The sequence below is a fragment of the Dendropsophus ebraccatus genome, chromosome 4 (assembly GCF_027789765.1).
Source record: "Dendropsophus ebraccatus isolate aDenEbr1 chromosome 4, aDenEbr1.pat, whole genome shotgun sequence".
NCBI lineage: Eukaryota > Metazoa > Chordata > Amphibia > Anura > Hylidae > Dendropsophus > Dendropsophus ebraccatus.
Genome location: NC_091457.1, coordinates 15,853,160 through 15,968,775, shown reverse-complemented (window position 1 = coordinate 15,968,775; position 115,616 = coordinate 15,853,160). Strand labels below are relative to the sequence as shown.

The 115,616-nt window shown below is 44.2% G+C and overlaps 1 protein-coding gene across 1 annotated transcript; it reads right to left on the bottom strand.

The window, feature by feature from the left end:
- Positions 1-46,711: 46,711 nt before the first annotated feature.
- On the bottom strand, positions 46,712-95,369 carry PAMR1 (peptidase domain containing associated with muscle regeneration 1). The gene is made up of 11 exons (XM_069965156.1): positions 94,840-95,369; positions 93,176-93,352; positions 89,475-89,603; positions 85,046-85,160; positions 69,486-69,703; positions 68,579-68,686; positions 57,251-57,463; positions 53,229-53,295; positions 51,859-52,100; positions 49,864-50,156; positions 46,712-47,785 (listed from the first exon to the last, which is right to left on the bottom strand). The coding sequence occupies exons 1-11, from the start codon at positions 94,952-94,954 to the stop codon at positions 47,249-47,251; spliced, it is 2,214 nt and encodes a 737-aa protein (XP_069821257.1). The 5' UTR covers positions 94,955-95,369; the 3' UTR covers positions 46,712-47,248.
- Positions 95,370-115,616: the final 20,247 nt, after the last annotated feature.

The following is a 115,616-nucleotide window of genomic DNA, read 5'->3' as shown; positions in this document are numbered from 1 at the left end:
ATGTAAAAGAGTCGAGATTTCCTGATAATGAGCAGTGGACGAGAGAGAGGGGGGGGACCTGGGGAAAGTCTTTTTGAATGCAGATAATGGCATATTTGCCTAATAAACCCAATTACAAAGTTTTTAAAAATCGCCTGGACTATTGATTTCTGAAAAAAAAAAAAAAGATACAGTGACACTTTAAAGTAAGTAAATAACTCTATTCCTGTGGAGACCCCCTTTAAATTTATCATAAGGCTGGGGAAAACAAAACGTTTTTTAAACTAATCACGGAGAACTTTTCACATGGCTACAAAACCAGTCTGAGGCAGTAAACTAGCCATCCCTAACATGAGCCGGGTGTGACTGTCTCTTTCACTCCCCCTCCCGGCAGACGGATGCATCCTAATGGCTGTAAATAGATGATCCATAAACCTTTCCTCGCTCCCCTTTGTGCATAACAAATATACAGATGTCACCGGAGGAACGCATTAATGTCCGGGAGATGTACGAGCTTGTAGGGGCCAGCATGGGGCGCCCATTAATCTCCGCCATCCAGGACACAGGAGATATAAACAAAGATGTGCAATCCGAGTCAGGAAGGGGACGCATAAGGCTCGGGGACTCTGCTCTAAACAATATATCACCGGCAGCAGAACCAAATCTACAAAGAGGATATACCGGATGACCATAGATGACCACCAATGGTGAAGCCATCAATGCAAACTATGGCACTGCCATGGGGACTGGGAGTCGTGTGAGCAACCCGAGAACCCACTTCACGAAGCCTAAGATACACCTTGGACCTAGAGTCCCCATATACTAGAAATTGATGCCAACCAACCTAAGGGCCCATTCACACTACGGAATTGGTGCGAAGATTCCGCTCGGAACCCCCGCCCACGGACTTCGCGCCGACTTCCATCTGCTTGCTCTCCTAATGGAAGGCCTCGCGCGTCTCCGCTCCTTGCGCCTCTCCGCTCAAAGAATTAACACGTCAATTCTTTGAGCGGAGGCGCATGAGGCCTCCCATTAAAAGAGATAGCCGGCAGTGTCAGCGGGGGGGATTTCCGAGCGGAATCTCTGCAGCGATTCTCTAGTGTGAACGGGCCCTAAGTCGAAGTTCAAGATGCCCTATAACATTGCTGATCGAAAATTTTACATATGTACCAGTAACGGATAGGTCTTCAGCAGCCCTATTACCAGTGCCCTAATATTGGCTCCTCGAACTCAGTTGCCCCCAGGCCTTAATGTTACGGCAGGATGGAAAGACCAAAAAAATTTAACAGTAAAATACATGAAAGTTCGTATCAAGTCAGGAACATGCCAGCTACTATTGTCTCCTTAAAACTGCCAACCATGGATGGTAGATAGTTCTGGGAGTTAGGCAGTCCTGGGAGAAATAGATGCCAACCAACGTTAAGTGGAAATCAATTATGTCCTATACCATTGTTGATTGAAATTTTTTTATATATACCAGTAATGGATGGGTCTTCAGCAGCCCTATTACCAGTGCCCTAATATTTGCTCCTCGTACTCAGTTGCCCCCAGGCTTTAATGTTATAGCAGGATGGAAAGATCTAAATTAACAATAAAATACATGCAAGCTCATACATATATAGTCTCCGCATCACTCCCACTAGTCATAGCTACTATTGCCTCCTTAATACTCCTAACCATGGATGTTAGGTAGTGCTGGGAGCTGTAGTTTTGTGACAACTGGAGAGCGAAAGGTTAGAGACTACTACTCAACTATGTCTTTGAGTAGACTAGCCAAACTGTTTGGGTATGGTAACATCCTCTAAGCGTGAACAGGAGACATTTGACCTCCAGCGTCGGGAGAAGTTGGATGCCGCCCTGGGGAATCTGGAAAACAAGGATATAGCAATAGGCCATCCATATTTTCCTGGTAGCCCTAAGCTTTGGGGTTTGGAGAATGTTGCCGAACCCGAACAGTTTGAAAGTCCGCTTAGCACTAACTATGACGCTTTCAGATCAGGTCAGTAGATCCGTGGTCGGACTGGGACTTGCATCTATTATTACCGTATATGCGCTTCTTAAAATAGGGTTCATTCACAAATGTCGGGCAACCTGGAGCTATCCAGCATGGGAACTCCGGATGCAGGAAGCTGGATGAATTGGACCCTGCGTCCCCTCAGGAAATTCCATAGACTGATATGGGTGCAGGCCAAACCTGTCAACTCGGCAGATCAAGAGGAAAAAAAACATTGCAACAATGGCAGAGAGAAACTATGGCGGAGCAAAGGCCCAAAACTGCAATGTGCGACCTTTACTTCGATGTCTGGAAACATGGATGCGAACTGTAAAAACAGGCAGGGAAGGGGTTAAGACGGAGGGCTTCGTCTCTGCAGGGCAGAATAGCAGATGTTGAGGAAGTGTTTAATCTAATAAGAGCTGCATTAATAGCGGAGCGAGCTGAGTGCAGTGTGTTGTGTAGTAGCGGAGCCTCCCGCCATCGCAACCGGGCCATGACTCCACAGCCACAAACTAAGTCGTACAGCGAGCGCAGGAATTCTAGTAGTCTGTCACTATAGTAGCTAAAAACTACAAAAAACTCTAATACAAAACATTATAATAATAGGATAAAAAAATCCAAACCTAATACTTCTCACTGCTGAGGGTTTGTTACAATAACATTACATTTGGACAATCCTCAGCTAACCAGACAGGACAGTGTAAGTAGTCCAGTGACCAGTTCAGGAAGCCAAACTCACAATGATCTAAAGTTAAATGGCTACTAACTTTTTAACATACTGAAAAACTTTGTAGATCACTGAGGGATTGGGTTACAGCTGCCCCGTAGAAGTCTATGGAAAAGGAAAGGAAATGAGGGGAAGTGGCTGAAAAGAGGCAGAGACATTGCTGCACCTTGTAGTGAGAGTTAGATCTTATTCCAGTTGTGCACTGGAAGCTTACACTGCTCAGTACTGCTTTATAATGTCCTTCATACTGCTACTGCTTCTGAAGGTTTGCTATTAAGATATACAAGAGAAGGATACCCCATTCTATGTGTATGAGGTATATGGGTGATAAGAGGCAAAAACAAAGAGATGTTGCTGTAGCTTGTAGTGGAAGTTAGATCTTATGCCTGTAATGGACTGAAGGCTTATACTGCTCGGTACTGCTCTATAATGTCCTTCACACTGCTACTGCTTCTAAATGTTTGCTATTAAAATGTACAAGAGAAGGATCCCCCATTCTATGTGTATGAGGTATATGGGTTATAAGAGGCAAAAACAAAGAGATGTTGCTGTAGCTTGTAGTGGAAGTTAGATCTTATGCCTGTAATGGACTGAAGGCTTATACTGCTCAGTACTGCTCTATAATGTCCTTCACACTTCTACTACTTCTGAAGGTTTGCTATAAAAAATATACAAGAGAAGTATCCCCTATTCTGTGTATGAGGTATATGGAAGATATTTGTAATGATACTAGAGGATCGCCAGGGTACAGAACTAGTCTTCAGCAGCCCCATTCCCAGTGTTCTAATAATTAACTCCTTGTACTCAGTTGCCCCCAGGCCTTAATGTTATAGCAGGATGGAAAGACCAGAAAACTGAACAGTAAAATACATGCAAGCTTCTATCAAGTCAGGAATAATGGGAGTTACACTACCTGCTGAATGATTGAGCAGCCACTGACAGAAGTTGGCTGTTGCAGACAGGATGATGGAACATTTACTCTCTAAGGATAATTACAAATGATCCTAGTAGTACTGATAACCAATTTATACAAACTAAAAACATTAAAAAAAAAAACATAATACAAAAGTACAGACAAGAGACAGAGAAAGAGCCAGCTTGCAACTGGCCTAGAGCAACAACTGAGTGCTGACTACACCAACAAGCAAGACAGTAAGTAATAGGCACACTACCTAAAGGGGTACTCCGGCAAAAATCTTTTTCTTTTAAATCAACTGGTTTCAGAAATTTATAATGATTTGTGATTGTCATCTATTTAAAAATCTTAAGTCTTCCAGTACTTATCAGCTGCTGTATGTCCTGCATTCAAAAATGGTGTATTCTTTCCAGTCAAACACAGTGCTCTCTGCTGCCACCTCTGTCAATGTCAGGAACTGTCCAGAGAAAGAGAGGTTTTCTATGGGGATTGGCTACAGCTCTGGACAGTTCCTGACATGGACAGAGGTGGCAGCAGAGAGCACTGTGTCAGACTGGAAAGAATACACCACTTCCTGTAGGACATACAGCAGCTGATAAGTATGGGAATTTTTTTTTAATAGAAGTAAATAACAAATCTACATGGAGGCAGAAGACAGCAGACAATGACAAGTCAACCTGCTATACGTAACAACATCATACAGATTGTCGATGCTTAGGAACAACTAAAAATTAGAGATGGAGCCTGAAAGAGAGAAAACTGCTGAAAAATATCATACACAAGTAACGGAGAGGTATACTGCTAATGTGCACACAATCCTGAAACGCTACCTTAAAGGGGTTTTCCAGGATTAGAAAAAAAAAACACAGCTACTTTTTTCCAGAAACAGCGCCCCCACCTTTCTCCAGGTTGTGTGCGGTATTGCAATTGAGCTCCGAGCTGCAAAACCCCACACCCAAACTCTTACTATTTTTGGTTTCCTCATTGTACATCACATTTTAACCTTCTCTCAAAGTTAAGAAGAAAAAAAAAAGTGAATGTTTTCCACTAACCAGAGCCGGCGTCTTCATTATCCATTCCGACAAAGTCTCCGACTTCATTAAGAGCTGTCAGCTTGTTATAGAAGACGGCGGTAAGAATGGTGCGACGCTGTCTGGTGCTTACAGGCGGAATCGTAACTTATTTTAACCCTCCCAAAATATTTGCCCATCAGCCCGAAGAACCATTGATGGTTGACTTCCTGATCGCTGTAGTCACCTAAGGTCATGCGCATTAACCCTTACAGCTCCCGACAATACACTACGATGCTGTGCATCTGTCTGCCTCCATCTTTTCTTTTGACGATGATCAGCAGTGACGCGGGGCTGCTGAGCAGGCTGATGTGTCTTGTAGGATCATACACGCCGCACATCACGGAGATCGCTTGCCGCTGTTCCTAACAGCTTTGATTAAGGTTAAAACCAGAACTACATTAAGTAGAGTGATGTGCTGGAAAACTCCATGAATAACAATTCCCTGAAGTATATTATTTACAAGATATCACTCCTTTACTGATCCTGAGTTACATCCTGTATTATACTCCAGAGCTGCACTCACTATTCTGCTGGTGGGGTCACTGTGTACATAAATTACACTACTGATCCTGAGTTATATCCTGTATTTTACTCCAGAGCTGCACTCACTATTCTGCTGGTGGGGTCACTGTATACATACATTACATTACTGATGTACTGATCCTGAGTTACATCCTGTATTATACTCCAGAGCTGCACTCACTATTCTGCTGGTGGGGTCACTGTGTACATACATTACATTACTGATCCTGTGTAACATCATGTATTATAATCCAAAGCTGCACTCACTATTCTGCTGGTGGGGTCACTGTGTACATACATTACATTACTGATCCTGTACTGATCCTGAGTTACATCCTGTATTATACTCCAGAGCTGCACTCACTATTCTGCTGGTGGGGTCACTGTGTAGATACATTACATTACTGATCCTGTACTGATATTGAGTTACATCCTGTATTATACTCCAGAGCTGCACTCACTATTCTGCTGGTGGGGTCACTGTGTACATACATTACATTACTAATCCTCTATTATACTTCAGAGCTGCATTCATTACTCAGGTGGTCAAGAGAAAACAATAATAATAATAATAATTATTATTATTATTATTATTATTATTATTATTATTATTATTATTATTAATATTATTATAATGTGATCCAAATTGTTCTCTACAAGATGGCAGCAAAGCGTTCTGTCCTGCATCCTGCTACTCTACTACTATTATACTCTAGAGCTGCACTCACTATTCTGCTGGTGGGGTCACTGTGTAGATACATTACATTACTGATCCTGTACTGATCCTGAGTTACATCCTGTATTATTATTATTAATATTATTATACTGTGATCCAAATTGTTCTCTATAAGATGGCAGCAAAGCGTTCTGTCCTGCATCCTGCTACTCTACTACTATTATACTCCAGAGCTGCACTCACTATTCTGCTGGTGGGGTCACTGTGTAGATATCATATATGTTTATAGAAGCCAAATGGGTTGATATATAGAAATCTCCAGTGATTCTCTTCTAATCCACAGCTCTATCTATGATCAGCTTAGGCCACACATCCACATTCTTCTACAGCACTCCCACAGGTCAAATGAGGTATTACACATACCTAGTAAAATGATATCTTTGTAGCTGCTCTCTATGGAGGACCCCCGCTCTATATTTATTACTAATCCTAATAAGATCCAATCACCAAACTCACGTTTGGCGAAGGGTTAACTAACCTTGAATGGCAGATTTGGATCTCCCTCATGCTTCTCCCGATTGTTTTATGCAGATATTTTTTGATATTTTTCTCTTTTCGGTCCATAGAAAGCTATTTCTGGCAGCTGTCAGAGCACCATGATGGGGGCGGCTGTCCTGTAACCTTCTGACCAGCGTACAGCCTGGGTCTCCTCCTGCTCCTCGCTATCATCTGAACGCTCGGCGGCTTCTCTCTCTTTGCACTTGTTTTCTGACATCTATTTTTTTCCATCACCATGGGATAATTTCAGACCATCGGGGAGAACCTGCTATGTTACCGTACTAATTACTCCCCACGGGAAATCATGTACTCACAAGGTGTTCCATTGTACATGACACTGGTGTGCAGTGGAGGCAGCCATCTTGTGGGCTGAACCAAGACCAAAGAGATTTTTTTTCGCACAAGGCGATAGTTATGGGAGACCACAAGAGGATTAGCGATGGCAGTCAGCATATCCAAGGAGCACAGAGAGGTAAGAGGATTGGGGTCGTTTTGCCTCCCCCACCATCATGTGTCATGGGAGAGTTGGGAGCAGAAAGCACTGCGTCAAACTGGAAAGAATACACCACTTCCTGCAGGACATACAGCAGCTGATAAGTACTGGAAGACTTGAGATTTTTAAATAGAAGTAAATGACATATGTTTATAGCTTTTTGACACCAGTCGATTTGAATTTTATTACGCCCTATTCCCAGGCTTATAGCGCTTTTATCCTTTGGTCTATGGGGCTGTGGGAAGTGTCATTTTTTGCGCCATGATGTGTACTTTCTATCGGGACCTTGTTTGCCCATATACGAATTTATGATCGCTTTCTACTACAATTTTTCTGGATTTCATGTGCCTAAAAATGTGCAATTTTGCACTGTGGAGTTTTTTTGCGCTTACACCGTTGACCATGGGAGATCAAGAATGAAATACATTAATAGTTCGAGCGATTTCACACGTGGCGATACCAAACATGTATATTTATTTATTTTTATTTATAAAATGGAAAGGGGAGGGGATTTTTTTTATTAATAGAAATTTTTTTTTTACACGCATACTAGAAGTCCCCCTGGGGTTAGGGTTATTCCCCCTGGGGGACTTATAGTATAGCCACACTGATCTCTTATTGAGATCTATGCAGTACAGATATACTGCATAGATCCATGAGATCTGTGTTCTATTGCTCTAGGCTGCCTAGAGCAATAGATTGTCGAGCCGGGATCAGCGCCACTTCGGCGCAGACACTCGGCCGGCTCAGATAGAGGGATCACTCCTCCGTGATCACTTTGCAGGTATTGGAGAAACAGCCATTTAGACGCAGCTGTCAACTTTGACAGCCGCATCTAAATGGTTCATTAGTAGGCGATTGGACCGTGCCTGCTAATAGCCACGGTCCCGGGCTGCAAATAGCACCCGGGATCTCAGCGGTTCAGAGCGAGGTCGCCACGCTGCCCCCCCCAACACCCTTAACGACGCCAGGGTGTACATTTACGCCCTGTATCGTTAAGGGGTTAAAGGGAACCTCCCACCAAGACAATGCTATGTTATCTATTGCTGTCATGTTATAGAGCAGGAAGAGCTGAGCAGATTGATATATATCTTTGTATATACAATTTGTCAAATGTTGATAGAAATCCCTGATTATTCTGTGCTAAAGAGTCCAGTGGGCGGTGTCACTGAATGCACTGGACTCTTTAGCATGGAAACAGGAGAGATTTCAATCAATAAATTACAGGTTATACCAAATCATTTCCCATAAAGATAAATATCAATCCTGCTTTATAACATGATGCTGATAGCTTGGGTAGCACTTTCATGGTGATGGGTTCCCTTTAAGAATACATTTTGGGGGGTTCGTCCGGGATTTTAAGACTATTTAAATTTTAAAATTTACCAGTTCAAGTCTTTAAGTATTGGACAATCGAGCTAAGTTTTTTTTTTTTAATCTTGAATAACTTGAATAAGTGATTGGACAGCTGATCAGTTTTTCCTCCAGAGTCTGGTTGGTAGTTTTACTCAAGCACTTCACTCAGGGGTACTGTATGTCATTTAGGGTTGATCAGTTTACCCAAATACTCTTTGTTTTTGTAGGATATTCTGTCTTGATTTATAATCCCTTCAAGACTCTTAAAGGGGTACTCTGTTGAAATAAAAAAAAATTCTTTCAAATCAACTGGTTTAAGAAAGTTTTATCGATTTGTAATTTACTTGTAGTTAAAAATCTCTAGTCTTCCAGTACTTATCAGCAGATGTCAGCAGAGAGCACTAAGTCAGGCTAGAAAGAATTCACCACTTCCTGCAGGACATACAGCAGCTAGAATACTTAAAAATTTTAAATAGAAATAAATTACAACTCTGTATAATTTTCTGAAATCAGCTGATTAGAAAAAAGAAAAAAAAAAGATTTCTCTCCATAGTACCCCTTTAATGCTGGCACATTATCTCCAGTAGGTGGCAACAGAGAGCAAGCACTTTCCTCCCAGAGAGCTCTCGGGCAGATTGCTTCCCAGCATTACATGGCATTACAGCACTCTAACCACAAAGAGAAACACTACCCCCTCACCCCCAGAAATGGTCGGCTGGGTTTGTTTGATGGTCCCCCCCGACCTTTGTAATGTCTATAGGCAGTTGTATGGGTTGGCAGCCATTCCCACTAATGTGGAGCCTGAATCCTGATGGGAATAACGTCTAGTTACACTGGTTGCTTTGTGTGGATGTATCTGTCTATACTGCTTTGTGTGGTTGTATGTGTCTATACTGCTTTGTGTGGGTGTACGTGTCTATACTGCTTTGTGTGGTTGTACGTGTCTATACTGCTTTGTGTGGTTGTACGTGTCTATACTGCTTTGTGTGGTTGTATGTGTCTATACTGCTTTGTGTGGTTGTATGTGTCTATACTGCTTTGTGTGGTTGTATGTGTCTATACTGCTTTGTGTGGTTGTACGTGTCTATACTGCTTTGTGTGGTTGTACGTGTCTATACTGCTTTGTGTGGTTGTACGTGTCTATACTGCTTTGTGTGGTTGTACGTGTCTATACTGCTTTGTGTGGTTGTACGTGTCTATACTGCTTTGTGTGGTTGTATGTGTCTATACTGCTTTGTGTGGTTGTACGTGTCTATATTGCTTTGTGTGGTTGTGTGTGTCTATACTGCTTTGTGTGGTTGTGTGTGTCTATACTGCTTTGTGTGGTTGTACGTGTCTATACTGCTTTGTGTGGTTGTACGTGCTTATACTGCTTTGTGTGGTTGTATGTGTCTATACTGCTTTGTTTGGTTGTATGTGTCTATATTGCTTTGTGTAGTTGTGCGTGTCTATATTGCTTTGTGTGGTTGTATGTGTCTATATTGCTTTGTGTGGTTGTGTGTGTCTATACATGTAGATGTAACAGAGCTGATTGTGTCATCTAAGTTGAAACTGAATTTACTTAATAAGGCCAAGTTCACACAACATAAGCTCCGTACCAATCACGGCCGCTGTTGCAATGGCCGTGATTGGTATGGAACTTACGTTGTGCTGCAGGCCGAGGGAATCTAGACCAGAGTGTATACACATAGTGGGAGATTTATCAAACATGGTGTAAGGTGAAACTGGCTCAGTTGCCCCTAGCAACCAATCAGATTCCACCTCTCATTCCTCACAAACTCTTTGGAAAATGAAAGGTGGAATCTGATTGGTTGCTAGGGGCAACTGAGCCAGTTTCACTTTACACCATGTTTGATAAATCTCCCCCATAGTATGCACTCCGGCCTAGCGGCCGCAGAGAACTCTGTCAGTGCACGCTATGGAGCGAGCGGCTCCATAGTGTGCAGTGGGGAGTACTGATGCGGGCGCGCCAGGATGATCTTTTCTGAGGCCGGCCGTTCCGTGACCTGGCAGGGTCACGAAATGGCCGGTCTCATACAGTGTGTGAACATAGCCTAAAGTAGAATTATCTAAAACCTTATGGGATAATATCTTGACAAACTTAGCTCTGCTACACCTGTGCCTAGAACTGGCCTCCTGTTTTATCATACAATATATGTAAAATTAGACAAGACCTGTCATGCACTAAAGCTGTTAAAATGAGTAATTACAGTAATGCATCAATGAGTGATACCGGTAATTGAGGGCAAGCAATGTCATGTATGGGCAGTGCCAGGGGGCATTACACACAGCATTAGCGTACACTTCACCTGTCACTGACAACAGCTGTTCCGGTGGCGCAATAGCAGCGGAAGAACAATGAATGGATACGGGTGATTTACCACACTGTATAGGGTGATTCCCTGTGAAAATATGTGCTGCTTCCTATAGACTCTGCTACCAAAGTTCAACTTGTCTAAATGTCGCAACGTAAAACCCAGACATATATCCGGGTCTTATGGTCTCTGTGAAATCCGGAACAGGTTCAGAGGCCATATGCCACAGCTGGGATTTATAGAAGACATTGCCAAAAATGCTCCGATTACTGCCCGTACCTCTCTACTCTGTTTTACTGGTCAGATTTTAAACTCCTGTTAGTTAGTGATAACTCCCATTGTTCAAATTTTGGAACGTTATCACCAGCAGGGCCCCTGTAGCGGCCCCTGCTGGTGGACTGTAGTATTACATGCAGCTAATTCAAATGAAAGGTGAGTCCATCAAAGATCAGAATCTTTTTTAAGGATCTGACCAGTGTCGGACTGGGGTATTTGGGGCCCACCAGAGGAGATGATCCTGGGGGTCCACTAATAAAGAACCAGTGAGAAACAACATATCAGTAAGTGTTAGTGCAGGTCCACTGGTGGGCCAGTCCCATACTGGATCTGACTGGTTCTGTTAGATTAACCCTTCAGAGTGGTGACAATCTGATTTTACTGCATGAACTGATGGCGTTGAGGGCCTGAGAGCCCCCATTGCCAAAATTAGACAAACTCTCTGTAGCCTGTAGCCAATCACACCATAGCACATACTCCTCTTTGCTATGCCATGACAAAGTGCTGGTGCAAGTTTACTGCACTGAACAGGCTGGGACTGTGCTGGGGGGAAATTTACATATTATTACAATACAAAAGACATGATGGGGAGAAGAACAGAACAAAGCAGAACAAAGCAGAACAAAGAGGAGGTTACACTATGCATTTTAATAGCTAAAGTGTGTGGGCGGGGGTGGTGGTATTACACTGCAGTAGTGAACATACAGTTGTAAGCACACTGCTATTTACACTGGGAACAGCTGCACTGAGCTTTATCAGTGCCGCAAGGTGAGATGGAAGCCTTGATTTACCTTTTAGGAAAAGGAACAGCTTCGATCCTCTTTAACAGACAGACCCAAACTGTCTCCCTCTTACCTACACTTGTGTTCTGTCTTGATCTAGCTGTTACTAGAGACAGACTTCTCCTAATAACAAGCAGGACAGAGCAGGTTGCAGGGAAGAGAGACACCTTTTTTTTAGAAGAAATGAACACATTACAAGTGTTAGGAATCACTTAGCAGGCAGTTAAAATCAAACATGCTCTGTCCATCTCACTCACAACATCCTCTGTCAGGGTTAGGAGGCCCTCATACACATTAGATGGTTATTCGCTTCCACCGAAAACAGTAGGTTCGGACGATGTTAAAGTGAAATCTGTAAAGGCCGGAAGTCAGGGTCTCTATAGAGATGCATTGGAGACCTTAACTTCCGGCCTCGATAGCTGTGGGCCAAGAGGTCAAGTGGGCACCAGCGGGATTGGAACGGTGCCGTAGGATCGGAATGAAGTTGCACCACATGGCGCCAATTTTTAATATGAGAGGATATCATGGCGGCCTTTTTCCTCATCCCTTCTCGCCGGTAGAATAGATGAAGCCCTAATGAGCGGGTTGTCGTTATATCATAGACACATCGCTGCAGTCAGTCGCTCCTTTGATGCACGTCCCGCACTAACTCCAGATAAGAATGATTAGGTTGTAATTCCCGTCAGCTCACAGGATGGATGCGCCTATAAATGTGGAAGACGGGGCCGATGTCTCGGCGCTGGCAGCTGCTGCTGATATTAATATTACGGTGCGGAGGATCGATGCTTTTCATTGTTATTAACAGCTGTGAAATCAGTCCCATCTCCCTGCAGCCTATGCGCGGTGCGGACACACTTATCAGCTTCAGAGACAGCGGTGCAGCACTATATTCTAGTTACTGCTCAGTGCGCCAATTTATATAGGACATGACCATGACCATAGAAAGACCCCAAATTACTACTGACCCCCTAAATACTTACAGAACCAAGACCAGAGCGCCTAAATTACTACAAATCCAAATCCCCTCATACAGATTGTGGACCAGATCCTCAATACAGACCCCAGACTGAACTTTCCAGAACAGGAGATAGGGCCTGTAGAACATGGTCGATCAGTGTGGGCCTTTAGTGCTCCACGAAAGAACAACTAGACTTGGAGATAAGAAGGGGCATAAGTATGGCGGCACATGAATATGAAAGGACATTCATGCTTTCTACTGTACAATAGAAGAGACCCCAAACTAGACCTCCTAAACCAATGGAGACGACTACCTAATTCCCTGAATAATCAAATACTGACCCAGATCATACCTGATCCCAATGCGCAATTGGGCATAAATGTACACCCCCTCAGGATATAGAACTATGAATAGAGCTCAGAAGCTGGGTCCTCACCATTAATGACTGCTCTTTTCCATCCAGGACTCCCGCAGGACTCAAACTGTTTCCCTGACTGCCAGAGGTCTAATACTTACCTCCACACAGTCTGATCGCCCATCTTCTCATAGAGTCTGCCACAGACAGACTCTATGTGTAGAGCACCAATAACACTGATCAATGCTATGCTATGGTAGAGCATTGATCAGTGTATGCAATCCAATAATTGCAGTTAATGCTCCCTTAGGCTATGTTCACACTCTATATGACACTGACCGTTCTGTGACCCGGCTGGTGTCAGAAAAGATCATCCTTGATCTTTACCGCTGCTGAATTCGGATGTGGGCGCATCCGTGCACGCCCGCATCAAAATTCCCCACTTCACACAATTGTGTGAACTGACAGGGTTTTCTGCGGCCGCTATTCAATGAATAGCTAAAGGATGATCCCGACACTCACCAATTCAAAGTGTTCTTTTTTTATTGAAGTATCACATAGTACAGGTACAAAGAGGAGGACGCTGCATTTCGGCTTGTGGCCTTCATCAGCCTTCATCAGGAGCTTATGAAGGCCACGAGCTGAAACACCGCGTCCTCCTGTTTGCGCCTGTACTATGTGATACTCCAATAAAAAAGAACACTTTGAATTGGTGAGTGTCGGGATCATCCTTTAACTATCTGCTGGGACCAGTTCCGACCACGAGCACCACCACACTACAGTGTTCCGCTCTTTTCCAGTAACACTATTCAATGAATACTATTCAATGAATGTCAGTTTCTTGCGGCGCCACTAGGGATACTATGTGTATGATACTATGTGTGTACACTCCGGCCGGGATTCCCTCAACCTGCAGGCAGTCCGGCAGTAAGTTCCATAGGAATGTAGGAATTGTAACAACGGCCTTGATTACTATGGAACTTACGTAGTGGGAACATGGCCTTAGGGGGACTAATGAAGTGTACAAAAAAGTTTTTTTTAAAAATATGCCAAAGCCCCTCCCCCAATAAAAGTTTAAATCACCCTCTTTCCCATTTTATAAAAAAAAAAATACTAAAATAATAAAAGACAAAATAATAAAATAAATAAACATGTTATATACCATAGTTACCATACAGTTTTACTGTAAAGTGCACTACGTAAAAACGAAACCCGGAAATTGCATCTTTTTTCCAGTTATACCCCATAAATAATATTTGTGTGGGTTCCATCATACATGGGTTGGCCACTTTATAGTAAAATAGTTCAGTGTACAGTATTAGTAAGTGTACTAACTGTATATACTGACAGTAGCTCCCTGTGTACTCACTGTATATACTGACAGCAGCTCCCTGTGTACTCACTGTATATACTGACAGTAGCTCCCTGTGTACCTCATAGAGCTAAAATCAGACTCCCCTCCTCCAGGCTGTGCTGTCCTGCTCTGTGGTGAGTCTGTCCATAAGATGGCAGACATGGAGGAACATGTGACCATGCCCTGCCCCCCAGTGTCCTCCATAGGCATAAACAGGCTCAGTGGTGGACTTTGGGGGGGCGGGACATGGTCACATGCTCCTCCATGTCGGCCATATTATGGACAGGATCACCACAGAGTAGGGCGGCACAGCCTGGAGGAGAGGAGCCTGTTTTTAGCTCTATGAGGTACACACTATATACAGTGAGTACACTTACTAATACTGTACACTGAACAATTTTTGCTATAAAGTGGCCAACCCCTTTAAATGGTTTAAACACACTATCTAAACTAGCACACACACCAGACCAGACACTAGGAAAGACCATCTACTTGACCAAGGGAGTTGGCAGCTACACACCATTATTCTGTAGAACACACCCTAATGTTTTCTACCATATAATGCTAATGTGAATGAGACAAAGGAGGCCTCTCTGTTTGACAGGGGGGTTAGTCATTGCTTATTAATTGTATTACAAAATTGTATGAAACTTTGTGTTTCCATTTGTCACCATTTCACTATGTAATGAAAAAACTTCATGTATATAAAATCCACAAATCTCTTCAACATAATGCAGTAGGTTTCCTCGCAGTCCTATGTAACACATTACCGTTAGGCTGCGTTCACACTGCACTTTTTTGCCTTGGTTTAATGTCACATTGAACAGCTTTTAATGTATGGCTAGGTTCACACCATGTGAAAAATAACAGCCCTCTTTCATAGTCACGGCCGCCATTGTGTAAAAAAACGTCCGACATTAAAAAAAAAGTAACGGTCCTTATTTGCGCAATGGCGGCTATTATTATGAAAGGCGGCTGTTATTTTTACATGGTCCAAAATAAATAAAAAAATATTAAAAATAAATATAACAATTTAGTGCAAGGAACATGGCGTCAGCAGGTGGAGCTGGTGAGTACACAGTATACAGTAGAGGGACAGGACTGGAGGAAAAGGCTCAGATAGGAGGCAACACAAAGCAGCGCAGCCACACACTAAGGTCGACAGCATCCGCACTGTCAGCCATGTTTGGTGTGTTGCACGACTTTACACGAGAGCGTGTCAAATAAGTGGCAATAATTTTATGCATGTGAACAGGGCTTTAAAGGGGTAGTTGGGGCTTCTCTAGCTATGTGCGGGGAGGAGGTGGATGATGGCAACGACATCCACTTACCTCCCTGATCCAGCGCTGGTTCCCAGATCATGCTGCTCCGGTCTGCGCTGCCCGTCCGCTTCCTACCCGCTTCCTGGTCTCTGATGTGGGCTTGAGATGTCATGTTTCAAGCCCAGCCAGACAGTCAGTGGCAGAGGCAGGATCCCACCTCTGCCACTGACTAGCTGAGCGGGCTTGAGACGTGACGTGGCGTCAGAGACCAGGAATAGGCTGGGCAGCGCGGACTGGAGCTGGAACCTGGCGCTGGAACCGGGGAGATAAGTGGATGTCGTTGGCCTCATTCACCTCCTCCCTGGCCATAGCCCTCCCCCTAGCCTAAAGGGGTACTCTGGAGAAAACTCCAGAGATTTTTTTTTTTTTACATGGAAGTGATTCACAAATCTCTATAACTTTTTAGCACCAGTGTATTTAACTAATTTTTTTTTCCTTCCGGAGTACCCCTTTAAGGCATCCTTAGGCTAGGCTATAATGGCATCTGTTTAAAGGGGGTTTTCAGGGTATTTATACACAGGATAGGTTACCAGGGTGCAAACACCCAGCACCCATGCTGTTCACTTGTTTAACATCCACAATACACAGTGAACAGGGTCCGAAGTTTGTCTCCATTTACTGTGTAGTGGCCAGATCTGATTACTGCAGTAGTTACAGGTTGCTTCCAGCTCTGTTCATGGTGTATTACTGACACTGAACAGCTAAACATCAAGGTTGCCGTATGTGCTACCAAAGCTAAACATCAGCTACTTTCTTGCAGAAACAGCGCCACCCCGTCCTCAGGTTAGGTGTGGTATTACAATTCATCTCATCTCATTTACTTCAATGGAGATGCAAAATTGCATCCAAACTGATTCAAACGATTGTCTGACTCTTAAGGTGCATTTACACGTACCGATTATCGTGCGAATTTGCGCGCTAACGATCGAATTCGACCGATAATCGTATGTGTAAACGCAGCGAACGATCAAACGACAAACGAGAAATCGTTCATTTTGCTCTTTCAACATGTTATCAAATCGTCGTTCGCAAAAAAAATTGCCGATCGTTCCGTGTAAACAGTCGTCACGCGAAAGTCCGTCTGCCCACAGCCCCGCCCGCCGCCCGGCCCCCCGCTCGCAGCCCGGCCCCCCGCTCATCCGCAGCCCCCTGCGCCAGCTCGATCGCCACCCCCGCCACCCCCGCCGCCGCTCTGAATGCCACCCCCGCCGCCGCCGCTCCGATCGCCCCCCCCCCCCCCCCCGCCGCTCCGATCACCCCCCGCCACTGCCGCTCCGATCGCCCCTGCCGCCCCGGCCGCGAACATACGTTACTTGCTCCGCTCCGCTTCAGTGCATTGATTGGCTGAAGAGGTGAGCCGGGAATTTCAAACGGCTCCTCTTCAGCCAATCAGTGCTCCTCTTCACCACTGATTGGCTGAAGAGGAACCGTTTGAAATTTCCGGCTCACCTCTTTAGCCAATCAATGCACTGAAGAGGGGAGTCTGGGATTTCGAAGACCTGCTACGCGGAGCAGGTAATGTATGCTCGCGGCCGTGGCGGCGGGGGCGATCGGAGCGGCGGCGGGGGGAGGGGGTGATGATCAGAGCGGCGGCGGCAGGGGTGGGGATCAGTGCGGCGGCGGGGGTGTTGATCGGGGTGGCGGGGGTGGCGATCAGAGCGGCGGTGCAGGAGGCTGCGGTTGACCGTGGGGCCGGGCTGCGGACGAGCGGGGGGCTGGGCTGCGGGCGCGCGATCGCAAAACGATCGCAAAACGATTTTTCCGTACGATATATCCGTCTAAACGCTGATCGTTGTAAAAAAAAACGTCGATCGGGCCAATTATCGTTTCGTGTAAATGCACCATTAGACTCTTTATTACTATGGTTATGTACATCAGAAGATTACTTGACATAAACACTAAGCATATGTATAATTTTTTTTGCACCATTATTTCGGTAAAAAGGTGTTTTTTCTTGCACAGCGTATATTTTTTCGCAGAATTTATCAAGCTGCTTGTGCTATATTTGATCAGTTTACCCCACCACCACAAAAGAAAAAAAAAACAGCAAAAAAGTGCAATATTTATCAAGGCTCATGCTCCTATTGATGATTTTTGCGCATGGAGTTTTTGGGCGGAAACTTTTTTTGCTTATGATATATACCCCCTAAATGTAGGGGAAAAGCACAGTGTGACCTCTCTGACTAAACTGTATTACAGGCTCAGCACCACTTTTGTCTTCAGGTTGTTTATGCTATTGCAGCTCAGTTCCATTGAAGTGAATGGAATCGAGACGTAATACCACACACAACGTGGTATTCCTTTTTAGAAGGTCCATTGAATTTTGTAGTAAGGACGGTGAAAGGACAGTGGGAAAAAAATGTGTGTGAACAACTAAAAGTAACTTCCATTGTTTGCAAAACAACAAACGTTCGCAAAAAATTGTCATGGGCTAGGTGCACACAACGTCTTTTTCTGTCCATTTGGCGGCTGCCTTTTTGGAGGCCAAATAATGGACATTATTTTGAAATCACGGACAATACTGGACGTTAAATGGAAAGAGGGTGTATGCACCTAGCCAGGAACATTAATTTGACGTCCTTGCTAGTAACGTCCGTTATTCAGGCATCTGCCTTTAAAAAAATTTCTTTTTTAACAGTGTAACATAGCCATATTCTGCATAATAGATCTATCATAGGCTTCGTTCACACTATGTAAAAATGACGTCCGTCTTTCATAATAACGGCAGCCATGGTGCAAATAACGTAAATAATTACGTTATTTGCGCAATGATGCCACTGTTATGAAAGACGAACTTCATTTTTACATAGTGTGAACCTTGCTATAGAAAACAACATGAAATTCATGTGTCATTCACAAAGGTCACTTTTTCCAGCGTATTTGATATATGTGCCAAAACTTTTTTGTTCACAGTGTGAACACATACTGCATGTGTTTCTTGTGCGCCAAAACACACACAGAAAAACGCCCAAGGCTGGGTTCACACTACGTTTTTGCAATCCCTTTTTTTTTCATCCGTTTATGCAAAAAAAACAAATGAAAAAAAAACGGATGGAAAAATGGATGCATTTGTGTGCATCTGTTTTTCCATTGACCTCCATTATGAAAAAACCCCGGATTAAAACACATCCGTTTTTTTACGTACACAAAAATAAGGTCAGCTACATTTTTGTGTACGTTAAAGAGGCAAATGCCTTTTGTTTCTTTTTTGTAATGGAAGTCAATGGAAAAATGGATCAAAACAGATGCACACAAATGCTTCTGTTTTTCCATCCGTTTTTTTTTTCCATCCCTTTTTGATTGCAAAAACGTAGTGCGAACCCAGCCTAAGGCTATGTTCCCATACAGTATTTTTACTCAGTATTTTGGTCAGTATTTTTCAACCAAAATCAGAAGCCGTTATTTCAAAACAATGGCCCTTGTTTTAAAATAACGGCCGTTATTTGCCTGGGTGTGAACATAGCCTTTCACTCCTGGTTTTGATTGAAAAATACTGACCAAAATACTGTGTGTGAACATAGCCATAGGTTTACTCCACATGCAAAATATGCTCCACAGTTCGCAATATGAACTACAGCCCATATTCCCCAAAAAAACAACACGAAAAAAAAAAACTAATCTACATCCTGGATTTCCCTGCTGTTTTTGACATGTCTATTACTTTCATGTATTTTTAATAAGGGCCAAAATACGAATAGGAAAACGCCATGGGAACGAGGCCTAAAGGGAATCCCTAATTGTAGAGAAAAATTCTATACATATGTATATACTGGTTCATCAGTGACCCCCAGGAGTTTGCCATCTCCAGAGTCGGCGCTAACATACCGCCAGATACAGCTCCTATAACCTACAGACAATCCGCCAGTAGTCTGTAGAGAGATGCGACTATGGCTACAGAAAGCACATTTACGCCTCCATTAAATAACAGTTTTATGAAGCACATAAAGGAGTCTGCAATAACCGCCCCGTGATGTGTCTAGAAATCACTTATTAATGGATAGGGCCCCGACACAAGCCAATATATACGGTAGAAGCCATTATTATAATCTGTCAGTAATCGATGTAGTCGTTGCCGTGTATGGTTGCCATGGAGATTCCCATTCAGAGTAATGGGCTGGAGTCTATCTGAGCAGAAATGTAATATTCCTGAAGTGGGAATGACGGGTGAGGGGAGGATATATGGGGGAGCAAAGCCATTGTGTGACAACACAGACAATAAGAGCCATATAGAGGGTATATGGCAACAGTGGTCCATAATACTAACCTTCAATACATCATATACTATACTGTGTGTTATAATACTAATCTACACTACAGCATATACTATACAGTGTGTTATAATACTAACCTACAATACAGCATATACTATACTGTGTGTTATAATACTAACCTACAATACAGCATATACTATACAATATGTTATAATAATAACCTACAATACAGCATATACTATACTGTGTGTTATAATACTAACCTACAATACAGCATATACTATACTGTGTGTTATAATAACCTACAATACAGCATATACTATACAGTGTGTTATAATACTAACCTACACTACAGCATATACTATACAGTGTGTTATAATACTAACCTACACTACAGCATATACTATACAGTGTGTTATAATACTAACCTACACTACAGCATATACTATACAATATGTTATAATAATAACCTACAATACAGCATATACTATACAGTGTATTATAATACTAACCTACAATACAGCATATACTATACTGTGTGTTATAATACTAACCTACAATACAGCATATACTATACAGTGTGTTATAATACTAACCTACAATACAGCATATACTATACAGTGTGTTATAATACTAACCTACACTACAGCATATACTATACAGTGTGTTATAATACTAACCTACACTACAGCATATACTATACAGTGTGTTATAATACTAACCTACACTACAGCATATACTATACAGTGTGTTATAATACTAACCTACAATACAGCATATACTATACAATATGTTATAATAATAACCTACAATACAGCATATACTATACAGTGTGTTATAATACTAACCTTCAATACATCATATACTATACTGTGTGTTATAATACTAATCTACACTACAGCATATACTATAAAATATGTTATAATAATAACCTACAATACAGCATATACTATACTGTGTGTTATAATACTAACCTACAATACATCATATACTATACAGTGTGTTATAATACTAACCTACAATACAGCATATACTATACAATATGTTATAATACTAACCTACACTACAGCATATACTATACTGTGTGTTATAATACTAACCTACAATACATCATATACTATACTGTGTGTTATAATACTAATCTACACTACAGCATATACTATACAATATGTTATAATAATAACCTACAATACAGCATATACTATACAATATGTTATAATAATAACCTACAATACAGCATATACTATACAGTGTGTTATAATACTAACCTACAATACAGCATATACTATACAGTGTGTTATAATAATAACCTACAATACAGCATATACTATATAGTGTATTATAATACTAACCTACAATACAGCATATACTATACAGTGTATTATAATACTAACCTACAATACAGCATATACTATACGGTGTATTATAATACTAACCTACAATACAGCATATACTATACGGTGTGTTATAATACTAACCTGCAATACAAAATTGATCAAAATAGAGCCTCATAATACTAACCTACAATACAGCATATACTATACAGTGTATTATAATACTAACCTACAATACAGCATATACTATACAGTGTGTTATAATACTAACCTACAATACAGCATATACTATACAGTGTATTATAATACTAACCTACAATACAGCATATACTATACGGTGTGTTATAATACTAACCTGCAATACAAAATTGATCAAAATAGAGCCTCATAATACTAACCTGCAATACAACATATCCGACACAGTGCCACATAATACTACCCTACAATACAACATACAGTATATCATACAGCAGTGCCTCATAATACTAACCTACAACACAATAGACACCATACATAGCTCCATACTAACCACTAATATAATACTAACCTACAATACAAGGTATGCCCTATAGTGTCAAATAATACTAACATAGAATACAAAATAATGCAAACAGTGGCCCATTATACTAACAAACAATACAACATATACCAAGCAGTGTGTTATAATACTAACCTTCAACACAATATACCCCAATATATACATTGCTTCATAATCCTAACCAACAATACAACATATGCCTTATACAGCACTACAATACTAACCTATAATACAACATATGCCATACAGTGCCTCATAATACTAACATACAATACAACATATGCCATATAGTGTCACATAATACTAACCTGTAATATAATATATGCCAAATAGTGCCTCATAATACTAACATACAATACAACATATGCCGTATAGTGTCACATAATACTAACCTGTAAAATAATATATGCCAAATAGTGCCTTATAATACAAACCTATAACATCTATAGTGTGTTATACAATATATGGCAACAGTGGCCTATAATACTAACCAACAACAAAACACATACCATACAGTGCTCCATAATATTAACCAACAATACAACATAAACTATATACAGCCCTATAATACTAACCTAATACTAATAAAACAGATGCCATACAGTGCCGCATAATACTAATGTGTAATATAATAGAAGCCAAACAGTGCCTAACCTATAATACAACATCTATAGGGTGCTATAGTGATGTGTATATGGCCGTACTATGAAATGTTCGTTTCAAAGAATCGTTTTTCTCGGATAAATGGATAACCCCTTTTAGTCTTGGACTGTACTGGCAGTCCAATATGTTGAAACAATTGCTTATCCCATCTCCAATGGAACAGATTCAACTGTATTGATGAGCCGGAATCAGACACCCATCATCGTCCGCTGAGGAGTCACCGAGTAGTTCTTATTAGTCTCCAAGGAAACCAAGTTCAGCCCTTTAACAACCATTAAGAAATGTCCATCGATATATATTCAGAGGATCAGCTGTCACCAGACTGAGTCAATTTAACAACCCTATCGAGTGTCCACGCCTCGGTATTGATCCCTCCATGAAATACACTTGTGTCTGCTCAGCATCAATCAGGCCTCACCCAATATCAGGTGATTTATGGCCACAGCTCAATTTATTACTAGCCCAGAGGTCAGGAGGTTAAACAATCGGCAGGCAGTTTGCAGCAATGATCCATCCAACCACATCAGTTATTATTGACAGCCGGCCCCCATATTTATCACAACACATGCCATGTCCCTTTAAGGGGAAGATCAGTTGTCCAAGTCACTGTGCCCTTGTAGATGTGCATCTATTTTAACATTCCGGCATGCTTGTGACTGGGGTGGGGGGCACTTTATATAGTCATTTTTGCTGTCTAGTTGCCCACCTGAATCGAGCCAACCTCTTGACTTGAGGAGATCCTAACCAAATGCACAGTCCCAAGAGCATACAAGACTTTCTATATTTTGTATGACCTACTCTGAGCTAACAGAGGTCAGTTCCTAGCTGGAGACTCCCATTGACAAACAAAGAGGGTCTTTCTCCCTGGAGGACCTGGCATGCCCATGTATTACACAAACAACTTATTGTTTACAAGGAGCACCATGCAATGCTCCATTTCTCCTGTGGTGGCACTGCAGGAAAACAGAACACTTGGTGCCGGAAATAAAGCTGATTGCTTAGGTTTCCTGTAAGAATTTCCTAAGGTGCAACCTCTTTAAAGAGGATGTACCATCAGGTACATCCGCTTTAATCTGACCCAGGGATAGAATGGCGCCATCACAGGGAAGCCGCTGCCGCGGTCCGTTTTTTGAACCGCGGCCCAGTTCCCGTGTACGGCGCCATTCTATCCACAGGTATCGGGCCGGGTCTGAAGCACAGGAGGCGGGCTGGCCCGCCCCCAGTGGGGGGAATTCCCTACCCTTTATGACGCAGCTCCATTAGAATCAATGGAGCAGCATCATACAGGGGCGGGGGATTCCGCCCACTGGGGGTGGGCCGGCCTGCCTCCTGTGCTTCAGATCCAGCCCGATACCTGTGGATAGAATGGCGCCATACAAGGGAATTGGGCCGCGGTTCAAAAAACGGACCGTGGCACCGGCTTCCCTGTGATGGCGCCATTCTATCCCTGGGTCAGTTTAAAGAGGATGTACCTGATGGTACATCCTCTTTAAAGAGGTTGCACCTTAGAGGACCCTTAGAGGACCGGGCCAATTAAAATTTTTGCGTTTTCGTTTTTCCCTCCTTGTGCTTAAAAGGCCATAGCACTTGCATTTTTGTCACCTAGAGACCCACATGAGCCCTTATTTTTTGCGCGACTAATTGTACTTTGCAATGACAGGCTGAATTTTTTCATAAAGTACACTGCGAAACCAGAAAAAAAAGTGTGGTCATTTTTTGCGCCATGATGTGTACTTTCTATTGGTACCTTGATTGCGCATATACGACTTTTTGATCGCTTTTTATTAAAATTTTTCTGTATTTGATGCAACCAATTTTGCACTTTGGGATTTTTTTGCGCTTACGCCATTTACTGTGCGAGATCAGGAATGTGATTAATTAATAGTTCGGGCGATTACGCACACAGCGATACCAAACATGTTTACTTATTTATTTTTATTTATAACATGGGAAAAGGGGGGTGATTCAAACTTTTATTAGGGGAGGGGGCTTTTTATTGACAACATCACTTTTATTTGTACTTTTACACTTATACTAGAAGCCCCCCTGGGGTTAGGTTTATTCCTCCCTGCGGTTAGGGTTATCCCCCTGGGGCTAGGGTTATTCCCCCTGGGGGACTTCTAGTATAAGTGCACTGATCTCTCATATAGATCTATGCTGCATAGATATGCAGCATAGATCGATGAGATAGGCACATCGATTGTTTCTGGCTGCTGCAGCCGGAAGCAATTGAGTGCCGAGCCGAGATCAGCACCATTACGGCGCTGACCCCAGACGGGGTAAGATGTGTGGATCGCTCCTTCGGGACAACGTCCCGGGGGAGCGATCCTCCCCACCAAACACCAGGGAACGGCTGCATCAAGTAATCGGATGCAGCTGTCAACTTCAGTCCGATCGCCGTGCCCGCTAATACCCGCGGACCTGGGCCACGAGCGGCACCCGGGACCGCGGCGGTCCAGAGCGCGGCCGCCGCACGGCCCTGCTCTGAATGCATGGAGGCATGGAGTACGGGTACGTCCAGGGTCGCCTAAGGGTTAAGATCATGCTTTTGTCGGACATAACCACGACCGCAGTAGGTTCGACCATCAGTGTACAATTTATGAGGCTCTCCCAAATGACCACCAAGAGATGATGTCAGCGGAGATAAAGGTCGGGCTTGATGGGAAATCACCGCCCAACCCCTTTGTTCTGGGAGACATAAACTGTGCCGAATGTTCCTGCGTGTAGAGAGGACAGGTGACTAGCGGGGCAGATAACTGATGGTCAAACGTTAGGGCATAAGTTATTCAGGGCGTTTGGCCACCTTAAGTTCCAGGCAGTGTCGAGTGAAGTTGAGGAAACTGTCCGGGTTCTGCAACTTCTCCCAACCCAAACACTCGTCATTTGATTCCCAGCATCTGGAGAAGTTGGATGCTGCCCTACGGAGTCCTGGAAAACATGAGTACAACCTATTGCTGTATCCATGATTTCCTGGCAGCACTAGAACAGCATCCATGTTCTCCAGAGCGTTTGGTTTGGGAGAAGTTGATGAAACCCTGACAGTTTCCTCAACTTCGCTTAACACTAGTCCCAGGTTATCTCCAGTTCTTCTCTTTTCTATGCAAAAATTTCTAAAAAGACAATATGGAAATTCAGATTACCCTGATGACAGTGTCAACTTTGGGCCCACCACAAGAGATGATTCTGAGGGCCCAACATGAAGATTATTAGGTGTACGGGGACCTCCCAAGTCTCCACAGACAGATGATGTTGGTGGAGATAGGGGTCTGTCCTGGTGGATTTTCACTGCCCAACCCCTTGTTTTCGGGGGATAAGCCAGCACAAGATCAGTCTGGTGCCAGCTTACCCTTCCAATAGGGAAACCATGAACATTTGTTTGTGCCAAACATTCGCGAGTAACGGGAAGGACAGGAGAGATAATTGGCGACTAGATATTTATTTGGCCGAAAGTTATTGAAATTTGGACCTACAGAAAAATATTGGTGGCTATGACCTGCACTGACATTAGAAACAAAACTGAACTTAAATTGTTGACCAAGAAAACGTCAGCTCCCGGAAATTTCTACTTTTTATTAACAAGATCAGATATTCTATGTGCAACTGTGAGGAAATGAAGAAATCTGCTGAGTGAGCGAAACACGTCGGGCACTGTCCAATGAGGGAGACACTGACATCTTGTTATGTTCTCCCTGCTGAATTTCTGGCTGTCAGTTCTCTTTGTCTCAGGATGTATTGTGGCCTTTTGGTTCTTGTATAAAGAGAAAAACCATTTATCTTTGCTAGTCGGCCTTACACCCTCTACAGGAAAATATCCAGATATCAGCACAAATAATAACTCATTTATCTGGGATGCTATTTAAGGAAGCCCATGTGGGTTACTGTGCTGTGCGCAGTCTAACTGAGAGATATATATATCATTTCTGTAAGCCGCTGCTCACCTGGTAGTAAATTGGAGACGACTACTATAAGAAGAGATTACGCATTAGCTCAGTTAACTGTTTGTATGGCAAATTGTGCAGAACTCTCATAGTACAAATTGTACCAATGGTCCCTTTACCATAAACAAATGATAGCCTTTCGAGAGTGTATACTAAGGGTACATGCAGACGGAGCCAAGTTGGCCATGCATGGATGCATATGGGGGGGTCCGGAGGAATAGCTGCCAGCTGAATGAGCATATGGACAGAAATTAAAGGTGCATCGGTAACATTCACCAGGGCAATACTGACCAGGGCCTTCAGACCATGTCCAAAATATTCTACTACAGTTATAGTATTCGACCATGGTATACACCAACTGGCAGCCCAATGCTATGCTGCAAGAGTCTTCTTCTCGAAATGGAGGCATAAGGATATAAAAGGGTGAAGACTTTGGAAACATTTCTTATTTTATATCCTATATGAGTGTGCTAGAACCGAAAAAAAGGTCTCAGGAAAGTGTTCTCCACAATTGAATTTTCTTGCCTCTTGGTCAACGTGCACCATTGGATCTCTACTAGATACATCTTCTTGTAGATAAAATTTGAGGACAGGGATAAGGAACCTTCGGCTCTCTGGCTGTTGCGAAACTACAATTCCCATTAAGACTGGGGAGCCAAAGCTTTGGTTGTCCGGGCATGATGTGTATCAAAGTTTTGCAACAGCCGGAGGGCTGAAAGTTCCCTATCCCTGCGTTAGAACAATAGTGACTAGATGGAGGTGGTGTAATGTCCCCTATTAGAGTATGAATTTATCTTCACCACCCATATGCAATGCATACCTGATTTTTTTTCCTGGCCCATTCTGGAGTAGTAGAGAACCCCTTAAAATTAAGCACAACTCTTTGTACATGGATTTGGGTCATACGTGGGTATTCAAGAACTGCTATGGTTCAACCCTTATTCCGGCACCATCAATAGAATATAGCCACACCAGGTTTGTTAGCTATGGACTGTGGGGAGACAGTAATAGCACCCAGGTCTTGGTGCCAGAGAGGGTCCAAAGATTCTTCAGCCACATAAGGAGACACCAGATTTATAACTGGGACCTTTTATAGTTATACTTCTTCGTGCCCCCAACCATATCTACCTTACCTAGATCATTGCCAACCTTGGTGTGAACTTAGTAACAAGATTGTATTATTTATTAGTGTTGAAAGAACCTGTCAAACTGTCCGGGTTCCGCAACGTTCCTCTGAACCTAATATCCCGTTGCTGCAGAAGGTGGACGCAGCCCTAGGGCTGCCAGGAAAACATGGATACAGTCTATGTTTTCCAGGACTCCCTAGGGCTGCATCCAACTTCGGGGAACCAAAGTTCCCAGGTGTTTGGGAACGTTAAAGAACTTTGCTGAAGCCAGTTTGATGGCTCCGCTCAACACCACTGTTGATGCCTTTTCCTAATACCTCTTCGAGAAGGCCACCCAAAATTGCATCTTCTATGGGGATGGTCTTGGGAACCATAAAAAAGGTATGACGGACTACAAATCTTGAGAGATGGTCCCCTCAAGTAAAAGGTCTTATGGAGGGGTTTTGCCGTTTACAGTAACATGAGACTTCACCAGAAATAAACTTTCCCATCGATTCCGTTTCTTTCCTTAATTTCCCAGCAGAAGTTAATTTTAGCCTCCTGCTCCACATTGAGCCTCCGTACAGTGACAGCAGTCAGTAAGGCAGATCTGTCAGCGCACGTTGTGTGATGTTCTCCGCCTCAGCGAGCGCTCAGCTCTTCTCTATTAGCAGCTGGAAGCCCAGATGACATTTACAGGCTAAATTCAGTCTCCATCTGCCCTGCAAACATTGGTGTGTGCTGCCCTCTTTTGGGAGCCTCGGATTATGTCTGACGGGAGATAACGGAGATGTTCAGAACAGATTATTATAATAGTATCCTTAAAACATATAATTATCAATAGGCACCTTTGCCAAAAGTATATACAACCCATAGGTAAAGTTTCTTATACAGTATACCATAATGCTATAACCTATATTCCCCTATATACTGTACATGCACCGAGCATCTTCCAGGTGGAAGGATTGGACAATTTATAATGCTGACCTATATAAACATTGGCCATATGCATTGCCGAAATCTTTACATTGTAAATAATATTGTATTGCATATAGGACGTGCACCTAGTGTGAAGTTGTATAGGACCAGGTGAATGTAAATGAATTATCAAGGCAGATTAGAGATGGTTGATTCAAGATTAGGTCAGATTCGGCAATTCTAACTGCAAGATTCAGATGCGGATTCAGATTCGGAAAGACCACAATTGTCCATGTAAAGTAGATACAGAAGCTGGGACGCCTGTCAATGACAGGCGTCCCTGCTGCTTTAGAATGCATTAAGGGCCCAATCAGGTGCAGAGCACAGGCCCAGTAAATATAGCGAGTCTGAACTGTGATGTATACAGCATCATCCTATTAAACAAAGCCATTATTGGCCGTACTTGGCCAATTACCGACCATTCCGGACAATAATCGCTTGGTGTAACAGGGCTTGTTGAAAGGTCTCAATCACATCACATGCACAATGTCGGCTGATCATGATCTTTCAACAAGCTGAAACAAAACAATCAGCACAGTGATGGTCTGCTACATGTCGCTGTAATAGGATCACCACTCTCTCCCATGGGCCATCCAAATGATCTACAGATTATTTGGGCAGCCCCAGCCCCCCCGCCACAGTTATTGTACAGGATAAGGAACAAAGTGAATCCGATACAGATTACTAAAAAGTTTAAATTCTGATTGAAATGAATCTGGCCGGACCGATTCACTCATCTCTAATGCAGATGTCTAGTCCTATGGTAGTGCCACGATTACAGCATGTGACATGACGCTAAACCGAAACAGCTGGCTAGAAATTTTTAACAAATTTACCTCTGCTACATGGCAATCCTAAAAGAATTCAGCCCAGCCCCGCCACTACATCTCCGTTTAAAGGGGTTATCCAGCGCTACAAAAACATGGCCACTTTTCCCCCTACTGTTGTCTCCAGTTCAGGTGCGGTTTGCAATTAAGCTCCATTTACTTCAATGGAACTGAGTTTCAAAACCCCACCCAAACTGGAGACAACAGTAGGGGGAAAGTGGCCATGTTTTTGTAGCACTGGATAACCCCTTTAAGAGCTCTCCCCTTGGGCCTTCATTATCGGTTAGTAATCTGATTTGCTTTCTCCCTATGACAAGTGATGATGTATGGACACAGCGCACAGTAATCTATCATATTAGGCCGACGATAGATCCTCCCTCTCCACTGTCCTCGGCCCGTGACCCCCTTTCCCTTTATCGGACCGAAATGTCAGTGAAACAAAGATGTATAGCCCTTACAGATACAAGAGCGTCTGCAAATAAGATTAGATTAAAGAAGACTATTACTTCATGGAGACATCAGGTGGGGGGGGGGGGTACAATCAATATCAATGAATGGCCATAGAGATACATGAAGGGTTCATCACTCCTAGTACCCATACCCATCAGTTTCAGCTGGCTACCTAATGTGTATTGGGTTATCTGACTCCCTTGAAGGTAGATATTGGATTGGACAGTAAATTTCAACATATCAGATCCTTTGTTCTGAGAAGAGATAAGAGGAGTCTGGCAATAGCTCTGAGCCCTGTACCTTAGTCAGTTAAAGCTGAGGGAGGGAGTATGCATGCTGCAGCTCAGCAATGCCTACTTGAAGCTTAAAGGGGTTGTCCAGCGGTACAAAAACATGGTCACTATCTTCCAGAGATAGCACTGCTCTTGTCTCCAATTTGGGTGCAGGGTTTGCAGCTTAGTTCCATTGAAGTGAATAGGGCCTAATTGCAAACCTCACTTGAACTGGAGACAAGAGTGGTGCTGTCTCTGAAAGAAAGTGGCCATGTTTTTGTAGCACTAGATAGCCCCTTTAAATCTGAGGAGCTTAGAATAATCACTTTAAGGGGAAACGTTATTCTGATGGTGGCATACCTTGGGAACAGAGACATTGTTTCCAGTGGTCTGTCCCTTAGGCCAATTCATGGTGTGGATTCAGAGGATATATACCTGACAGCTGGGAACACAGTTACATACTAAGAGGGGTACTCCAGCAAAAAAAAAAAATTTTTTTTTAGTTTGTAATTTACTTCTATTAAAAAATCTCAAGTCTTCTGTATTTATCAGCTGCTGCATGTCCTGCAGGAACTGGCATATTCTTTCCGGTCTGGAGAGCAGGAGAGGTTTGCAGAAGTGGTTGCAGAGAGCACTGTGTCAGACTTGAAAGAACACATCACTTTCTGTAGGACATACAGCAGCTGATAAGTACTGGAAGACTGGAGTTTTTTTAATAGAAGTAATTTACAAATCTGTATAACTTTCTGACAACCGTTGATTTGAAAGAAGAAAAAAAATTGCTGGAGTTCCCCTTTAATAAGGTTGAAAAAAGACAAGAGACCATCAAGTTCAACGTATAACCTACTGTGTTGATTTAGAGGAACGCAAAAGCCCTTATGAGCATATGACCTGAATAGAGTACCCATGGCCTCCAACCCACCCTGATGACTGGTTTCTTCCCATCCCTGTGCATTAATAGAAACCTGTCGGTCATTGATGGGTGGGCAGGGCAAGGGCTGTGGTCATGCTTTTCAGGCCACATGTTGCCAGCTAGTGGGCATAGATTCTAATGGAAAAAACACTGCGTTTCTGTCCCTATGTGAAGTGCCTCCATGCTATTTCATTGAGCTGGATGCAAGGTATGTGTGTTTTCAATGGGTTACCCTGGACTAGAAAAAGCACTGCTTGTTTTCTCTAAACTAGCGCCATCATTGTTCTCAGGTTGTGTGTGGTATTACAATTCCGCTTCATTAACTTCAATGGAACTAAACTGCAATACCCACACCCAACCTGAGCAGGATACCAGAGCACTGAGAGCAGGATACAAAAATTAAATCTGGGCCTTGAGTGGTTGTTATGGCAACAGAGACCATCTTTCTTTTAGACAGCTTCATAACTTGTCCCCCATGTTTTATTTACCATTCCATTAGCTTCACATAGAAGTCTATGGAAAGAAAGAAGCCATTCAGCAGCCAACAAGTATAAATGTGGCCACCACAACACAGATTATGATACATATGGAAACCAACTAGGATAAAGCCTATAGACACTACCAGGGTCTGTGACGACATATTGGCTACAAAGAGCAGCTATATTCCTGGAGGACTTGTCCTGTCACACAGACAGCTCATTAACATCAGTGGACACTGTGTAATGCTATGTTTCTCCTGCAGTGGCGCTGTAGAGAAATTGTATACTTGCTTTAGAATTTTTCTTCAGATTATAGCTTTTAAAAAAAAAAAGTTAAATAAAATCTTGGGTCGTAACATGGTCCCATTCAGTTAACATAGCCCCAGGACAGTGCAATGACTGCAGTGTAACATGGCGATTTTTGATGGTATAATCCCTATTGAGGCCAAAATCGTTACGTAGCCTATTTGGAAAAAAAGTCAGTGACAACCGCATGGAGCACTGTATTCATGGTCGCTCCTTTAGCTACTCTACCTCATACCATATGGGGCATCAACTACAGACAATGAACAAAATAAGGATAAAAGAACAATTGTCCGATAATCTGTTCATCTTTACTAGAGATGAGTGCAACTAGAACATGCTCGAGTCCGATCATTTGGCATTTGATTACCAGTGGCTGAAGAATTTCGATGAAGTGCTAGGGAGGTTGGGAAAACATGGATACGGTCTATGGCCTGCGGCTGTATCCATGTTTTCCCGTACTCCCTACTGTTGTATCCAACCTCTTCAGCCACGGGTATTTAAATGCCGAATGATCGGACTTCAGCATGTTCTAGTTGCGCTCATCTCTAGTTTTTGCATGACAATAAACATTTTAGTCTATATCGGCTATTGCCTTCAGAGATCATACATGATCATAATAGCAGCCTGAGACTGACAACTAGAGAAGAGCGCCACTTGAGCATGCTCAAGACTAGAGATGAGCGAACTGGGTTCGGGTTCGAGTCCAGCCGAACCTGAACGATCGCCATTTGATTAGTGGCGGCTGCTGAACTTGGATAAAGCTCTAAGGTTGTCTGGAAAACATGGATACAGCCAATGACTATATCCATGTTTTCCACATAGCCTTAGGGCTTTATCCATGTTCAGCAGCCACCGCTAATCAAATGCCGATCGTTCAGGTTTGGCCGGACTCGTACCTGAACCCAGTTCGCTCATTCCTACTCAAGACCAATCGTTTGGCATTTCATTACCAGTCGCTGAAGACGTTGGACGTAGCCCTAAGGAGTCTGGGAAAACATGAATACAGCCTATGGCTTATGGCCGTAGCCATGTTTTCCCAGACTCCCTATTGTTGCATTGAGAGGCCGAATAATCGGACTCAAGTGTGCTCGAGTAACGCTCATCTCTACTGACAACCATAACTCCCAACAATCTCAAATAGCACCACCCGATCCGAACATCCCATATATTCTACCCTGTTTGATGTCCAATACATGGGACAGACCAGGTGAAAATTGTGACTAAAGACAAGAATGATATCGCGATTAGCAAAATTGCCCTCCAAGAAGTTGAAGGCCTCTTAGGAAACCGCATGTCTTACACATGTTAGACACTCTGGTGCCTGCACACTTGGTGTTTGAATATCATAAAATATAGCAGTACATTTCCTCCTATGACAGCAGGAAATACGGGTTTGCTTCGGGTACTCCCATACTGGAAACATGTGCCGAGGGTCATCATGCGTTAAAGTGGGCTTGGGACTAGTTTCTCTGCATCAACCACTAAGGAACATGGTGGCACTATATTACAAATGGGGAATGAATGACTATATAGTCCACCATTCTCCTCCATCTACTCCTTCCCTTATCTCTGCCATGTATTGATCATTCTAATCACACTTTGGCACCATTGAATTCTGAATCTATAAGCTAATGAATTATTTCCAGCTCCCCGCTCCGTGTTTGATGGATTAATCATCCCCTTCTACATGGTCCCAAGGTGTATAGATGGAGCAGCTTTGATGTGTCACCTTCTTCTAGTGTCACGTTGTGAGGGACGGAGGAACAGACCCCCAATGAGCTTTGAAGTGGGGATTGGAATGCCACAGATTCTATTGATCTTTACGGCTTTAGGCATCGAAATTTAGCGGAAATTTCTTTAGAAATGTTCAAAAGAGGTAGAAAGGAACACATGTTTCCTTATGTTTTATCCATTCCCACTTGGCCTGCTCACTTCAGATCTTGCCTGTTTGGGAGTTGTGTTTTGGTGTTTTCTCAGTAGGCTTCTTTGGATGTCGCATATTTCTTACAGTGACTTTCCTGCTGCAGACGTAGGGGAGATCGTAATATGTGTGTTGCATAGCATTTGGCTTGTTTATCAATAGGCATGATGCAAACTAATCAGATGCATCTTTAGTTGGGGCCATTTCAACTCAATGGAAGCCATAAACCATTGAAAGTGCTAAGGTCCTATATATAGGGTGTGATTTGAAGCCATGGTGACCCAGCAGTCTGTACATTGACCAAGACTCGATTTGTTGAATCAACTATGGTTCAGAATTGAGGAATATAAGATCAAGACATTCGTACAACCCTAGCCGACGTTGTCATTGTACCACCCTTGATCTGCAACTAAAGTAAATCCATTCAAGTTTTACGACTGATCCATCTTTCTACACAATGCCGTGGGGCAATCGATTTATCAGTTATTCTTGTAGAAATCGCATACACAAGTTTCAAACCTCGTAATTCAATTTATTCAATTGAATCCAATGGCAATCGAAATTCAAATCGATAAAAATGTTTCTGTAAACTAGCGTCAATAATAGGGATCATTGCTTGTTATCTTGAACCCAGACTACCCCATTAGATTTTGCGTAGAGACAGGGCCGATTCTGGGGTCTCTGCCGCCTGAGGCAAACCGCAGGCGGCCGCCCCCTCACTAGCTCCCGACCCCCCCCCCCCCCCAGACCACAATGCGTACCCGGCACCCCCGTATACAAAGAACACCCCCCCCCCCCCGCGCGCTCCAGCTCTGCATCCGCTCACCTGTCCTGCCGCAGCACTCCCGCCGCCAAAGCTCACCGATGTCCCCTGCCGCGCTCCCGCGCCGTCAGTCAGCGGCTGTCATCGCCGCCATCCCCCCGCCAACGATAACCGCTGTCCCAGCTCATCGCGGCCCCCGCTGACCCCGGGCGCTCACGACTTGCTGGAGGACCATGAAAGCTGCTGACTTGACAGCGCGGGAGCGCGGCGGGGGACATCGGTGAGCGTTGGTGGCGGGACCGGACGGCTGCCGCAGGACAAGTGAGCGGCTGCAGGGCGGCTATCTGCCGCCCCCTGCATGGCCGCAGAATCTGCCGCCTGAGGCGGAATACTCATTCCGCCTCATGGCAGAAGCGGCCCTGCGTAGAGATCACCATACATCTGGTGATAAATAGAGATGAGCTCTACTTTAACATGCTTTATCGTTCGGTATTTGAATACTGGTGGCTAAAGAAGTTGGATGCAGCCCTAGAGAGTGTGGGAAAACCCGGATACAGCCATAGGCCATAGACTGTATCCACGTTTTCTCAGACTCTCTAGGGCTTCATCCAACTTCGTGTACGACTTCGCTACATGTAATAGCGGTGCGCGGCCGGCGACTGACGATATACATTACCTGTCCACGCTCCAGGGCTGCTCCTGTGGTCCACTTCACCCCAGGACCCGCGCTCTAGCTTCAGAGTGTCCTGTCTGAGCTGACAGGCCGCTCAGCCAATCACAGGCCGGGACTGCCATGGCCTGTGATTGGCTGAGTGGCCTGCCAGCTGACAGGCCGCTCTGAAGCTACAGCGCGCGGGACACGGGGAGAAGCGGACCGCAGCAGCAGTCCTGGAGCGTGGATAGGTAAAGTATACCGTTTAAGCAAGGGCTGCAAGGGCATCGGTAACAATGTCCTTGCAGCCCTTGTTAAACCATTATCGGGACATGTAATAGGCCCAGTAAACGAGCGCCAATCTAGCAGATCGGCGCTTGTTTACAGTTGTTATTGGGCCCCTATCGGCCGGTCTATGAGTAGCCTTAGGCTAAGGGTGCATTCACACGTACAGGATCCACAGCAGATTTGATGCTGTGTTCAGTTATTTAGATCAGATCCGCAGCATAAAATCCGCTGCGATACGGTGTGTGTGTGAAGCTACCCTAAAGGCAATTGTTTCTACATAAAGGTTCCCATGCTATACAATCATTCGTAAGATAAAATTTTACATCGAATGATCATTATAGTTTATATAAAATGAAGTCAACCATGATTGAAATCTTCACCAGCTAGTCTGTGAATGATCTTTATGGGAAAAGAAGCCATAGGTTATAGACTGTTTCCGTGTTATCCCGGCTTCCCTGGGGCTGCATTCAACTTCTTCAGCCACTGGGATTGAAATGCCGAACAATCCCACCATGCTCATCCAAATTTAGCACATATGGGGACTTCATTAGTCAATGGCCAAACATGCATTTGGCCACCAACTATTGAAGGTGTATGTCTAGCCTTAGATTTGTAGAGTATTCATAGATGCTCAGTGGACCCTCCCCTCCTCAGACGCCAATAATCTGCACAAATATGGCAGCCATATAATCTACTCTATTTCAACATTTCCTTTTTCACTTCCTTGGCGTTGGCACAGAGATCTCAATGGTGTGGTCCATTTTTTAAAATGTGGCCCGGTTCCCGCACTCAGCGCTCGTGTCTTCATATGCACTGGCCTGCTTTATGCACTGAAGCCAGGCTCGGCGCCCTCAGTGCACCAATATGCCCTCTGTGACACGGCCAGGCTTGATTCTAATGGTGGCACGTCACCAAGGGGAGGGGATATCATTACACTGGGGGCGCTGGGCCCACCTCCAGTGCATAGAGCAGGCCATTGCATATAAAGAAACCGCCACTGAGTGTGGGAATTGGGTGGCACTGGGTTCGTTGCCTAGGTTACTGGCAACCATTCTGCTATAAAAGCAGTGTGTATAGCTCTAGTATACATATTTATATATTTTATACAGTATATATACACACTATGGGGGACATTTATTAAGACCAGCGTACTCGTACACCAGTCTTAAATTAGGCCTTGCCAACTTTTCCTGGCCGAATTCACTAAGAAGCGCACACCTCTTACTGAATCCACTCGTCTGTGCACTTAATCTGCCTTTGGCGTACCAAATGTATACCTGCTTCAAGATGGTGTACATTTGAATCATGATTTCCACCTGTGAGCAGGTGTAAATCATGATAAATGAGGCGTGGGAGGAGGCCACGCCTCCTTCCCACCATGCTGTCCCCCCCTTTGCCCACCCATCAGGCAAGCGAGGGATACAGACCAGGGAGAAGGGGCAAATCTGCGGCTTCTCCCTGGCATACACTCCGGTTGCAACTATGATAAATCGCCCCCTATGTCTCTATGAATCTACATTATAGCTTTACATATACCAATGCTTTTAGAGCAGAGTGGCGGTTGGTAACCTAGACAACAAACTGTCAACAATGGGATGGAAAAAGCGGCATATGAGGAGAAAGAGGCAAGTTTGCTAAATGAATGTATTTACAAAACCCTACAAGTATAACTATATTAGCTGAGGTGGGAATACCCCTTTAAGACAAAGAATTGCTTGCCCATTACAAGTTTTAATAATTGGCCACCAATTTCCCATGCAAACATATCACCTAGAATGATTTTCCATTGAAAAAATAAGCCCCAAAGTCAACTACCTATCCAGGTATGTTATTGATCGGGTTACTTTGCCAAAATTAACAATTAGGGTTGTAGCTAGGTTGGGGGCCGAGGGGTACGTACACCTGGTGATGGATTTCAGCCAGAATGCCAAAAATCTTTCCTCTTTGCTTTTGCCAGCTATGGCGGCAAACTGAAATTGTCACAGGTAAAGAAAATCATAGATATCTCTCTACCAATGAAAATTTATATGAATTCATTAATTATTTTTTTAATTTATTTTACCAATTTATCAATTTACTTTTTTTTATTTAATTTTAATAAATTCACTAATTTGATAGTATAATAAAATTCCAATACAATAGGCATGAACAATATCGGGAAAGTAATTGCTTGTGAACAACCATTCACCACTTACATCTCCCTCTATTAATATCTATCTGGCTCGAATAGCAGAGAAGCCTTTCTATCTAGGACCCGATGAATTTCGCACATGAACGGTCCAAAATAAACAATATTATTTTTACACACAAGTGGAAAACAGCGCCTCTAGTGGTCAAGTCGGGTACCGAACAATTATAGAGGGTGTACGACTCTATAGAACACCTGGGGCTAGGCATGTTTAATGAAGTAGCAATCAATAGGTAAAGCTTCTATTGCTTTACATATAGTAAATAGTCATAGATGACCTAATAACTCTGTTACTGTCTATGAAGCCAAGACATGTTCTATAATAGTATAGGTGGTACTGTATTTCTATTTTCTATATATGCCAATAAAAGGAACCTCTAAGACTAGTCAACCCCCCCCCCCCCCCTCCCTTCCTGGTAGATCTAAATGACTCCTATACAATGACTATGTGCAGGGACGGAGTAAGATTGGACCGGCAGCGCAAAAAAAGCACATCATTTGTGGCCCTCTGCCATCGCTGCCCCCATGAGACCTGCTCTATCTCTTGGTAAAAAGTAATTGAATCATCCCGATTGTGATAGTAAAAGTATTAATCTGAGTACAATCTGTGAGCTATCCTCTAGAGACGTCTCGGCTCTTCCAAGGAATATCAATGAACGAGGAACCGCCGGATGATATCGAGACATTACCATTATTCGACAATTGGCACGTAATAAGTGCACGACCCCCGGCGCGCTCTATCCTTCCCGCTACATGTTATGGCAATTTTATCAATTAAATTATCATGGCATGAATGAGGGAAAGGTAAGTCGGCGTCGAGAACCAACAGCCTTGTCAATCCAACCCAACCATACGTTAAATGAGATGAAGCAAGAGGAAGATCTAAATCAGGACCTGTTAAAAACCGGAGATTAAGTCGGCTTCTTAAGACCCCCGGAGCTATAGATCAGGTTTAAGACCCGGGATCTATTGTCTGGAAGACGCGAAGAGAATCGAAACAGCTGTTCACAACAAAGACCCCTTAATGGGCTGTGTGTAAGGACTGCTATCCCCCGCTCCTTCCATCCCTAACCCATTCTACTCATCTATCTCGTAGTCAATTCACATTGTCTAACGGAACATAAGCAATTCCCATTCCATTGTGCGGCATTCGTATCCAACTGGTGGACCTACAACACACCGGGAAGAAGAGAGTCATCTCACCCTTCAGCGGACGTCATGATGTTTCGGGTTTCTGCGTCTTCTCTAAGAGGTCACTTTAGAAGATCTTTGGGAAGTCCTTCAGTGGTGACATAAGACGTCTCTAATAATCCTCAGATTTCCCCCCAAAAAATAGGAACTGGCTGCGCTGAGCACCTGCCTCTGCTCAATGTCTCTCCAGCATCCAGACCTGAAATGACTTGAGGGCTTGCACTGCCACCCCTGGTGAAGATTGAGCTCTCTTGGTTGATGCCAGGGGGGAGGTGGACTTGTGGGTTTGGTTTGATCCTTTGCTTTCTCCTCTTCCAGGAGCACTGTGTTGACCTGCTGCTGACTAGAGCGGGATTGGAAGGTTTTAGTCTCCTAGCAGTGGATTTGCAGTCTATCCCTCTCTATTTTAGGCAGGGCTGACATCACTCGCTGTTACTCCTTTAAATCCTCAGCCTTCCCTAAGAGCATGCATAGCAATAGAGATCTCACTCTGAGCTGGGAATTCTCTGCCTGTGGTTAAATACATCCTTACACCCTACTCAGCATCATCTCAGCGCAGGGATATGAAGAAAAAGATGCACACAAAAAAATTGCACATATAGATATCCCGGGTTTCTTGTGTTTTTTTTTTTTTGTGTATATATATATATATATATATATATATATTTTATTTATTTTTTTATTTTATTTTATTATATATATTTTTTTTTACAAAATCTATATATATACACATACATACACACACACAGAGATATATATATTTTAAAAAAATAAGAACAATTGGGGAAAAAAAATATGAAATTTGTAAGTGGTATAAAAAAAACTAAATAAGATATAAAAGACTATTAAAATATATTTTTTGCATTGATTTTTGTGCATTGGTTAATTTGAATAGGCAAATGAGATGAACAATGAAGTGCAAACGTCAATGGCAAATGTTATTAGTCTTCATTTACATTTTATTCCTACAAAGACATAACAACATGTAATTGTATATTGAGCAAAGGGGGTTCTAACAATTGGAATTGGGCTGCAATACCAAGCATTGACTGTGGATAAGGGTGGCGCTGTTTTTAGAAATAGACTTTTTTCTTGATCTCGTAAAATCACTGAAAGACCCTTGTCTGTGGCCGTCTTTATTGAGTTTGTAAATGTTTAGTACTATACACCAAGCTTATCCTCATCCTAATTATCATATTCAGCAAACCTCATCCATCAGCAAGAACACGTCTGGTTCTTTATTAGAAAATAACACAAGCTTCTCTCACTTCTTTGCATCTTAGTAATTGTACAGCTGCGGCAGAGTGGGTCAGGTCAAGACCCCTTACTTCACTGTGCCCCAGGCTGCTACCCCCATCACCACTACAACAATCTACTATGCAATACTAATACTCAGTATTTTACAGGCAGGACTATACTATGGAAAGGAGAAGTCTTTACCCTGAACAGATCCTTGGTGACTTAAAAGGCATGAGTTTTGGTCTTAAATATGAGTTAAATGGTGAAATGTAAAATTATTGAGAACAAAAAATCTGCAGGCTACTGCACGTTCCCCCTCTTTTTTTTCAGTTGTCACTGACAACAGTGAGTGTGCCGCTTCTGCCAAAAAGTAAGGTGACTTCCCATTTGGAATGAAATAATGATTTTTGCAGTGATTTGCTCACCAATTTTGCAAACTTGCAAGATTGACCATAACTTAAAAATGTAGAGGTTGATGTCAGTTTTTACCTATCCAGAGGATTGGTTGTAAATGTTAATGGGTGTTATTAATATTCATGCTACCTGCAGCCATTGATCTAACATATAGTACCTATCCAGTGGATAGGTTAAAATGTTTCAGACTGGAACACCCCCTTTAAAGGAATTGGTCTAGGACTAGGTCATAACACTGCTCGATACCCTTCTTTTTGCAGTGGCCCACTGTATAGGAAATCCCTGTATAGACTGTATCCATGTTTTCCCGGAGACCCTTGGGCTTCATCCAACTTTAGCATCCATCGCTAATTAAATGCGGCATGCTCAGGTTCAGACTCAAGTTTGCTCAACTCAGATCATTCTAACTAAAAAGTAAATCAATGATGACCACTCATTCCCACGATGTCACTAGCAACACAAGGTCAGCTCTAGATGGAGGACTTGAGGACTTCATCAAACGGCAACATATATCGAAACTTCTTCACTGGCTAAATATTGGGTTTTCCTGGTGAAACACCTTCAAAGGCTTTTGATGGACTTGCTGACTACTTTGGTCTCATCTCGAGCCTATACCTTCTTACCTGGCTTCCTGGTACTGTGCCACAATTGTCGCATTCATTAAGCATGTGGCAACCAAGGTACATTGTTGGGGCAACATCGGCAACAACGTTCATACATTGGCTGCCACATGAGGATGAAACCACAATGAGCTTGTAATACCTTGGACACCGTCTCAACCCAGCCCTTTAACGCAGGTAAGATGGTATCAGGACTGAAATGAGACCAAACCAGAAGTGATCTGCTAAGGAGCAAGGAGACATGATACCTATTCTGCTCCCCTTCTTTTTCTTCTGATTCTCCCATACGTGTGAAGGCTCAACTCAGATGAGCGTGCATGTTCTGCACAATTGGAAAAAGCAGCTTATCTCCCAAAGAACAAAAGGATACACAGTTGAAGTCCAACACACCCAACAGTTCTTTCCCTTGACATCCCGAGACCGAGGGGCCACAAACATATCAGATCATAGGTCAATCCAGCTAAAACGGCCACATCTATGACCAACTGTAGGCTTCAAAAAGTCTTGACCTGGTGATAGTAAAGAAGGTTACAGAGTTGGAGAGTATCATTTACTTGGTGGTTTCCATGTCTCATGATTCGTTTTAACAGGAACATGGTCCACCTTGCTAGGATATAAGGTCCTATTACACCAAACGATTATCAGCCATATTCGGCTAATTATCGGCCGTTAAGGCCGATCATCGCTTAGTGTAATAGCTCCTGTTAAAAGGCAATGATGTCTTTCAACTTGTTGAAAAAATTTAAAGCAATAACAACGGTCTGTGCAATAGGAACAGGGGCGGCGGACCGCCGCTATCTCCTATTGGCTCCCCGTATGATCAGCTCTCCATGCCCCCCCCCCCCCTCTCTTATCCGCTCACTGTCGGCATGTGTAATAGCACGAGGAACAAGCACTAATCTGACAGGTCGGTGCTCACTTGCTCCTCCAGATCGGCCTGTAAATCTGGCCAATTGATTGTGATTGATTTCGATGATCAATCCTATGATGAAGATCTCATGTCCTTTATTCATTTTTTAATCTTCTTCATCTTAAAAAAACAAAAATTAAGGTACTCCGATATGCGAGCCCCCGAATGAAGACTCTTGGCACTCAGGCATATAGTCGTCTCTCGGGATGTCAGTATGAATTATAGAATAGGTAAGATCTTTATCCCACACCACGTCATAAGGAACGGGGGAGAGGATTGTGTTGGTGTGACATTTACATTTCTTGGCGTTTTGTTCTATAACAATCTCCGTAGATTTATACAAAGCCGACAGAGTTGTCCGATGAGCGACTGGTCTGATCTGTGGGATTAGACAACTGCAGACAGAAGAACAATACGCGAAGAGACAATAACGGGGATGATAAGATTGCGGGAGGCTCTGCTGATCCTGTTAAGCAATTTAATACACTACAATTGATATACAGCAGGTTAAAGCGACGCTGTGCTAATACAAATCGGAATGAAGATTAGTGCCGGGATTGTGATTGGTGATTCCTATTAGTGAGTTTATAATGACACCTAGTGGTAAATCTCATCAATGAACTTCAAAGGGAACTTATCATTACATTGACAGACGCACTTTGGGTTCTTTTTCAAGGGGGTGTAGTTAAGGGGATTGCAAAGGTACCATTCCCACCCGGACTCTGGTGCCTTAAGTCGCCCAGTGGCCCCACTACCACATGTATAAATGTCACATTGTAGTTTAGTTGTCCTGTTCTAGATTTTACTCTGGGACTAATGTCACTATTATACGACCTAAAAGGAACTCATCTTGGCACATCATCATCTTGTCAACCTATGGAGACCAAATAATGGGGTAAATAAACCACTCTTTTAGATTATATCAAGGAATTGTTGGAAGGGCCAAAATGGCTACCAAACAAAGATGAAGGTCTCCTGGATGGCCCGGTACTTTTGCCCATGGTTGTGCTCTATCATGCTTTAGGGAAGGGCAGGACTCTTGGTGCCAAAGGAGGATGGAGGCCAGGGCTTACACTCAATTCAGGACACTGAGGACAGGAAGGGAGATTGGAGGCTGGAAAGGAGTTGGTGGGCTGGAGGTCAGGAGATGGCGCATAGACTTGAGTGGAAAATCGTCTATACCGATTTGGCAATTCTTTATTTGAAGAGCAGTAGTGCTGCTTAGACATATACAGCCTGGATATATCATGGAATGGATGGGAAACACCGGACAAGATTACACTCTACCACCATGAGTGTCTCTCGAGTGTTCTGTGCCATCTTTGGTTCTTCAGACTTCTCAATCACATATTTTCAGGTCCAGCATAAGATACAGTTTCTGTGTATGCTTAGAGGTTGGATAGGAGAGGCTACCGGAACAGGTGCTTAAAGTAGTAGGTGCCAGCATGTATGCCAAAGAAGTAGGTAGCGGGCTATGAGGACATGTGCCCAAGTGTTGGGTAGCAGAGAGGATTCCATCAAGCCAGGTTGCCTCAAGGCCCTATTACTTCTGCCAGTGGGGAAAGTGCCAATCCCAATGACTGGCCCCTGTTAACCAAGCAGAGATACGGTGGGGGGGGGGGGGGAGAGACGTTACAATCCCTTAGCACTTCAGAAGCTTGGGAACGCCTCTTTGACTCTTTGCACTGGAAAATAAATCCATTTGCCTACATTCTGGAAGCACTGGCAGATATACGAAAGGTACCATATGTCATCTTGACCTAACAGCTAACAGTATCAACTGTTTAGAGCATGAATTACAGATGACAGATCCACTTTATGCTTCTGGTTAAGCTAGGTCAAGAACATTAGTGGGGCTCTAAAAGTTGAAGCCACCATTGCTGCCTTGGACGTCATAGCCCTGGTAGATGATACAAGACAAAACTTCTCAGGCTCTCAAAGTTTTAGGCAATAGTACTCTGGTAATGGTGCTGGATTTATTCCACTAACCTCCCAGGGCAGGAGAACAGATGCCAACTTAGAACTTGAATCCAGAAGATGCTCATTGAGCCTCGAACCTCAGTGTCCACCAAACTGCATATAGCAATGGGGGAGGAGCTGGTAATGGAGACAAGACCCCTCTTGAGGGTATACCTTTTGATGAGTACACTCTCACCACCGATTTCTGCTTACAAAGCACACACCAATAAGTGATAATTCAGCATTTAGCGTTGACTGTGTGTATTTAACATTCATTATTCCAGCCTTTGGGGACATCATTAGTGCCTCTAAAGATCCCAGATCCTTGGTTTTCCCCATCATGGTATTTAACCCCTCACTGCCTAGAGTCTCCAGTTGAACAATAGACAAGAGCCATGTTTCTTACCTTCTCATTCTATGGATATGCTTATACCTTACATGGAGATCAATGGGTAAAAGTGTTGCATCTAGTTGGGTTTTGATGATCGATCTCTACGCATCTGCTCTATAAATCTTCTGCTCTTATACTGAACCCGCCCGCAGCTCGTCGTGACTCTTCTTCTATATTAATGTTATTACAGATATTCGTTCTTGTACCCTTCTGCCTGGGAAAGACTGTGTGTAGCCAGAAGAAAGCTCACAGCGGTTTTTCTGAGGAGGGGGGGATTAGAATGAATCTTAGTGACCCAGATTTTGGCAGCCCTAACAAGCATATAGATAGAATAGACATACACAAATGGTACACAACTTCTTCAGTCTAAGCTATTGGGTCACTCTGATCACGCCAGGAGTGTAGCTATAGGGGCATAGCGGTAGCAATCGCACCCCGACCATGGTAACTTATGGGGCACAAAAGCTCCTCTGTTACATGAGACCACACTGGTGCTATAAATGGTATATGGTAGGTTAATGGCCCATTACCGGACCCAGAAGCTTTAAGTTACTGGTCAACCATCTAATGTGTATGGTGGCGTGCCAATCACATCTAGTTCTGCTGTGATCAGCTGATTGCCAGTCTAGTATCAATATTAAATAATTTTCAGGATTAGACAATCCCTTTTAGATACTAACTTGGAAGAAAGGATGATACTTGGTCAAAGATGGAATGAAAAGTGGCCTTTGAAGATGTTTTCTGGGACTATTATATTAATGATCTTCCTGACTGATGAGGATTTGACTTCAGGTAATGCATTCAGGACAGTCACCCATTCAATATTTACTAGGTAGAGTGCCACAGAATTGATTATGGTTGTGCCCAGTACTGCAACTCAATGCCATTTAAATGAATGAAACTGAAGCGTGGTACCAGGCAAGGCCACCATCGTATGAATGGCACTATAACTAGTGAGTAATAAAGGGGTTGCAGCCCATTCACTCAGCTAATCAACTGGGGGTGTAAATGGGTGGATAATGTAAAAAGGGTATTCCCATCTCAGCTTGTTATCCCCCATACATAGGATAAGGGATAACAAGATGATCACTCCCACCAAGACCAAGAACAGGGACACACCCGACACACCCGACTTCACCTGCTGAATTCTGTCTGGCCATGTTATGGTTAATCTCTGTTTGGTTCTGCTCTGACTGACAGGTCATTCTGCCAGTGGATCTGTTTTGTTCTCAGGTGTCTGTTCTTGGAGATCAGGGGAATGGTCCAATTACGTTCTGGGCCAGAACCCGGACCTCCTATATAACTAACCTCAGTCTATACACTCATTGTTGGTTATTGACTTTGTCTCTGCCCGCTTGTATCTTCTGTGTATTTGCATTCCCTGATCTTTGCCTTATTCCTTGACCTGCCTTGTTTGCCGCCGGCCCTGACCATATTGCCTGGACTTTGACTACACCAATTGGTTTGTGATTTTGTACCTTTGCTGCCTGATTGTTGTGACCCGGACTGTGTACTATTCTTTATTGTGTTTTGTCTATCTGTCTTGTCTTTGTGTCCCACCTAGCCAGTGTAGGGACCGCTGCCCAGTTGCTCGCCGCCATCTTAGGGCGGATTGTGGCAAGTAGGCAGGGACAGTGGGCTGGGTTCAGCGTCAGAGCTCACTGTCTTGTCTTGTCCTGCTGTCCGGTTCCTGACAGCTGCATCCAACTTTTTCAACCACCGATAGTCAAATACCACCTGCTTGGTTTTGGATGAACCTGAGCGTGCTCGAGGTTCACTCATCTCTAACGGTGAGCGCTTCATTCATTATGGGGAGAATTGCACGCTCTCGGAATTAGTAAAGTTCGCAGCAATCATCTATAACTGCCCTATGCTATAGATAGGGGATACCAAACTGTGATAGGAATACCTCTTTAAAGGGATTGTTCATCAGCTAATTTCTCTACTAATCATTAATATATGGGTCCTGTGTTTAAATAGTGTGGTGGTAGGGGGGTCTAGCATGCATGCTGCTGCTCTTTGGAAGATAAGACAGTTGGACGCCATCCTTGGTATTGGACTTGACATTCCTCATCGCCTACAATATACAGACTGACGCCTATCATCTAAAATAGTTCCACATTAAAGACCTGTAGCAAAAATCTGCTAGGCAATCCCCCATAGAATATCAAATACATTTCCCAACCTGAGGATGTTTGTTTGTCTCATTCCATTTTACCTCCATCAATAAACAACTTGCCAGTAAATGTCGGTCATCAACAAATTTTTATACAAATGTTGTAAAGAATATGTGTGAAGAATTGTCGGGGCTGGAGGTCACATGGTACCACGGCATTTTATGGACTAGTAAAACTAATGGAAATGTTTAGTCTGAGCAATACAAAACTAATTGCATGATGAATGATCACAACTAAAGACAAGCAAACCTCAAGCACACTCATGTTCGTCCGAAGAAGTTGGATGCAGCGCTAAAGAGTCCTGGAAAACATGGACACAGCCTATGGCTGTATCCATGTTTTTCAGGCAGTCTTAGGGCTGCATCCAACTTCTTCAGCCACCAGTAATCAAATTCGGATTCGGACGAGCCAAAGCGTGCGTGAGGTTTGCTCATCTCTAATCACAACTAAATGGGCCAAATGACCAATGCGGCCTAGTACTGCTTCTGTCAGCCAATGGCCACAATTACTGTAGGTGAAAGTATGAGCAGGTGAAACCATACAAACCAATCCTAAGCCAATGTCCATTCATGTAGTTTGCACAATATCCTCAATTAAATAAAAAAAAAAAAATGTCAGCATCCTTGTGTTAACTAACATAGGAGGCCACCTGTAAATTTTTTAGAAATCACAGATATCAAATAGAAGCCGGTGGCCTCACGAATTTCCTAACACTCTACTACATCCGAAGTTACTTCTACAAGTCCGGACGTTGTAGATGTGTGATATTGTGACCCATTATATAAACATGAGGAAAAGCAATTGTGAGGGCAAAAACATCCAACTTTTTGAGGCCTAAGTTCACTCCTTCACTCTTTGAAGTCTACTTCATATTTTTTTCCAACCAGTCTTTAAAACTGATGGCTTTTGTGTACCCCGTATACAGATCCTGGTGACAGGTCTTGTCATAACCCCAGCTGACCAGTCCGACTAGGTTCCAAGTGAGCTCAGGTGACCCCTTTCCTGGCAAAAGAGCCGTGGCAATACCGCCAGTCTCCGAGGGGCATATGTGGGAAGAAGAACCTGGTGCCTGTTTGGCGCAGAACATGCTTTCCGTCACGCTGACGGAGATCCCGTTCTCCTCATACTGCTGCTCGCAGAGGAGGGAGTCCACTGGAAGAACCAACCCTGCACGAATGGTCTCGTTCTTGAAACCTGGAGCTTTTGGGTCAGAGATAATCCGCCAACCACTGGTGACAATTCTGGTGTCCAGTGTGGCCAGGTCAAGATCGGAAGATGAGCTGAGGCACACCGGTTGGACGTTGTTACTCACTCTGGCCTTGTCCAACAGTTTGATGACTGCAATGTCAGAGTCCAGCAGGATGGGGTCATAATTGGGGTGTATGATGACTGCCGAAATCTGGTAAAAAAAACCCATAGTGTTAGAAAATCCAAGAAATTCAATTATAATTAACAATGCTGTGGATAAGTAATAGTGCCGTAGATCTGTTCTGGGTCCTGTTCTTTTCACTATGTTTGTAAGTGACTCAGGAGAAGGTTTGGTAGGTAAGGATAGTGACATATGAGAAGGTTTGGTAGGTAAGGTTAGTGACATAGGAGAAGGTTTGGTAGGTAAGGATAGTGACATAGGAGAAGGTTTGGTAGGTAAGGATAGTGATGTAGGAGAAGGTTTGGTAGGTAAGGACAGTGACATAGGAGAAGGTTTGGTAGGTAAGGATAGTGACATATGAGAAGGTTTGGTAGGTAAGGTTAGTGACATAGGAGAAGGTTTGGTGGGTAAGGATAGTGACATAGGATAAGGTTTGGTAGATAAGGATAGTGACATAGGAGAAGGTTTGGTAGGTAAGGATAGTGACATAGGAGAAGGATTGGTAGATAAGGATAGTGACATAGGAGAAGGATTGGTAGGTAAGGATAGAGACATAGGAGAAGGTTTGGTAGGTAAGGATAGTGACATAGAAGAAGGTTTGAAAGGTAAGGATAGTGACATAGGAGAAGGTTTGGTAGGTAAGGATAGTGACATAGAAGGATTGGTAGATAAGGATAGTGACATAGGAGAAGGTTTGGTAGGTAAGGATAGTGACATAGGAGAAGGGTTGGTAGGTAAGGATAGTGACATAGGAGAAGGTTTGGTAGGTAAGGATAGTGATATAGGAGAAGGTTTGGTAGGTAAGGTTAGTGACATAGGAGAAGGTTTGGTAGGCAAGGTTGGTGACATAGGAGAAGGTTTGGTAGGTAAGGATAGTGACATAGGATAAGGTTTGGTAGATAAGGATAGTGACATAGGAGAAGGTTTGGTGGTAAGGATAGTGACATAGGAGAAGGTTTGGTAGATAAGGATAGTGACATAAGAGAAGGTTTGGTGGTAAGGATAGTGACATAGGAGAAGGTTTGGTAGGTAAGAATAGTGATATTGGAGAAGGTTTGGTAGGTAAGGATAGTAATATAGGAGAAGGTTTGGTAGGTAAGGATAGAGACATAGGAGAAGGTTTGGTAGGTAAGGATAGTGACAGGAGAAGGTTTGGTAGGTAAGGATAGTGACATAGGAGAAGGTTTGGTGGTAAGGATAGTGACACAGGAGGAGGTTTGGTAGGTAAGAATAGTGATATTGGAGAAGGTTTGGTAGGTAAGGATAGTAATATAGGAGAAGGTTTGGTAAGTAAGGATAGAGACATAGGAGAAGGTTTGGTAGGTAAGGATAGTGACAGGAGAAGGTTTGGTAGGTAAGGATAGTGACATAGGAGAAGGTTTGGTAGGTAAGGATAGTGACATAGGAGAAGGGTTGGTAGGTAAGGATAGTGACATAGGAGAAGGGTTGGTAGGTAAGTATAGTGACATAGGATAAGGTTTGGTAGATAAGGATAGTGACATAGGAGAAGGTTTGGTAGGTAAGCATAGTGACACAGTAGAAGGTTTGGTAGGTAAGGATAGTGACATAGGAGAAGGGTTGGTAGATAAGGATAGTGACATAGGCGAAGGTTTGGTAGGTAAGGTTAATAATTAATAATTAAGACCCCCATATGCAAAGGACCAATATACAACATACTGTATAGATTCTCATGTTCATCTCCAACCTGTGGCTCCTCGGCACTAGCAAAACTAGAACTCCCAGCATGCCCAGACAGCCGTGGAGCCACAAGATGGAGACATCAAATACAGCAGCCTGTGATGTCATCAGATGTTAGACGGGGGTTTGGAGCTATAAAGAGCTCCTGTTTTTGTTCTAAATGATAGAAGCCATAACCATATAGCGGTGTACCATAAGGGTCCTAAAGGCCTCCATTGTTAGTATAATATTGTTGTGTATGAAAAACCATCATTCCCGGACCTCGGGGGGATTAGACCTTGAGCAAACACAGACCCTTATATCCTTATCAGAGGCAACCACATCTATTACAGGGAATTCAGCTCGTCTCCTATGGGAAAGACGCTGCCATACTCTATACATCCCTGCTCCCAGTTGCCATGGTTACTGACATGTAGATGCTGCAGGCTCTTGTCATCTCGCTCGTCGTCTCTGTAGAATTTTCCCAACACAACTTTCAGGTCTGACACCTTGATAATGGTGCTCTTGCCGAGGTCAGTCACGCAGTGAGCAGCTATCACCACCGTGCGCTCGTTTAGCAAGGCCCCGCTGCACACCAGGACCCAGGCGCCCTTCCGCAGGTTGATGTCTTTTACTCCATTAGACCTGCGATATAACGCGGCCTGCCACGGCCAACGCATTTCCGACACACGGGGAACGGTGACATTTTCCAGCTTCCCACAAACTAAAACGACACAAAATACAAGAAAATATATCATCATAGTCAATAAAAAATAGTAGGCCTACATACAGCATACAAAGCCATGTCTAAATTACTACATTAAAGGGGTTCCTAAGATAAATAAAATAAATACTTTTTTTTTCTTTCTCAAAAACAGCCCCACCCCTTGTCCTCAGGTTGTGTGTGGAATTACAATACATCTCCATTCACTTCAATGGAACTGAGCTGCAAAACCCACATCCATACTGATGAATGAAGCGGCCATGTTTTTGTAAGCCTGGACAAATCCCTTTAATAGGCCTCACCTCTTAGAGGGGTAGTGCGGCGCTAAACAATTATTCACTAAATAACACACATTACAAAGTTATACAACTTTGTAATATATGTTATGTTAGTGAATCGCCCCCTCTCCCTGTTTTTCCCCCCACCCACACCAGACCTGGAAGTGTAGTGTTCTATACATATCTTTCTCTAGCCGACACCCGTCCACCATCTTGTGCCATGATGTCATCTTCGGACGGACGAACCGCTCCGACCGTCCCTAGTGCCAGTCGCCCTCTGCCGCATCATCAGTTGCTCAGCCATGATTGGCTGAGCACAGTTATGCTCAGCTAATCACGGCTGAGCAGCTGATGACGCAAAACACGTCGGAGCGGTTCGGCCGTCCGTCCGAAGATGACATCATGGCACAAGATGGTGGACAGTGGTCGGCTAGAGGCAGGTATGTATAGAACACTACACTTCCGGGTCTGGTGTGGGTGGGGGGAAACACGGGGAAGGGGGCGATTCACTAACATAACATACATTACAAAGTTGTATAACTTTGTAATGTGTGTTATTTAGTGAATAATTGTTTAGCGCCGCACTAGCCCTTTAAGGGGTTTTCTTAAAGGGGTATTCCAGTGTCAAAGGAAACTTTTTTATTATTATTATAGTTATGCACACGAAGGTGCTCTGAGACAATAAAAAAAAAAAAAAAAACAATACTTACCTTCCTTACTCTTTTCCAGTACTCCTGTACCAAACTTTTAGGGCTGGAACATGGAATTGGCCGCTTAGCCAATCAGTGGCTGCAACATTGTCATTCAGTGGCTAAGCGGGCAATTCTGTGTTCCAGTCCCAACCCTGGTCCAGGGCTGTGTGATAATGGTGGCAGCAGTAGCGGAATATAATAGGTCTGTTTTGGGCAGTAGCCCGGGGCCCTGAGCTCCTGGGGGGCCCATGGCCACCCAAAAAGACTTATACTTTCAGTAGTGTAATGTCTCCTGGCTGCAGTTCTGCCATGACTTGCAAAATATTGCTACTTTACCATAATGTTGCACAAATCAGGACATCATGACATCATCTATCCTGTATTATGAACACCACGCTAGTGTTGCCATAGTTACAGTCGGGTGGGGGGGCCCAGGCTTGGTGAACAACCCCGGGCCGCTGGTAAAGTTAATCCACCCCTGGGTGGCAGTGGGTTAGGTGAGTATAACTTTATGTTTTAATCCCCCCCCCCCCCCCTTAGAATAATAAATAAAATTCTGAACGTGTAGTGATGGCAAGAAGCCAGAATTTTTTAAATTTACTTGACTGCACAAATGGTATAGAAGTCCATGCCGTAACCTAGTATCCAAAATTACAATTCCCAGCATGCTTTGACAGTTGTGGACAGGTTGTATATAACCCATTGTAATGGGTGATTAGAAGTAGAACTTACTAGTGATGCAGGATGGAGCTCGTCCACTCCATTTCCCGGTTTTCAGACAGGTCCTCCTGCTACTTCCCGCGCGCCGGTAGAATGGGGAGACACATTCGTACTGTATTTGTGTGTGAAGGTGCTGGTATCCTTTAGGGAGTTCTCCAGGAGGTAATGGTGACTTCTTTGTGGGGTAAATTTCAATCTTCTCCTTGGTGAATGTGGACGATGAAGAGGAGTAAAGTTGGTGAAGTGGAGTCTCCCTGAATAAGAGAAGGCATTAGAGTCAAGGAAGTGGGTGGCCAGTTGGTTGTCTACGACTAGTGTTGAGCGGATCTGTCAAACTGTTCGGGTTCGGCACTGTTCCCAACCTAAAGGCTTGATATTTGATTCCTCGTGGCTGCAGAAATTGGTGTCTTGGAAAACATGGATATAGCCCATGTTTTCCTGGCAGCCCTAGGATGGCATCCAACTTCGGCAACTGTGGAGAAACACATGCCAAGCCTTCGGGTTCGGAGAACATTGCCAGACCTGAGCATGTGGTGAAGAGGAGTCTCCCTGAATAAGAGAAGGCATTGGAGTCAAGGAAATGGGTGGCCATTAGGTTGTCTACGACTAGTGTTGAGCGGATCTGTCAAACTGTTCGGGTTCGGCAACATTCTCCGAACCTTGAACGCTTGGCATTTGGTTCCCCATGGCAGCAGAAACTGGAGTCTTGGAAAACATGCATACAGTCTATGTTTTCCCAGCAGCCTTAAGACGCCATCCAACTTCTGCAGCTGTGGGGAAACAAATGTCAAGCCTTCAGGTTCGGAGAACATTGCCGGACCTGAACAGTTTGGACCTGACAAATCTGCTCTACACCAGCAACGACTATAGAATGAGCTTGTTCATTTGACTAAAGTGGTTGTGTATAGTCCTGGGTCAAGTCTAAGGTTATATCCGCCATCTATTGAGAAGGTGCAGTGATTACCAAGCTACATTTCAATAGCAAACGTCATGCAACTTTGTTGTCTCGTTTAGCAGGTTTTTTTTTATAGCTTTATGCATATGTTTTGGAAGATAAATTTATGTTAATCCATCACATAAACTTTCTACGAAGCTTCCACAATCAGCTTCCTGCATCAAACCCAAAGACTTTGCATTTATTCCATTACATCTGTTCCACTTTTTATCTATGGCAGGATCACATTATCATCCAAGACGGGGACGGATTATATATGGAGTGATAGAGAAACCAAGACACAAAATGGATGGCGTAAGACCGGATTATCCTTAACATGCACAATCCTCTTTTTTTAAGATACGACTAATGATGTATTTCATGTTTAGTAAGTAGATCTAGACGGCTTACAACGTTCAGGGCCGCGACAGGGGGTGTAATAGCTCACCGTGACTGAACCTGCGATGGCAGCACTTTCTGGCGCACCAGGTCTGGAATCTTGGGCTCCCGACAAGCTAAAACCAAGACCGGAGAAAGTCTGGTTAAATAAGGCCGTACAGATTAGATAGAAGAAGATCAGTGGTTCAGCAACTGTTAAATGATTACAAACAGCACAGCGAGAAATGGGTTACACTAGGCATTAAACTACTGCAGCTGAGATGAAAGGGAAGCCTTGATTTACCTCTGAGGGACAGTGAGGATCCTCTAGAGAATAGATATACTATGCAGGTACTCGGTCTTTCTCTATCTCTCTCTCCAGCACATAGCACATGCTAAGCCCCGTCCCTACTTCCTGTGTGTTGTTTTGATTGTTACTAGAGACAGAATTCCCCTAACAACAGGGAGTAAATAGCAGATTTCAAAGAAAAGTGATATCTAGTGGCCAGGACTGTAGAGCTGTTTTCCTGGGTAAGGAGTCAGCTTTGGTAAAAGAAGTGATTTATAGAAATGGAATATAGGAATCACATAGCATATCAATTTTAACCCAAAGTGTATGGGCACCTTGTGATCTCTGGCAGGGTGTATTAGGAGTACTAACATGGCAGTTTCCATATATATATGTTCTGCATGACTGAATGTTCATTAATTCTCAATGAAGAACGGAGGGGTGAGCCGCTGCCAGACTCTGGTAGCAGCTTTTTCTCTGGGAAGAAAAGAGTCAGGAGGCCCCCATACAGTTTGGATGGTCAGCCAGTTCCGCCATGGTAGGTACAGCTGACTTTTGATTAAAATGTATCGGCGATATTAGGATAAAAAAATCAATATCAGATTGGTAGGGACTGACTCCCAGCACCTTATGGATCAGCTGAGTAAAGGGGTTCACGTGAACGCTGCAGCCTCTTCATCTTTTACAAGGCACAGCGCCATACATTTGATGGTGGCTATTCCTGAGATTACAGCTTCTTCCATCAGCTGATTGACAGAGGGTGCCAGAGCAGGAGAGGTTTTCTACGAAGATTTGCTACTACTCTAGACAGTTCCTGACATGGACAGCGGTGGCAGCAGAGAGCACTGTGTCAGACTGGAAAGAATACACCACTTCCTGCAGGACATGCATCAGCTGATAAGTACTGTAATACAAGATTTTTTTTTTTTATTATGTTTAAATCTGTATAGCTTTCTGACACTAGTTGGTTTTTTTAAAAAAAATTCTAGAGTATCCCTTTAAGCGCCCTTTAATTCTGAGTTCTTTTCTAAGGCAGGACAGCCATGGAATATAGAACAAAGTAGATTTTCTTTTTTCTCATTTCCTCTCCCCTTTACTTAGGATTGCATCCGGCACCATTAATGTTTTTATCAGCTAAGGCCGGAGTTGCTCTTTAAACATATTTTTTCAGATTATATTTAGCTATTACCCTGAAATGAAAATGGAATTACACAGAAAATATCCACTTTCAATTTGTCTAACTGTACACGTGTAATCCGGATAAGAGCCGAAGAACACCCGGAGAGCGCGCGTCACTGGCTTTAACCAGATGTGCGCTGGAATCTGATCTACTGGAAGGCAAAAAGTCAAGGGAACTTTATCACTCACAGGGGTCCAAATAGTTGGGGGAAAAAAAAAGTGTCCAATTTTCTTACAGCGCCACCACAGTAGAAATTAAGTACTACATGGAGGTCTATTTATAGTCGCTCTTTGCTATGGCTCAACATTCTTTAATATTGAATATGAAAACAGTCTTTCTAAACCAGACAATCCCTTTAAGCAATACTGATTGCACAAACATAGTAAATATCAGCTGGATACGGTATATAGGACACCTATGTGTAGGATGATTTGTGTGGTGCAGATGTGTACTGAAAATGTCTCCGCTTATATGTCTCTGTATATTACTATCCACTAACCTAGAATGAGATATAGTGAATAGAATGTAATAACCATCTAAACAGATAAAGAGTCACATGACTTATACTGACGACTACGCGTATCAATGGAATGAGGTCATATTGATCGGATGTCGCCCTGGTGTTATTCAGTATGGTCTGCCCTACTTCCCAATGAGCATCTGTGAAAAGTTTTTTAAGGGTTCTTCAGAAGATGGTAGCGATATTGTCATGTGGCATCTTAGCATGTGTGTAACTTAGATGGTCACTGTGGTTCTAAGAAACCTTGTATGAATCAATAATACAAGTGAATGTAAAAGTTGGAGGAAGAAGACTGTGCCACTTGGCATGGGAACGAGGAGAAGGTGAGGTTCTTTATTTTTTGCTGGTGTTGGTATGAGGGCACCCGTCTACCTACCAGGGGCACCTAACTACCTACTGAGAGACCCGTCTACCTACCAGGGGCACCTAACTACCTACTGAGAGACCCGTCTACCTATCAGGGGCACCTAACTACCTACTGAGGGACCCATCTACCTACCAGGGGCACCTAACTACCTACTGAGGGACCTGTCTACCTACCACGGGCACCTAACTACCTACTGAGGGACCCATCTACCTACCAGGCGCACCTAACTACCTACTGAGGGACCTGTCTACCTACTGAGGGACCCATCTACCTACCAGGGGCACCTAATTACCTACTGAAGGACCTGTCTACCTACCAGGGGCACCTAACTACCTACTTAAGGACCTGTCTACCTACCAGGGGCACCTAACTATCTACTGAGGGACCTGTCTGCCTACCAGGGGCACCTAACTACCTACTGAGGGACCTGTCTACCTACCACGGGCACCTAACTACCTACTGAGGGACCCATCTACCTACCAGGGGCACCTAACTACCTACTGAGGGACCTGTCTACCTACCACGGGCACCTAACTACCTACTGAGGGACCCATCTACCTACCAGGGGCACCTAACTACCTACTGAAGGACCTGTCTACCTACCAGTGGCACCTAACTACCTACTGATGGACCTGTCTACCTACCAGGGGCACCTACCTAAAGGGTAAACTACCTACCTACTGGGGGAGCTGTCTACCTATTAGGGGTGGCTAACATCTTGAGGGAAACCTCCCTAGCTAATAGGGCAAACGACCTACTCCCTAAGGGGAGCAACCTAACAAATAAGAGAAACAATTTACACACTGGGGACATCTACCCACTTGGGGACCCTTCTACCTTATGGGGACCTACCTTTTTATGGGTAGGACCAACCTTTCTACTGGAAGGACCCATCTATCTACTGAAGGACTGTACCTACCTAATAAGGGGAACCTAACTACCTTATGGGGGAAACTACCTACCCACTAAGAGGACTTACCTTCCTAATAGAAGAAATTATCTACATCCTGGGGACACCAACTTACTTAGGAGACCTACCTACGTTATGGGTGACCTATTTGCCTACTGGGAAGAGCAACCATCTTACTGGGAGGAACAAGCTACCTACTAGAGAAATCTAACTACCTAATGGGGAAATCTACCTACCTAACAGAGGGACCTAGCTACTCCTCCAATCCACCCCCTACCCCAACTTTCTTATCTACCCACTGTTACTGTCGTGACTGGAAGAAGTCATCTTGGCTGTCTGATGTCACCTGTAGTCATAGGATGAATGGTCACCTATACTGTCTGCAGAACATGCATAGGGCTGGTATGTTACTGTATGATGGTAATATTGCTCTGTATATAGTAACAACATGCAGTCATAGGTAGATATGATAAAAGATGGATCACACATGGATTTGAGCCATTGGCCTTTTCATTCTCCTGTAATAACTCCATGTGTTGTCAGCCGTGATCTATATGGCCCTGTTCTCGGGGGAAATCACTCTGTACTGATAGTAATGTATAATTTAATAACATGTCGTGTTCACATTCAGTTTCCAATTGACAACTCAGCACATTCAGCTGGAGGACTAATGGAGATGGGGCAAGTAATGGACATCACTGACAGGTTCAGCCTTAATCTTGAATCTATATTGAGTCCTAGACAGAGGATCTGGGCTGGACCCTAAGACCCTGCACAAGTAAGAGCACAGTATATATATATATATCAGGAGAATCTTACACTTTACCTTTAATGCAGACCGGCTGCTTCCCAGACCATTGACCGGTTTCTAGACATTTCCGCTCCTGGTTTCCGCTGAGGACATAGGAGTTGTTACAGAAGTAGTTGATGGTGGAACCAATCTTGATCCGGTTCCCATATGTGAATCCCCCCTGCTCAGATAATTCTTTATATCCATTAAGTGGTGGTCCTGGATCTGTGCAGCTCTTCTCCTCTATAACTAAAAGATGAAATCACCATGTAAGTAAAAAAAAAAATGTAAGCCTACACCTATATCTACAGTACATCAATTATACAGGCAGACAAGGAGGCAGCACTACCTATAGCTACATCATATACAGAGAGACAAGGAAGCAATACTACCTATACCTACATAATATACAGAGAGAGAGAGAGAGAGAGAGACAAGGAGGCAGCACTACCTATAGCTACATCATATACAGAGAGAGACAAGGAAGCAATACTACCTATACCTACATCATATACAGAGAGAGAGAGAGAGAGAGAGAGAGAGAGACAAGGTGGCAGTACTACCTATATCTACATCATATACAGAGAGAGATAAGGAAGCAGTACTACCTATACCAACAAGGTGGCAGTATGGTATCCCACCACAGGTGTTTTTGTCACTCATGTGCACCTCTCAAAAAGCTTCCTCTTTCAGGTTTAAAAGTGGTGATGAAGTAGTCTGAAATTTCACCACTAGGTGTCAGTATTTTGTATGTCTATGTATTGCACAGCTGAGGAGGGTCATGGGTTAATGTTTTATGTGTACCATGTGTTGTTGTTGACCAATAGGAGGTGCTCTCTACTTCTGACCTATCACTTTTCTTTTTTATTATGCACACACTCATCCCCACCATTTACAGGGAAGCTCACTTTAAGCCCCTGTAGGAGGAGACACTGGTGGAAGGAAGTGCACAGTCAGTCTTAACCAGATTCTCAGAGAGGGAAGACGCAAAACCTACTGTTTCTGCTGTAGTTAAGCCAGGGCCTGCCTACTGCCAGGACTCCTGACAGGGACAAGATCAGTCTAGTCTAGACACTCAAGTGTATAGATGCAGCTAGAGACAACCTTGGCTATTACTACGTTCAGTATGCAGTGCTAAGCACTTTAACCTCTTAAGGACATATGACGTACCGGTACGTCATATGTCCTCATTAGCACTTCAAAGCGGGGCCGCGCTGCGGCCCCGCTTTGAAGCGCCATGGTCCCGGGTGCCGCGTGTAGCCCGGGACCGCCGCTATTAGCGGGCATGGTCTGATCGCCGTGCCCGCTAATTAGCTAATCGGAGGCAGCTGTCAAAGTTGACAGCTGCCTCCGATTACCGGAGGCAACCTTTCCCTGGTGTCTAGTGGGGGAGATCGCTCCTCCGGGACGTTGTCCCGGAGGAGCGATCTCCGTTACTGATGCCGGCCGGGGACTCATCCAAGATGGCGCCGTCCCCGACTCGGCACTCGTTTACTTCCGGCTGCAGCAGCCGGAAGTAAACGAGTGCCTATCTCATTGATCTCTGCAGCATATCTATGCTGCTGAGATCTCAATGAGAGATCAAAGTATATATACTAGAAGTCCCCTAGGGGGGCTTCTAGTATAAGTGTAAAAAAAAAGAAAAAAAGTTTTGTTTATAGTAAAAAGCCCCCTCCCCCCTTTTCCCAGGTTTTAAATAAAAGTAAACAAATAAATAAATAAATAAACATGTTTGGTATCGCCGCGTGCGTAATCGCCCGAACTATTAATTAATCACATTCCTGATCTCGCACGGTAAACGGCGTCAGCGCAAAAAAATCCCAAAGTGCAAAATTGCGCATTTTTGGTTGCATCAAATCCAGAAAAAAATGTAATAAAAAGCGATCAAAAAGTTGTATATGCGCAATCAAGATACCGATAGAAAGAACACATCATGGCGCAAAAAATGACACCTGACACAGCCCCATAGACCAAAGGATAAAAGCGCTATAAGCCTGGGAATGGAGCGATTTTAAGGAACGTATATTTGTTAACAATGGTTTGAATTTTTTATAGGCCATCAGATACAATATAAGTTATACATGTTATATATCGTTTTAATCGTAACGACTTGAGGAACATGCATAACAAGTCAGTTTTACCCCAGGGTGAATGGCGTAAAAACACAGTTCCCCCAAATAAAAGAAATGCGTTTTTTTTTTCAATTTCACCACACTTTGAATTTTTTTCTGGTTTCGTAGTGTACCAAATGCAAAAATTCAGCCTGTCATTGCAAAGTACAATTAGTGACGCAAAAAATAAGGGCTCATGTGGGTTTCTAGGTGGAAAAATGTAAGTGCTATGGCCTTTTAAACACAAGGAGGAAAAACCGAAAACGCAAAAACGAAAATGGGCCCCGTCCTTAAGGGGTTAAAGGGAGAGGAGTCCAGGAACACCCTAACCCACACCGAGAAAACATCTAAAAAGCACAGGGCAGTATCCTGAACACAAGAGGAACTAGCCTGGATAGGACAAAGCTACCGTAAAGAAGGTCTACGTATCCTATCTCGCAATGCAGGTAACTGGGACATCCCCGGACACTTAGCTAAGCCCAGATAACTAGAGCTGGGGCTTTTAGTACCCTGACAGGATGGATAGCTCAACACTGTAGGGCTCAAAGTGGTCAGACACAGTTTAAACACAACTACAAGTAAACTTCTCACTATAAAGTATATCTCTTGAAGTTCCGGCAGGGTACACAGCAACATTGGATTGGGGCTCCTCCGACAAACTCCTCTACTCTCCAAGCACCGCTACAACTACCTCTCTTCGACTCTACTCCTTCAGCACCTCCTTAAGCACAACTAGTTTAAGTACTAAAAGTCTGTGTCAGAGATTTATCTATTCTACAAAAGTGTATTGTGCTGCTGAAGAACTTGACAGTAAAGCTGTTCTATTTTTACATTACTGGGACTCTGTCATACTTTGTAACGCACCAGCACCCATACACACAGCACCTTACACCTTGGGTTATTTTTCCCCTTTCTGTGGGTGGTGGTACCAATAGTCCGGGTGGGTCAGATGCCACTCCGGACTGCCGTGACAAGAGCCCAAGGGGCCCGCAACAACCCGGCAGGTCACTGACCATTTGTGGAACACAGCCAACTACATAAACAAAGCAGGTATCAACATCACACCTGTGTGCTGGACTCGCACTGGCGTCACGACAATACCACCTTTGGCTGAGCTGACAACGCAACGCAACACAACACCTAGTCCACCACAGGAGTACATCATTTACATAGAGAGACAAGGAAGCAGAACTATCTGTACTGACATGATTCACAGGGAAATGCAAAAAGCAGCACTATCTGTAACTATATCTTTTACAGGGAGAGACAAGACCGCAGTACTACCTATACAAATTACAGGAAGAGACAAGACCGCAGTACTACCTATACAAATTACAGGAAGAGACAAGACTGCAGTACTACCTATGCAAATTACAGGGAGAGATAAGACTGCAGTACTACCTATATAAATTACAGGGAGAGATAAGACTGCAGTACTACCTATACCTATATAAATTACAGGGAGAGACAAGGCAACAGTACTACTACCTATACCCAGAGCCGGCGTCAGCACCCGGCATACTCGGGCAAGTGCCGGGGCCCACGGCCGCCCAAGGGGCCCCCGACACTTGCCCGAGCAGTGAGCCAGACGCCCACCGCATCACCAACCCAGTGATCCGGGGGGGCGGGTGCTGCCGACCCCAAGTCCGGGGGTGGGCTGGAGGGGCTGGGGAAGGACCTGCCGTGTTTGCTGCACTGGGGAAGGACCTGTGGTGACGTCATAAGGGGGCGGGGCTGAGAACGGGAGAGGATGCAGGTGGGTGAAGGACCTGTGATCATTGTCATGTGACATGAGGAGGCGGGGCTCACTTATACCTTCCCTCTGAATGCTGTGAGTTTTAGTCCTACTCTTATATCTCCTACTTTAATGTCCTCTGATCTCCCATAATAGCAGGCTGTCCATGCTGGGAGTTGTAGTACTCCTCTTAATTCTCCTCCTGTGAAGTCCTCTAATCTCCCATAATAACAGGCTGGATATGCTGGGAGTTGTAGTACTCCTCTTAAATCTCCTCCTGTAATGTCCTCTGATCTCCCATAATAACAGGATGGACATGCTGGAAGTTGTAGACCTATTATATCTCCTCCTGTAATGTCCTCTGATCTCCCATAATAACAGGCTGGACACGCTGGGAGTTGTAGTCCTCATACCTCCTCCTGTAATGTCCTCTGATCACCCATAATAACAGGCTGTCCATGCTGGGAGTTGTAGTACTCCTCTTAAATCTCCTCCTGTAATGTCCTCTGATCTCCCATAATAACAGGCTGGATATGCTGGGAGTTGTAGTCCTATTATATATCCTCCTGTAATGTCCTCTGATCTCCCATAATGACAGGCTGAACACGCTGGGAATTGTAGTTCCCCCTGGTATACCTCATGTAATGCCTCCTGATTGTAACTCCATTCTAGCCTGCTCTATGGTGAACGAGTTAGAATACAGACTCCAGGGGAGGACCTCCTTCTAGCAACTCCATTCTAGTCCATTCTAGCATGGATGCGCTCTCACCAACAGGTGCAGAGCAATGACATCATCACGCCTGCTGGTGGATCCACAAGGTGCACACAAGGGAGAAGAGGACCCGTCCCCCGCCCGGATTAGTAAGTATGATTTTATTTTTTTATTTTCTTGTGTTGAGGGAGAGCAGGGGGCATTTCTATGGGGGCAGGGGACATTACTATAGGGGCTGAGCAGGGGGCATTTCTATGGGGGCAGGGGGCATTACTATGTGGACAGAGCAGGGGACATTACTATGGAAAGCAGGGGACATTACTATGGGGGCAGGGGACATTACTATGTGGAGCAGGGGACATTACTATGGGGAGCAGGGGACATTACTATGGGGGCAGGGGACATTACTATGAAGACAGAGCAGGGGGCATTACTAGGGGGGCAGGGGACATTACTATGGGGGCAGGGGACATTACTATGGGGGCTGGGGACATTACTATGGGGCAGAGCAGGGGGCATTACTATGGGGACAGAGGGTATTATTACTATATGGAGGGCACAGCATGGGGACATTATTACTATATGGGGGGCACAGCACAGGACCCACAAACCTCCTTACAGGGCCGTTTCTGCCATGAGGCGGAATGAGTATTCCGCCTCAGGCGGCAGATTCTGCGCCCCTGCAGGGGGCGGCAGACAGCAGCCCTGCGCCTGCAGCCGCTCACCTGTCCTGCCGCAGCCGTCCGGTCCCGCCGCCAACGCTTACCGCTGTCCCGCGCCGTCAGTCAGCAGCTGTTATCGCCCTCCAGCGAGTCGTGAGTGCCCGTGGTCAGCGGGGGCCGCGATGCCCCCGCTGACCCCAGGCACTCACGACTCTCTGGAGGGCGATGACAGCTGCTGACTGACGGCACTGGAGCGCGGAAAGGAACAGCGGTGGGACGGGACGGCTGCGGCAGGACAGGTGAGCGGCTGCAGGGTCGGGAGACAGCGGTGAGCGGGACGGGACGGCTGCTGCAGGACAGGTGAGTGCGGGGCGTCCAGGCGCGGGTGATTCGGTTACGGCGGGGGGGGGGGGGGGGGGATGCGCGAGGTGCAGGCGCGGGTGATCCGGTTACGGCGGCGGGGGGGGGGGGGGGGGGGCGGGAGGGGGTTGTCAGGGGGCGGCCGCCTGAGGTTTGCCTCAGGCGGCAGAAACCCCAGAATCGGCCCTGCCTCCTTACTTTACTGCACATGACACCAAACAGTGGAGTTACTACTGTATAGGAGCCTATGGGTGGAAAAAAGGGAAAGAAGTTGCTGGAAATGTGCGGAGCCTAAGATGTTTGTCTGACAGGTCCTGAAGAGATTAATTGTAGCTGGAAGAAATCATCATGGTGGTCTGGGCCAGATGGAGAGGAAACGGAGAGCGATCGCCTCAGATCAAAGAAGACGTCACCTGTGAGTTACTGAATTACGTTTTTTTCGGTATTTTGTCAAACTTTATTTGGTAGGTGTGCCCCGAGGTGTGCTATACAAAGGGGCCCGTTGAGGCTTTCTCGCCCAAGGGCTCACAAAAACCTGGAGCCGGCCCTGCCTATACCTATATAAATTAAAGGTAGAGACAAGGCAACAGTACATCAATTACAGGAAGAAACAAATCACCAGTACTACCTATAGCTACATCAATTACAGGGAGAGACAAGGCAGCAGTACTACCTGTACATATATAAATTAAAGGTAGAGACAAGGCAGCAGTACTACCTATAGCAACATCAATTACAGGGAGAAACAAGGAAGCAGTACTACCTATACCTATATCAATTACAGGGAAAGACAAGGCAGCAGTACTACCTGTATATATATCAATTACAGGGTGAGACAAGGCAGCAGTACTACCTATACCTACATCATTTACAGGGAGAGACAAGGCAGCAGTACTAACTATACCTATACAAATTACAAGGAAAGACAAGGCACCGGTACTACCTATCACTACTTAAATTACAGGGAGAGACAAGGCAGCAGTACTAACTACACCTATAAAATTACAGGGAGACACAAGGGACCAGTACTACCTATACCTACATAAATTACAGGCAGAGACAAGGCAGCAGTACTAACTATACATATACAGATTACAGGAAGAGACAAGGCAGCAGTACTACCTGTACATATATCAATTACAGGGAGAGACAAGGCAGCAGTACTACCTATACCTATAAAATTACAGGGAGAGAAAAGGCACTAGTACTACCTATCCCTATATAAATTACAGGGAGAGACAAGGCAGCATTACTAACTATACCTATACAAATTACAGGGAGAGACAAGGCACCACTACTACCTATAGCTACATCAATTACAGGCAGAGACAAGGCAGAAGAAGTAGTAACTATACATATACAGATTACAGGAAGAGACAAGGTAGCAGTACTACCTGTACATATATCAATTACAGGGAGAGGCAAGAATCAGCAATAGGTTTACCTATTACTGTACACAAAGAATCAAGGAGACAATATTATCTGCACCTATATTATTTACAAAGAGACATTGCTCCCTCTACCTGCATTATTTACAAAGAGGGACAAGGAGGCAGTACTATCTGTAACCACATCATTTATTGAGAGGGACATGGTGGTATTAATACATGTATTTATATAATTTACAGAAAGTGACAGGAAATCAGTGGTATATGTTCCTACATGATTTACATGGGGAGACAGGAAGGCAGTACTATCTGTTAATATATAATTTACATGGAGAGACAGGAAGGCAGTACTATCTGTTGATATATATCATTTACATGGGGAGACAGGAAGGCAGTACTATCTGTTGATAAATCATTTACATGGGGAGACAGGCAGGGAAAGGCAGTACTATCTGTATCTGCTAGCTATTTCTAATGATTGCAAAGGAAGCAATATTCTCTGTATCTACATCATTTATAGGGAGAGACAGGGAGGTAGTACCATCTGTGCCCACATTGTTCTGTAGGTCAATCCTTTACAACCAGCTTAAAGGGGAACTTCGTTTTTTGTTTTTTTTTTTGTTTGTTTTTTGTTTTTTTTTATTCAACAGGTACTATAAAGTTATAAATGCTTGTAAATGACTTCCATTACTTACCAGCTGCTGTATGCCCTGCAGGAAGTGGTGTATTCTTTCCAGTCTGACACAGTGCTCTCTGCTGCCACCTCTGTCCATGTCAGGAACTGTCCGAAGCAGGAGAGGTTTTCTAAAGGGATTTGATCCTACTCTGGACAGTTCCTGACATGGACAGAGGTGGCAGCAGGGAGCACTGTGTCAGACTGGAAAGAATACACCACTTCCTGCAGGACATCCAGCAGCTGATAAGTACTGGAAGACTTGAGATTTTTAAACAGAAGTAAATTGCAAATTTGTATAACTTTCTAAAATCATAATCCCCAGTTATTCATCCTCTGACATACTGTGCCAAATGCCCCGTGCTAAACACATAGCGACACACGATTTCTGGTAAAACCAAGAGCCGCAATCGGCAAGGACGAAAAATGCGCACATCAAAAATTCAATTACAATGAGGGAGAAAGAGAATGACACGAACCATCTGCGCTGTAGGATTAATGAATAAAATGTCCGTGAAGCGTTCATGTTCTCTGATCATTAACAATGAAGCGCACTCCTCTCCCTGTCCTCATAAATTGCACAAGGAGTCAATCAGTCGGCTCCTTCTGCCGCTGCTCTGGTCTGGTGTGGATGGAGATAGAACGGCCTTGGTGGGTTGGTGGGGTGGGCGGCCATGGATAGAGACTATTCCTCCATGAGATTAGAGGACCCAGCTATATACTTGGGTCCGCTGTAAGGGATTTTCATTTTTTTAAAGGGGAACTCCAGCCATTTTTTTTCATAATAATTGATACCAGAAAGTTATATAGATTTGCAAATTACTTCTATTTAAAAATCTCCAGTCTTCCAGTACTTATCAGCTGCTGTATGTCCTGCAGGAAGTGGTGCAGTGTGACACAGTGCTCTCTGCTGCCACCTCTGTCCATGTCAGGAACTGTCCAGAGCAGGAGAGGTTTTCTATGGGGATTTGCTACTGCTCTGGACAGTTCCTGACATGGACTGAGGTGGCAGCAGAAAGAAAACACCACTTCCTGCAGGGCATACAGCAGCTGATAGGTACCTGAAGACTGGCATTTTTTTTAAAAAAAAGAAGCAATTTACAAATCTATATCACTTTCTGTAACCAGTTGATTTAAAAGAAAACATTTTTCGCCGGCTTACCCCTTTCATTATTATTATCAAGGACAGGAATACATTGAGATGTGACACCTACATATAGATAAGCCACAATCACACTATTCATCATAGGTCACAGCTCCTCTCCTCTATCTCCCTGCACAGCTCACAGAGCATGCCCACAACCGTCTCCCATTAAAGTCAGTCAGTTACATCCAGACCACAGATTCTTATGGTCCATGTGGCTGCTGTAAAGCAAATCTCTGAACGCTGAAAAAAGATGTTCACATAAGATGGCTGCCTCCATAACCATATAACGAAAAAAAAATTAAAAAAAAATTAAGATAACGTTTTTGTTATCTAGGTATATTGGCTGAGTGCCCCAGCATGACCTTGTCCACAAAGATTGCTTTACTATATATCATCTTTGTATATCAAGCATATATCTATGGGGTATCATCAATCTCATATCAGTATTTCTTCTTTACTCCCATATGCAGCAGCAGAGAGTACAAATCAGTGAAGCTCCATCCCGGATCTTCAGTATATTTACTGTGACACCAGCCATCCATCACCGCCAATGTAGTGGAGTCCTAGAGAACACATAATGGCGGCGGCAGCGGCAGGTGAGTGACCCCTCAGTGTCTCACCAAGAACAACATGTACATTAAAAAGGGATCAGTCCCATCCATAGGAGGCCAAAAGTGTGGCTCTTAGCCGATAATATTTAGCGCTGACAGCACTCAATGCCAGTCTGCTGCCGCTAAGGCTGGAGGAATATTGTAGTGTATTAGAAGAAATGCAACCGAGCTGTAAAACCAAAGCTCCTTCAGCCGTCAGCTATCTCATCCGACCCCCTCCACCTGTAAGGGGTGCAGCCATTCTAACTGAGATGAGAGAAAGTCACTGGCAGCGGCTTATTTCCCCCGAGAGCAAAGTGATCAGGCATATTGAAAGCCAAGGGCCCAACCCTCCCCCCCCCCCCCCCCTGCCACTGATGGACTTTTGGAAGGCCACGATATATCAGATGAGGCATGATCTAGTTGTTTGCATTCGTATATATAAGAGGAGGAACTGTGAAGAGCAGTGATTTGTTTTAGTGTTTCTGTCACTTAAAAAATTAAAAAAAACTTTTGACAAGTCTTAAGTTTTGATCATATTGGGGTGTGATACAAAGTCTGTCATATCAAATGCTTTTTTAGAATAAGGCCTGGGTGAAATCTGTGTTCCATACCTCATGCCCCTTTGACCCCCTAGATAGAAGTTAGGCCCCCTCTGAGCCCTTTTATAGTAGAAAGACCCCCCTGCACCCTGGTATGGTAGTTAGGCCCCTCTACCCCCCTGTATAATAGTTAGGCTTCTTTTCTGCCTCTCTACAGTAGATGGGTTCCTATATATTAGGACCCCTCTGATCTCCCTCTATAGTATTAACCCCCTCTGTGCCCATACATAGTATTTAGGCCCCTTCTGTGCCCCCTTTAGAATGTTAAGTACCTTCTGGGCAGGGCCGTATTAACAGCTCCTGCTGCCCTAGACACTAAACCTGAAGACGCCACATACATTTCTCTACATGTTGAATTATTATCTGAATCGTGTTTTCATGGTTTTTAACGGTTTAAAACATAAACAAATTTTCACATTGAATGAATGATTAGAGCAGACTGCATATTGTCTGAAGGAATTCTCACCACAGGATTGGTACATCGGTAGGCAATAGTTCCAGGTGTCACAGCCATACCAGACCTGATCCTACCTCCCCCCTCAAAAAGTCCCCCCCCCCTCCTCCGTGGTGCTGCCCCCCTGCAAGATGCTGCCCTAGGCACCGGACCACAGGTGCCTAGTGGTAAATACGGCCCTGCTTTTCGGCCTATATAGTAGTTAGGCCCTTCTGTGCATTCTGTATAGTATTAGGCCCCCGCTGTGCCCCTGTATAGTATAAGGCCCCTCTGTCCGCCTGTATAATAACTAGGCCTCCTTTGTGCCTCTGTATAGTAGATGGGCTCCTGTGTGTCTAAATATATAATATTATTATAATCCCCCTGTATAGCATAGCCCCCTCTGTTCCAATACATAGTAGTTAGGCCCCTCTGTGCACCCTGTATAGTATAAGTCCCCCTATGTTCCCCTCTATAGTAGTTAGGCTCCCCTTTGTGTTTTCTGTATAGTAGTTAGGCCCTGTCTGTGCTAATGAAGTTAATGGGATTCAATGTGAAACAAGATTCTTGGGAAACTGTAGGTTAACCAACATGAGAATTAGGGAAATTTGAGTTGAAAGTTCCATTAGGAAGCTTAGTCACACGTTCCAGCAATACATTCCAGACAGAACAGAGCTGCATGCAGAGCTACTTTGTCAATACATCATGCTAGAAACCCAAATTACCTCATTAAAGTCAATGGGGTCTGATGGGCACCTTCAGTGTTTGGCCCCCAGCAGATTCAGCATTGACATCATTTTCGTTGCTTTGCTCCTTTGAGGTGGTAGAACCATGGACGTCTTGATGGAGGTGTGAACTATACCTTACATGTTAGCTACGGTAATGTGTCCCGTACTCCTTGTGGTCGGAGCTTCACAGGAAGTCCCTCCCCAGGAATAATAGAGTACTCACCACTTTCACAATGCTTTCCTGTATATCCAGCCAGACAGGCACACTTATAGGATCCGGTTTTCTCCACAATGCATGTCCCATCGTGATAACACGGAGAAGAAGAACACGCTAGAAAACATATAGTAATCGTTTAGATACCAAATCGTCCAAACCCACTGACTCTGAAGCAGACGGCCATGTGATGTATAGGGGGGTGTACTAACTGTCCCCCAACCGAAATTGACAGAAGAGCTGGATGATTTTCCTCATTCTTTTAAATCTTCTTCTGTTTTGTACATAAAGCTCCTAAGCAGACCTATGTGTCTCCGTGGTTACAGACTACAAACAAGCCCTCTGTAGTCTGATTCTACAGTGGCATACTTTTTTTTTTTTTTTTGCTGAAGGTGAATAAATTCTCAATGAATGTATAATCGTCTCATCTAAGTGGCTGCAAACTAAACCTGCATGGTGCATTACGTGCATCCAGCTCCACACTCTCGCTCACACGTACTCATTTTTAATTTACACATCCCTCATGCCATGTTAATGACGTTACCATTTATAATCTATATATAACCATATGAATTAAAGTGCTATAATAATACCCACGCTTATCACTTGACAATCCTGCTATTTTATGCTATTCTGAAGATTCACATCTATTAGTATGCAAAGAGTGTCTCTCAGCCTGGAGGACCCAACACGTCCGACAGTCATTAAAAACATTGAATACCATGCAATGCTTAAGTTCTCCAGTGGTGGCACTGCAGGGAAATTGAGCACTTGCCCAACGGATTACAGTCGATCACTGACGATCACAGCTGTATAACACCCTGTGGTAGGTCATTTATCAAAGTACCCCTCTAAGAAACAAGTGTTAACCAAACCAGACAAGCCCTTTAAGCCCTCAAACACCTAAAATTATTACCAGTAACTTCTTCAAAGGTAGCATAAAATCCATCAAAGTTTTTAGACCCATCTGACCGGAAAAGAATATGCAGAGAGTTCCCTGAGCTCCGGATGGACTGTGGCCGCTCGTTCCCGCAGAAGCGCTTGATAATTTTAGCATCCACGTTGTCGCCGTCTCGGATTTCCAGGTAATCATACTGACACATATAATCGAACTCCAGACTTATCATGGCAAACCTGTCCGAAAATAAAGAGTCAAATCAGTCAAATTAAGGAATCAATAATTGATGTTTTATATCTTTCTGAAAGAGGTTGGTAATAATTAAACAGTGCCACTCCTGTTTATAGGGGGTGTTTGGTATTGCAGCTAAACTTTGGTCAGTTTCAATCCAATTTGTAATATCAGACACAGTCCAGGTGTGGTGCTGCCATGTTTCACTAAATCTGGACAACCCCTTTAAGAGTAACTGTTCATAAGCTTATTATATTTTATCAAAACCCTTAAAGGGATTGACTACACCTGTCCTCAGGTTTTTATTGCTTTTATAATTTGGCTAAGCCGCAGTACCGTACCCAAACTGACGACAAGAGTGGCCCTGTTTCTGGAAGAAAGAGGGTATGTTTTTCTAATTCTGGATAATCCTTCTAAACATATTTTGAAGAACTGATGGTAATGTTTTTTTTTAGGCGACGTCATAAGCTATAGAAGACAATAGATGAAGCTCACAGCTCAGACTCCCCCTCTCTGTGGATTGACCTCTTTAAAGGGGTACTCCAGTTATTATTTTTTTTCTTTCAAAAAAACTGGTGTCAGAAAGTTATATATATTTGCAATTTACATCTCAAGTTTTTCAGTACTTATTAAGTGCTGTATGTCCTGCAGGAAGTAGTGTATTCTTTCCAGCCTGACACAGTGCTCTCTGCTTCCACCTCTGTCCATGTCAGGAACTGTCTAAAGCAGGGGAGATTTTCTATAGTGATTTACTGCTGCTCTGGACAGTTCCTGACATGGACAGAGGTGGCAGCAGAGAGCACTGTGTCAGCCTGGAAAGAATACACCACTTCCTGCAGGACATACAGCAGCTGATAAGTACTGGAAGACTTGAGATTTTCGAACAGAAGTAAATTACACATCTGTATAACTTTTTGATTTGAAAGAAATATATTTTTTTTTGCCAGATTACCCCTTTAAGACACAACTTCCCCTTTAAGACAGCCAAAGCCCATCAGAAGAATAAACAATCCAGGGGGTTCCACTTCCACTCTGACACAGAAGGGTTAAAAATACCCTCAAAGAAATAAGACAATCGATCGGTGAATTTGCAAGGAGTCTAACAAATCCGGTTCATATGAATTTCAATAAAGATATTGCTTTTTAATAAAATCCTAAGATCCAGTGTCAGGGCCGAATGGAGACCCTTCATTTCTCATCTCATATCTCGGCGTCTCATCCCGGGCTGCTGGCATGTTATTAATCTTTACCCAGTGTGCCACATATTAAGAGATGACTCAGCAGGAAGCAGGGACACTCAATAATTCATGCCGCCATCATTAACGCTACTTGGGAGATGTCTAATTAATAGCAGCAAGACACCTCCAAGGTAAGTACAGTAACAGTGAGGAAGACTCCGCACTACTTGCAGTTGTTAACTCTTCCTCCGCTTCTACTGAGAGTCTGATCTGTGGAGTCAGCTACTCTGGGATATGTAGTCCTCATGTATAAAAAAAATTTTATTTATAGTAATGTAATTGTGTGTCATTGTTTTTAAACAGCACTCCATGTGGCATGGCATGGTATTGCAAGTAAAAATCAAAATGCTCTATTGACATAATCTTAGGGTACTATTACAGGGAACGATAATCGTCCGAATCGCTCCATGTAATAAATACAACGATCAGCCGATGACAACGATCATCGGCTGATCGTTGATATAGGTTCTGACCTATTTTCAACGGGCGCCAACCGAGCGCCGCTACGTGAAATAGCGGTGCACGGCCGGCGACTGACAATATACATTACCTATCCACGTTCCAGGGCTGCTGCTGCGGTCTTCTCCCCGGGTCCCGCTCACTCCGGCTTCAGAGCGGCCTGTCAGCTGACAGGCCGCCTGGCCAATCACAGGCCGCGGCGGCCCCGGCCTGTGATTGGCTAAGCAGCCTGTCAGCTGACAGGTCACTCTGAAGCTAGAACGCGCGGGACCTGTGGAGAAGCAGAACGTAGAAGCAGCCCTGGAACGTGGATAGGTAATGTATATAGTTTGAACAAGGGCTGCAAGGACATCGGCAACTATGTCCTTGCAGCCCTTGTTAAACGATTATCGGGCCGTGTAATAGGCCCAGTAAACAAGCAACGATCTAGCAGATCGCTGCTCGTTTACAGGTATTATCGGGCCCCCATCGGCCCGTGTAACACCACCCTTAGAGTGTACTGGTGTAAGCGGCGGGATAGCTAGGAGGAGGAGGGGGAGCGGCGGAGGGGGCATATGAAGCCCTTGTGTGAGGAGCGGCAGGCGGCAGGGGGTGCTGGGGATAGCACAGGTACTACTCCCCCATCCTCTGCTCATACTAGTAGCTAGCTAGTAGGATGGGAGGAGTAGTACTGTGTATATGTGTCCAGCACCGAGCAGGGAGGGAGGGGGTAGGTAGATGCATAGACACCTCTCTCCCTCCCTGCTCGGTGCCCTCCAAATGTACTGATTGAATACATTTATGGATTACTCTGGGGAACAAGGACACTTGCTCCCCAAAGTATTCCATAAATGTATTCAATCAAAAACATACTGTACATTACATTTACATACACATCCATTGTAATTCCAGTGGAGTGTCCAGCAGAGGTGCACTATATACAGAAGTCAATGGTACTCATTGACTTCTATATGTAGTGCGCCCCCTTCTGGACACTCCATTGTAATTACACCCTGATTCGTGACGTCACCGAATTTCTGAGAAATTTAAGTCTCCATGATCTACTAAATTAAGGGAAATAGCAGTAAATGTGCATTTCCCATAATTAATGTACATTAGAAATTTGTCTAACTTTCCATAAGTAATAACATATTAAAAAATAGTTTTGGACGGAGTTGTCCTTTAACGTCAAAACAGCGCCACCTCTGTCCTCAGGTTGTGTGTAGTATTACAAGTCAGCTCCGTTCACCTCAATGGGACTGAGCTTAAATGTCGCACCTAAACTAAAGACAAGAGTGACGCTGTTTTTATAAGCCTGGATAACCCCTTTAATGCATCTCTATGTTCTGGCAGCTGGTGCACCTGTCCCAGTGTTATGTTGTAGTTACATATCTCAGTTCCATGTTTGCCAGGTCAACCAGAAGTTACCTCCTCTCTCCTCACTGACCCCCCATAGTTGGCAGATTTGCCTCAGGTAATTTTTTATTTTATTTTTTGCAATACCATGCCTGACCACAGGGAGTGCTGTTAAAAATGAAGGGGATGACGCAATACACTGTTTTACAGTACAGACCGAGAATTTACACGACACTAGTGATATCAATAGGGCTACGACATGAAGCCGGAAAAATCAAGGTTAAAGTGATGTAAAGTGTGCCTTACACCCTAATGAATGTGTCTGTTCTCCCGCTAGTAAGTAGGCCCAGGCTATTATATACTATTATTATTATGATCACAGCTTCCAGGATCTCTCATACTAATTGTACAGGATTAATTACAGTGATTATTATAGTGGTATAATAGGATGATGAGGCGCTGACTTCCTGCAGGATCTTTTCTCCGGGACTCGTCCTTTTTACCATCACTTTGGCTTAATGGGAATATTAAACACATAAAAGGCTATTACACCTCTCCCTACCCTCATTGTAAGTATGTAGCAAATGTGTATATATATATATATATATATATGTGTGTGTGTGTGTGTGTGTATCAATTTTTTTTATTTATTTTTTTAAGGAAATGTGTCACCTAAATTTTATTTTACTCATTAGAGTCAGATATTAAAAGTTGTTCGTTGTTTCTAACCTGTTTCTATTTTCTGACTAATTTTTTTTTTTATTTCCCTTTTTGTACATTGTTATGAGGGGCTGCCATCTTGCCCATGCTGTTCTTAACAGCATTTAGTGACATGCTTTACAGCAAGACTCATGGACATAGACGACAATAGACAGTGTCTGTCCCTTTGGATGAAGGTGAAACATCATTTCACATTGCTATTGTCTCCTCTATCTACTGTTGTTACATGATGCTGTAATTCTGTGTTTTCTGTCTGTTTTTTTCTGCATTTTTTGCATACAACGGATGAAAAAAGCGGACTGCAAAAAACGCAGTGTGAACACAGCCTTAATGGTGCAGATTTGATGCTGTGAACCAATATAACCCATACAGAGTCTATTGCCTTCCATAGACTTCTAATGGAACTTGTCTAATGCATCTTGGACTAGACTGCTAGAGTGCAGAGTTGCACCCTCTGACCCAACCAATCAAAACCTATGGCGTGTCTATTTTTATTCCAGGGACAGTGTAAACAATATTGACCATGGTAATGATGATCTGACCCCAATGATCAGTTATCTATTTCCTGGAGATCGGGGATGTTTTGGTGCTGTGGTGGACGCACCCTGATATAACAGAGGATCTGGCCTTCTCTGTCAGCCCAGACCTTGGTCATAATGATAATGTACACGAAGAAAAAAATAATTTCAAATCAACTAGTGCCAGAAATAGCCAGAGATTTGTAATTTACTTCTATTACAAAATCTCCGGTCTTCCAGTACTTATCAGCTGCTGTATGTCCTGCAGGAAGTGGTTCTTTCCAGTCTGACACAGTGTTCTCTGCTGCCACCTCTGTCCATGTCAGGAACTGTCCAGAGCTGGAGCAACTCCCTATAGAAACCTCTCCTCCTCTGGACAGTTCCTGACATGGACAGAGGGGGCAGCAGAGAGCACTGTGTCAGACTGAAAAGAATGCACCACTTCCTGCAGGACATACAGCAGCTGATAATTACTGGAAGACTGGAAATTTTTTTAATAGAAGAAAATTACAAATCTCTGGCGCTTTCTAGCACTGGTTGATTTGAAAGAAAAATAAAATAATCCAGAAATGTGGAAGCAGTGAGGTGGTACGTGGATCCGACCTCCCACCCTGCAGCGTCTCGGGGGGATGTGGAGCAGTCACGATTCAGAGGATAGAAGGTGAGTGTACACGGTATAACGCTGATCCCCGGAGACCAGACATCACGACTTAGCTGAGCGCTGACGCCTCTTCCGATTCATTCAACAGATTCATTCACTTTCTTTCTAAGGAAACCAATCTATTCCCGTCTAAACACAGTGTTATGTTGTGTTACCACTGCGATGTGCGAGGGGCAGGCGGCGTAAGTATGGGGGGTGCCACGAAATGAGACTCAGCCGCATCGTCTCCATCTCCAATCTGCCAGGAGAATTGTTGTATCCTGGTCTAATATAATCTAATGTAATGTATGTACAAAGTGAGCCCACCAGCAGAATAGTGAGTGCAGCTCTGGGGTATAATACAGGATGTAACTCAGGATCAGTAATGTATGTACACAGTGACCCCACCAGCAGACTAGTGAGTGCAGCTCTGGAGTATAATACAGGATGTAACTCAGAATCAGTAATGTAATGTATATACACAGTGACCCCACCAGCAGAATAGTGAGTGCAGCTCCGGAGTATAACACAGGATGTAACTCAGGATCAGTAATGTATTAACACAGTGACCCCACCAGCAGAATAGTGAGTGCACCTCTGGAGTATAATACAGGATGTAACTCAGGATCAGTAATGTAATGTATGTACACAGTGACCCCACCAGCAGAATAGTGAGTGCACCTCTGGAGTATAATACAGGATGTAACTCAGGATCAGTAATGTAATGTATATACACAGTGACCCCACCAGCAGAATAGTGAGTGCAGCTCTGGAGTATAATACAGGATGTGACTCAGGATCAGTAATGTATATACACAGTGACCCCACCAGCAGAATAGTGAGTGCAGCTCTGGAGTATAATGAAGGATGTAACTCAGAATCAGTAATGTAATGTATGTACTGTACAGAGTGACCCCACCAGCAGAATAGTGAGTGCAGCTCTGGAGTATAATACAGGATGTACCCCAGGAACAGTACAGGATCAGTAATGTATGTACACAGTGACCCCACCAGCAGAATAGTGAGTGCAGCTCTGGGGTATAATACAGGATGTAACTCAGGATCAGTAATGTATGTACACAGTGACCCCACCAGCAGAATAGTGAGTGCAGCTCTGGAGTATAATACAGGATGTAACTCAGGATCAGTAATGTATTAACACAGTGACCCCACCAGCAGAATAGTGAGTGCACCTCTGGAGTATAATACAGGATGTAACTCAGGATCAGTAATGTAATGTATGTACACAGTGACCCCACCAGCAGAATAGTGAGTGCAGCTCTGGAGGGTGTGGTTACTGGGTGTGTCTGTGTTTGCTGCTGAGTTCCACACATCCAGACTTCCAGGAGGAGAGAGGCTGATTTTCCACCTGCTTCCCCAGGAAGGTGGCAGCTTCCTGGGAGAGTCTTCAGCATGGATCCCCTGACCTCCACCTCCCGGTCAAGGCCGGCGGGGGGTGTAGAGTGTAAGCTACCGGCCAGCGCTCCGGCTGGAGGGGTAAGAAGATCCAGTAGGGTTCGCAGCAATGTGGACCCAGCCCTTCCAGCGACGGGTGGAAGCCGCAAGGCTCCTAATGTGGAGGAAAAGCCTGCAAGTAAGGTGAGCGCAAGAAGGGGTGCAGGTGCAGCTGCACGGAGGGGCTCCCAGGAGAGTCAGGTGGTGGAGCAGTGGGGTCTCAGGGGGCCCAGGGAGTCTGCAGCCACCTATGGTTCCAGGATAGCTGCAAAGCTCACTGAGTATGAGCAGCTGGAAAAGAGACTGAAAGGTCTAAGAGAGGACCTGAGCTTTGCTAAGCACAGAGCCAGCTCAGCCCCAAAGAAACAGAAGCCTGGGTTTACAGCCAAGGTGAAGTCTCTGCAGCAGGAGATTAAAGACCTGGAGCTGCAGAGGATGGTTATCCTGGAGGGCAGCGATATTTTCAGAGAGAAGATCCTCAATGCGGACAGATTTGCCAGCATGAAATCCCCAAAGAAGGAGGAGGAGGATGATGGGGGTGATTGTTCTGCAGATGGTGAGAGCAGTAGTGAGGAAGAGGATATGGAAGCTGGAGAGACCACTGTGACAGCGAGTCTGGAGGACTTGGCTACAAAGTCTTCCAGTGCACAAGGGGTGGATGAGTCCCAGCTAAGTCTACCTGCAGGACAAGTGGCCTTACCAACATCTTCAGGAGAAGGCTCTACAGAGGATGATGATGGTGGTGATGATGATGATGATGATGACGACAACGACTCTGGAGGAGCTCTGCTTGCACAGATAAAACAAATTGAATCCCCAGTGCACATGGAGAACTTCAGCTTTGGAGATGACCTGGGGATGGAGAGGTTAATTAAAAAGAAGAAAAAAGGCAGAAAAAAGAGGAAGAAGCCAGCAGAGCAGGTGAACCTTGTGTATGTTCCCTTTGTGCAGTCTGGGGCGGCTGGAAAGTCGTCTCAGGGTGCAGATACTGGTAATCTGACTGTCCCCACTTCTGCTACTGTGGAGCGGGGCCAGAAAGCCAGTAAGAGTACAACCAAGATGGCGGAGAGTGCCGGCCTCGCTGGTCAGGGTAGTGAGGTCGGTAATGGTGTAGGAGCGGCCAGGGGGCCGGACAGTTTGGTGGCTGAGGTGACGTGTGCAGGGCGCTCCTCTGCAGGTAAAGGGAGGAGTGTCCCAGTGCCAGCGGCTGGCACATTGCCCGGGCAGTCGGGCATCAAAACCAAGCTTGTGCGTGATCCTTTGAGTGGACCTGGAGCTGCAGGGCGCTCCTCTGCAGGCAAAGGGAGGAGTGTCCAGGCTTCGAGAGAAGGCATAAGTGCCAGTGATAAGACGGAGGTGGGCAGCGGTCGCTGTGCTGCAGGTCACTCCTCTGCAGGCAAGGGGAGGAGTGTCATTAAGTTGCCAGGAGGTGTTAGTGGTCCGATGAGTGTGTCTGCTGTAACGGGGCACTCCTATATAGGCGCAGGGGTCGTCTGTGCCCCCGGAAATGCAGAGACATCTCTGGTGGATCTTACTGCTGGGGAAGGAGCCAGCGATAAAGAGACTGTCACTAAGTCAGGTGCCTGTCTGGTGCCGCAGGTACACACCAATGGACATGACATTAATAAAGCCATGCTTCAGGCGGTGCAGGAGATTGAGGCAGAGGTGCTGGCTGAGGCTGAGGGCCGGACAGGTGGCAATGCTGCACCCAGTCAAATGTGCCCAGGGATGCCAAGGATGCCACTGCTAATGCCAGATCTGCTATATCTCATGGTAATGTAATAAAGCCAGCCAGACTACAGGTAGGCCAGTCCAGCCCAGCTAGGCAGGGTATATTTGATGCTGATATTATTGTTTCTTCTGTGGTTGCTGGGGGTAGTGGGGATGGTCCGGCTGCCCCCCCAGTGGTGGCCGCTCCAGTAAGGAGCTATGCCAATGTCGCTGCTGGGGGAACTAGGGGATCCTCATCTCCTAATCCAGGAGAAGGTAACTTGCAACGGCGCCTCCTGGAGGCGTTAAGGAGAGGAGACAGAACGCTCCAAGTAGAGGGCCGGGAGGTCGACCTGTCCTTCTACGTAGAAAGACATGGGCTTGGGGCATTCCGAGAGCATAATGGGGAAGTGGTCTGGTCCCTTCCGACATCCGGGCAGGAGGTTGGCCATAGGAACGTGGCCCGTCTGGTATGGAGAGGCAGTGATGCGTGCCCATCCAGGGCAAAGGTGGTGGAGCTTCTCTTCCAGATGAGTTTCAGGGCGAATTACATCTTTGCCCTGATCCACCCCTACGGTACCTCTGAATTCGACATCAGCTTTGTGAAACCAGAGGGACTCTTCTGGTCCAATCACGAGCTGGTGAAGGATGAGCCTGTGTGGCGGGATTTCGCTGTAAAGGCGGTATCCCGTCAGAGTTCAGTCAAGAAAGTGACCGTTCTGACACGCAACGAGTCACTTTCTTGCTATGACATCATGACCTGGCTAGGCAGGTATGGGGAGGTGACGGACATCCCCAAGAAAAATCTGGATGAGCATGGTATTTGGTCTGGAGCCTGGACGTTTTCCGTCCGCCTCCGTCGTTCAGGCAACACTGTCTCACACATTCCATCTGCTGCCTTCCTCGGACGCGATAGGATCCAAGTCTTTTACCAGGGGCAGCCGAAGCTGTGTCACAGGTGTGGTGATCCCACCCACTTTAGTGCAAACTGCACTAAGCTGATTTGTGCATTGTGCGGTGCGGAGGGTCATCTGGCTGCCGCCTGTGGCCGGATTCGCTGTCACCTGTGTGGTGACCTTGGTCACCCATTTAGCAGGTGTCCACGCTCATTCTCCAATGCTGCGGCCGCCCAAGATGGGGAGAGCCTTGTTGTTGCCTCACCTGGGGAGGGGACCAGCAGAGGAGAAGGTAAAAAGCAAGACCCCCTCTAAGCTAAAGCGAGAGGAGAAGCGCAGAAGGAGCAGGGACCTGGGAAGTTCCCTGGTGGCAGGAGTAGTCAGTGGTCCTGCTCCAGATGCCAGCTTAGAGGGAACAGCTGAGGCTCTAGAGGATATCGAGTTAGATGAAGAGATAAGGAGACTTCGTAAAGAGGAGGCAAAAAAAGCCATTTCCTCCAGTTCCTCCCAATATGAAAGTTTGGATGAGGACGGTGGGAAAGGGCAAAATGAAAAACGTAAGTGCGACAGTAGGAGGCAAAGCCAGAAGGGGCCTTGGGCATCTTCTTCCTCCTCCGGTGTTGCGGGCCAAGTGCCAAAGGAAAGCCTGACTGACCCCCCTCTGATCGTTCTGTCCAATAGATATCAGGCCCTCGGCAAATCCGAGGTTGAGGGACTGATTTTGGAGACGGTGAGGTCTCCAGGAGGTGCCGAGCCTGTTCCTTCTGAGGCAGTTTCCTTGGGAGGCCAGGTGGCCCCTGGGTCAGGAGATGAGGATCTGGGTATGGATATGTCTGCATCTTTAAAGCGGGTTAAAGAGAAGGCAAAAGGATCGTCTTCTGATGGGGAAGGTGGTAAAAAGAAGGGTAGGAAATAAAGAGACAAGGCTGTCCAACTCGATCACCCATGATGGCGGCACTCACCCCATTGACGCTGGCATTCATTAACTGTGCCAGCATTAAGTCGGATACGGCTAGATTCGCAGCCTTTGATTTTCTCGGTCGTATTAACGCCGACATTTTGTTTTTGCAGGAGACCAGGTTGACAGACCAAGCCTTGCTAGTAAAAGCCAAGCGAGAGTGGAGGCATGGGCCTTCACACTGGTCTCTTGCGGCTGAGCCGTATAGTGGGGTGGCGGTCCTTTTTACCGCTCCTGTAGAATGCAGACGGGTTATCGAGTTAGAAATGGGGAGGTGCCTGATCTTGGATGTCCTCATGAAGGGGCAAGAGCTCAGGCTCATTAACATCTATGCCCCACAGACTAAGTGGGACCGTAAAAGCCTTTTTATGAGGATTAAGCCCTTTCTTTTTACGAGTCGGCAGGTGGTCTTTGGTGGAGACTTCAATACTATCACGAGGTCTCAGGACAGGAGAGGCGCCAAAGACAAGCTGGCTTATGATAGCATGGCCCTGATTAGTATAGTTAGGGAGGCTCGCCTAGAGGATGCCCACATCCGGACACCCTCGGGCCACGTGGGTTTCACCTATCATCGAGGTAGCTGCAGGTCTAGATTAGACAGGTTTTATTTAAAGGAGGAAGCCGTCTCTTCTGCAGTGTCCGTGGTTGAGGTGGAGTTCTCCGATCACTGTCTAATTTTGTTTTCCCTGAATGTTTCAGAGACCCCCCGGATGGGTAGAGGCTACTGGAGGCTGAATTCGTCCCTCCTGGAAGAAGCAGAGGTAAGACAATCCTTTGAGGATTTTCTTCAGAGTCAGGTACCTCTACTGGGCCTATGTAGTAGTAAGTCAGAGTGGTGGGAGATATTCAAGAAGCGGGTTGCGAGGTTCTTCCGCCAGCTCTCAAGCCTCAGGTCCCTGAATAGGTATCGTGTGTATCAGGGCCTGAGGAGGAAACTCGAGCATCTCGTCTCGACTGGAGGTAGTAGAGAGGAGATCTCCAGAGTGAAAGCCTTGCTCATGAGGTGTCAGTATGATAGGCACGCCTCTTGAGTTTTTGAGAGGGATTTCGGGAGGTACCGCTCGCCCGACCCCTACAGAAACTGTAAGATGTCAGTGAGTAGTAAGATAGTCACTGGACTGGTTGATAGTACGGGATCTCTGAACCGGTCCAGATCAGGGATCCTGGAGGTCGTCAGATCCTTTTACTCACACCTCTTGGGGAGGAAGGATCTAGATCGGGATGTAATGTCGGGTTTCCTGGCTGAAACCATTCCTGAGCCAGGGGTAGACCCCTCTCTTGATGTTTTGGCAGAAGAGATCAGGGAAGAGGAAGTTAGACTGGCGATTGAAGGGCTTGCCCTGAAGAAGTCGCCAGGTCCAGATGGCTTAACATCTGAGTGGTATAAGACCTTCAGGGACCTCTTGGTTCCCCTCTTGGCCGAGGTCTTCAATGAGTGTCTTTCCTCGGGCACTCTGCCGAGGTCAATGAGGAGGTCAGCCCTGATTCTTCTGTCAAAAGGTAAAGATTCGAGCCGTATTGAGAATTGGAGGCCCATAGCTCTTCTCAATGCGGACAGAAAGATTCTGGCCAAGATACTGTTTAATCGGTTGGTGAAGTTTGCACCCCGGCTCCTTTCGGAGGCTCAGCACTGCTCTGTTCCAGGCCGAAGCACCTTAAGTGCTGTCCTTAGTGTCAGGGAGGCAGTGGAGCGGAGTAGTGCGGGTCTTTGGAAGGGGTACTTGCTGTCCCTGGATCAGGCCAAAGCATTTGATCGGGTGAACCATGAGTACCTCTGGTCTGTCCTTCGGAGATATGGCCTACCAGATACTTTTGTCAATTGGCTTAAGATCTTGTATGCAGGGGCAGAGAGTTTCCCGCTGGTGAACGGTTGGTCTGGCCGCTCTTTTGAGGTTGGGTCTGGTGTTCGCCAGGGCTGTCCCTTGAGCCCACTGTTGTATGTGTTCGCGATCGACCCTTTTCTTAGGAGGGTTGGTTGTGGACCGTTGGCAGGGGTCGGGATGAGCCTGGGGGAGCCAGAAGCCACCCTGAGAGTGGTGGCGTACGCTGATGATGTCACTGTTTTTGTATCCTCAAGAGGGGAGGCGGATATGGTGATGTCGGAGGTGGACTGCTACTCAGAGGCATCTGGGTCCAGCATCAACCGGGACAAGTGTGAGAGTCTCTGGCTGGGAGGGGGAGATCCCAGGTTTGATCTCCCGGACACCCTTCCAGAGCCCCAAGAGTCAGCAAAAGTATTGGGCATCACATTTGGCCAGGGTGATTACCCCACTAAAAACTGGGATGGTAGGCTCCTGGATGCCACTCGGAAGGTGGACCAGTGGAAAGGTTGGTCTTTAACCTTAAGGGAAAGGGTGCACCTGATCAAATCGTACCTGCTCCCTTTGTTCATCTACCTGGGCAGTGTATGTATCTTGCCAGAGGCTTCCTATACTAGGATCTACAGCCTGTTCTTCCAGCTGTTATGGGGGAATAGGCTGAACCTGGTCAAGAGAGAGGTTACGTACCGCACGAGGAGACTAGGGGGTTTGTCTATGGTGAACCCTGTGGTGTTCTTAGTGAACACCTTCTTGAAAGCTAACATCGCAAACCTCTGGAAAGAGAGGGCTCCTCCGTGGGTACTCTCCTGCAGGGAATGGTTTCGGCCTTTCTTCCAGGAATGGGAGACAGGAGGGCGAGTGAAGGACCTTCGTACACCCCATGGATATCTTCCGGCTTACGCTACCCCAACTCTGAAGATGATACGTCGGTGGGGTCTGGGAATGTGGGAGATCAGGACTCAGTCAAGGAAATTCCTTGACCAAAGGGTTCTGTTGACCCATTTCCAGAAGCCCCTGGCGCTCAGGGACTGCCCAGGTCGGGATCTGAGGGTTGGGTTAAATCTTTTGAATTCAAAGAGGATCCCCCAGAAGTTTTGGGACTTGGCCTGGCGCTGCTTCCAGGGGAAGCTATATGTGAGGGACAATTTGAAGTGCAGGAGCTCCGATGATCGGGGGTGTCCCCGAGAGGAGTGTGGTAATACGCTGGAGAGCATGGATCATTTCCTGCTTCATTGTCCATTCAATATAGGGGTTTACACCAGGGTGGGCGCCTCCATAGGTTGGAGTCAGTTAATCAGTCTCACCTATCCGGAGTGGGCTTATGGAGTATTCAGGAACCTGGGTGGCCGTGATCGCTGCACGTTATTCTTAGTCAGCTTAGTGGTTAGGTACCACACATGGAACACACGGTGTCTAGTATCTACACAGCGTAGAGTCCTCTCCGAGGTGGAGGTTTGTAGGAACATCACTGGTGACCTTGGGAAGATCAGGTCTTTGGAGTATGGCAGGCTGGGTACAAGTAGGGCTTCTCTCCTGTGGAGAGGTTTTTCCTTTTCTGTGCCCTAGGTACTGAGCCCACTGGGTGAGGGACCATAATTCTGGTTAGGGAGAGAGTAGATAGGGACAGAGGTAGGGAGAGTGTGAGGGTTAGATTAATATTTAAGGATAGTAGTAGGGAGAGGGTAGGGAGAATAGTCAGGGATAGGTTATAAATTATTATGGTACCCGGTCTGCCATCCTCCGATCCCGGTGGGGGGCTGTGCATGACACTTTAGGTTTTTGTTTTAGTTTTCTATTCAGTTATAAACGGTAAAGGGCTTACAGGCCACCGAACTTGAGCCTTTTTGTTATGTGTTGTGGTGTTGGTGTTTTAGGTAGTTTGGTAAGTTGAGGGCTGGATAAGCCCTATCGACAGTTATAGTTATTGTATATGGTATGGGGTATAGGATAGGTTGGGAGGGGTGATGGGGGGGGTACATCGTATGCTTTTCCCTGGATGGATACTTGGGGTTCTGGCATGGGTCACGGAGGGACAAGAACTGAACTTATGGACCCAGACTCATGTCCAGATTTGGGGTGTGGGTGATGGGGTTTGTAGTTAGTGTATTAGATAGGTTTATGTAACATGGTTGTTATAATTTTAATATTATTTGCATTATTGTTTATTAGTATACTGTATTTGTATTATTATTATTATTATTATTATTATTTATATTATTATATATTTATTTATTTAGTAAATAAGGCAGCCGGACCTGGTATTCTTAAGTTAGTATTTTTGATACTATTTGTACTAACTTTGTTTTGTTAGGATAGTTTTAGTTGGGGATAGTTTCTTAACTGTTAAAGTTGTCTATTGTGTGTGTGTGTGGTTAGGTGGGAGTTATGTATATGGGGATGGGAGGTTTGGTTGGTGAATTTTGTTGGGGTGTGTGTGAGTGGGGGTGCTGTGTGTGTTTAAAATTAAAAAAAAAAAAAAAGTGTAGTTAATACAGCAGGGACTGTATTAAGTTCGAGTCAAGAATGGCTCAAACCACGTTATAGCTTTTTGGCCTTTGGTCTAAAGTGTCTTTACTATATAATTTCTGTGTGCTGTGAGGTGTGAGTGTGGGGTAGGTAGTAGTGGTGGTGGGGTAGGTAGTAGTGGTGGTGGTGGGGTTAGTAATAGTTGTAAGTTTCGGGTAAGTTTGGGGGGATTTTGGTAGTATCTTATAATGAAGCTGGACTGGCCGGTGAGGCAGGTGTGAGGGAGGATTTCCTTTCTGTAAAGATATTATTTAAGAATTTATTAATTTGTTGTTTTTGTTATAAGCAGAAAAGCTTTGTATTTGTTTTTGTTCTGGCTGATGGAGCCGCGGTTATGTTTATGTAGTTATACTTGTTAAGTTTTATATTTTTCTAATAAAAAGAATTACAGGATGTAACTCAGGATCAGTAATGTAATGTATGTACACAGTGACCCCACCAGCAGAATAGTGAGTGCTGCTCTGGAGTATAATACAGGATGTAACTCAGGATCAGTAATGTAATGTATATACACAGTGACCCCACCAGCAGAATAGTGAGTGCAGCTCTGGAGTATAATACAGGATGTGACTCAGGATCAGTAATGTATATACACAGTGACCCCACCAGCAGAATAGTGAGTGCAGCTCTGGAGTATAATGAAGGATGTAACTCAGGATCAGTAATGTAATGTATGTACTGTACAGAGTGACCCCACCAGCAGAATAGTGAGTGCAGCTCTGGAGTATAATACAGGATGTACCCCAGGATCAGTACAGGATCAGTAATGTATGTACACAGTGACCCCACCAGCAGAATAGTGAGTGCAGCTCTGGAGTATAATACAGGACCAGTAATGTAATATATGTACACAGTGACCCCACCAGCAGAATAGTGATAGCCGCTCTGGAGTATAATACAGTATGTAACTCAGGATCAGTAATGTAATGTATGTACACAGTGACCCCACCAGCAGAATAGTGAGTGCAGCTCTGGAGTATAATACAGGCTGGTGCTCAAAAGAGGCCATACCCTTCAACAAGCAATTTGATGATACAATTTGCCCCATCACACCGTGTCCTGCATTCCCTACCTGAGCTCTACAGTATATCCAGGCGACACTTGGATGCTCCATTCACAGTGAGCATTAAATGGATAACTCTCCAACATGATCTCCCCCCGGGCGGCTTGTATTACCTGCCCGCATCCTATAAAAGAAGAAAACAGTCACTTAACTCATCACATTGTACACAAAACATATGGTCCACTGGGCAGTAAACAATATAACATCAATATCCCATTCTGTCCATTGTTAGCATCATAGGAGGCAATAAGATGTGTTAGAGCGCCCTCTTCTGGCCAGATCTGGGTACTGCTTTATGTTTAATGGGAAGGGATATTGTGAAGAGCTGCACTGATTACAGTAAGTATAATGTGGTATCATAAAATACTGAATATCCTATGGACAGGCCAAAAGTTTTAGTTGATCGGGATCTAAGTATTCAGACCACAACCAAATAGTAGAACGAAGGAGATAGTCAAATGTCCCCATTGTACGACCATGTCGATCATATGATATGGAGCTGGGAGAGAAGGCTCATTCGGCATCTGAACAGACCTCAACCAATCAAAACTGGCAGCTCCCATTTAAAGGGGAACTCTGTTTTGCAATAACCTTTCTTGTTACAAAGATCATTTGACAATAAGTTGATCACAGATCGTTCCAGACCTGGCAGTAGGTATGGCCTTCCCCTTCAGCGCCACCACAGGAGAAATGAAGCATTACACCGTGCCTATTCAAATCAATGGGGTTGCTGTATAATGCAGGACAGGATGGGTCCTCCAAAGAAAGAGACACTCTTTACAGCTGACTTTCACTCTGGCAACAGGATTTTGAACCTAGAACTCCTCATATCTGGTATATATCTGGCATATATCAATGTCACATTACTTCCAGCTATGAAGGAGTCAAGGGCCTCCCCGTATTTTCCATTCTCGTCTCCCACTGCTAAAATTAAACAGAGAATTTGCTGTTGTGGAATTTTTTCTCTTTTTTTTTTGCCTGTTGCTATGGTAACCGGTAGCACTATACAGTACATGGGACCCGCTGACTATTTTACTCAGTCGTCGCCCCCCCCCCCCCCCTCCAGGGCGCAGAGTGTGAGGTTAAGGCCGCGGCTCACAAAGGGTTTTACTATAAATAACCTCAAACCCAAAAATAAGCAATAAAGGAGCGTTCCCGCGGCGATGGCGGCCATCGCTGTTTCTCCTCACACACGGTTTCCCTGGGAACTAACAATAGAAATGTGACAGCGTGCGGAGCTGCCTTCTTTACAGCCGCTAAAGTTTATTTACACTGCTGCAAAGAAAAGGCGCTCGGCGGCTGGATGCCATTCTGCGGCGCTGGGCGGCCATTTATAAGATGGGTTCATGGAGGGACGTCAAGGAGGATTGATAACTGCACAGAGCCGACGCATTTCAGCGCATACAGTTCTGTACTCCATAAGGGATGAGAGCTCCGGTGTTCTTTCCATTTCATGCTTTTTTTCCAGTTGAATCCAGTAGGGGAAAGAGCATAAAAAATTTTCAAGAATCTGGCAGGGAAGAGATTGGCCTAGATTTACTGAAAGTGTCTATTTCCTGGACAGTATAAACTTAGACTAGACAGTGCAAGAAGGCACCAGGTTCCGCAGGCTGTTTGATAAATCTGTTTAATCAGGGGAGTAACTGGAAATGACTGGGCCCCATAGCAGACTTTTGATTAGTCCACAAACGCGTCATGTATAGTCATATCCTTTAAAGGGGCACTCCGGTGAAAATATTTTTCTTTCAAATCAACTGATTTTAGAAAGTTATATAGCTTTGTATTTGTTTATTTCTATTAAAAAATCTTGTCTTCCAGTATTTATCAGCTGCTGTATGTCCTGCAGGAAGTGGTGTATTCTTTCCAGTCTGAGACAGCACTCTCTGCTGCCACCTCTGTCCAGAGCATTACCAAATCCCCATCGATAACCTCTCCAGCTCTTTCATGCTACTGCTTGTAGTATATAGCAAGCAGTTCCTGACATGGACAGAGGTGGCAGCAGAGAGCGCTGTGTCAGACTAGGAACAATACACTACTTCATGCAGGACATACAGCAGCTCCTGAGAGCGTAGACTACTCTGGGTACCCCCTTGTTCAAACCAGGGATCCTCTCCTCAGCAGTCAGAACAGTTACCAAGAAAGGAACTGATCCCCAGCAAGACAAATAGCACACCGCCGACGTATCTTGCTGCACGGCCCAGAAAGTTTGCTACCCCAGTAGTAAAGGCCTGGGACTCCTACTACCTTCCCTAGCACTCGGTGAACTGGCTTGGGCAGAAAGCGGTCAGATCTATAGGTGAGTACGAGCATCTTCTCCGCTACTATACAACTCTCACCCAGCCATCTCTGGCAGATCACACGTCTACCTGGACAAGGCCCTCAAGTCACAGTCATCCCTACTCTCTTCTTTACAAGCTACTTCTATCCACCTGTCACCTGTGCCTTGTATTACCTTTGTATTGTACTGAAGATTTTAGGTAAACTGTTCATCTGGTGCCTATTTTTGAGGCGTCGCACCTACACCTACACTTGGGCTATCCCTCTCTGTCAAGCGCAGTGGCCGTTTTTCCGGGGGTGGGTTCCAACACCACTCCTGCCCACCAGGACAAGTGCCCAAGTGACACTACACCCACCTAGCTGCCACAACACCGCATACCTAGCCCTGGCATATGGCACTTCTATTAATTGACAATGTAGTGAGTGTAGCATACGGCTATCTGTTTACCCCTGGGCAACCATAGACGCCTAGCAAACAATAGCTGAGTAATGCAGGAGCCTCTTCTCCTATACTTGATTTGCCCACAAAATGTAATAGGGGGCAATCTGAGCAAAATAGATACTAAATAAATCAATTTTCTGATCTTTATTCATAAAGCTCTGTGTGGCCACCACGTCCACTTGTTAGTTGTTGTGCCTGGTTCTCCGGCTCACTCCAATTCAAGAGAATAGGACTAAGATGCAATACCTGGCCCAACCACTACCAAATGTATGGCGCTGTTGTGCCTGGTAAACAATAAAAAAGTCCAGTGTTCTTTAGCAGTAAGAGCAATCTCTGAGTAGTGCCAAAGGGGTGTAATCTCCCCATAGAGCGGTGATCTGAGATAACAGGCCCCATCTATATCGTAGAAGATGATTTCTACTGGAATACCCAAATGTTTTCAGGGGTTAACAAGAAACAAGTTTGCGCTTTTGTGAAGGAATAGAGAGGTGCCAGCGTGAGCAGACGGGCAGACGCAGGAACGGTCCCAGGAACAGAACCTGCCGCTCCTCCTCTCATCCCACGCCAGCACATACGGAGTACAGACCAACCCCGCGCCTGATCAAGTATAATTAGCAGTTAGGATCCGCGGCAATTAGAATATCCTTCTGCGCGGCCAAGATGGAGAACGAGTCTAATTAATAGGCTGTTATGATGCGAGGCGGCAGAGAAAGCGGGGACGGGGGGCTGAGTCAACAGGGCCGCCGTGTGCATTGGGCTGACTCCAGCTCCAGAGCGCTGAGGCCTACGTATACATCACAGCCGGCTTCATTAGTAGAAAATTAGTCTATATTACATTGTATTATATAAGTATATAGATGTAGCAGAGCTGAGATGGTTGAAAACTTTCTATGTTGTCTATAGCACATTTAAATAAATTTATCCAAATGGAGGCAATAGGGGGTGGTTGCCCATAGCAACCAATTATGCCACGTAGGTATAATAGAAGCGTGCTGATTGGTTGCTATGGGCAACTGCTCCCCTTGAACTACCCCAAATTATTGGCTAATAAAGTATCTTAAAGGGTTTGAGCTAAAGGGGTTTACCAGGCAAGAGAGATGGTTGGCCTTTCCACATGATCAGTCACTGATCAGAGGGGTGCCGAAACCAGACACCCCCAAAGATTAGTTGTTTGGCAGCCACATTACACAGTGAATGGGTCTGGAAGCAGTTGTCTCCATTCATTGTGTAGCGATGGTGATGCGTAACTGCAGCTCAGCTCCTGTTCAAGTGAATGGCAGCTGAGCTGGAGTAACCAGGTCCGGCCACTACACAGTGAATGGAGCCAACTACTTCCTGCCCTGTTCCCTGTGCAGTAAGGACCCTGAACAACTAATTGTTGCGGCTGCTGGGTGTTGGCAGTGACTCATGGCCTCTTTTCTGAATCGGCCATCAATGGTTTTGCCTGGAAACCCCCTTTAATAGAGGGGAACCAATTCAGGAGCCCCAACGAAGAGTGACTACTAAGGGTGTTTCCGTCTCTGGAAGACTAGGTACATCGACAAATAATACAAAGAGCCACTAGTTACAGTTACAACTGTGTAATGCTATATGTGTCCTATGGTGGCGCTCAAGGGGGATTGAACACTAAGGCCCCATTCACGCAGTAAAAAATAATCACATATTGCCTGCAGGATATTTTTTTCCATTGAAAAGAATGTTTAAATGAATGGCACTTACTCATGCAGTCTCCTCCATACCAGCCGACACGACAGTCCAAGCAGTACCGACCCTTCACATAGAAGTCATCCAGCGTACCGCCCCATGAGCCATTGTTACACGTCCTGCAGTTATCAAATATAGTGCAGCCTGGGAGGAATAAGAGTGTATAAACCATGACTAAAGAGACAGTATTATAGTAATTATATTCTTGTATATAGGGAGCAGTATTATAGTAATTATATTCTTGTATATAGGGGCAGTATTATAGTAATTATATTCTTGTATATAGGAGCAGTATTATAGTAGTTATATTCTTGTATATAGGGAGCAGTATTATAGTAATTATATTCTTGTATATAGGGGCAGTATTATAGTAATTATATTCTTGTATATAGGAGCAGTATTATAGTAGTTATATTCTTGTATATAGGAGCAGTATTATAGTAGTTATATTCCTGTATATAGGAGCAGTATTATAGTAGTTATATTCTTGTATATAGGAGGCAGTATTATAGTAGTTATGGTTCAGGGAAGAAAAAAAGCACTGCACCTCACACCTATGGCTGATACTAGTGCCTCTAGGCTAAATAAAAAACACATCAGAATTTTGTGTATGAATTGATGAAGCCATCAAGCCATGTACCATCATGCAGGTATCTGCTGTTTGGGGGCGACCTTCTCCGCCAGCGGTGCTGGCCGGGTTCTGGTGTGGTGTTTTTGGGTCGGGTCCTGTGGCATGGGGGTCGCAGGGCGGTCCCATGGCCCCCGTTCTCTGACTGTGCACGCCTGCGGGGTTGGTGGCCACTGACCTGCACGGTGTGGACTTAGTGTAGGGACCCATGTGTATCAGATACCGGCACGAGGTACATGGGGCAGTGTGGCTTGATCAATTCATACACAAAATTCTGGTGTGTTTTTTATTTAGCCTAGGGGCACTAGTATCAGCCATAGGTGTGAGGTGAAGCGCTCTTTTTCTTCCCTGAAACGTATTATAGTAGTTATATTCTTGTATATAGGAGCAGTATTAGGCTATGTTCACATTACGTAAAAGTATGGCCGTTGTTGCCGATGGCAACAACGGCCATACTTTTGCTGCGGTGGAACAATGCCTTACTTTCAATGGGATCCCGGCCGGAGTGTATATGCATCGTACACGCTCCGGCCGGGATCCCATACGGGGCCGCAAATAACTGACATGTCAGTTTTCTGCGTCAGTGAATTCCGGCCGCAGAAAGCCCCGTCAGTTCACACAGTGAAGCGAGCAGCTACGGCCGTTTGCTTTACTGTGCGCTATGGGAAGCTCTGATGTGGGCGCGCCCTGATGCGCCTGCATCAGAGCTCTGCAGCCGGAAAGATCATCCGACCATCCGAGATGATCCGGCCAGGGACCGGCCGTTCCGTGACCCAGCCGGGGTCATGGAACGGCTGGTCTCTTACATAGTGTGAACATAGCCTTATAGTAGTTATATTCCTGTATATAGGGGGCAGTATTATAGTAGTAATATTCTTGTAGATAGGAGCAGTATTATAGTAGTTATATTCCTGTATATAGGAGCAGTATTATAGTAGTTATATTCCTGTATATAGGGGGCAGTATTATAGTAGTTATATTCTTGTATATAGGGAGCAGTATTATAGTAGTTATATTCCTGTATATACGAGCAGTATTATAGTAGTTATATTCCTGTATATAGGAGCAGTATTATAGTAGTTATATTCTTGTATATATAGGAGCAGTATTATAGTAGTTATATTCTTATATATAGGAGCAGTATTATAGTAGTTATATCCCTGTATATAGGGGGCAGTATTATAAGAGTATATTCTTGTAAATAGGGGCAGTATTATAGTAGTTATATTCTTGTATATAGGGGCAGTATTATAGTAGTTAAATTCTTGTATATAGGGGACAGTATTATAGTAGTTATACGAACTGGAGAGAATGGAACGGCTGCACATCCCATCTATGGCTGATACTAATGCCGCTAGGCCTATATTAAAAATCAACACCAGAGTGTCTGTATATGAATTGATCAAGCCATATTGCCCCGTGTACCACCGCGCAGGTCCTCTGGTCCACACGGGTCCCTACGCTAACTCCACACCGTGTCGGTCAGCGACCGCCATCCCCGCAAAGCGTGCACATGCAGGGAAGGGAGGCCATGGAACGGCCCTGCAACCCCAATGTCACAGGACCAGACCCAAAAAGCCCCACCAAAACCCATTATAGTAGTTATATTCTTGTATATAGGGGACAGTATTATAGTAGTTATGACACGACATGGAGAGAGAGAGGAGCGGCTGCACATCACACTCATGGCTGATACTAATGCTGCTAGGCTAATTTTTAAAAACCAACGCCAGGGTGTTGGCATATAATTTGATCAAACCATACCGCCCCGTGTACCACGTGCAGGTCTCCTGGTTCACACGGGTCCCTACGCTAACTCCACACTGTGTTGGTCGGCGGCTGCCAACCCCGCAAAGCGTGCACATGCAGGGATGGGAGGCCATGGAATGGCCCTGCAACCCCAATGTCACAGGACCAAACCCAAAATGCCCCACCAATACCCAGCCAGCGCCACCGGCGGAGAAAGCTTCCCCCAAACAACACAAGTATGGATAAAGTATTGCACTCACCACCACTGCTGCAAACAGAATGGGAAAAACATGGAGGTACTGACATGTGAGCACAGGTATATTCTGCTGATTTGGGTCACGTGGGTCTTATAATGGGGAGTGCCAGCTGCTCAGAAAAGGGAGAACTGTAAAACACGACATGGAGAGAGAAAGGAGCGGCTGCACATCACACCCATGGCTGATACTAATGCTGCTAGGCTAATTTTTAAAAAGACCAAGGTCAGGATGTTGGCATATAATTTGATCAAACCATACCGCCCTGTGTACCACTGCTGCAAACAGAATGGGAAAAACATGGAGGTGGCCTCCCTTCCCTGCAGGTGCACGCTTTGTGGGGTTGGCGGCACCGACCGAACAGTGTGGAGTTAGTGTAGGGACCCGTGTGAACCAGGAGACCTGCACATGGTACACTGGGCGGTATGGTTTGATCATATTATATGCCAACATCCTGATGTTAGCAGCACTAGTATCAGCCATAGGTCTGATGTGCAGCTGCTCCTCTCTCTCCATGTTGTGTTTTACATTTCTCCCTTTTCTGGGCAGCTGGCACTCCCCTTTAAAGGACCCACATGACCCAAATCAGCAGAATATACCTGTGCTCACATGTCATTACCTCCATGTTTTTCCCATTCTGTTTGGAGCAGTGGTGGTGAGTGCAATACCATATTCATACTTGTGTTGTTGGGGGGCAGCCTTCTCCGCTGGTGGTGCTGGCTGGGTATTGGTGGGGCATTTTGGGTTTGGTCCTGTGACATTGGGGTTGCAGGGCCATTCCATGGCCTCCCTTCCCTGCAGGTGCACGCTTTGCGGGGTTGGCAGCCGACCGACGCAGTGTGGAGTTAGGGTAGGGAGTGTGAACCAGGAGACCTGCACGTGGTACACGGGGCGGTATGGTTTGATCAAATTATATGCCAACATCCTGACGTTGGGGGAATTATTATAGTAGTTATATTCTTCTGTATAGGGGGCAGTATTATAATAGTTATATTCTGTGCGCACCATACAGTGAAGGTCCTGATCATTTCATGGCTGTTACACAACAACAAATATTTTTTGAAGGAATAACTATATTATGATACCTGGGTGTATGAGGCAGGAGTCGCACTCATTATCCTCATTTCGGCAGCAGGGGATGGTGTACCCCACCTTCTTATTGCCTCCTGGACACACGCACTCCACCTGATCATACTCGCAGCAGTCTCGGCACATAATGTTCCACTCCGCTCCTGGGCAATTTTCATTAATCACTGTATATTCTGGGGAATAAAACCTATACGGTCACAATATGAAAAATGCACAAACAATATTAAGGAGCAATTTACGTTCGGTGCTGTGTAGACGGAACAGCCGGTCAGAAGTCATCTGTATAATAAAGTTGGGGGCAGGTAAGAAACTTGACAAAAAAACAATGGACAAACGGATATCTTCCCATGTCCATTGACTTCTTCACATTACACCGAGCATGCCCACAACACTCCTTGTTTCAGATGTCTGCAGAAAGTTAATGGTTTGCCCCAGTTTGCATTCTGTTTGACCCCCTAGTGCTGTGTAGCAGGACGGACACGTTGGCGGGGTGTTCACATACTATTTACTATTATTTGCATGGCAGAGGAATAGCATCTGCGGCTGATGTGTTTTCCATGACTAACAGAGTTGAAATTCTTCCTCCCGACTTGTGGTTTTCTCCACTATTACAATTCCTGGCTTCCTGCAGAGTCTACTAATATATAGACCCCATGGGCATAAGGATGTAGTGTAGAGGAGGTTGTTTGGCACACATTAGCATAAACCTTGGTTCTTCTGCAGTGCACAGTTCAGCTCTGCTACATCCATGACAGCAGTGTTCCCCAAAAGAAGGCTTTCCAGCTGTCAGGGCATGATGGGAGCTGTAGTTCTGCAACAATTAGAGAAGACTCACAGCTTGGGGAAATGTTACTTTAGAGAGCTACACAGCTTTTTCTCCACCAGGGGGCGCTGTGTATGTAAATATAAGAATTCTTGGATCAAAACTTTATAGACATATCCCTGAGGGTTTCCCTTTAATGTCAATGGTTATGGGTCAGGCATTGTCAGTAATGTGGCTATAAGCACCGAGCAAATGGAGCAAGGTATGGGAGGAGGATGGGAAGGTAGTAGAAGCATTAATAATGATCATTTCTAGCCAGGAGTAGAAAGAAGATATCTGTGTTTAGTATTGAGCTGCAATACCAGACACAACCTATAAACCAGGGGGGGGCGCTGTTTCTGGGGGTAAAAAGTTTTTTTTTAAATCTGAGACTAGTAAGATTGTATGTAGAGGTGATAAATATGAGATGGCTGGGGTCTGACGGCTGTGCATTGTTTTCGTACCTCTCATAGAGTAATATGGAGCAATAACATACATGGCCGATCCCTAATCTACCCTACACTATGGTCCCAGGTCTCCAGTATTATTGATCAGTACTGGTTCTACTGGCCAGACCCCCAAAGATATGACACCTACGACCTAGGCAGTGGTCAATTGATAGACATTATCAACTGGAATGCCCCTTTAAGTCATGTATTGACTCGGTCCCTATATATGACTATTAAATAGTTGTGTTTTTGAGCAAATTTTTGTGCACCGTTGCATTTAAAATGCAGAACTGGAAACCTAAAACAGTGATGATCTGTCACTTTAAGACATGGAAACCTTAGTCTAGGAACAAGAAGGAAAGACCTTAGAGGAGTATGACATCACAATGACATCATGGCCGGTACTCACTTGAAGTCCTGGGGTAGGCAGAGATGTGAAGGGCGCAGAGGCAGAGCAGAGCCAGACTGGTTCTCAGTGTCGGGGTCATGGTGTCGTCTATGATCCCAGTACAGGCACTCCGCATGGATTCAGGGTCTCCGTCTCTTCATGCTTGCAGGGCCGGGGTCTCAGGTTTCACATTTTCTATCATTCAGCCAGTGACACCCTCACCGAACTCTTCCACTGGGGTCTTCCAGACTACGTCAACCCCAAAACACTCAGCTGTTTTAACTCTTGGTGCTCCAGGGCAGACAGCCCCGGCGGTGGGGAATCCTAAACAATGGAGTATGTGATGTCATCTATGGAGTCCCGAGCCAGTAGCGGAGGGAATGTGCAGGTACCAGCAACAGGCAGATCTGACTCTGAGGCGACGGAGACGGCTACATAATAATACTCCTCAGACCCCGTCCTGACCTGGCATAAAGTCTGGAAAAAAAATTCTCGTCTCCGTGTCCAATACATGTGTTTGTAATAACATACATTCCTCATCAGTGACGCCATCCCCAAAAAGTCATTAAATATTAACTAATTTATAAAGTGCGGAAGCGTGACGTGTAAAAATGGGGGGAACCCGGGGTGGGGGGATGGGGGGAGGTCAATAAACTGCGGCTGGGAGTTCCTGGATGGTCTGGGTAAACAGTTCCTAGAAGTATGTCAGGACCCATTTGCAGCAGCACGACGCTTTGTGGCAGTTTGATGTTCTGCCACGGTCCTGTGGTATTCATGTTATGGTGAATGAAGATGAAAGTGTGTGTGTGGGGGGGCTCTTATACTGTCATTGGTTGCTCCAAAGCATCAAAACAAACAAATGAGGCAACCTATGAAGTTGGGAAGAGATGAGGAAACTTCTAGCACATTTGGATTCATCAAAACTCAATTGTGTATGCAGGTCCTGTACACAGCTATGTGTTTCCATGGTTACCGATGGCAAACTAGTCCAGGGTGCAGGGTGAGCTTTCCAGTTATTTTTATTTGTCAAAAGGATCGCCAGGATAAATGGAGGATTAGATAGATAGATAGATGTGGTGTCCCACCATGGGTGTTTTTGTCTCTCCTTTGCACCTCTCAAAACATTTTCTCTTTCAGGTTGTGGTGATAAGGGTACTTTACAGTTTCACCACTAGATGTCAGTATTTTGTATTTCTATGTATTACACAGCTGAAGTCAGTCATGGGTTAATGTTTAGATGTGCCATGTGCTTTTCTTGACCAATAGGAGGTGCTCTCTGCTTCTAACCTATTATCTTTCATCTTTCTTATGCACACATTCATCCCCACCACTCACAGGGAAGATCTATTTTAGGCCCCTGTAGGAGGAGACACTGGTGGGGGAAGTGTTAGTTTTATCCAGATTACCGTGGGATAAAGACACACAGAACAAGTGTCCCTGCTGTAGCTAAGCCAGGGTCTGGCTTATGGCAGGACCCTTGTCCGGGAAAAGGTTCAGTTGAGTCAAAACACGAGTGTGTCCAGATGCAGCTTGAGACAACCAGTTCTTTAAGTATGTCAACAATATCTACTATACAGTGCTAAACACTTAAGAAAGGAGAAGAGTCCAGGAACACTCTAACCCATGCCGTGAACCAATCTTAAAGGTGCAGGGCAGTATCCTGAAACACAAGAGGAACTAGCCTGGATAGGACAAAGCTACCAAGGAAGGTCTACGTATCCTATCTCGCAGTAACTACCTCTCTTCTATTTTACTTTTCCAAGCACCTCCTTAAGCACAAACGAGTTAAGCACTAAAGTTTATGTGAAGATTTGTCTATTCTGCTGAAGTGTACTGTATTGTTTAAAACCTTTTGAAGGAATAAATTCACAAACTCTTTCACGGATTTTGAGTGCTATGGACTATCTACTGAATAGATAGATAGATAGATAGATACTGTAGATAGATAGATAGATAGATAGATAGATAGATAGATAGATAGATAGATAGATACTGTAGATAGATAGAATGTAATTTCTGTTTCTGTAAATCTTTGTTTCCATATAAAAGACCTGTCTGGACCCTTTTCCTTGGAGCAGACCAAGTTTTAATAAATGGAAAATTGTCTTTGCATTTTCAGCCTAAACACATGTGACCTGTGCAGTTTTCCACAATCTTTCTGACAGCTGTGAGTATCGGTGGAGACCGCTGGAGCTTTTACAAGGTGGTCAGGGCCGCATATCACATGACATTTACTTCATGCCTACATCTGTAATGAAAAATACAGAACTGCAGAGATGTAATACTAGGAAACGTCCGGCTCACCATGGGAGAGTTCTACTGAGAAGAGACATGCAATGGGGAGGATTTACACCTGTATTATGTGCTGGAGGAGCAGAGCTGATCTTCTTTCCAGGATATTATCAAGTGTATTTATTGCTTGCATTTTGTGCGGATATTTCCAACTTTTCTACAGAAAAAGAAAAAAAAACATGTTATAGTTACCCCTACAAAAAACAATTATTAAACACTTAGATTTAGAGGGGTTGTCCTGGATTAGATTAGTAATGATAGGAACCATCCACATTGCTTCTCCAACTTAGGTATTATGGCCCTAAGCTACAGTATCATTGCAAGTTAACCCTATCGGAGAAAGGCACTGATGCTTTAGCCACGCCCCTGAGGAACACTCATCTGGAAGAGGATATGGAGCTCTACTGCCCCTAGTAGGTTTATGCACTTTATTTGGCAATGCTATTCCCTCATTGTTATGTCCGCGCCTGTTCATTCCTTAGTGTGGTCCTCTGCCCGTAAAGTGTGGCTGAGACTGAGCTTTTGGCCATGATTCAGTTTTCTACCAGTCTACCACTCTGATTCCAGCACTTGCTGTGTGGTGATTGACAGGTTCCACCACACCCATCTGGTTTCTTCTACTAGCCCTAGCTGGGCTGCTGATGGTTTAGACTGAGTAGTGATGGACAGTTGCCTTCTCCACTTATTTCCCTTCTCTGTCAGTCTGTGTTCTGTGTGGTCTTGATGTCAGAGGGCTGGTCAAATTACACCCTGGACTGGAACTCTGGCATATCATAAGTCCACTTGTGCTCTTGGTTGGACATTGCTCGCGATAGTGTCTTGAAGCTTGAGCTGGTGTTTCATATCGGATCGGATCGCTTGGTATTCTGACCTCTTTGCTTGTCCTCCTGACCTCTTTTTTTTGCCTGCTGTTTTTGTACCATTTTGCTCTTTTCGGTTTGACCTGTATCTGGTTATTTTTTATTGTGTTTGTCCGTCTTGTCTCGTTCTGTGTTTCACTTACCTGGTAAAAGGAACATCGCCCAGTTGTCACCAATTGTCTAGGGTCGGGCTGGCAAGTAGGCAGGAACAATCTCGGAGGACCTAGTGCTAGGGCGCACACTGTCAGCCTGTCCCTGTCTTCCATCCAGGCCCTGAGTTCCCTTACACCTGTAAATTGTAGTTTCTCTAGAAATGTTACAGAAGCTCAGCCACTGATGGGGAAATATATGTGTCATTTGTATTATTGGCAATAGGAGCTGGGGAAGGGACAACTTTGAGGACTTCAAAAAATCTACTGAAAAGTGGTTGTCAATTATATTACCCAACACTCAAAGAGGAACACCGCCATCATTTTGCCTGTTCTAACTACTACAATACTGCCCCTGTGGCCAACAATATAGGGTTGGATGGGGAATGAGGATGGGCAGCCATACCTAACCCCCACCATACGCCATATTATTTTTACTTGTTACCTCAATGGGTTCGAGTTTCCGTAGCGTTCAGGAATGTTTTTGAAAAAATATTTTGGCAATGTTCTTAGCCTGGAATTCACATTTTTTAACACCAGACCGAATGGAAAGCAACAAGATATTGTGCTACAAGGTGAGGAGCTGGAGCGCACTGGTGTATGGGACAAGTGAACCTTCCACGTCGTCTGGACAAGTCAGACAGAAGGCGCGGTTCTGTGTATGATGGCTTCCAGAGACGGCAGCTAACCACAACCTGATTGCCTCCATTTCGTCATCCTGAAGCACAAAGAGACTCGGGGGCCCTCCGAATATCTAAGCTAAATGTCTCAGACGTCTGATGAGATAATAGGGCTGTGATGTAAGGCGGGGGTATGGAGTGCACAGTCATTTTATCCATTCTCCGGGGATTGTAGATGGACCTGACTGTAACGATACAAGATACTAGAAGTCAACAAAAAGATCCAAGACCAATGGGAAGAGTGAGGGGCCCATAGCAAAGATCTAAATGGGTCCCCCCAATATTGTGCCAAGTTATGTAACCATGAACAAAGAAGCTCATTGTTTGTATCTCCACACTTTATTCTTTCCATTATGCCATACGACCAAGGCAAAGGTACAGTTGACGACCCTTAAATCCACAACTAGATGTTCTTACTATGATAAGGGTTTTTGCACCCTCTGGCAGGGCACATCCCTTGGTTGCCCCCTGCCTAGGTATGCACCAACCTTGGACCAAGTCTCCACTTCTTGGTCCTATACAGTTTCTTGTCTCCTAGTGGCAAATGTCATGGCACCAACCAGAGTTAGGCCTCCTTATAGCTGCTGTATAATGTACCTCTATGGTTAAGGGGCCCTTTTATACATGTTGTGCGCCTAATCTCCCCGCGTCTCTCCCCACTGAAGAATGGACATGTCCATTCTTCAGCTCGGAGAGAGGAGGCGCGAGAGCCTCCTATAGACTGTCATTATGACAGGGAGGCTGATGGGATTCTCCAACGCGGAATTCCGCCAGTTTTGCTCTGTGTGAACAGAGCCTTAGATAGTTGTTGTTATTGCTTTTGGGTTTTTTTAAGAGGAAGGGAAAGGTTAAAGGGGTATTCCAGCAACTAACCCCTTGGCTTTAAAGGGGTTAACCAAGAATAGAAAACATAGCTAGTCTTTGCCAAGAACGGTGCCACCCCTGTCCCCAGGATGTTGATGGTATTACAATTCATCTACCTTGACTTCAATGGAGCTGACCTGCAATACCACACACAGACTGAGGACAAGAGGGGTGCTGTTTCTGGAATCCTGTTTTTCTAAATCCTAATCCAAAATGAACCTGGTGTATGAAGGGACTCCTTTCCCTAGTAGAAAGGTTGCTTTATAATAAGCTTGTCCCAAAGGGTCTTCCTCCCAAACATTAGCTGCAATCTATGGGGACTGGAAGACATGACAGCAGCAGTAGCAGAGGAGCAGGAAAGGTGAGTATGTATTCTACTTTCAGAGCTTACAAAGGCATATAATATAAATCTACATGAACCCCTTTAACTGATTCCTAATAGGGCTTATAAACATTCGTTCTGTAAACTGGACATTAAAATTATCCCAGGATAAGGAATAACTATGTAATCGCTGGGGTTCCGACTGCTTGGACTTCCAATCATCCTATGTGGAGACAAGGGGCCTCCATTCTTGTGATCATGTATTGCCCAGGAGTGAGGGTACCATTGATCATGGATATTTGTGATAATGGAAGGCCTTCACCATCTGACTTTATTGTACTTTTAAAGGTTAACTTGCACTGTGGTAGGGTATGTGCCTTTCCACAACATCACCACTTGGTGTCTCACTTCCCCCTTTTTGTTTGTTAGCACAGCTGAAGGGAAATGGTTAACTATTCTTTGTTCACTGTTTGACCAATCCCTGGTGCAGGTACCTCACACACAACCCACCAACCACACTTCATACCTCTCTTTTTTCTAATGCACAACCCGCTAATAGTAAGTTAGACCCAGTAAAAGGTTAGTTAGTTTCTGTAGAAGGTCTTTTGCTCTTTTCTTTAGTGAATTGTGGAGATAGCAAGACACAGAGACACAGTTTTCCTCAAAGAGACTTTAAGGACAAGATGCACTGCTAAACCCTAAGGTGGGGAACCTGTCACCTGGGTCAACCTTGCCTATGTCTGGGATCCTTCTTTCTAACATAGGACAATCTACAGTCAATGGATTGATCCTCAGTAGGACAAAGGGCCTAAGCCGAAGTATCCTACTGGTAACTACTCGATTTCCTTGGGTAATCTTGGCTTCGCCCAGTTGTTTAAGCCTGAGACGTGAGCTGCCTAACCTGACAGTCTCTGGGCTGGTTTGGCAAAAGGCGGTCTTCTATAGTCCTTCTCTTCTAACCGTGAGTACAAGGAATCTCTACAGCAACACTAGGTCATGTTCTACCGTATCCCGGCAGAGTACACTTCTACCTAGGCAAGGTCGTCAAGACAGCCCTATACTTGTCCAGAGTCAAGTACACTTCTTCTGATATTACCTTCTTTCTAAAAGTAACTACCTAAAGCACCACTGTTACCCATACCTGTTACTTACTTTAACCTGTATTACACTGAAGTCTGTAAGTAAAAGTCACCTTCTGGCATAGTTACCAACATTTGAAAATGTTTTCCAGGGACACTTTAGCGTTAAAAAGGGGTGTGGCTTATTGTGAGTGTGGTCTCTGAGGGGTGTGGCCTATGATGGGTGCGGGTTCAAAATTTTCCTGTTAGAATTTACAGTCAGAACAACACAAAAGGAGCGTTACACACCCCAGTATTAGGTCCCCAGTATATTAAACACCCCAGTATATTACACACCCCAGTATTAGGTCCCCAGTATATTCCACACCCCAGTATATTCCACACCCCAGTATTAGGTCCTCAGTTTATTACACACCCCAGTATTAGATCCCCAGTATATTACACATCCCAGTATTAGGTCCCCAATATATTACACACCCCACTTTCAGGTCCCCGGTATATTACACACCCCACTCAGAGCATGCTGAGACTCAGAGATAGCTTTCTACTGACTGACTGTACATACTGGTAGTTTGTACCCATATGATGCAGCTGCACCCCTTATCATCATACTACTAACCCCTTCATCCTACTGCTCCTCCATCATCATACTACTACCCCTTCATCCTCCTGCCCCTCCATCATCATATTACTGCCCCTTCATCATCCTCCTGCCCCTCCATTATCATACTACTACTCTCTTCATCCTCCTGCCCTTCCATCATCATAGTACTACCCCCTTCATCCTCCTGCCCTTCCATCATTATAGTACTACCCCTCTCATCCTCCTGCCCCTCCATCATCTCATTTTTCTATTGCACCTGCACCCACACCCTTACAAGTGCCATTGTCCGGGGGTGGGTAACACCACTCTTGGCCACCATGCCAAGTGCCCCAGAAAAAACACCAGAACCCACCTTCTGCATACCACCCAAGCACAACGGCATGGTGACACCTTGACAGTGACGAGGGGCCCAGCATTGGGACCACTTCAGTTCCGGATGCTGCAACCGGTGGTAGCCCAGCGATCAAACTCTTAAAAATCCCCTAGTCCTGTGGCTGGGGAATAATTCTTAATCTTGGGATACCCCTTTAAGTCATCATGGTATTTAACACCTTGTATCCTGTTTGCAAATAACACCTTTATCAGTATTCTGTGTTTTCTCCGACATTGTATCTGCATTGCCCTATGTGTTAATTACATTCACACTGCACAGTGCTATATCGGGAAGGACTCTTTACACCCACAACGGTGAGATGTTTCAGCATTAAGACTATACGGACAAAAGTGGGGCATGTGCTCTATATGATGGGGGGGGTCCACGGGCACCAACAAACCGCCCAGCCTTGACTATAGTATGTAGAAGTATGTAACTTCTACCGATTCCACAAGTGTATCACCCCTCTAATATCCTCCCAGTCAGAACTTTGCAGGTTGTTTTCCCATAAACCCATGAATCATCTGCCAGATAATGAATAGCAGCGATTTGTCATCCAGACTCCTCCAAGCCAGCGGCGAGATAATCCCGGGGACGGTGTTTTACATTTGCATTGTGCGGCCATTTAGGAATTAGACTGCGGCTTTGAAGGATGAGCGGACCTGACTATTAGCCACAGTTTACAGGAATTCCTTCGAGGGAGATAAAGAGTAAGCGGCTGGAAAGATTTACCGGAAATAAATTGGTATCATACCTATTGTCTACCCCTCAATGCTGACACTGGCTATGAATTATTACCGTAACGGCTGCTTATTATATTCTTACATATAGGGGGCAGTATTATAGTAGTTATATTCCTGTATATAGGGGGCAGTATTATAGTAGTTATATTCCTGTATATAGGAGCAGTATTATAGTAGTTATATTCTTGTATATAGGAGCAATATTACAGTAGTTATATTCCTGTATATAGGGAGCAGTATTATAGTAGTTATATACTTTTATATAGGAGCAGTATTATAGTAGTTATATTCTTGTATGTAGGAGCAGTATTATAGTAGTTATATTCCTGTATATAGGAGCAGTATTATAGTAGTTATATTCTTGTATATAGGAGCAATATTACAGTAGTTATATTCCTGTATATAGGGAGCAGTATTATAGTAGTTATATACTTTTATATAGGAGCAGTATTATAGTAGTTATATTCTTGTATGTAGGAGCAGTATTATAGTAGTTATATTCCTGTATATAGGAGCAGTATTATAGTAGTTATATTCTTGTGTATATATAGGAGTCAGTATTATAGTAGTTATATTCCTGTATATAGGAGCAGTATTATAGTAGCTATATTCTTGTATATAGGAGCAGTATTATAGTAGTTATATTCCTGTATATAGGAGCAGTATTATAGTAGTTATATTCCTGTATATAGAGGGCAGTATAATAGTAGTTATATTCCTGTATATAGGAGCAGTATTATAGTAGTTATATTCCTGTATATAGGAGCAGTATTATAGTAGTTATATTCTTGTATATAAGAGCAGTATTATAGTAGTTATATTCTTGTATATAGGAGCAGTATTATAGTAGTTATATTCTTGTATATAGGATCAGTATTATAGTAGTTATATTCTTGTATATAGGAGCAGTATTATAGTAGTTATATTCTTGTATATAGGATCAGTATTATAGTAGTTATATTCTTGTATATAGGGGGCAGTATTATAGTAGTTATATTCTTGTATATAGGGGGCAGTATTATAGTAGTTATATTTCTGTATATAGGAGCAGTATTATAGTAGTTATATTCTTGTATATAGGAGCAGTATTATAGTAGGTATATTCCTGTATATAGGAGCAGTATTATAGTAGTTATATTCTTGTGTAGAATATTTGTGTATTAATATTGTGAGTAATATGTTGGTGCCATGTTTATAATAACATTACGGTCTATGGATGGCAGTGTAGTACTAAGGTTGAGATGAAGCTGTATGATAATGCAGGTGTTCAGGCCATTGGATGAATAGACATGAGAAGTGACATGTCTCACCCAACCTCATCATCCAGCAGACGTAACACCTATAGGTTATAACAGATGAGGACAGTCATTGCTTTCAGTCCTGGAGGGACTCGCCTCCATACGCTTTTACATTCCTCCTTTATCTTCATGATGTTTTCCTGTTGCACAAGAGGAAGGATGAACAAAAATCTTATTTATCAGCTTGTCACGCGCTTTCAGACACGCTCTTCTTGTTGCTACATCTCTTCCATATGCATTTCGACATGTCCTGGCAGGCAGCAGCTCCAGAATGCAGGACTTCATCTTCTGGCCCCGACACAAACAAATAAACATTTCTTTTCTTTATTTCTTTATTTTATTTTGTCCTTAAACATGACCCCCGCACCCGCCCTACCTTCATGCCGTAGTGTATGGGGAAGCAAGGGCAGGTCAGCTCTTACAGCTCTGCATTATATCCTCTTTTATATCCTCCCGGAAATGTAATCTGACAACTGGGTGTTACCATTCTATTTGTGAGTGGGTGTGTCCCTTCAATCAGCACTGATGGGTTCAGTGTGTTTGGACACGCCTTATTGTCAAGTGGAATGGTGACGCCCAATTGCCAGTTTATTCATACATGCAAAGCTTTAAGAAAAGAGAATCATGGAGACTACAAGTACAGTCAGGGTCTTAATGTGCAGATGTCATGAGTGGATGGATATTAATCGGCCAGTGATGGTGGTTGTCATGATGCCAGTGCTAGTCCAGCACACAGGTGTGATGTTGGTATCTGCTCTGTGTATGGACGGTTTGTACTATTCCCCAAAATGGTCGGTGACCTGCCGGGCTGTGATGGGTCCCTTAGGCTCTTGTCAAGATAGTCCTGAGTGGAAAATGACTAAGTCGGACTATCGGTACTGCCACCCACAGAAAAATGACCCAAGGTGTGTAGCAGAGGTGTATAGGTGCTGGTGCTAATGCAAGGAAGACTGAGTCCCAGTGAAATAAATAGAACAGCTTTACTGAACATTCTCTTGAAAATACAGAACACTTTGGCAGCAAGTAGCTTATCTGGATACAGGCTTTAGTGTTTCACTGGATCTGTGCTGGGAGATACTCATAAGTGCTTATATGAGGTAGATGTAGCGGTACTTGTAGAGTTTAGAGTTGAGCACTGAAGAGGAAAGGAGTTTGTCAAGGAGGTCCCAACCCAAAAAAGATGTGTGCTCTGCCGGAACTTTTAGAGATAATAATACTTAAAAACTTGAGAGAGAGAAATTCTCCTAGCCCGTGTTTCGACTATGTCCCACCACCTTCTGCCCTACAGTGTCGGAGGACCCATCCTACTAGGGTGACACAAGCCCCAGTCGTGGTTACCTGGGCGAAGCCAAGTGTCCGAAGTTTTCCGGTTTCACCTGCGCTGCGATATAAAGTACGTAGACCTTCGTTAAGGTTGCTTTTTCTATCCGGGTCAGTTCCTCTGTTGCTAGGATACTGCCCTGCACTGTGTAGAGTGGTCCTCAGCATGGGCTGGGATGATCCCTGACTTGTCCCCTTGTAGGGTCTAACACTGCATAGTGGGAATAGCTAGACTAAGGGAACTGAAAGTCTCTGGTTGCTCCATACACGTGGGTCTCTAACTCTCCAACACAACTGGACTGTCCCGAACAAGGCCCTGGCTTAACTACAGCAGGGTTGCCCACTCTGTGCGTCTTCCTCCCACGAGAATCTGAGGGCAACTACCACTCACTTCCTCCCACCAAGTGACTACTTCCTACAGGGGTATGTACTGTACGGAGCCACCTCTGTATCCCTGTTTTCCAGGCGGTACTCGGTCTCCACCTCTCCACCCTCCACCTGAACGGGAAGGCATCAGGAATCAAATGACGAAGGTTCGAGAAGGTTCGAGTTCGATCAAACTTGAAAATTCCCAATGTTCAACCATCTCTACTGGTGAGTAGATTTTTTAATATAGTGGTCACCCCATACGGTGGGGATGCAGCCATTTTTTTGCTCCCCCACCGTATGGGGCCACCATACCCGAAGTATAAGACAACCCCCAACTTCTAATAAGATTTTTCGGGGTTAAAAAGTCGTATTATACGGTTTGTAAATACGGTTTGTCAAAGCAAAACTGGCAAATAAAATAAAACCCACTGGCCAGACCCAAAGGGTGTTTAAGGGGGTATTTAAAGGGTTAATTTGATTCCATTATTCCAGCTTTTAAAGGATCTCCAACTTCAAAGGCAACCACTTTAAAGTGACAGGTCTGCACAGACCAGTGGGATACATGAGAGAGCAAATTGATGCACGGCGTGTTCCATAACATGTTTTTCCAAAGAAAACAGTGATCCCTAAAAGAACAAAAAAACAACCAAAATGTTACAAAGTAGAATAAATCAGAGGTTTCCAGCTCATTTGTTTAGCTTGAGATGTTTTTTTCCACACGCTTGTAGCTGTGATATCACTGTGTGTATTCCCAGTTACCATGACACTGCGAGTTGCTGGAATTCCTTTACAGCTATTGCGCCACACGCTATGTCAGAGACCTGGAACCTCGGATGATCCATGGAGTCCATGGTGGATACATCTACAGAGAAAGGTCCATGGTGTCATCTACAAGAGAAGAATCAATTAATCTAACCTCAAAAAAGGTACCTACCTGGCGTCCTCCTGGCACCAATTAAGGAACTCTTCTAGAGAGTAAGAAAGAAGGACAAGCCTTTGAGTAATATAGGACCACTCACATAAATGGAAGTACAAGCTGTAGCTGGAGTAGCAGCTGAGGGGACAACCCATCAGAGGTTTGGGCAGGGTTCTGCGTAAGGGTTGGAAAAGAAATATAAGGCCTGAGTAGCCTTCCTACTGGTTAATGTATGTCACAACTGCTGAGACCATATAAGTGATTACAGTGCAGTTACAGCTAGTGATTCACAGGACCATATAAGTGATTACAGTGCAGTTATAGCCAGTGATTGACGAGACCAAATAAGTGATAACAGTGCAGTTATAGCCAGTGATTCACAAGAACATATAAGTGATTACAGTGAAGTTATAGCCAGTGATCCATAAGTGACTATTGGAGTTGTTGACTGTCCCTTTTCTTTTCCATATGGCCCAGACCACCATAAAGGCATCTATCTCTCTTCTGGCCCATGGCCCTTCACTTTAAGTGGCATGGAGGAGGAAGATTACGTCAATGCATCATACTAGCAAATAATTACTCTTGGCCAGTCTGTGTTGAGTAGGGAGCAGACCTGAAGCACTTTGATGGTACTTTGTTTTGTCTAGTATTCACCATGTAAGTTGAACCACTGTCCACTTTGCGTCTCTGCTTGCCACACCTCTGCCCACCACCATTACTGAAAGTGCCTCATGGAATGAGAAAGAGAGGAAAGGCTGATGGACAGTGTTGAGTGGACTTGATGAACTATTTAGATTCGGCAACATTCTCCAAACCCGAGTATTCTGCATTTGACTCCCAACGCCTGGATAAGTTGGCTGCCAGAACAACATGGATACTATCTATAGCTCTGTTCATGTTTTTTAGGACTCCCTAGGACGGCAATCCAACTTCTCCAGATGTCGGGAGTCAGATGCTGAACGTTCACCAACGCCACTCAACAGTTGTGGACAGTGGAATGAAGAACACTGAGAGACACCAAGACACCATGATAACCATAACTCTTCTGTCTCCTGTACAAACTCTCTAAAGATGGTGGTAATCATCCTTACTTACATAGTTACCTAGCGAGTATGGATGTAAAAAGACATATGTCCTTCAAGTTCAGGAATCAGGAGAAGATATAGATGAAATGAGGTATGTTTTGGGACTCTAGATAAGTTGTATTTATAGGGAAGTACATAGACCAAGGTAGGCTTTATTGTATACATATACAATACAGTACAAGAATACAAAGCCTCACTAAGACTTAATACGGTGGCCCATAGGACTTCTAGTGCCATCATAAAGGGCCAAGTGCCCTAACTCCATAACATCCAATACTACATGAACACTAACTCAAGTGCTAACCTGGTGCACTACAAGTGTAGTGTCCCACTATGTGTTTTTTCTTTTCTTTTTACACCTTGGTAAAAGTGTATCTCTCTAGTTTCACAGGTTAGGACAGGAGGCCAATGTTCCTTACTTCAACCACTAGATGTTGCACTTACACAGCACTGCTGCAGCTAACACTTAGGCCGGGTTTACACTGAGCAAAACTAGCGGAATGCCGTTAGCCTCCCTCTCATAATGGGAGTCTATGGGAGTCTAGGAGAACCAGAGACAAGGAAGTCTTCATACTTGCCTACGCCGTGGACATTGCAGCTAAAATAGGACAGCTGACCACCTTAGAAAAGGGACAGATAACTCAAGACTGATCCTACAGTAGAGAACAGTGCCAGAAAGCCGCCCTCTACTAACAAGACACTCAGCTTTGAAGGAAGGGTTCTACAAGCCAGCTCCACCCAGAGCAGAGACCTGGGACTCGTACTACCCCAGTAGGACGGATAACCCGACACTGTCGGGCAGAAGGCGATTAGATGAGATAACTGAGACTCATCTATACGTGAGTATGTGGATATTCTTCAAACACTTCTCAACACTTCACCACATCCCAGCAGAGTACTTAGTACACTAGGCAAGGGCCCTCCTACCCGGTCCCTGACACCAATTACTGTTTCTTCTATCACCTATCTACCTGTTGGAGCATTGTATTGATTATTTTTACCCTAAGTACCTGAGAACTGTTTGTAACTGTTTGCACTAGGATACCTTTTCAAGTTAAGTTTACAAGTTGTTTTAAAGGGGTAGTCCACCAAAAAATTTTTTCTTTCAAATCAACTGCTGCCATGAAGTGCCAGAGATTTGTAATTTACTTCTATTAAAAAATCTCAAGCCTTCCAGTACTTATCAGCTGCTGTATGCCCAACAGGAAGTTGTATTATTTCCAGTCTGGAGAGCAGGAGAGGTTTTCTATGGGGATTTGCTCCTGCTTTTGACAGTTCCTGACATGGACAGAGGAGGCAACAGAGAGCACTGGGTCAGACAGGAAAGAAAACACCACTTCCTGCTGGACACACAGCAGCTGATAAGTACTGGAAGACTTAAGATTTTTTAATAGAAGTGAATTACAAATCTCTGGCACTTTATGGCACCAGTTGATTTGAAAGATTTTTTTTTTTTGGGTGGACTACCCCTTTAAGTGTAACCTCTGAAACACCAGAACCCACCAGCAGACCCAACATCAGTACCAGCAACCTGGGCCACAGCACAAAGACTACATCATCACTTTTATACAAGGTGCATTACAATGTCACAAACAATAAAACAGGATGACAAATTGAGAAGCTGGAGGCCATATGCCCCTCTGGCCTCATGGTGTGTACAGCTCCTATAGGTCTCATGGTTCGCACAGCTCATATAGGCCTCATGGTGCGTACAGCTCATTTAGGCCTCATGGTGCGTACAGCTCATATAGGCCTCATGGTGCGTACAGCTCATATATCCTCGTGGTGTGTACAGCTCATATAGGCCTCATGGTGTATACAGCTCATTTAGGCCTCATGGTGTTTACAGCTCATATAGCCTCATGGTGTGTACAGCTCATATAATCCTCATGGTGCGTACAGCTCATATAGGCCTCATGGTGTATACAGCTCATGTAGGCCTCATGGTGCGTACAGCTCATATAGGCCTCATGGTGTTTACATCTCATATAGCCTCATGGTGTTTACAGCTCATATAGGCCTCATGGTGTATACAGCTCATATAGGCCTCATGGTGCGTACAGCTCATATAGGCCTCATGGTGCGTAAAGCTCATATAGGCCTCATGGTGCGTACAGCTCATATAGGCCTCATGGTGCGTACAGCTCATATAGGCCTCATGGTGCGTACAGCTCATATATCCTCGTGGTGTGTACAGCTCATATAGGCCTCGGGTGTGTACAGCTCATATAGGCCTTATGGTGTGTACAGCTCATATAGCCTCATGGTGTTTACAGCTCATATAGGCCTCATGGTGTGTACAGCTCATATAGCCTCATATAGGCCTCATGGTGCGTACAGCTCATATAGGCCTCATGGTGTGTACAGCTCATATAGCCTCATATAGGCCTCATGGTGCGTACAGCTCATATAGGCCTCATGGTCCATACAACTTATTTAGGCCTCATATAGGCCACACTTGTATGAATTACCGGCAAATCACTTTGAGCAACTGCTAAATATCGAATGTCATTTCCCATGTGCCGATCAGTAATGAATATTTTTTGAAGGGAATTATCTAAAAGTGGAAAAATGAAGGCCCCCGGGTGCATAGGAAATGGCTCCTTTGCTGTATGTTAATAACAAATGCATTATATATGAACAGATCAACCGGCTGTGTAAGGATATAATAGGAGAACGCTACAGTCAAAGCTGAATCCGGCATAAAAAGATCATCTATAATTAATTAAATTTAAAAGCGAAAAGCAAAGTGACAGAACAAACACTGACCACAACCACGGAGGATACAATATCCCTGTAGACGAAGGGTGGAGTATTATATATGTTACTGATATGACGCACACCCTAGATGGCGCAATCAATGGTGGTGGAGGCATCTAGGGGGTTAGAAGCTGCATGCCGGTCACTTCCAGCCTCCACTTGTCCTCCCTCATACTCACTATAGTATTAAAAAATTTTTTTTTTACAAATAAATATATATATATATATATATATATATATATATATATATATATATATAATGCCATCTAATAAAAATTCTAAAACAAAGAAAAAATACTTAAAATTATCCATAATTGGTCTCATGCCAAAATAATTAAATGATAACATTCTCCAGCACAGCGAATGTTGTGAACAAAGAAAAGATTCAATTCACAATTTTTTTTTTTGTTACTTTACAGAAAACATGGAACACAACATAATAAAAAAAAGTCCCATACGGTGAAGGCCAGAAAACACGCGGTTGTCTTGGTAACTGTACCTCTCAGCATAAAGTAGCCTCTCTGGAGGCTGGATGTCAGCTAGGGCAGGACAGCCTGTAAATTATAAGTTGTAGTTCTGTTTCTTACCACCAGATGGAAACAGAGCTCAAGTGAACAAAGCCAGCGAATTGTAACTCAGAAACCTGCTGGATTTAGCACAAATCTTACCATCTACATTTCCCATAAACCTCTGAGATTGTGTACATATACACTACCGTTCAAAAGTTTGGGGTCACCCAAACAATTTTGTGTTTTCCATGAAAAGTCACACTTCTTCACCACCATACGTTGTGAAATGAATAGAAAATAGAGTCCAGACATTGACAAGGTTAGAAATAATGATTTGTATGTGAAATAACATTGTTCTTACATCACACTTTGCTTTCGTCCCAGAATCCACCTTTTGCAGCAATTCCAGCATTGCCCACCTCTGGCATTCTAGCTATTAATCTGTTGGGGTAAGCTGGAGAAATTGCACCCCACGCTTCTAGAAGCAGCTCCCACAAGTTGGATTGGTTGGATGGGCACTTCTGGCGTACCATACGGTCCAGCTGCTCCCACAACAGCTCAATGGGGTTCAGATCTGGTGACTGCGCTGGCCACTCCATTACCTATGATAGAATACCAGCTGCTGCTTCTGCTGGAAATAGTTCTTGCACAATTTGGAGGTGTTTAGGGTCATTGTCCTGTTGTAGGATGAAATTGGCTCCAATTAAGCGCTGCCCACTGGGTATGGCATGGCGGTGCAGAGTGATAGCCTTCCTTATTCAGAATCCCTTTTACCCTGTACAAATCTCCCACCTTACCAGCACCAAAGCAACCCCAGACCATCACATTACCTCCACCATGCTTAACAGATGGCGTCAGGCATTCTTCCAGCATCTTTTCATTTCTTCTGCGTCTCACAAACGTTCTTCTTTGTGATCCAAACACCTCAAACTTGGATTCATCCCTCCACAACACTTTTTCCAGTCTTCCTCTGTCCAATGTCTGTGTTCTTTTGCCCATCTTAATCTTTTTCTTTTATTGGCCAGTCTCAGATATGGCTTTTTCTTTGCCACTCTGCCCTGAAGCCCAAAATCCCGCAGCCGCCTCTTCACTGTAGACGTTGACACTGGTGTTTTGCGGGTACTATTTAATGGAGATGCCAGTTGGGGACCTGTGAGGCGTCTGTTTCTCAAACTAGAGACTCTAATGAGCTTATCTTCTTGCTTAGTTGTGCAATGCGGCCTCCCACTTCTTTTTCTACTCTGGTTAGAGCCTGTTTGTGCTGTCCTCTGAAGGGAGTAGTACACACCGTTGTAGGAACTCTTCAATTTCTTAGCAATGTCTCGCATGGAATAGCCTTCATTTCTAAGAACAAGAATAGACTGTCGAGTTTCAGATGAAAGTTCTCTTTTTCTGGCCATTTTGAGCGTTTAATTGACCCCACAAATGTGATGCTCCAGAAACACAATCTGCTCAAAGGAAGGTCAGTTTTGTAGCTTCTGTAGTGAGCTAGACTGTTTTCAGATGTGTGAACATGATTGCACAAGGGTTTTCTAATCATCAATTAGCCTTCTGAGCCAATGAGCAAACACATTGTACCATTAGAACACTGGAGTGATAGTTGCTGGAAATGGGCCTCTATACACCTATGTAGATATTGCACCAAAAACCAGACATTTGCAGCTAGAATAGTCATTTACCACATTAGCAATGTATAGAGTGTATTTGTTTAAAGTTAGGACTAGTTTAAAGTTATCTTCACTGAAAAGTACAGTGCTTTTCCTTCAAAAATAAGGACATTTCAATGTGACCCCAAACTTTTGAACGGTAGTGTATATATATATATATATATATATATATATATATATATATATATACAGTTATACAATTTTCATGGATGAGTGCAGGATCAGTAATGTAATATATATACACAGTGACCCCCACCAGCAGAATAGTTAGTGCAGCTCTGGAGTATAATACAGGATGTAACTCAGGATCAGTACAGGATAAGTAATGTAATGTATGTACACAGTGACCCCACCAGCAGAATAGTGAGTGCTGCTCTGGAGTATAATACAGGATGTAACTCAGGATCAGTAATGTAATATATGTAAGGTACCCATCTTTTATGAATGGTATTTATACAGTCGTGGCCAAGCAAATGCTATGGGGCCCTAGTAAAACCTATAGCAGTGAGGTCATATGAGTTCTCATGTCCAAGGAGATATGTTCTAGGCTGGATGAATCTTCTCTTTATACTCTTTGTTATTTCCAGACGTCTTGCACCGTCCTCCTCGCAGTCAGGTCATCGCGCTCCTGCAGAACAGAGGGAATTAAAGAAGACCAATTTATCTGGAGGAGAACCGAAGAGAGAACAGGATGGATGACAAGTGGTGAGGTGAGAAGAGATCTCATGCAGGGTGATGGCACCTCCGCTATTTATACCTGCGATTGAGAAGAAGAATGTACAGGTAGTTCTATCCAGAGAGACAGCGGCCTCCTCATCACCTCTCTAATATCTCACCTCCTCATAACAACATCCACATACATTATTATCAGCCGACTGCGCCCGCCTCATCTCTATCATATAATGGATGGAGCCAGGAGCCTCAGCGTCCTACAGGGAAAATCACAGAAGAGAAGCCTCGTATAGCATTTATATTCTTGTATATAGGGGGCAGTATTATAGTAGTTATATTCCTGTATATAGGAGGCAGTATTATAGTAGTTATATTCCTGTATATAGAGGGCAGTATTATAGTAGTTATATTCCTGTATATAGGAGCAGTATTATAGTAGTTATATTCCTGTATATAGGAGCAGTATTATAGTAGTTATATTCTTGTATATAGGAGCAGTATTATAGTAGTTATATTCCTATATATAGGAGCAGTATTATAGTAGTTATATTCCTGTATATAGGGGGCAGTATTATAGTAGTTATATTCCTGTATATAGGAGCAGTATTATAGTAGTTATATTCCTGTATATAGGAGCAGTATTATAGTAGTTATATTCTTGTATATAGGAGCAGTATTATAGTAGTTATATTCCTGTATATAGGAGCAGTATTATAGGAGTTATATTCCTGTATATAGGAGGCAGTATTATAGTAGTTATATTCCTGTATATAGAGGGCAGTATTATAGTAGTTATATTCCTGTATATAGGAGCAGTATTATAGTAGTTATATTCCTGTATATAGGGAGCAGTATTATAGTAGTTATATTCCTGTATATAGGAGCAGTATTATAGGAGTTATATTCCTGTATATAGGAGCAGTATTATAGTAGTTATATTCTTATATATAGGAGCAGTATTATAGTAGTTATATTCTTGTATATAGGAGCAGTATTATAGTAGTTATATTCTTGTATATAGGAGCAGTATTATAGTAGTTATATTCTTGTATATAAGAGCAGTATTATAGTAGTTATATTCTTGTATATAGGAGCAGTATTATAGTAGTTATATTCTTGTATATAGGAGGCAGTATTATAGTAGTTATATTCTTGTATATATGAGCAGTATTATAGTAGTTATATCCCTGTATATAGGCGGCAGTATTATAATAGTTATATCCCTGTATATAGGGGGCAGTATTATAATAGTTATATTCTTGTATATAGGAGCAGTATTATAGTAGTTATATTCTTGTATATATGATCAGTATTATAGTAGTTATATTCTTGTATATAGGAGCAGTATTAAAGTAGTTATATTTTTGTACATAAGAAGTAGTATCATATTAGCAGTAGTAGTTGTTATTGTTGTTGCTGTAATATAATGTTAGTCATGAATGAATACTTCCAGTGGATTTATTGTAGTCAGGAGAAGAGCGCCACCTCCAGCATGTACCAAATCTGATTGCCCATTGGTGCATACTATATATAGATACAGATCTAAGTTATGAACATTTATATCTCATTATCACTGGACTTTACTTTCATCACCTCTCTCTCCATTCAAAAAGGGGAAAAAGAAATGTATATTTCCACTACCAGTTTTATCCACTAGGTGGCAGTATCATCACACCAGTTAAATAAAAGATTTCTCTGCTACAGCTAAATGTGAAGTTTCTTATACATCATGGCCTTTTCTGAAGATTAGACCCTGGTCACATGCTGAGATTTTACAGGTTTCTTTCCACTATGAATAAGATGTATAATTTTTACTGTTGTAGATTTAGAGTCAGGTATTATTATCTCTTGTATAGTCAGTATTACATGACGGGGGCCCTGCTGCTAGATTGACCCAGCACATATGCATAGATGCCAGGGTGTATTGGGCATGGGGGGGGGGGGGGCAATCAGGGTCGACGTGTTCTATGCTTGTAGATGAGGGGCCGGCGGTGACCACTGCAATTTCCCTTCGCCTGTATTGTTTATAGGAGATGATTGTGGCTGCTGAATGTAGAACCATATGTTCTGGGGATATGAGCTAAACACATGACACACGTAACAGGGAAGATCATTTGTATATTATACCGAAAAAGGTAGATCCGCCGCGGCGCCGCCTCATAACAAACACAATCATCCAAAGTGCAAAATGAAAGGTTTGCAGTGTCACTGCTTCCTCATCTCTAACATTCTTTGG

Coding starts and splice junctions, on each gene's coding strand:
- PAMR1 (XM_069965156.1), bottom strand. CDS start 94,954: ATGCGGAGTGCCTGTACTGGGATCATAGACGACACCATGACCCCGACA. Junction 69,704..85,045: donor GGATATACTGTAGAGCTCAG/GTAGGGAATGCA, acceptor ATTTTCGGACAG/GTTTGCCATGATAAGTCTGG. Junction 53,296..57,250: donor GCAGCCGGTCTGCATTAAAG/GTAAAGTGTAAG, acceptor TCTTGGTTTTAG/CTTGTCGGGAGCCCAAGATT.